General features: G+C 39.8%; 1 long non-coding RNA gene across 6 annotated transcripts; it reads right to left on the bottom strand.

The window, feature by feature from the left end:
• Positions 1-62,374: 62,374 nt before the first annotated feature.
• On the bottom strand, positions 62,375-139,099 carry LOC116446737. Of its 6 annotated transcripts, none has more exons than XR_004241333.1 (8): positions 139,056-139,099; positions 122,103-122,223; positions 111,980-112,046; positions 78,360-78,486; positions 77,143-77,270; positions 75,420-75,520; positions 67,890-70,558; positions 62,375-62,695 (listed from the first exon to the last, which is right to left on the bottom strand). It is a non-coding gene; the product is annotated as an uncharacterized LOC116446737 (long non-coding RNA). The 6 variants fall into 6 exon arrangements; XR_004241336.1 differs by lacking the exon at positions 139,056-139,099 and having other exon boundaries at positions 67,890-67,991; positions 69,226-70,558; positions 122,103-126,108; XR_004241334.1 differs by lacking the exon at positions 139,056-139,099 and having other exon boundaries at positions 67,890-69,342; positions 70,469-70,558; positions 122,103-126,108.
• Positions 139,100-144,179: the final 5,080 nt, after the last annotated feature.

The raw sequence follows: 144,179 nt of genomic DNA, 5'->3' as shown, positions 1-144,179 counted from the left end.
TTGTTTTAAAGCATTTTGGAAAATCAAACAACTAAGATTTTTTTTCCCCCTGCTCTTTAATCTTCTCCATTCTCATCCATTCCTCCTGAGAGGAGGAAATACATGAGGATGTCAGTATCCATATACAAAAACATGTACATTAATTTGCCCTGTGCTCATTGGGGTACAGGGACTTTTATATGCTGTAGGAGGGAATTCCAATGTCCCGGAGAAGGGAATTTCATCTGGTCACCTAAGTTTTGGTCTGCATCTCCTTTTGTAAGGAGATAGGGAGCAAAGTAGTGAAAGAGTAGAGGCTGTACCTTCTCAGTCTTGAGGTATCCACATGCTTTTTCTTCACTGCATTCCCACTTCATTATTTGTCACTGCATTTCTATTATTTAAGAAGGCAATGTGTAGAGAATTAAAGCACCAAAAGAGTTGGCAGGAAATAGAATTGTGGAATAAAATGTTGAATACATGAATCTAGTATGTATTTCAGTTTTTCAAGGATCTGGTGTTAAAATCTTCACCTATATAGGCATCATTACATTCTCTTAAACAGCAATAGGTTACTCACAGGTTTAGTAAAATTTAATTCAGTCTTTGTAACAGAATATTATGCTCAGAATGTAGGGGGTTGTGCATGTGATTTTGGACATGAAGGTGGTTTTGGTTATTTGCACTTAGGACAAAATAGAAATTGGAAAATTTCATGCTGATATATATTGCCTCTCTCTATTAAAGAGGCTCAGGCATCATTGAAAAAGGATTGAACAGTCTCTTATTAAGTTGCTGCAAATGGCAAGAGGTCTAAGCAAGTACAAGTATGTTAAATGATGTTAAATTAAAACAAATGGTATGTGCACAAACTACATTGCCTCTACTTTTTAATTAGCTACTTTAAGACTTATGCCAGGATGTTTTGATGTGTGTTGTGTCTGGTCTAGGAGAGGATTAAAATCAGTATTCATTTGACAATAATTTCAACTAATTAACAGGCAATAAATCTCATTTTAAAATGAATGTGAAAGTATATAAATATTTCTAAAAATCTTGTCTCCACAATTGCAAGAAAGTAGAGAGGTACCATATCTCATATAGTGTTGCCTAAATTTGACTTCCTGAAGTGTAACTGTACCAACTGGAATGTTTATGATGCCAGTCTCCACAGGGATATTTTGTTGTGGAACTTAAACCTGTAAAAGATGAATAATTAACCTTGTTATGTAATCACAGCCTCCAGGAAGGTTTATTTTCTCAGATGGTGATACTGTATTTTTTTGGCAGAATGTATTGGAAACATACTTACATCTTTGAGGAACTCCTGATATGCACTTCAAAAATGGTTTGCAGAAACTAGCTGATCTTTCTTCAGAACTTCATCAAAAGAGGTCAAATTTACTACCCCAGGGTACCTGGTAAGAAAATTTTACAAGCTAATTAATAATTAATATTGGTAAAAAATTTTGGAAGGCATATACTGACTGTGAAATTGGGAAGGCACATACTGACTGTGATGAAAATCCCACATGAGACAAATATAGATTTAGTGTTTTATTGCACACTGGTGTCAGTTTTTCGTCCCTTTGCCTGTATCTCACTAGTGGTAGTAAAATGAGAAGTGTGTGTGTAACCATGTGGAATTCTTTCCTTGTGCTCTTCCTGGACACTTGCCTCCCTCCCATGAACACCTCCCAAAAGGCTGGCGAAGGTCTTCAATCCCTCAGTTTGTGTAAATACTTTAATTAGTTATGGACTTTGCAAGAAAGCCTACTGAGGCCAATTGTCTTTTCAGTGAGAGACAGCTCTGCCTGCTCATCTGTTTTATTGGCCTGCGATTCCAGCCTCGTGCCAAAACTGTTATTGCTGGATAAATTAATGAGAACATGTTGTTGCCCCAGCTTCTCAAAACTCCATAATTGCAAATGTTAGGCACTTAATTGAAACAATACTTAAAAAAATTAGCCGCCATCTCTTGGTCTTTGTCATGCCAGTGCCATTCAGAGCAATTTCTGAAAATACCAGGCTTAACTTTAAGCAGCTTTTGCCTTGCTGATAGAATTAACCTAAGGTTTGGGGTTGTTTTAATACAGGGAAAATACCTTTTATTTTTTCCCCAGCTACGCAAGCTAACAAGTTAATAGAGGCATTGCTGAAGTCCTTGGTAAACACTGGCTGTTACCTCTGTTTTGTAGGTTTTTTTTCTTGGTAAATGAATGAAGTTTTGCACTTCATAGCACGCTTACTGCTTTCTCATTAAGTCTTTACAGTTGTGTCCAACCCAGTTGGCTTCTACTTTTGGTGCCACCTTTGTGACACTATCCAGGACAGTTTAAATTTATGCTTATGCTTTGTGGAAAAAAACCTTCAGTCCAAGTTTCTCTTCTCTGCTCTAGCTTTGTGGAGGTTATTCATGTACTTGCAAATAGCAAGTCATAGGTCAAATATTCCCAAATTAAAGTAAGGATTTGAAAGTGTTTTTATAGCACCAGACACTTGATTATCAGTGTTGACGATCAGAATGGAACTGCTTCATGTTTTTCCCTCTGTATCCTTTGGAGAAATCAATACTGGAGTTACTTTGCTCTCAAGGGCAGGTCAGAAAACAAACCGAGGCAAGAGTCTGACCCAATTCAGAGTGAGACCACTGGGTATTTAACTATTGTGCTCAACAGTAGATTAGGAATATGTCAGGAAAGGAAGAGATACAGAAATCACTACTTAGTATGAGTCATATAGGGATTTTTGGTTGCTTTGGTGTCTTATGCTTCAGTACAGAAAGGGCAGTAAGGAATGTACAGCGCTATGTTTGGTTATCTTTAACTGGCATATGATCAACTGTAGTATCCAGCTTATTTGGACTATAATTGCATTGAAATCAGTAGAATTATACCAGTTCATTTATTTTTCAGCTAAGGAATTTTTCCATCGGAAAACCAACTCAGAATCAGCTCCCAATTCAACTGGGGATGCTGCAGCTGTGGTGCCAGAGCCCTGGGAGGTTTGCACTCCCAGATGTGCCAAAGGTTATAAAGCATGGCCTGCACGTCGTACCAACCAGCACTAAAATCAGGAACCAAAGGGAAACTCTGCAGAAAGAGCCAAGCTCAGGAGATTTTTCTCTCTCTGGGGCATAAGGAGAAGGTGTATGTCATTTCTGCCCCAAGCCTGCAAAATATGTTCTCATTTTTCCCACTTGGATATTCTTGGCCATGATGACTCTAACACTCCCCACCAAATACTGTTTGGGGAGTTTTGTACAGGCATCCTGCCTATTTACCCTCTTGCTATTTTTCTGGCCAGCAAACCAATTCAAGAGCAATTTTAATGACTTTAGAACTCCTCAGTTAGAAAATACTGTCATGACCCTTGTCAGACATAACAGGCCCACATCAAACATCCAGCACCCCTTGTGATAGCTGGGAGGGATCTAAATAATAATTGATGGACCTTGCTGAATAGACATACGTTAAAAATGCATTGTGAGTGGCAGAAATAATTATAGACTCACTTTCACATCACTATGGCTTAAGATTTATTAGCATTTTATTTTTTATTTAGCTTCCTTGGGATTTTTGTAACTTGGATTTAAAACTTTGCTGCTTGGCAACTCTTGCAACAGAAGGTTTCTGCACATGTAAGTGATTGTATGAAAGTCGGGGGGGAAATGTTGCTGTTTGGCAACAGTTGTATAATTAATTATTTTTTTCTCCAGCTCTTAAGTGATGCATGACAATTTCAGAAATCTGCTGCCAGGAGCTGTCAAGAGAACTGAGTAGCATTAGGCTGTATAGAACTACATGTACAAATACTCAAATACAGTAGAGAGAAGATCTAACTTTAATGTATGAATTAACAGGTTGAATTTAAGAATACTTTGGGGTTTCTTTTGTATGGTTCTTTTATTGCACACTCTGATTTTTACCTGGAGACTTTTTAAAAAGTGACAGTAAAGTGAAAATTTTAAAAAAATTAAGTGCCTAAAATGGCATTATGAAATATTTAAAGGTATCTCCACCTAGATTCATTACACCTAACACTCCCTTTGTCCAACAATAAAATAATCAAAACTACACTTTCCTTTTGAAACTGTAAAAACGTGGTTTTGTGTATAATGTCAGATGAAATCATTAATGTGACTGATACAGTCTTTTCAATGTCTCAGGTTTTTTTTAAAATGTTGCAGTAACTGATGGGTTATGTGTGTTTGCATACGAATGTCCTTTTAAAATGAAGATGTGAGAACCAAATTCTCAGCCATGATTATGGAATTAATGGTGTGAAACTATGTTAGTCTGAGGAATAGTGAGTTCATATAAAACACTACTTGAAAAATAATAATTCTTGTATAGTTAGATAAGAGGTTTTAATATCATATTCTGCCTGCAATTCTGAAAAAGATCTGAAAGTGTTTATGCAAATACAGGCCTTGAGACACTTTTCTTGTGGAGTTTTCCTGTGCTGGCTGTGGAAGGGTTGATAAACATTGCGTTAGAATTCGGCACATACAGTTGATTTTAGCTGTAATAAATGACAACCTTCTTTAATATTTTATATTCATTTATGAGCTCTTTTAATATACTGAAGAGCTGACTGTTAGAACCAGCTTTATACTGTCAATAAAATTTAGAGGAGCATTTAAGCAAATTCACCAAGGCAGCAAACTAAATATTCTAACTAATTTGATTGAAGGAATTGCATTTACTGCCTATGGTTATTTCCCCCTCCCCAATTAAAGGAAGTCTATATGGATGTATGTACTCAAGTGTCACCATTTTATTATAATTTTTAATAATGTACAATTAATACTGGAGGCAACATCAAATAGCAAATCAGTGAGGACAAACACTGTTGTCAACACGTTCCTACATAATTTAAACAATGGCATAGGAAAAGTAATTAGCTTGACAATAAACCAAGTTAACTCCTTTCAGTATTTACTCTTTGGCTGATAATGAAATAATCAGTAAATGAATGCCTGGGAATCAGTGCTGAACATGTGTGTTGTTTAAATCAGAAGTCCTCAAAATGAGAAGAATGATTTATGACTTGATAAATAAACTGTCTTCCTATGATGAAAATTGGTCAGTGGTGAAAGAATGATAGAGTTGAATCCACCCTTAGTGTTTGGAGAAGCATCTGAAGCTTTATAAACACAAAAGGGCCGCGTTGCCATGAGGGCTTACAGGAGCAACTTCCCCATTAACCTGGAATATATGACAGGGTTAAGTTTAGGAGGAATCCTGAAATACTATGGTAGCAGTCGTGGTGGCTGAATACAATTGAATTATTATAAAAGTATCCACTTCTTGGCCTTTCAACTCCCAGCTTTTCTGTAAGAAAGGACTTTGACCTGTGTCCAGTGAATTCTAAGGGTATGCGAGGTTAAAGAAAATTCTAGCAGGGCCTTCAGAATAAAGGGACTTGTAAGCTGGCAGACACTACATATTTTTTGATCTTATTGAATTGTAAATAATAATTGTGGGCAGTGTAAAATAGGAATGTTGCTATATGTGTTTTAGGAGGATTTTAGGGCTAGACTCCTACTTCTTTCATCTCTCACTATTGGCTTAATCTATATTTTAATAGATTTATTTTTATGCTATTAAGTGTTGCAGTTATTTTATAACTTTCTCACTGTAACATGAGCATGATGGACTTCAAAAGCTGATCATCATTTACTCGGTGCTACATGGCTTTGCACACTGGGTGCAGTTTAGATATTAAGGCATTTGCACAGCAGGTGAAAAAAATGGTTACACACAGACGGCTCTTGCAGGAAGATAGGTTATACAAATTGTTCTTATGCTAAGTCATGATTGTCGCCTCTGACATAAATCAGTGTGGCTTTTTCACTTGCATAAGCACATCTGATACTGCTCACATAGCTTGTAACAACCTACTGAGGAAGCTGAATGATTTTCAATGTGCAATTTGCCTCATTTCTGGTAGACTTCCACCTGACTCGTTACTGAAAAATCTAATCAGAAATCAGACTTGCAATGTTGTTCTGGTTTTGCAAAAAGAGTGCCTCTGAGGTTTATGACTATATTTCCAAAAACTTGTCCTTTTCTATGAATCAGCCTTGATTTCCCATAGCTAACCGTATTTCCTTGAAGCTGCAAATGAACATTTCAGTTGTGGAAAGCAGTTTATTCTGCCTCCCCTTGGAGCACGAAGCAAACCCAGCTCAGGTCCCTCTGGCACCTTTTTACTGGTTTGGCTGAACTCTGGCAAATCATCTGCTCCCCCTGCTCTGAACATCTCAAGTTGTGTAACTCAGACAATTTTCTGGCAGCTGTTTTTGGATGATTTGGACCCATCTCATTCTTTGGAGGAAGCAGCTGTATCTCAGCTGTGTTCCTAACCAGCCTTTCATTAGCAGCATGCAGGCAGCAAACACAATGGCACCACACCTGATGCCGAGTGCTGCACAGTGGCATCTGCACAATTGCTGGCTGGCTGGCCTACTTTTCAATCCACCTAATGAGGAAGATGTACCTTTCCTAATGTACAAATAGTCTAGGAATGTGTCCCAGTATCCCAGAATGCCGTGCTTTTCAGATACTCACATATTTGCCTACCTGATAGAGACATTTTTATCCATTGGGTGCCCTGAGAACTTATCTGCAGCGCACCTGCTATGTTCTTTTAATCATTACTTTAACTGTGTGTAGAAATTAGTGCCTCTCTTTTTCCCATGTCTCCCCACTCTCCCTTCCCCCAGCTTCTGGTTTGGATAGAGTTAGAAGATGGTTTTATAGCAGAGTACAGCCTTGATATGGAAGGGGAAATAATAATCCTGGTAAAAAGAATTTTTAGACTCATATGATGGCATCTGATGGAGAATTTGGGTGATACTAAGTACCAAGGTTTAAAAAAACCCAAAGAATCAGTAATTTTCATGTTTTGGGAGATATTCAAAAATCTGTCTTTTTTTGTTGTTTGTTTTTGGAGAGTGAAAAAAACCAATTGAGCTGTTTTAGTTCTTTTAAAAAGCATTTCTGTCTTGTTAATAATGTCTCTTTCTTTAGAGCATTTATTTTAAAATCTTAGTAGAATGTAATGGAATGAGAAAAATAATTTCATCTGACAATCAATTGCTTTCATGGTTCTGCTATTCAAAGTAGTTAGTTTTATATGGTACTTCTGTGGATAATTCTTCTTTTTATAAGCTTCACAAAACCCAGAAATAAATAATAAATGGGGAGGGAGGTTTAGTGGCTGAAAAAGAAGATATAAAGATATATTCCTGCAATGAAAAAAACAATCTACTGATTTTTTTTGCAATTTAGTAACTTGACATCCTCTGTATTAGTGTAGCACCTATACTGCAGAGGAGCCACATCCGTCTTTTCACTGATATTTGTATGGCTTTTGAAAGTTTGAAAAATAAGCCCTTATAGCCCACATGTTTGGGGACTCCTGAAATTGGAACTGATTTATTGCATGTTTATTGTACACTCAGAAGTAAAGAAGAGATACCTGGTGAGCTGTTTTCTTTGGTGTTCTGAGCAGCTGGGTGCTGGCCCCAGGGTGCTGGGGAGTGAGAGGAAGTGCAGTGTGCGCAGGAGCCACCTGAGTCTCCTGTCTGGAGAGCCCAAAGAAGAAGGCACACTATGAAGCACAGCTGCCCTGTTCTGTGGTTGTAATCATTGCTTCAAAGTTTGGGGCAGATATTTGCTTTCTGAAGCCAGGTAGCTTTCCTTTGGAATCTCTACAGTCATCCCTAAATTACTTGTGTCCGCTTTGATTGGAATCATTCAGACTTGCTGATTCATTTGGTGTGGATAAGCAAAAGGGATTTGCAGTTCAAAACCATGGTTTAAGATAGATTTTTCTGATCTCAAAGCTCAGTGAAGTTGCTTGCTGAAGTCTTTTAAAAAACCCCTGAGACTGATATATTAATCATGAATCATTTAGGGAGAAAGGAGACTTTTTTGATAGTTACATTTGTTTTCTGAATTATGATTAGCTTTTTGTTCCCCTTCATTTTTAATACAAGGGCTGGTTGCAAGGTCCGATCCTACAAACTCTTTCAGGCACCTTCCACTATCGTCTCAGATTGTCACAAAATTCTTTGGATATTCTAGGGCCTTCCCTGACATGTTCTCAGAATTTGAGGCATTCAGAATCAGCTTTTGGATGTGTTAGGAAGTGTGCATGTAACTTGCAGTAAGCTTGTAGAGGAGCTTAGTCTTAATTAGAAACACTGTGGATGTTACAGCTCTCCTTTGTTACAGCTCTTTCCTTGTTTTATTCATCAAGTTTACTTTCAGAACGGTGCTCATTTAACATGAAGCTTTGTGTCCCTGTACTGTCACCGAGGCTGTGAGACAGTCTGTTTAATAATGTTATTTAATGAAATTCAGACATTTCACGTCTTGCTGCATTATCACAGCACATGAAAGCTTATCTTCACCCAGCAACAAGGGAAAACCCACTTCCCAGCCCTGCTTCAGCAGCAGTTCATCAGTCTGTGTAGTATCAACACCTGTCTGAGCATTACCTGCAGCCACTGTGAAGAGTGACACGAGCTCTGCAGAGCTTTCTGCAGGTCTCAAGGAATCCTCTCCAGGATCATGTACCTTGGCAGCGTCAGCAGATGTTGGAGCCCCTGTACCAGCTGCCCCTCCCCATCACCCTGGCCCAGATGCTCTGGCACATCCTTCAGGATGCCTCGAGGTACAAGGCTTTTCTCTTTTTAATCTCTTGGCTAACAGCCCTAAATAGGATAATTTTTTATTTTGACCTGTTTGCTCTTTGAATTAAAAAGGGCAAATGCTTTTCTTAGGAACCAGTGGAGAAGAAATGAGTGAGAAGTTTAAAGGCTCTAAACACCTAGCTGTGATAATGACTGGCTTAATTAGTGCTGAGCCATCCTGGTGTTACTCAGTAGAAAAACAGACTACTAATGTTGAATTGAAGGAGGATAAATGTGCCTGTCTAATACTGTGTTTCTTTTTTCATTAATTTTGTCTAATTTAGCCAACTGCTCCCTTTTCAGTAGAGTTCAGAGTAAAAAATCTTTAACTGTGTAATTAGTGTACTTTTGTACTGGCAGCTCTCATCTCAGGATTAGTTCAGTGCTCTGCCCACTGATACCCAGTTATCTGCCAGCACCTTAAATGGAGCTGGTGAGTTTAAAATTAAAAGCTTGGTCATGTTGGATATGCCAGCATCATTTTCATTTTAGCAACTTGCAGCAGTATCTGAAAATAAAAACCTTGGTGGACAGTTTTCCTGGGGGAGCAGTAACCCAGATACCCAAACTGAAGGGTGGTATTGCAAACATGCTGAAAAAAGTAGAGACAAAGTTGAGAAAGTGGGGATGGTTGGCAGGAGTCTCTGTTCTGGTTCTGTACCTCTTCCTGAAAAACCCTTTTACTGGTGCTTTGTTATTTGCTGCTGGTGAGGAATGCGGATATAATAATTCACATTTTAAATAGATTTCTATAAAAAGTAATATTTATAGCACAACAAAGTGTCATATATTGGGAAATAAGTAGATGTCTTATGTTTGCATAAGTGATTATATTTCAAAGGTTTAAAAAAGCTAGATTTCTTTAAGAGTTTAGATATGTTTCATAAGCACATTGAGTGGCTGATTTAAGGCACTTTTGAAAGTAAATTATATTGTTCTGTGAGCCTTATAACATCAACTAACAACAAAAGACAAATCTTACGGGAATTTCCTAATCTTAGTTAATATTGTGACTAGCTGTATAGCTATAAAATACACAGAAACCATTTCTCCAGTTCCCTCTTGCTCAGTTTTGCAGATGTTAAATAAGCTGACTGCACAAAATACTGTTCTTCTCTATTTAGAGATAAACTGTAGCTCTCTTTGTTCTATCAGTCTTATTTTTTTTGTAATTTCACAAACTGTTTTCTGTAGGCACTATGAAAATTTGGCAGTGGCCAGTCTGCGACCGTGAGACTTTTCCATGGTGTATGAACTGTTCCATTCCAAGTTTCTTTGGGCTACAGACAGTGGCATTTGCTGATGGAGTGCACAACTGGGGCAGAGCAGAGGTCCACTTCCTGTGTTTTGAGCTGCCTTTTAAAGGTGTTGGTCTCTTGGTTTCAGCCTGCAGTTCCCATTTGAAAAGTGCTGGGGGATTGCAGGTGGAAAGGCTTGTGATTTGTATCAATGAGTATTCCCTGAAGGCAGGGCTTGAATTTTACTTGGCTGAGAAAATGCCAGAATGTACCACAAAATCAAGGCGAAAACCTGGGATGGGAGGGTATAGCATGGCTGGAGATGTGAAAACAAGGAAGGTGGAAGAAATGGGAGGAGTGATGAGGAAAACAAGACAAGCTGCTATCAGCTTTCAACTCAGCAAATTTTTTTTAATGTGTTTTTTACTGTCTTGAGCAGCAGCGAACACGAGTTCCCAGAGCTACTGTGCCTCCCTTCAGCATTCTGAGGTGTCACTTGTGCACATACAGACAGATGCACAAGTGTTTTGCTTCCCCTGGAGGGTTTTGAGTCCCAGTAGTGCCCCGCAGGCCAGCGATGTCACTGCTCTCTGGAATGAACCAATGTGACGTAACACACTGTGGATTGTGGGGCTGAAGGTTTGGGTGAGCAGCACTGGGCAACCTGTGGGTTCACAATATTTTTCAGTAGTCTTGTGTAGCACAGATCACATACAATGCTCTGACATAAACTTCAAAGCCAGCTGTCTTTCCAGAACCTTCATCAAGACACACAGCTGCTTTCCTGAAATTCCAAAATGAGGGGGAAAACTGCAGCTTCAATCATTATTTTTCCTTTCACAGTGCACCAAATATTTTATTCAAAATTTCACTTGGTAGCACACAAGAAATGTGCAAAACTAATTCTCTGGCATTTTTGTTACTTTATATAGTTAATTTACATGACAGGAAACTGATTTGAATAAACAGGAGTTTGTAATTCAAGTAATTCTTGGCTAAAAACCTTGGCATCAAGTAAGATATAAATTTAAATGAACAAGTCTGTTAGCCTCCTCAAATGGGCCTGTAACAGAAATCTGCAGGCAGATCTGTAAATAGAGAAGCAACATTAGTCACCCCTGTAATGGAAAATGTCTAATATTGTGCATGCATTTATCAGGATAATTAGATTGCAAAAAGTTACCAGATGGCATAGAGGTTTATATGGGTTTCAAATGAATTAAGGTTGTGGGAGCCCACAGAGAGGCTGTTAAAAGGCAATTCTGTACATAAACTCTGAAATCTGAAGAAGTAAGCAAAAATACTCTTTGTTGAGGGAATAGTTAAAATAATTACAAAATAAGTAATGAAACTCTGAGGATCTGATTTTTTCCAAACAGGAACATTAGCATGGCCTTGTTAACATGCTGTTTTCAGGTTTATAGTAAAATATCAGTTGGAAAAATACTGTCCCCCGGGCTGCTCAGGTACAGAATATAAATACTCTGTCTAATGGTCAACTGTGTCTGTTAAAACAGCTTTGTTCTATTGATGTCTGAAATTCTCTGAAATTTTTGGGGGTAGTGAACAAATGCTGGTATTGTTAAACCTGTTTTACTGGCTGCTGTGAGTCCTGTGCTTCATCTTTTTAATGTTAAGTAAATCTTGCAGCAGTGAAATAGCAGAGACAGTGATAAGTTTTGACAACTGCTTAAGCAGTAAGGGAACATCACAGTTTTGGTAACAGATGTGTGTCTTGTGTACATTGTGCTGCCAACACGGGAGGTTATTTCATTTAGCTTGTTTAAGAGTTAGTTTGAACCTGAAGGCAGAGGCAATGGAGATGGCACACAAGGATGAGTCTTTGAGGAAGGCTGAAATTAAAGAGTTGTCAGTCCTGGCCTTTTTTCAGGACCTGCTGATGATACTTCCGTGTTGTATGACAAGTACTGGGCACCATTGCTTTTTCTGGCAGTCTCTCATTCATGCATCTATAATAAGCCAAATAAGTCTGCATGGGATTTTTTGAAGTTGGGCAAGAAGTCAGTGAGAACAGAGGAAACTCTTGGAAATGCATTTTGTCAAAAATGTCTTGCAAATGTCTGGTTTAACATCTCTGGGGAAACTGTGTCAGGTTAGAAAAATAGATATGTAAGTTATTCAGAAACTGTTCCAAAATCGTGGGTGTAATGAAGGTAGACATCTCAAGTCAATATGGGCTACCAACTTTCTGACAGGTTCAGGTTCTATTTCTCTAGAAAAAGTAATCAATGGTTGCACCTGTTTGCCGTGTTAGGGTAGATTTACTGCAGATTTGTGTTACAGCATATGTGAAGGTCTCATAGCCATTTCCCTCTGATGGTTTGCAGTGTCTGTATTGACATAGTGCTGTTATTTTTTCTGTTAAATATAGCCATTGAGAGAGTTGTATTATATATTAGTCTGAACTGAGAATCAGGTAATATAGGATTTTTCCCTAGATTCTTTTTTTATTGGCCTTTTGTATGTCTGGAGACAAATCACTCATTTCTATGTCGCAGCTCGTTCATCTGTTAAAATGAAGCTAATGGTAGTGATTTCCTACATTAAACACTTTCATATTACTAATCCAAGCTGCTACTTAAGAGTTAAGTATTACTTATTACTAAATTCCCCACTTCTACAGTGATCCCTGTGCACAATATAAGCCTTGAGCTCATGTTTCACTGACATCCTAAATTGAAATAGACTGAAGCATATGTTTAACATCTGTCTTTAACTGAGGACCTATAGATGGAGAAGAAGCCATGAAGCATTTCGAGGTCTCTGAATTCTAAATTTGCTTCTTTCCAATGCACACCGAAACTCTTAGTATCCCATCCTCATGGGACTATTACAAAACCCAACTTTCTAAGCAGTCTTTTCCAAGACGAGCCATGTACACTTTCTGAAAATTTTATTAGCAAAACCAGTTTGTGAATGTATTTAAATGTGTTCAGTTACCTTGCTAGTTTCCTTACTGTGAGCTAGAAAAATAGTCTTAGGCTGTTTATTTAATACATGTTTTTTTGGTATTTTTTTTCCAGATTGAATCCGTATTCTTCCCCTCTGCAATTCTATTTGTTAATTATTTGTCAGTTTTCAACTACTGGTTGAGTTGGTACTGGTTCGGCATGGACGTCTTATATACATGGTTGTGACAACAACTGGGTCTGGTCAGTCTCGTCTTATATTGTAACATTTCATACCAGATAATCCCCTCCAGCATTAAATAAAATGCAGTTTATAAAGTCCTGGATTACTCTGTTTGTTACTGCAGTCTCAGACTCCATACAAGATTGTTTTGGCCTTGCTTAATCGACAACAGACAATTTTAGCAGCAGACATGACCAAAAAGCAGAAATAGCAGAAAAACCTGTGTAACTTTATACTCTACACAAAGCAGGAGAAAATATCCTTTATTCTCATGGTAGCTGCCTTTGTGCTTCTGATACAGAAAGCATTCTGTAACATGTACTCAGTGTTGCATAGGCTGTTGTGGTCTGTGAATTAAATATTTGTTAGAATTGTGCACTTTTGGAAAGGACAAAAGAAGTAATATTAAATAAAATGACAGAGCACTGATATTCCCTAGGCTCTAATGTATATTGAGGGATCATTTTTTTGATGGTTTAAAGAGCATTCTGCACTTTTAGCAAGGAAACTTTTAATGATCCATATCTGTATGGTTCTGCCAGATAGATAGAGGCCAAATCCTTCCAGAGGCTGTGTGGGATTGGCACTTTGATCCTGGGACAGTGGAGTGTGCTGGGAAGACACTTTGCTATTCACTATTAGTGTGCAGTAAATGGAGTTTGCAGGAGCTGCTTTAGCATGAGAGAGTAAAGAGTTGTTTTCTTGATTCTCATGTTACAGCCAGATTTATACATGTAATTAGTTTCTTTGCTCCAGGTGCGTTTTTCAAAGAATTTTTTGAAAATTGGAGCGCATTTTAGTCATGGTCAGTGTTTTTAATGATTTTGTGTTGGTGCTAGGATATGTTCCGCTATAGGCATCAAAATAAATTAAGATGAAATACCTGTATAATAGGTCTTGAGTAGAGCAAGATTTACAATAGAAGGCTAAAAATCATATGTAATTTGCATCCAAATTTACCTAAATCAGTGGAGATTAGAAAGTAACTGGCATCTTTGCTTTGAGGAATGACTGACATGCTTCCTTTGTTGCCAGCTTTTTTGAAAAGAATTTACTGCTGCTTTTGAGTATTCTGAAAGCACTAATCTAATTGTTAAGTGGGTAGAAATGTACAGATCATCATACTGCTTACTTAATAAATGAATTTTTTGCAGGGTTGCTATAAAGAAACACAGTACAATAAAGCTTACTGAAGTTGCTGCAATGTAACAAAGAGATTAAATGCATTATCTTCAATGTGACAGCTACATTTTGTTCTCTGGGGAGTGTTTTGAAGCATTTATTCCCTGCCAGAAAAAAAACAAACCACCAGCCCTTTTGGTTTGACACACTGAAGTTTCACATAAGAAATAATAGTGTAAAATTAGTAGACCTCACCATGAATAATTCAGGATTTCTAATTTTATCTGAAGCCTGTCTTTACAAATTAAGTTAATGGTAAACTTAATGGTAAATACTGATTTGAATGGAATAATAGAATTTTTTTCTTCATGAAAAATTTAAATAATGAGACCAACCAACCAGTAATTGGCCCATATGGCTAATAAAAAGACCAGAGCCTAGTCTGAAAGCAGGGAAGAGTATCTGGTGACATTAAGTAGTCCCTGTGCCATGTGATTATTGAAACCACTCAGTGGCCTCATCTGGACTAAAGCCAGTGTTTGTGCACTTAAACATGAATTACATTTCAGGGGAAACTGAACTCTTTAAGTACTTCTGCCACAGGAAATCTGATGAACTGTTAAGAAAGGCAGATACTGAGGGTTCTCCAAAACAGACTGGCAACTCCTTTAAAATTCCTAAAGGCTTGTTTCTGGGCCCCTGTTAGGAAGAAATAAGTGCCTTTAAACATTCCAAGAAACTCCAGCTACTTGTAGCTCCAGAGCAAAGTAAATCCAAGTGGGAATAAGCATGGACTTCTTGGAGGGTGTTTATTTTGCTTAATCAATTGTCACTTTATAGTGTGTAACATACCACTGTTTTATATGCAAAAAATAAAAAAGTAATCTACAAGTCCATAAATGTCTTTTTTACAAGAAAAGTGGCTGCCTTCTCTTATATGGTGCAGCTCTTTTAGGAACTTTTCCAGGACATACCCCTGTTGGCAACCAGGAGCCTGCTGAGTAAAAGCTTATCTTGCAGAAGGAATGCCACAGGCAGTGAGCCCGGAGTCTCAGATGTGAGAAATTGAAGTTTTATGCCTGCTAATATAGTTGATACCTCACTGGAAGACATGAAAAATTCTTTTCAGAATACTAAAATAACCTCAATAGAGCTCTTTGCACCATTTCAGAAGCATGTGAGGCTGTGGAGGCTTCTGTTTCATGTGAGATCTTTATGAGCTTTATTTTTATTCCATGTTTGCCCCTTTTTTTTTCTTTTCTGTCAGGAATATGTCATCTGCCTGGTTCTCTGATCTGAGTTAATTTAGTTGACAGAGTTAGGCACAGAGCTAGACTCTCAGGGAGGTGAAAGACATACCATTTGACTGTATCTGTCCCAAGCCAAGACTAGTATTTACTATGCTAATAAACACAAGGTGCATGTAGAATATTTCCATGCCCTTTCCTGCTGATATCCCTCTCTCTAGGAAGGTCATCTGCAAAGCCCAAATGTCTGCTTGTACAGGATAAGGTTTATGTCACATTTTAATCAAAAATAGATGATTTTAAAAGGGGGAGTAGACCAGTTGATAGATCAGAAGATCATGTCTGCCTTTAGGCCTGTTTGTAAATGTGTAGAAGAAAAGCCTGAATTATTGGTTAGGTGTGTTCATAAAAAACATATACATTCATGGCAATGCACATACACATATATGCAGATCTAACTGCAATTAATTAAAACTTAATACTAAAAGGAGAGACAAAGAGCAGTGAATATACTGTCTCTAAGTATTGCATAGCAAATGTGCAAATAATTGAGGCTTGAGAAACCTGCTGGCAAGTAGTCGAATTATCTTTGGGATCCTCTGTATTCTGAGCATGTATCTGTAGCTTTGTTTTTTATGTTCTCTGAGCCCTGTGCATTTTAGTGCCCAGAACAGCAGTAAATTGAGTGTCTGACAGCTCTTGAAATGCATGTTCTGCTGCTTTCGGTTGAATACATTCTGAAATCAATGAAAGAAAATGTACAATTTTTATACATGTTTAATATCTTTCTACAAGAGAAGGTCAAATGAAGTGGAACATTTCATTTTCAGTGATCTCGTGTTTGTGGTGGCAGATGAGAGCTGCATGGATCAGATGAGGCTGGAAGGCTGAGATGCTCTGGCAGTGAGTTGGCAGGTTTGTGCCCCGGCAAGGGGGAGTGGTACAGAGCTGCCATATAAATAACATGAATAAATTAACCTGTGCACTTAACCTGCTGCTTGTAGATTCAATATGCTCCACTTAATTGCTTTATGTTGAATTAGAAGTTTTATTTTGAAATAGCCTAAGTGTTACAGCCCTGTTTTCTGTTACATGGGAAGTACATCAATACACACACAACGTGTTCTTAAGGCATCTTCCTCTGGATGGCAATAACATCTAAAACATCTGCTTCTTAATATAATGTTGGTAAAAAATGTATCACATAGTCTGATAGATAGAGTATGCATAGAATTTAATTGACTTCAGAAGTATAAAAAAAGGTGAAGCTAACTAAAAGCTACTCTGCAATATTACACACAGGTTTTAGAGAGGAATGGAGCTTGTGCAACGTATTTAATATTTTTTAAAAATTTTATTTAATAACTTTGTTTTTACCCTTCCTGCAAGAAGAAAAGAAACTTCCACTAGCTTCACTTAGCAGCAAGCTCCCTGGATACAGTGGTGATACAAAGGAAAAAGACAAGAATGTGTTTCACTTTATTGTATTAGGACAAGCAGGTTTCATTAAAAAAATTAACAGTTATTGGCACAACATAGTGGGTGTTAAAAACTCTCTTGTCTTTTTCAGATACTGAGTATCTCGGGGAGAGAACTGAATCAAAACTTTCAGATCCAGAGCATCAGAGCTTCTGAAAGGAAACTATTTTCATGGTGGGGACTACCACTTCTTTGGGTCTTAATCTGGTTTTCAAGCAGCTTGAATACCCTGAAGTGTGGTTTCAGGGATTGGATTCAAAGTCTACCTGGAAAAGCTTAAGATTACTGCTAAGAAAACTCTGCTAAGCTGCAGTTTTGTTCTGCTTGCTGTAGAGATCAGACCTCTTCTTAGATCTAACAAACCCTGCAGTTTAACAGATCAGGGGGTGGAAAGATAGAAATTTTACCAACCTATTAAATTTTGCATATTGGAAGTTACAGTGTATTCCCTGGAGAAGCCAAGAGAACTAGTCACATTGTTTGCCCTATTTCTACAGGGAACACATCCTCTTAGGAGGGGAAAGCAGTTTCTCTGACAGACCCACTCAGTCAAAGCACTTGTATAACCTCTTTTTATCTTCAGTGACTCTTGTAGAGACCTGTGGCCCCTTTTCTCCCCGCACCAACAAACCACTTTATGGTGCTGAATAGATGTCACATATGATCTTGGAAGAAATAGCCAAAAATCTGTAAGTCTGAGATGGAATCTTACAATTTGTAGCAAACATAATCTGAGTTGAGTATATTGCGAAGGGAATTATTTTGCTTCCTTTGATACTTCTGCAAAGTCTCAGCAGGTGCAATTTTTTTGGTGTGAGAGGTGAATTATCGGATCCACTTTGTTCTGCTGATACAAGGCCAGAACCTGTCTGTTACCTGAATGGTGCTGAGTGCTGCAGAGAGTGGAAAAGCTGCCAAGTTTAGCTAATAGATTCTTATTTTTATCTTAACTGCCATCTTCTGCCAGACAAGTTCAATAAATACCAGCAGAAAGCTTTGCCTACTTCTTCACCACAGTGTTCATGGTGGCTGCTTTGAGCCCTGATTTAAGAAAGTGTTTGATCATAAGAGAGAGCTCTATTTGAACCAGTAGTGACCAACTTCTGCATGTTTTTCGTCCTCTTTTTTCCCCTCTTAGACATCAGGTACATATGTGTTGCCACGTAGGTCCCAAACTTTACACCCAAATCCTTATTTTCCAGACTTGGTTTAGATATCACAGAAAAAGTTCCAGGTGTAGGACACAGTGGGAAGCCTGCCATGGAGGTATTATTCTGCAGTTCAAATATCAGTCTGATTTCATTATGGGGAAGAAGAGCGCTTTAAAATAAATAAGTAAATGTGCTCTGTGGAAATTCATGTCTGAGCTGAATTCTACTTGTAACAGACTGCTCAGCACAGAATATGGACTGCAGTCCAGCAGATGCAAAGCTCTTAAAACTTCCGCTCTTTCACATGACCATATTGCAAGCTCTTGAACAACCTACAGAAGGTCCTCTGTATTTCTATACATAATGTATGGGGTTTATGTGGGTGGACTAAGCCCTCTTCCTTCAATATTGGTCCTCTGGCTTTGCTGCACAGGATGGTCCCTGCTTGTGGTTATGAGTGGGAGTACCAGGACTTTCCACAGACCTTGAAAATACTGATGGCTTTTGAACAAATCCAAGCCAAGCAACAGAAAGTCTTATTACTGGAAGTGAAAGCTTTTGGTCATCCAAATCATTTGGGATATTGAGCTCACCATCTCTTTGGGGTTTGATTGGTACTTTAATTGCAGCTTAACCTGAAAGCTTTTGCACTAAAGCCAATCAAAAATTCAATGTATATATTTTTCTGTGCTTCCTTTGCCTGTCTTAATACCCTTTAAAAATTCTGAAAGGAGTGGCTGGATACTGGCAACCTGCATGACCAAAAGGTGCAGCCCCAGTGTCTCCTCAGTAGATGCAGCTGTGTTGTGCCAGACTATCTTGTGGGATTCTTACAGTATTATGGTTTGTTATCATGATTTAGATTTAACTGTAAAGGGTCTGGGCTTGATCTATACACTGAAGTAGTTGAAACAAGTTGTGCTGATGGCAGCAAAGTGAGGCCTCTGCCTAGAAGGGTAGCTCAGGTGAAGGAAAAATCCTCAGCATCATTCAGCTTAGCTCGGCTTCCAGGATGAGGCTAAACTGCTGCTGCAATACTTATGGAAAAAATTGAGTATTGTGGCTCAATTTTTTTCATACTTTGTGTCTGACTTTAAGGTTGCTGAAGATTGGAAACTATTAACTTTTTTTTTCCTAGTATTATACATTTTGTTAAAAGGAATATTCTAAACCACTCAGTTTTGTAGCAGTAGGTATTCATAGGTGGTTATAACTGGTAGGTGATTTTCAGAAGATACAAATTTGAGTTATTATTCTGTCAGACCTAAAACAGCTTAGAATTTAGGATCTTCCGAGTAAGATCCTGGAAATTTTTTTCCTTTTCCCCCCCCCCGAGCCCCTGACCCTCACATTAGGATGGATAAGGCCTCATTTGAAACAAATTACTTTTAAGACCAAAGCTATTTTCAGCCCCAGGAGATGCACACGATTAGAGAGTTACTAAGCACTTTAACACAATCACTCAGGCTGTAAGAAAGAAATATATTAATGGAAGATCAGCAACAATCAATAATTTTCTGGAAGACCTCAGAGAGAGGGAAAAGAAGCCCCTCTGGCTTTTAATTTTGGAATCAGCATTAAGATGTGCTGAGTACTCATGATCCTCAGGAGATTTGCCTTTCACTATTAACAGAAAATAGGATGATGTTGTTTGTAGAAAGGTACATATGTCAAGGATCGAAGGGAAAAGGCAGGGATTTAATTCTTGAAATTATTTGAAAAAGCCTCTGAATTGATGTTCTAAGTTCAGTTTCATAAATGAGACCGGTTAAGGTAAGCAGAACATGAGACACATAGCTGTTTATTTTGTGGCCATGAACTTTGAGTGACAAAAAAAAAAAAAAAAAAAAAAAAAGCCATGTCCCCTCCTCCCAACACAATTATCCGTGTGATGTAATAATTACATGTATCACAGAGTGTAATTTCAAGTTCTCTGAGAATGCTTTTCAATACTTTCAAACTAGTAGATATGATCTGGTAACAGAGAATTTGACCTGAATTTTCCCATCTGGGCCCCAGTGCAACACTGAGGTCTGTCCCATTTGTGCTGTTGTGCAGGGGATCTATTCATGCACATACACCAAATATAAGTGTGTACACCTACATAAGAGATCACAAACAAACATATTTAACGTGTCAATCAACTCTGTTTGGCTCCAGAAGACCATTCTGGCACAAAGAGCTTACAGAACCACTGCACTATGTTCCTTCTTCCTAGTTTTAATATTTTATGTTTATACCTGCATAGTGGCTGCACATGCGATAGGCAATAATTTAAGGTATCACCGTGCTGTGGTTGAAAAAATCCTCAAGTTTTACAGGTAAAGAAGTGAGAAACAGAAACATTAAGGATTATTGAAACAGTTTGAAGTCTAAAATGTTAGAATTACTGAGTGTCATTTCAATAGTTTGACTATATAATCCTTTCTATATGTGAGAAGTTCTATATTCCCTTTGCCTGGAAATCCTCTACTAACACATTAAAAAGATGTCACAAACTCTTCATGCTGCCAGAAGGAGTAACAGTAAAAGTTGGGGAGTTTGGTGTAATCTCCCTTTATTAATTTGTTTAAATATACAGTCTGACCAAGTTTTATCTTGTTTGTAATCCTTATTTTGGATATGACTGCCTATTGCTTATTCCACTGGAGAGCATTCCTTAATGGTAGGTCTGTACAGGAGCAAGGGCTTCCATGAATATACAGTGATCTTTATTTTAATTTTTTGTTATCTCTGACCTGTTCCTTAGGTTTTACCTCGCTTGGCAGGATCTCACTGTTCCTCTAGTAGGCGAATGATTGCCAGCAAAGTAGTAGTCAGTGTAACTGATGTATGCAGAACTCATCTAAAGGTATTAAAATGTACAGGAGATTGTGCAAAATGACTGCAAAGCGTGTGTTCAGGATGATTTGGCTCTATGAGACAAAGCAGTCAGTTGTGACATGGAAAAAGGCTTCCTCCAGCCTGGTGGAGTAGTATGTCTGTTTTCTAAAAGTCCAAGAAGGATTTAGGTAAAAAGAGCAGGTAGCTGGGCTTTGGTTAGGAAAACGGTATAAAACTCACAACTTTTTGAAATTCGCTGCACAACCTATGCCTAAATTAATAGACTAGACTAATCTGTTAAAAAATTCCAAGTCTAAGCAGACATTGTTTTGGCAATGCTCAAACCCTTCAAGGCAGTAACAGACTAGACTGGAACTGCAGGATTGCAGAGATCCAGGTCCCTATGAGTATGCTTGTTTAACACTGTAGCAAACACGGGTCCATAGTTAGTATAAACAGAAATCCCATTGATGAATGTCTTCAGTATCCCCTTTAGGCTAAGCCTTCTTCCTCTCAGTCTTGATTAACAGACTTGCCGTGCATTCAACCTGTATTCTCAGCTATGGCCTCTAATTTATTTATTTATTGCCATATTTAGGGTTATTTTTAGAAAGCAGAACAGAACTAGTGTTACATTCTTTGAGTCCTGCTGTTATTTTCTCTTTTAGAAGAATATTCAGTTCTATTTTTGATTTTGTCTACAGCCCCCTGTGCTCCAGCTGTGGTTTTTTTTAACACCTAATATCACTTTGCATTACATTCTCATACAAATCTGTGTGAGTCCTGATGCCCTGCGTTAAGCCTAATGATCCTCCTTGTAGCCAGAGAAAATCAAATCACTATGAGGACACGAAGGAAGTATAAATTCCATAGGCTTGAATATAATAAATTGAAACAGATGTGTCACAGAGGTTACCGAGTCGAGGTTAAACCTACTGAGCAAAAACCTGTGAGCTCCAAACTGAGTCTTGCAGCAATTTGATTCCTTAGGAAGTAGAAGGAAATCAATAGAAATTTAGTCATCCATTTTCACAAAGGCCGTACTTCATTTTGGTTTCTATCTTCCCAGCCAAGTTCCTGTCACTATTAGGTGGATCAGAGTGGCATTTGTCTCTAAAAATAAATAAGAGTTGTTCTTGCCCTTGCATCTACAAAAGCTTTGTCTTGTGCTAGATGTAATTTTGATTCTGGTGTTCAGACAAACAGTCCACTTTCTAATTTAACAGATGTTTTAGCAGAAATGTTTTTGATATAACAGTTAGGAGGCATTTCTTTTCCTTTTTCTCATTGTGTGTGTACGTGTTCCCTCTCTTCCTCTAGTTTCTACAACATACACACATAAAACCCTTTGTGCATTGCAATAAGCGACAAGACATCGCGGTGTCAGGATCTTACAAGTTCTATCACTGCATTTGTTTTGGCTGGCAAACATATGCCATAGTGCTCTTTGTATGTTAACAAGGCAGAGAAGTGCTAATTAGAAAAAATCCCCTCTGCAAGTGTGAGGGCCCTTTTGGCAGCAGAAGGAGTGGAGCTATGTGGAGATCAGCCGAGCTGTGGCAGTGAGGACATTAGTGGATCATGCTGTAGTGCAAAATCAAGCTCTTACACAGCCTTTCATGTGCTGGGGTGTTGGACCGGGAGAAGGGTGAGGAGCAGTGGTTGTGCTGTTCCACTCTGATTTCCAACCCAGCTCTCCCAGCTCCAAACCCAGGGCTGGTTTCCATTGCATTAGAATAGGAAGTTCTTTATACAAAAAGATGTGTAATGGAGAGGTTACAGAATTTGTAACCAGCTATATACAGGCTCTTTTTACATGTATTTTTCTGGAGGTAATGAGGCCACCTTGAAAGCTGCTGGATCTCCTTTCCTCTCTGGGGCTGGGAACCCCTGGAACCCTCGTGAGTTGGCAGCCTGGTGCAGCCTCAGCAGCTCAGCACACAACAGTTGAACTTTCCTGAGTTAATACTCTCTTCTCCTAGTTTTATCATTTACCACATCAGGTTTGGAATAATTTCTAGAAAATCCTCAAGAATTCAGCAACTAAGAATGTGCTTTTCAGCTTCCCTACTCTTCTTAGCCTGAGATTTACTTGCTACGATGTTTTCAATGTAAACGTTGAAGCCTTTTTGTGTGCAAAGAACGAGCTTTGAGCACAAACACTATAAACCAGCAAGGCAAATAGCACTTCAAGCCAGAGTAAAGGATGAATTTCATGCTGCTGTTGCAATTATGTGCTTTCCAGCCTTCAGTACCTGAGGTAAATTTTCCATTCCAAATCCCGTTTTCAACCTCTCTGAAGAATAACATAGCCCGGTCCAGGAGAAGGAAAGTACTGATGGCAGATTTAGGGATCAAGTAGAGTTTTTTGCCCCTTTGTTGATTTGGTTTTGTTTTGACTTGTTTTTCTTCCTCATTTAATGAAAAGGTGGGGAGGAATAGTTAATAATGTCTTACTGGCTTTTTTTTGATGAAACTTGTACATTTTGAGATTAAGCTCTGACACTCTGAACTTAATGTCAAAATCTGGTATTTAAAAGTCATACTTGTTATTTCCTTTTGAAAAAAACCTCAGTTTTAATCTAAAATAGCTCAGGCTGGTGATTCTGCAATTACTTTATGTGCTGAGAATATGGTCTTGTTGTTGTTCACTACTTGGAGTGTTTGGTTAAAACCTTGTTTTTCTGAAATAAGAGAGCCTGATTCTGAGCTTTAATGAAGTGAGAATTTTAGATTAAGCTGTGAATATTTAATATGTGAAAAGTGAAATGGTGGCAAGAACAGAAAAATATAGATGTGGGACTTTGCTGTGCAGTATAGCTGCATGGATCTGGAACTGTTGCTTTATGTTGTACTCTGGCGATGTTCTGCACCATTCTTGCCAGTGTTTTGCTTTGTACGTTGGCAAATCTTAATTAATACTGAGATAGATAATTCCCAGAGCTCTTCTGAAATCTTTGATTTAACAGAGGATGATGCTCATTCAGGCCTTTTGATGGTCTGTCTTTTGTGCTTCTCCGCAGCAGTGGCACATCAGTTTCTGGTGAAAAGTAACTGTCAGCAATAAACTAATTATCTTATCTATTTATTTATTTATTTATTAGGACAAAACAAACTAAACTGTGAGGTTGGAGGAGGCATTTTCTCTGTTTTGCAGAGGGGCACATGAATTGTGTAGTACCTCTTAAATATTACTTTTTGCATAATTTTCATGGGCTTGTCTTTAAGCTGTCGTGGTGATGCATCAAAGTGTCCTGACACTGGGGAGGTTACTGAACAATGATGGATTTTTTCCATTGCCTTTCTTTCAAGAAGCATTAAAAATCTGCTGCTCCATTTAAATATCGGGCAAAGTGACCTCGACCTAAGCAGAGCTTTTAGAAAATGTGAAAATGTGGCTTCTGAAGATCTTCCACATGCAAAATAAAATTGTTGATCAGTTGTGGTGTTTGAAATATGTTTGCATTTTATACAAGATAAAACTAGGTATCCATGGTAAATTTTATAGAAAATAGATATTTTTGACAGAGAAATGTAAAAACTATGCTGATAGAATTTTAGCCTCTGAATTTTAAGCTGCTATTTATGCTCATTATGTCATTCTGAGGTAATTTCACTTGAAAAAGCACTGATTTTTGTGCTGCAGACAAGTAACAAAACCTTTGAACTGCAGAAAGGAATATGAAGGGCTTGATATAGGCACAGTGTGATATCTTATAATAACTTACTCAGACTAGCAAATCCCAGTACCAGAGATCTGCAAACATTGGGTTATTTCAGTTAGACTTTTTGTTTTTCAAATCAAAGTGACACTTTTAGAATTTCATAAACAATGTGGGTTTGAGAGTGTTTCTTTTGAAATTACATAATGGAAAATAGCTTTGGAGGAAAAAATAATTTTTAAAAGAAAAAGAAAGAAACTCTACCCTTTGCTTTGGTTTCTTACTGCTTTGCAAATCTTAACAAAGTTAACCAGAAATAAAATTTTTGACATGAAAGTGAAAATTTTTCTTTTTGTCCTACAAACAGGTTGGAATGGATGTATTTTTTCCTCAAAGCTTTTCTAATGCATTTTTGAGAAAAGCATCTTATACTGACATAATCAGAGAGAAGTTGCTAAATTTAATGTCTGTAACTCAGCATCCAGAGGTGGCATTTTTTACAAACTGAAATACCTCGGGGAAGTTCTGGAAAGCTTGGCAGCTGGAAGGGAAGGGAGAACTGGCAGAGGAGCTTTGCAGTGAAAGTCATGGCTTGGAGTTTTGGTGTGAGTGGATGGGGAGAGCCTGGCCTGAACGGCTCAGGCTGTGCTGCTGGACAAAGAGCTGGGGTCCTGCTTGGGGTGGGAATGTTCACAGGATGTCTGTCTTTGCAATTCATTTGGCTAAAAACGCCGTCTTCAAACGGATGTGATTATTAGGTGATTTCATTGTACCCTGCTGAAATATGTGAGTGAGCCTGAAGAGTCCATGCAAACAGATTTGAGCGGATGATGGGACCTACAAAAATACACTAATTTAATTTGAAATGGGAAAAGAGGAGAAACCTACGGGTGAACAGAGGTTTGATAAAATAGCATTTTTATTAACAACATGAATGTTTTTTCCCTTTGCCAACATACCTCAAAACTGCTTAGCATAGGTTCAAAACTTCTTTAGACCCAGAAACTTCTGTACAGATTCTGATTTGAAAAAACACTCAATGGATAAAATCCTTCTTCACCTAATACTTGACAGCATTTTTTCCCATTGACTGCAATGGAGCAGCTTTTTTTCCCCCGGCTGTATTTGTTATCATGTACCAATGTAGGAGTAAGTAGTATTCCCAAGTCATAGAATTTTGTCCTCAAACTTTGACAGATACTAAAGTGTGACCCATCATTTCTAGTTAATAATTTCCAACTGCTTCTCTCTGATTATATATATATATGTATATATGTATATATGTATATATGTATATATGTATATATGTATATATATATATTTTTTTTTTTTTTAATTCCAAACTTGCAGATGCATGGTTTGAGTTACTTATGGGACAGAAAGTTGTATCCTCAAAAGTCTGTTACTCAACAAAAGCATCTCTTTGAGATGAAATTAAGCAGGGCAGTTATGATAGTCTTTCAGATGTGGATTTTAGATTTTCAAACTGAAGATTCTCTAGCTTTTCCTCCCCTTTTAATAACAGTAGTTAATCAGTGTTTTCAAACTCACTAACCTTTTACCTGGTATTAGATGCTGATGAGGTCTGCTGTGATCATCATCATCTGTGCCATTTAAAAAGGGCTGAAAAGTTGTGTGGTTTTCGTATCCTTGTCATACAGAACCAGCTAGAAATGAAGTTGAAAATCAATATAGTTAAACAAGACTGGGTGTATTCAGATGTCTGGGTAACTTCTCTATCTCTGTGGATCTGAATGCACAATTGGCATTAATATTGATAGAAGTTATGGGCTTTAGCTCAAGGACATAAGACCCAACAAAAAATTAAATATTCATGAAAGGAGTGTCATAATTAGCATTCCAGGCAGCATGTTATTGAAAATTTGCTGTAGTTTAATCCCTCCTTTGGATGTAATGGCAATCTTTTCACTACGTTGTGGGCTGGATTACCTAGAAGAAATGGGTACATAGCGGGAACTCCTAAAAAGTTATATCTGTCTTCAGTCTGTAGCTGTCATAATAATTAACTGTTTCCTTTATCAATCCAGCAGGTTCCCAGGACATGTATGAAGTGGGATTGATGTAAAGGTTGCTTTGGCCTTAATCCGTTTACTTGGTTTTTACTAGGTTCAGTTGGCTGCAATTTAAAAACATCTTTTGTGTTTTTTGAGGGTGACAGTGTGTACTAGAGATTTGAGTGTTTTTAAGGCAAGAAGGGGGTACTAGATTGTCCACGATTGATGTATAGAATAGATCAAATCCATGGACTTCACACATTTTAGACCAAGTGGTATTTTAGTGGGATTTATCATAGCTAAAGCATATCTTGTACTTTTTTGTAAGTTTTATTTTTTTAAGGACAGTTTGTAATAGCTGAAACTTGTACAAATTATTTTCAGTCAACTCATCTTTGTGAACAAGATCATCTCATACTTGATCTTATCCATTTTGATAAGTATCAACACGTCAGCTTTGATCTGCTTCTTCCATGCTCGCTGGGAAGGTACTGCACAGGGCATTGTATGTGGTATCCACGGAGTTTTCTAGTTTGTGTTTTTAAAATCAGTCTGCCTGATTTGTATGAGATCAGCTATTTGGAAAATGTAGGCGAGTGCATTGAGAGGCCCTGCTAATCTTGCCTGCATGAGACGATGAAACAGCAGCATGGCACCTCCTTGGGATCCTACTTGTTCTCCTTTGTCTATCTGACATTAATGGTAAGTGTGCCATTTATATGTATTTAAACTTTGCCAACCTGTAAATTATTCACCAGATAAAATGCCAGTTTTGCATGAAAATCCCTAAAGGTAATTATACCATCACAGAACAAGAGAATAATGGCAAAGTTCATTATAGCACAAATCACCCAAGTGCTGGAACAAATTGAGTTCTCTTTTGTGTAGGAGTGACCTTGGTTACATCTGTGGGTTTTCTTTCACTGTTGTTCTGTTTTGTGAACTTTTAAGAAAAACCCAACAAATCACTCTGTAACTTGTGTAATTAAAAGCATGCAGATGATTTTGGAGTCTCAAGTCCTGTGGATGGATAGAGTTCAGTCTTTCTTTGATCTAGTTCTGCAGATAGGAACTACCTAATCTGGAGGGGAGCAGTGTTTTCCAGAGTTTGAGTTTTGGACTCCTATGAAGACGCATTGTAGCAGAAATTTGTAATACAGATTGTGAGATTTGTATGAGTAAAATATGAAGAGGAAGAAAAGGCTGTGGAAGCACCAGAAAGGGAACATGGTAAATGAGGCAATGTTCAATGGCACATAGAGCAGCAAAATCCCAGCACAGTGGCATAAAGGTTTTCAAGATGCTGAGATGGACAGAGCAAAATAATGTACAGATAGAAGCTGTTAGGAATGGATGAAGTGAAGATAAAGAACAGGACTGCAACCATGAGACATCCAAATAAAGGGACAGAAGACATAAATATATGAAAATGTGGAACCATAGCCTCTCCTTTGTAAGGACAGCCCTGGAGACAGGAAACACTGTGAGCTGGTGTCTCCTCTGCTTCATGCCAGGACAGCTATAATCGGCAGACCAGTTCAGTGCAGGTGTTTCTGTGCTTGCAAATGTGTGGGTGTGAAAAAATAAGTGCAAATGATTTTATTCAATCTTTTAATGTAATTTATTATTAAGTATTATGTTTTTCCTCTCTTACAGAGGCTTTTCTTTATTAGTCTTTGTTGTCAAAATATGGCTGTGATATTCCAAGCAAATATTACTATAGCCTCAACAGTTGGCTTGATTGATTTATAAATAATAACAAATTCCACTTTACTGCTGGGGAGTCAGTGCAGTTCAGGCAGCCAAATGCATATGGGTTTAAGAATGATGGCTCTGTAATGTCTGTAATGCATTTTATGTAGTTATATCACAATTATAGTTAAAAGGTGTGGAAATGTCAAAAGCTTGATATTTCCCTGAAGGCCAGCAAAACAATTTTTTTTCCTCTCCTTTCTGTTTTTGTTCAGTTGTGTTTTGTTGAGCATCTCTAATTATAATGACTTTTAAAAGTGCACTTTTACAGCTAATCTTTTTGTAGCTTTTTCTCCTATTTAGATGAGTAACCACAGAGCTCTTCCTGTGAAATGTATCAAATGTGGAATTAGGCTTTGCTCCTTGATTATAGTTCTCCAGTTACATGATAATTACAGGTTATGATTACAGGTATCAAAATTAATTACAACATTTCAGCTGCACTGTTTTATACAACGATGCGGTTATTTACATGACATTGTACAAATGCTTGGAAATAGATTGGCAGAAAATACAAGAAAATTTCCTTTCTCATGGCGTCTTTGCTTGGGATTCAGTCAACATTTGAAGGGTAAAGGATGATTGAGGAAACAATATGAGTGCGGAACACAAAATATGATTCATTGCAGCTCCTGACCAGAGCAGTGACATACTGAGTTTTGTTGTATGTACAGAGCAGTGGTTTTGATAATAGAATTGCTAAAGGAGGAATTGGGAAAGATGAAAAAGTTATTCCAGAACCTCCAGATTTTTAGGTGACGCTGCTTGAGCAAAAGTCGCAGAGAGGCAGGGCTGGCTTTGGTTACCTGGAAGTTTGTCACTTTCCCTTCTTCAGCAGCTTTTTGCTGAGACTACAAGCACACTCTGTAAATACAACAGATGTGTGTGTACGTTGTCTCTGTTTCTTTGCTGACTATGTTTATTCACTATCAGTTCTTTAATGTTTAAGTGTGGTGAATACTCCCATCCCTGGGAGTGTTTCAGGCCACACTGGACAGGGCTTGGGTCAACCTGGTCTAGTGGACAGTGTCCCTGCCCATGTCAGGGGCATTGGAACAAGATGGCTTTAAGGTCTCTTCCAACCTAAATAGTTTTGTGACTCTGAGACCATATAATCCCTATATTTAGCATTTTATTTATGTTTCATGATTTGATTGACTTTTTTGCCTTTATGTAATATTGTCTTATTTGCATGTGGTTTTTTATGTCAGCTCTCATTAAAATAAATGAGGGTACTTTTGCTCATTTGAATGGCAGTTAGTGTCAAAACAAAATTTGTTAGAATCTATTCTGCCTTGTAATGAAACTTGCAATGCTATATTAGCTGCATAACCAAGAACATTATGAAAATGAACTACTGCACCTGCTCAGTACTTAATATTCATTCTTGCAGAAAAATACTTGGCTCATTTCAAATATATTCCCCACAATACTCAAAGACCTATTCTGAGGATGGTTGGTAGAACAAAATCCAGTCATTCTAATTTAGTGTCTCCGTTTTATTTTAGGGAGAAGACACAACCTCAAATTAGGCTACAGTCATATTTTGTGGGGTTCCAGTATGCAAAGCCATTTAATGAATTTCTGTGTTTTTCTGATACCTTGATGTACTAAATTTTAGGCTGCTGAGATCTGAATCCATTCAGCCAGTGATTCTGAAAATCTGTTTATTAAGCAAGCACCAGCTCAGCCTTGCATATCATACTGCTGCTATGAAAAAAACCAATAGCATTTTGAGGTTAATGAATCTTTTATCTAAATGAGATGTCACTAAGCAGATATTAAATATATCAGAGTCTTGACAAGTTTTTATATATTTTAATGCCAAGCCATGGTTACTTGCAGAACATTGAAGATTACATAGCATTTCTTAGTACATCTTATCCCCAGAGTCACTGAAGCTCATGACACACTCTCAGCAATCTTATTAAATCTGCAGAACTTCTGTCTGACTTTGCTTTTCCAGACTGTGCAAGCAGGTAACAGTCTAGAAGGGCAGTGATACGTCTATAATAGAGTCCATAAAGAATAATGGAGAAATGAAGGCATATGTGGTGAATCAGAGATGTTTTTGAACCATAACTGCCTGTTGTCCTGAGGTCACATTGTGCACACTGGTATGTGTAGTATAAAAACCCTGAATTGTGTCACTGCAGCTGACTGGTGTGTTTGAGATGAACAGAGTGACACAGGTCTGCAGCCCAGCAGCCTCCAGTGCAGTCTGGGGACAGACCAAGACGAACAGTGTCACAAACCTATTCAGCTGCCAGGCACAGGGTCTTGCCTCATGATAGAGGCACATCTCCTCAGGAAGATTTCTACATAGATTCTGGAGCAAACAGAGTTTTCTTTTAAATGATGCCTTGGAAGCTCCATGTGCACGGGCTTTGGGTTTACCATGTAGTTTCCCCTCGGATTTACCATGCAGTTTCCCCTTTTTTTGTGATGACAGCATTACTATTTTATTGCGAAATACGAATCCTTATCTGGCATTGCTGCTACTCTTTTGTCATGGATTTGTGTGTGCTGTGGGGTAGGAAGGATGGTTTTTTTTCATTCTTCCACATGAAAAACAGTTGTTTAACTACCTGTTACCCTTAAGAATGCTACTTCCCCACTTCATTTTTCCAAACTTTCTTCAGTTTCTTCTGGTTGGTGTTCTTTTGTAAACTCACACAAAAAATGTGGAAGCATCTTGCATCTCTGCCACCTCCCTGCAGTTTGGCCAGTGATTAGTCCTCCTTTCTGCTGTCACTCAGGACAGTTTCTGTTTACAATTTTGATCGATGGGTACATGCATTTACTGCTGCAGCTTCTAGCTTTCAGTAAGCTTGTGTAGACAATCAAGGTCCCTTTGCCCCAAGGTTTGGGTATGCAGCTCTGCAGCAGCCTTGGACTCTTCCTGCGTTAGCCAGGCAGCTCTCTGGGTTCATTAATGTTAACTCATGTCTCCCAACACTAAAGCTGAAGCTTGTAGTAGTAGTAGCAGTAATATAAATTAAAATAAAAAATCAATACCAAGGAACCCATCTCTTCACATCATCCTGTAAATTGCACTTAGAAAATCTTCACTGATTCTGCTCAGAATATATTGAGATTTCATTCATTTTGTTCTTTTCATTTAAAAGTTTAAGGTTCTTGGTTTGTTTTTTTTTTTTTTCTAATATTAGACATTAGCCAGTAGTGGGCTTTTTGCAATGCTGTATTATTCTGCTTTTTATGTACCCTGATATCAGTTGAATATGGAACCTGCAGGGGGCTGGTCTAACACCATACACAGCAAAAAATTAATCCCCTTGAAACAGAGCAAAAAGTACGTTTCTTGTGTACTGAGCTTGAGAATGAGGAGCAAGGTTGTGGATTGAGGGGTTGATGTGTGACGGTGCTTGAGACATTTTTGATACAGCTGCTGTAGACTTTTTTCAAGTGTGGCAAAAGGCCTTAATTATACTTATGAGAACATGAAAGGAATATTGGCCTCAGTTATCACCTGTAGCACATTGCATTTTAAGAAGCTGGAGAATGAATATATTCTAGAGAATGTCTCAACTTCCAGCAGTGGCATTCCCTAATTGAATAACTGGAATAAATAACTCAGGGAAAGAAAGGGGGAACCACTTCCTGAGTGTTTTCTCAGTTGTGTGTGAAGGTTTGAATTAGTTTTAGGGGCTGAAAAATGTGATTTTTTCCATAACTGGAAAATACTTTCACTAAATATTGTGTTTTAAAGGAAAATTATTAATGTGGTGAGTAGAATTTCTGTAGAGTTTCCTTTCTTATTTCCCTGTTTTTTCATTTTAAATAGTTGTTCTTCCAGGAAACTTGTAAAGCAAACTGTTAGGATGTTTTAATTTCTTTTTTTCTGCAAGGATTGTCTATTTCTTAAACCCAGGAAAACTTATTTTAAAATATGTGTTGCTTTATATGAGACACACGTGTGCATGCACAAATGCTGTCAGATCAAGTGTTTCATCCTACAGATGTTACTTGATTCAGTAAAAGAGCTTTTTTTTTTTTTTTGATGACACAATAACTACTGAAAAAGAAAATAGTTGAGGAGTACACTAAGGAATCTAGTAAGGCTAATTACAGCAGAGTAATTATCATGATAACTTTTAGATGTCATAAGGTTTTCTGTAAAATTCTCCTCAGTTCCAGTTCACCTGTTCATACCCACCACTTTGGTGGTCCAAAGAAAAGTCGCCCCCTTTTTTGTCAATAAAGCATGGAACAAAGCTAAGCCTGGCTCAGAAGTGGATTCTGTACCATCTGCTGAGCCATAACTAGATTAGGAAAAATAGTCCTCACCATTGGAGGGTTGTTGTAAGACATGTCCTTTGCATAGAATTAGTTTTTGCCCAAATTACATTATGTGCATGAAGAATGATTATAGGCAAGCCCCAAGACGAAAAGAGATTAATTGTGGGCCTATTCTTAGAAGCTTCTTTTGCATAATCCTATTAGTTTGTTCATATGTTCGTTTTTCCCCGTATGTGTGGGAGTGTAGTTACTAAGTTTATGTAATGGAATACACTGCAGTTTATTTGAGGGGTTTTATGTTGGTTTATTTTAGCTTTATTTGCCAACATAATTTCAGTTCTTTTTCCTGCTCCCAGGATGGATTTACTTCAGGTATTGCACAGAACACTCAGTTATGAGGAGCTACACAGAGCATTAGGCCTCTTCCTCTGGTACAGACTCTCTCTGTTGGCACATTGGGGTTATTAAAAATCAAACAAGTGTAAAAGGCTGAGTTTGGTACTGCAAGATTTACTGCACTTAGGATAAATGAACAATTGTCACAATGTCATAAATGTGATGGGCTCCAAGTTCTGCCTTGAAGTGGAAAACTATTTATGTGGCCGACACAGTTCATTTCTTGGAAAGTATGCAGAGAGTTTCCCTTTAAAAAATTAATTGCACTGAACATTGAATTTTAAGCATTTGGCTTTCTTGAGGCAGGGCTATGAATCTGTTGGGCTTTCTCTGTTCCTGCTGTGTTTGGCATCCTCTGGCTGTCAGACTGCAGGTATGTTTTGTGCAAAGCTCTGCTTCAAGATGCCACAGCTCGTGGCACGTTAATGTACCAGAGACAGATCCTTGTTTGCAAGGAATACTAATGGCAGCACTGGGGAAAAAAATAAGAAACTACTTGTTTTATAAATTCAGAGCAGGATGTGGACATAATGATCTGGACTGCTCCTAAGCTTTTCAGTGTATGGAAGTCATCTGTTGTGGGTGCTTAGACCTAAGGTTATGGGGGGTGTAGGGGAATAATCTAATATTCTAGTAGTTGTATTTTCTTAGCTTTTATGGCACTTTGAACCTTAAGCTGGAATTATTTTTTGGAAGTATGTACCAAATTATATACATTGGAAGCAAAGACATGGACTCCTGAGTGGCTGTCACAGGTTGGGAATGCTCCATGTGACAACTGAGGCCACTGAAAAGAAGGGGATGTGCACAGATTGGCCTGGGGCTGGAAGTGACTGAAGAGTTGCTGCCTCTTTTGTGCTTCCCATTAAAAGTAAAACCATGTGTGGAGCATCAGCTCTGAAGACCTATCTGTGCAACACCTGTTCCACACTTGATATCTTGAGCTTTCCAAAACTCAATCTGGAAGTTAGTTCTTTTTACTTGAAAGTGTCATTCCTGCTTTTGATGCAAAATTCTCCCCTTGAGAATAGTCATGGTCCCTGGCTTGTAGAAGAACTATTTTGTTCTAGTGCTTTTTCTTTTCTTGGGGCTGAAGAAGATAATATGAAGCAGAAAAGAGGTCTGTGAAACCCCTTCCCACCCACCACCCCCATCCCTTTTTTCCACACACACGCAGTTGTCTTCCCTGTTTTGACTGAATAGAATGCGCCTACTCACAGAGGGAAATAGAAAAAGATAAAGCAGGATTAATCACAATGTAATGTATCTGTTTCCAAAAGGTTGGGCACCTGTCACATTGTTATGTCAAGGAGAATAAAGCCATAAGTATCTAGCTCTTGAAATGTCAATGTTTTCTTGGTAGTAAAGTAGTAATTGGATGTTGTTTTGGGGCAGTTTGGTTGGCACTTGCACTCAAGTGTTAAAAAAGAACAAACAAAACCCACTTTGCTTAGTATAATCTAGAAAACAGTTACTGAATTCACCTGGCTGTGCATCAAACCAAGATTTTTCTCTTCTCTTGCTGGTGAATAGAGACTGTTGGCTCACATAAACAGGAGAGCAACATCTATTCCTAGTCCTCAGCGGTGAAATAAAGCAATTTCCAGTGTAACCCCTCTCCTGCCATCTTATCAGTCTTAGCACATCTAAGTCACTGCTGAAAGGTTTCACAGTTTTCACCTTTTTCAGGCTAACATCGTGTACTATGTCCTATGTATTATGTACTACTAGTAACCAGTACTATACTGGTTAGCTATATACTGATGGTATAGGTAGGTACAGGTATATGACACTATTCTTAAGGCAGAATGTACATTTGTTAATTACTAATAGAAAGGAGGAGATAGAAAATGAAAAGTAAAAGGAATTGTACTTTTTCTTCCAGAAATCATTTTTCTTTAGAAATGGCTTTGGTGTTTGTGGGGGGTTTTGCAGACGTTTTGCTTCATTTTGGTTTGTTGGTTTTGTGAGTTTGTTTCATTTGGGGTTTTTTTTTTTTGTTTTGTTTTGTTTGTTGGGTTTTTTTGTGGAGGAGGTGTTTGTTTTTATTTTTAGAAAATAAAACAGAGCATTATAGTGATAGAGAAACTGTGCCCTGCCTGGGGAGGAGCCACTGCAGACAACAGCTGTTTGGTAGATACCTGGTTTTCAAATTCTATTTGCAGAACAAATCCTATTTAAGAGGTTAAGTTTCCCCAGGGAGTTGGGTTTGTGGGAAGTAATCTTTTGTCATTTACATCTTGATCTTTGCTGCCTGAAGAAGGAACATTGCATCTGGTTTGAGTGACCGACTGCGGAATGAAAGGATGCTGCGTGAAACTGGCCTGTCAGCTTCTTTATCCTCTGTTTCTGTCTCTCTATAGTCTTTTTTTCTGCTTGGCTCTGGGGCTGATTGTTTATTTTTTATTTCCCACTTCTGTCTTGGAAACAAATACCCAGCTTGGGCTCTGCTTGGGACACTTCAGGAGGACAGAGAGGAATTGTCCCCCAAACTCTGTGTGGACCAGGTGGGGTAGCTCAGTTTTGGCAGTCAGGTGCAAGAGATTTTTCTTGGAGTTCAAACAGAAGGTTCTGCCCATGTGCTGTTTTCCTTAATTTCTATACGCTGGTTGTTTTTTTTGGGTTTGGTTTTTTGCTTGGGATCTGTGTATAAGAAAGCTTTAACTGTTGTTTTGGGCAGTCCTTTACATTGGATTCTCACTCAATGCATAAAACCTGCTCACAAGACTTTGATGAGTGTTGAGCATATCCATAAAAGAAGAGACTGATTCCTTTCTTAATTTCCCTTTTTTTACTGTCCTGAAGGAATCATTACTGCTTATCTTGAAGTGTGTCTGGCTGAAGCTTCTTGAGTTGAGGCTTGACAAGGATTTTTCTCTTTTTCTAGTCTTGCTATAATATCTCATCATAGTGTATGCCTTGATTACTTTCCTGTCTGCCTGGTAAAATCTCTGCATTGAGAATGATCTGTCTTCAGTTTGCTATTCTTTCTCATTAAAGCAAAGAAATTGCTTTTGTCTGCTGGCTTTTAAACATATGCACATACCTGCATGTATTACCTGCTGTATCAGGAAATGTCATTTTAATGCACAGAGCCATACCAAATTAGCATTAATTTCAGGGGAGGGAGGATGTGGAGCAGCAGCATAGACTTTAGAAGCCTGAAGGACACACACTGTAGTTTTGTACCCCATCCCAACAGGAATACCTGTGGTTTCACTGCTGCCCCAGAAAATTGAGTTATAACAGCTCTTGCTGGGTTGTCACTCTAGAGCTTGGTGATTTTATCCATAAGTGATCTAAATGTGGACTTGTAAAATAAGAAAAAACCAAAGGGGAGCAAAAAGCCCAAGACAGAAGCATTAGCTGCTGTCCTTATCAGATGACAGCTTTGGTCTCAGGAGGGAGGTGTGTGCAGAACGGAAATCCTAGATTCCTGCACACCTGTGCCAAATGTTCTGATAAATAACTATGGGATTATTGAACAATATAACGTACTGTTTACCTCTTACTTTCTCAAATAAAAGCATGTCCGCAAAATCAATGTTGCTGGAGGTGCTGTGCTGTACCTTTAATAGTCAGGTTGGAATAGAGATATCTGTAAAACTGTTTTGTGCTTGCCTAATCCTGGTGGGACTGGAGAGCTCCCAGGCATAATTTAGGGATTTCTGGGAATCTGTTTTAGTTTAATTTAATTTAATTGACTGTCTTGTTAACTTCTGCAGCAGGACTAGAATCTTTGCAGTATTGCATGGAGCATGTGCCCATCTAGTGTACCCTTGAAGGCTGGGATTCTGCTTGAAAGTTATTTTTTTACTTTGATGAAAACTCCTAACAATATAAATAATCATTGTTTTTCAAAGTGCACATTTTAAATTTTAAAATTTGGTGAGTTGTACTTTACCTTTCCCTCCTCATTCGTGACTACAGAACACAAGCTGAAATGAGAGGGGCTTTATTTAATGAGTTGGTTGTATTTGTTCAATAACTAAAGCGAAGATAATGTGTTGAGTAATGATAGTTTAGATACCCCAAGATGAGAATTAACTCGGGCAGTCTGAAGGCAAAGCTTCTCACCAAAGAGGAGCTGAATCTTCAAACTGAGGGTGTCAGGAAGCCATCTGTGAGCACGTGGAGCATTTACACTGGGGAAGCCCCACCACAGCTGTAAATAAGACTTTTGGAAGAGTTTTACACGGCCATGTTAAAGATGCATGTCACAGTGACATCTGCATGACATATAAAATAATGGGATATTAGGAGAGGTGCTCTGTTTTTTAGCAAGTGCCATCACTACAAAATTCCTGGGATCCATAGAGATCTAGTGGCGCTGTTTGTTCTGTTTCAAAGAGAAGTAGTGCAAGCCTTAATTAGCTGAATTACCTCGTTGCTATTATTATTGTAATAATTTGAGGTAATTCTAGATATAATATTTTTAAAAATACCAGAGAGAACTTACTTGGTACTTTATTTGTAGCCTTTCTCCTTTCTTCTCTCCCTCCCTCTCTCCTTCAGGGGGTGGTTGGTTTTTTTTTTTTAATTTGGGCAGGAGGGTGGATGGTGGTGTTTGCTGTGTCCTTTGAAATTTCTATAGGTGCTCAACACCATGGGAACACATTTCAGTAAGAGTAGCAATAGGTTGTTAATAGAGCTTCTAAAAATCTCATTTTCTGTTTACCATGAAGGTTTTTGGGTCTTATGCTGCAATCAGTGCTGTACAAGGAGACTCTTTTTCTTATCCATGCCATAGAGATTCCCTTATACACTGCCTTGTTCACTTGGCTCTGCTCTTGTGGGTCCCTTCCACAGCATAGGGAAAGCAATGAGAGGTAGGGGGACTTTTTTTTGGTGAAGATTATTTAATATGGAAGCATAATTGAGGAACCTCGCAATTTAGCAGCATAAATTGTAGATAGTGAAATATTGCTTCTGTCTTATGGAATTAGATTTTAAGCTGATAATATCTAAAGGAAGTAATTTTTTCTTTCTTACTGATGGCACAATTGACATTATGGTAAAGGATGAGTGAGTAGATTCCTGTGTTGGAGGTAGGAAAATTATCTTGATTTTTTTAATGGAAGCCTTCATGCTCAAAAAAATTGGCTTGGCAGTATTTGTGAAGACTCATCTTACTTTGAAAGTCCAACTGTAGAAATGTATCAGCTTGTAGGGCCCTTGGATATCTTCCAACTTATCCATCAAATAAACCTTTTATTCCTCTTAAACCAGCTGTTAGGAAGCAGAGAGAAACACTATGTTTTATGATGCTGATTAAAGCAGTAATCTGGTGACTGCTTTATTCAACATATAAAGATGTGCTGATGAAACAGTGATAAGCAGTGAAATTACTGCCTCAGGTTGACAAACCTGCAATCAGTTCTATTTTTTTCCACCCCTTTAGTGGCTGCTTGTTCTTAATCTCCTTGAACAACTGTATTTTAGTCTAACCAGATGTTCAATCATTTCGGTTTAATCATTGCTAGATATTCAGTGACAAGAGATTTCAGCATTTAAAGGCCTGACCTTGAATTGTAAAATCACTGATTTTGATAAAAACTTGGTGTGTAAGGCATGGTAACTCAGATGTTAATTATGATTGCTTTAGCATCTGCAAACCACTGTGAAGTCTTTAAAAGTAAGTTGATTGCATTTCACACAAGTACAGTAATCTTTCCAAGTGTATGAAATTGCAGGCTCATGGCCACAGATGTTTCAATTTAGTACAGTATGGCAGAACAGTTTTGAGGTCCTCCTTTATGTAGTTTTCACTGTAGCTTTGATTTTTGTAAAAACTCCTCAGTAAAACCTGTCGGTTAATTGATTTCCTGTAACAGTATTTGTGCTTTGATGTAGCTACTATTTTCAATCTACATCAATATAATACAATCTTCTATTGTATTTTCTTTTAAAAGTCACGTAGAAAAAAGCTAATCTCTCTCTTTATTCTAATTAACTTTCATGTGGTTGCTGTTTTGTTTATATATCTGGCTTACATACAAATAGTAGTTTGGAGAATTCCATATATTCAGATCAGCAGAGGTACTTTTTGATACTTTTCAGCTTGCCTTTTGAAAAATAAGTCTGCATGAACAAATGGCAGGATATTGCCAAGAAGTACAGCTAAAATGCATTGTTATTTCCAGCCAGGTGAAGCCTTTTAAGTGACCTAGCTTGTTCAATCAAAGAACTTTCTCCCAACTGAGAAAGTGCATTCCACAAGTTTCCAAAGATTCCCCAGTTTCTTTCCAGAAATGCCATCAATCCAGATGCATAAAAACTGGATTTTCAAAAGAAAAATAGGTACCTCAGCTGCAAACATTCTAATTAAAGCCTGTTTAAAGATCTCTTTTAATGAAATGTAAAGAAGATCATGTTCCCAGGCATCTGGACAGCAGAACGCATACCAGATGTTGAGTCAGGCATCGACTTCCCCTGGTGGATTTGTGTCTGTGATGGGAACTTGTCTGAGACTATGAATTAATCACTTGGAGTTTACCGAATGATCAATTTTGCTAACTTCTAAAGTGACTGTCTGAACATGTGGGAGGTACTTTCAGTCACTGATGAAGCCTTTTTTTGTGGGTAATTGATTATTGCACTCTTCTGTGCACCAGCAACATAACAGTTCGGGTTTAAAGAGGGAATCAGGTTGTTTGGGCCAGTTGTCAGCATTCAGACATGGAGGCAACTTTCTGCATCGCCTCCTATCCTGAGAATTATCTGTATGGTGGCGTGCAATGTGAAGTCACTGCAGCCCACGGATGAGTGTGTATACAGGCAGCTGTGGGACACAGATGCTGCTCCTCTCAGTGGTCACTAAAAGTGATTACCTACACAGATTTAAACAGGACATTTGTGAGGGTAATTGATTTCCAAGAGATAAGATCAATAGAGCTATGCCAGTTCTTTAATAACATCCTGTTGATGCCTTACAGAATGATTTATTTTTTTTAGCAGAAACAAAAGAATACCTGTGGGTTTGGCCCTGAAACAGCTTAGCACAGGCAAACGCCTCTGGTGTTTGGTTCTATTTTTCTTGGAGGTCAAAAGTTTTGAAATATAATAATGAGGTTGTGTAATGTAATAGAATTTAATGTCCAGATATCCTAAGAATTGAAGAATTGTTTGCAGCAGAGCAAGAAGTGCAGCTCTTGTTTTCAAGGATGCTGGCAGCAAAAGCAGGCCAGCGTGAGAAGTCAGGCAAGCACTTGATTATCGCACAATCCAGGCTGTGCTGGATCTTCATATAGAGATGGCACATATTTTCCCTGCAGGGATGTGTTTTCATATGAAATGTTGCTCATATTTCTGGCAAACCATTTAATTTGAAGTCTTTTTTAATGCAGACTATCTGAAAAGTTTTAAAAGGAAAAAAAGTTGACTGAGGCTGATGGACACTGTTTCAGTATATGTATTTGGAAGATTAATTTGCCCAATTACTTTTAGAAATATAACCAGCACTTATTTCATTATCTAATGCTAATCAAGTTTCTGTTGATATCCAGATCTTAAAATCTCGGTAAATAATTTTAGGCTGCAAAGAAACAACCGCATGTAGCCATTGCAAATGAAATAAATGGACAGTAAGGGTTAAAACAATGTCCGTTCTTATTTACTGTTCTGTTTTCATAAAAGGACAAAAAACGTGAGGGCATGAGGGATTAAATACTACCTACCTTAAATCAACAGGATTTTTCTTCCATTACAACATTAAGAAAGATGCTCTTGTACCAAGACGTAAAGGTGCCAGCAGAGTACCTCTCCCGCTCCCCTCCAGTCTTGGCAAAGCCCAGTGGCTGGATGAAAATCTCTGCTGAGTGTGGGTGCAAACACTCCCTGTGGATGGGTTGCCCTCCAGTGCTGAAGGGGTGGGAGTACTACTCCCAGAAGAGGGGGCGGGGTGAGCTCACGCTTTATGTTTGGGGAGGTTGTGTGGGTAGCTCTGCGTGTGATTCTGTGTGTACTTCTTGGGATTAGTTATAGATGAGTACTTAGAAAATTATAGGCTCTAACATTTCACAAATGTGGAATACTCTGGTTTAGCTGTTTTAGTGCAGATACTGATCCTGAAAGTATAGTTCACCGATTCCAGTTAATTAGGTCATTAATGAATCAATAGACTGCTCCAATCCTGATTGGCCTTGAAATCCTGAGAACTGAGCAGTTTTCCCCTGTGGCACCAAGGAATCTTTCATTAAGGTTAGTTAATGTGCACATAATAATGTTTCTGGTTTTTAAAAAGTGAAAAACTACTTAACACAAATGTTTATACTTTAGCTTTTATAGCTTGGCAATCAGTTTGAAAAGAAACCAGCACATTCTAAGTGTTGCCTCCTTTAATGCTGCATCCTGTAAGCTTCAGGAGTCCAAGGACAGCCTTCAGTTAGGCTTTTCACATATGGTACCCTGTGTGACTAAGGAAAAATAGGAAAAGTCAGTCACTTGAACAGACTGTTCAATATGGTCATTTGTTCAGAGGGATCCCAGAGCCTGTTGCTGCAGCTATATTAAAGTGTGCAGTATGTGGTAAATTGCTGTGAGCAGTGATGGTCACACTAGGAATTAATGGTAACAAAAATAAATGAATTTAAATTCCAAATGTTATGGGTCACTAAAATTTTCCTTCGTATCAGGGCAAAGTTACCTAGCAGTCATAAATTTTAGACATTTTAAAAAGAAGTGAGAATAAGCATGCAACAAGACACACATACAAAAAAGGGCAGTTGCTTTCTTTTTCTTGCACTGCTATTAAAGGTGAAAGAACAAAATCCTAAAAGAGCTTGCAGAAAAGCTAAGATGAAGAACTTCTCAATAAGCAAAATGTTGGGGGAAAAAAAAGCATAAAAGATAAATTCTCTGTAGGAGAAATCAGTTCTCGTCTTGTTAAACTGTGCGCAATGAAGGGTGGCCAGAGCATCCACTCATCTGTGCTGCACCTCCCCCTAAGAGAATATTATACAGACTCCTACAAAAACTGACATTCCTGGTGGAAAGCCAGTGATCAAAACAGGTTTTTGTCAAGGATGGAAAATCACAAATCCAGTGGTCTGTCATGGACATTAGTGGCTCTGGGTGGTAAAGGTCCAATCCTGCCTGCATCCTGCACCCATCCAGTGGCAGCCCTCGGTGATGTGAATTAAACTAATATACATATAGTGCAAATATAAAGCAAAACACTTTCTTCTCAAAAGGCTTCGGAGGACCACAGGTCACTGGCAAATTGGTGATTGATTGCACTGTTTATTTTTCTTTGTAGGAATTCAGATACACAGAGTACTTTTTGTAATGTTAAGTTTAACCTGAAAAGCTGTTTCAGTAATTCCTTTGTCATATGCCTGCAAACTTAATTATTACTGAGCAGTTTGTATTGATTTGGCCTTGTGCCAGTGTTTCTAAAAATTCTGATTATTATTGTGGTGCTTAATAGATACCTTTTCACAAATGCAATCTGAAGTGTTCATACAAATTTAGGAATAATCATCACAAACCATTCTATTGCCAATATTTGCTCTGAGAAGATTTCTGCCACAGCAGAACAACATTTAATTTGGCTTAGCAGGTTGATTTGAATAAGAATTAAAGATGCAGGAAATTTTTGGGAAAAAAAAGGGATACTTTTTTCATTAATATAATATGTCTTTTGACTACATCTCAATTAAAATTAGCAGCTGTGTTATCTGTGGCCAGGCCTGGAGCCCCAAGACTGCTCTGGTCTAGAGGCACAATTCCTGCCTGCTCCCACTCAACCCCTTCTAACTTTAAAGACACAAGAAAATAAAAATAAGGTAATAGAGGAATCCACTATAAATGAATTGGTGACTATTTAGCAGGTCATATTTACATGTGATACCTAGAGTGGAATTATTCTTTTGAAAAGAGGTTAATGAATTTTCTCCGGTGGCTGTCTGCTTAGCATTCCTTAAAGAACATTTCCTTAATCTCATCTCATGAAATACCTTGCTTGTTGGTTCCCAAAGCTGACATTTTGGCTTACACCTCAAATTGCTTTAGGCATAAGGGTATCTGAATATGGAAAACAGAATTCAAGCATAGGCAATTTTAATTATCTTTAATCTTTACCATTAGAATCTTACAAATCAATGAGTAAGCAGTGCATTCAGCAGCATATATTGGGGTCATTTTTTCTAAGGCAGAAATGTTATCTTCCATTTAAAACAACAAAACAAAGTAAGTAAAATTTTATTGTATTTTTCACTTAATCTCAGAAAAATCAGATGGGTCTAGAATCCCCACAGTTCTTATGAAATACTGCGTATTACCACTGTTCATATGTATAAAATCTTTCAGAGTCTTTAAATTAAATTTTCTTTAGATTTTGTTGGCTTTACTGTTGCAGTACTTAAAAAAAAAATCTGTCTCTCTAAATGAATTTACTCTTTCCGATAATCCAGTTGATGAGGCAAATGTATAAAAATCCCACTAATGTAGGCTGAGACATGTCCCAAAGTAGCTTGCTTCTCTAGTCAGAAAATCATAGAGCCCTTAATAATCCTTCAGCCTTCTTGAGAAACGTGTAACGATATTATGTTTGCTCAGATAGATTTTATTTAATCCTTTCAGAATACTGCATTAGGCTGGGAGGCTGTATTTACCCTTGTGTGTTTCCAGTTAGAAAAGGATAAAGTTGGAAAAAGGAATTTAGGTTAAATTGACTTCTAATAGGAAACAGTTCTGCTGAAACTCAGAAGCAGATCTGGGTGTGATAAAGGACTACTCACTTTGACTTCCAGTGACTACATTCTGCTTGAAGATGTAATTTGGAATGTGCTACTTTCACACTTGCAGCACAGCAGTTTGTGTTCTCCCCTCCCACGTTAAGTGTCCCCCAGGAAGCAGCATTAGCTCTTCACACTGTGAATGTGCCTTCATTATCTGCCTCTGCAGTACTGAAGGGAACTCGGCCGGTGGCAGACAGAGCCAGAAAACCCTCACGAGGAGCAGGGAAACATGAAGCAGTCTAGAGCAATCTTGTCAGTTCAGTAGCTCTGCAAGATGCTTACCAGAACTGAAATCAAACTTCTGAAGTCTTTTGATGCTGCAAAAGTGAGCTACAGATCCCAAAAAAGCAGCATATGAAGAAGTATCAGAGTGAATTATCATTTCTCGGGTGACGTTAACACCATCTACAAATAGTACTTTTCCAAGGTCAGACTTGGACGGATTCTCTGCTACTCTCACACGGGTAGAAAGCAGGCCTGAACAGGCAGTGGGCACTCTGCATAAGACTTTATTCTGACATACATCAAAAGCCAGTAGTGTGAGGTTGATTCCAGTGTCTTTTACTGTGGAAATCTGAGAACAGTTTGATCCTGAAGAGCTGCAGCTCTTGGGCAGCTCAAACTGGCCTCCCTCTGCCCCAAAGAAGCAAAGTTGGTGTTTTTTAAGTATTTCTAGGAGACACTAAGAGTTTATTCTAATTTTACACACATGCACATCACGTGTTTTCAGTTGTAATGATTTTTTTCTCTTTTTATATGTGGAGGTTTTTTTGTTCAATTATTTTTTTGTTCCCCTGGTGGCTGAGTGAATGATTGGTTTATACAGTTGCTCAGCTGAAAATAACTGGTATTTGGGACTGGATTTGGGGAGGTATCATAAGTACTTGTCATGCATTTATAACTTTTCTAGGCACCATCTTCCTGCTGGCAATAGGAACAGGGCACAGAATTAGATGGTCCCTTGTTCTGGTCCAGGACAGGTTTTTTCTGATTTTGTCAGAAGACTGTCAATGTGCCCCAGGGACAGACTAATCCTATTTAACAGCATTTCTAACAAGTATTTGTCAGAGACGGTTTCTTTTCTTATTACTTTGGTGATGAACTTTGCCAGGATATGCTTGGGGAGAGCAGCTGTGTTGTGTTCTTGACTTTATACTGTTACTTCCTCAAGCAGTGAATCTCAGGCAGTGATATGCCAACAACACACATTTTGCTTGTCTATGTATTAAGGCATTCTGAAATGTTTAAATTCCTTATTCCTTCCTGCTTTGTGACCTGGCGTGAAAAATGCATGAGTAAATTGAGAAATAAATTAATTCTGGACAGAATAAAATTGCAGAAAAATCTGCTAGGTGAAATTCAGCACCAGAATTGAGACACGGGAAAATAATAAACATCTCTTGTTTACATATTGTTAACATGAAATCTTGTCTTGAATAGTAATTAGTACGTATGGGGGGGAAAAAAATAGGAGAAATAATGAAGAGCTCTTTTTGAATGGACTTTTTAAAGTAGCATAGTCTGTTAACCTTTGTGGGTTAAATATCTGTTGGAGGTGCTGGCAGGAAAATGATTGCTTTGCAGAGAGCCCTCAGTTCATGCTGCTTATTGACTGCACTTAGATCAGGGCACTGCTTGGAGGATTCATTTCCTTTCTGGAGCTTCTGCTCCTCCTGTCTCATCCCACCAGCTTTTACATGAACGAAGAGCAATACACACAGGGATAGTCACTTTGTGGTTCTTCCATGGGTTTCTTGGAAAAATGACTTGTCCGTTAATTAGCAACGGTTCTTATTTGTATATTTTTCCAGTACTGCACTTCCTTTTTATAACAGAACACTGAATATAAATGAAAGCCAAACAAACATTCTTTGCTACTGATGTTGGTAAATGAGTAGTGGCGAGGAAAGACCAGATGAGATTGGATACATCCTCCTGGTTTTAGGTTTCCTAATAAAAAGGAAAGTTCTTGAGAAAATTAAATTTACTGTAAAGATTTGAGAGTTAGTAGTAATATTTTGCTTGCAATTTTTGAGGAAAGAATATGTATTCTAATGAAAATATGAAACAAGGATCTTTGAATGCGATAGTTACTACTCAATGTTAACTGTCTTTCAGAATGTATTGGATCAGTAGGCTTTTGTTTGCTTTTCTTTTGTAATCAGAGCACTATATCTACTTAAAATCTGTTTGGGAAACCTCCCGGGACAGGATTTCTCCGAGTCAAACTGATAATGGAAATTGATTAAGGAAGAACAGTACTGTGTTGATCTGAGCTATAGCCTTTAAAACAATCAAAGGAAATTTCAAGCACAAATGGGTTTTTTAATCATGTTTTCTTTAGGATTGCATCATATACGGGGGGAAATAGCACATTATTGAAGTGTATTGCATGTCTAACTCAAACCAACAGCACCATTTACCTTGTGTCATTAAGTCTTACACAAATAGACTCTAGTCTCCCACAAGGGGAATATTTACTTCTACTAGAAATATGAAGTAATAAGTCTAATAGAAGTAGGAAGGTGTAATGTATTGTAAAGCTATTTTGTGTACCAACAGAATTTCCAACAAGCCTAGTTTTTGTTCAGCAGCTCTGCAGTAAATAATTTACAATGATAATGGATATTGCAAAGTTTATGTTGGACAGAGGGGAAAAAAGTTATGCTATGGGTCATGATTAGCAGTAGACTTGATTCATTATAGTTTTTTCTTCAAGGTATGTGAATTTAAAATAGATGGTAGGAACTCTTAAAGATTAATTGGAGTCTTAGCAGCATACTTTTGATGTAGGAATGAATAAAGGAGAGTTTGGGAGATTTTGCCCCTTGGAGACTAAAAGTCAGGGGTTTGTTTACACTTTTCAACAGAAGGTCTGACTTTGAAATTAAGAAAATAGCTGTAGCAGATTTTTTGCTGTGAGCAATGTGAATTGGTGGTGTGCGGTGCCTCCTTGGAAGGAATCACGTTTCACCTGAGTATTTTGTACCCTAAAAAAAAAATAAGGATTTTACTGTTTAAAGGATTATTTAATTTTATATCCATTAAAACATTTTTAAGAATGGAAAAACTGTTGATTAATTTAATCACAAATTAATTGATTTATCCACAATCAAATTGTTTATTATTGTAGTAAATCTCCCTGGAACAAAATTTTATTTATTTCAAATTCCTTTTTTTCCCTTGAAGTTAAATGTTGAGAATTGCATAAAGAATTAAGTTAAGGTTTTAACAATAAATGAAAATATTAAAATAGCTGAAAAGATCTGCTGCTTCATATTGTTTACTGGAAATGTGTCAGTTAAGGAATCCTATGGCAGCATCTATAAATATTAAATATGACACCACTGAGTCATATTTTATGACACCTCTGGGTCATGGTTTTTCAGTGATTAGTGTGCATAGCTGAGACCTTGTTCTCCGCAAGAGCATCCAGCTGACTGCCAAAAAGACAAAAAGTGGTGGTATCAAGCCACAGGTAATAGCTGTCTTCTAGGCTTTAACTGGTGAAGTCTTTCTACTGCTTTGTTAGTCCAAACTGGTGTATATTTCATTACCTAGCATTACATTTTATAAAAAATTACTTTCATATCTATATCTTTTATTACTTTATAATAAAAAATTTCCATTTCCATACATCTGAGCTGAGAATTATTACCCAAACCCTTTCCAGAACTTTTTAAAGTGGTACTTAGATTTTAAGAAATATTAAAAAAGCTACTTTCAAAAATATTTCTTACAGTACTTATTACTGGATGTTCAAAAGCATGTATTAGTTCTACCAGGTTCAGTGACTCAGATTATTTTACCTTCAAGAGTTGTGTAGTAGCTCTTTGCAGATCTTCCTTCTCTGGTCTCCCTCTCTTGTCTACCTTTGCATTTGTATTCCATTTTATCATTATTTTTAACATGTGACATTTTAATTTAATTTGAGCTCTGTTTACATTATTTTTCACCTCCATTTCTAGTTGTATATGTTCTTCTTCTTTTACTACTTATAGCATTCAAGCATCTTCCTAGTTTCATTAATTATCATGGCAATTTTGATTTCTCTTTCCATTGTTATGGCAGTAGTAGTACATTGTACTAGTTTGAAAACAAACCAGTGGGAGGCACCAAGTCAGAATAACAATTTAATGGGGAAATTAAGAAAAAAAAATAAAGGCAGAAAACACTGGGTTAAACTGACAGAGTCAGGATACAACCTGACACCCTGTTAGTCAGGGTGGTGGTAGCAGTCCCATAAAATGGTGGCTGCAGTCCTCCTGAAGTGGTGGATGTGGTTCTGTTGAAGCTGTGGTCCTGTAGAAGGGTCTGTTCTTCCTCAGAAAGTCCAGTGGTGGCTACGTAGCTTTTGTCCTCTGGGAATCCAGTAGAAGAGTTGTCTGTGGCGTTTGGAATCTCGGATAATATCCAGGATGGAATGCTTGGTTCCTCCCTGTGAGTGGAGCATCTTACAATGGGATGATGAGTCATGAGGCAAGGTATTGATGGGCTCATTAACAGAAGATAGTCCGGAGGGAGTTATCTCTGAGTCATGCGTCAGGACAATGATGGGCTCATTAACAGAAGATAGTCCGGAGGGAGGAGGCAAGGAAACACTGCCCCACCTGGTTTCAACAGCTCATGAGGATGGTAATAGAGTACACTGCAACGTGGGACATACATCAATCCTGTCCTACTAGTAAGAACAATAATCACATCTCTGGTTATGTCAGTTCTATTTTTTTACAATGCTGTGATAGCATTATCATCTTAAAATTGACTTTGATGCAGAATAGATACTTATTTCTCCCTCCCTGTTGTCAGAACATGTGTCCAAAAGCAGTTAGGATTTTTTGTAGGCAGAGAGAGTCCAGCACTATTTCACCTCTTTAGGCAATAACCTAAGTTTACTGATCACTGTAGCAAATAATGGTTCACCTGACTAGATGTCATGAAGGAATGAATGAAAATAGATTCAGGAAAGTTCTGGCCTTCCACATCTGTTATTATTTACATAAGCAAAATTTCTAGCAGTAAAAGACATTTCTCCTTTGCCCGAGTTCCTAAATTTAATGCTTAATGGCTTAAAGCATTTCATAGTGTCTCAGCAATTTGTGGTATTGTTGTGGTGGTGGTTCTTTTGTTGTTTGCCTTGTTTGTTTGTTTAACAAGATTATTTTGCTGAGTTCTAAGCTCAGGAGAGACATCTTGGGGAAAATTGTGTTCTTCATACTTGGGAAGGAACCACCAGTATTCCAAACTCAAAGCTAGTAAACCAGTTTTTCAGCTCTTCAGAGGAACCAAAAATCAAGCCATATGTAAACATTCTTTCAGTCCTTGTTTCACTGTGTAGACTGGCCACTCCCACCTGAAACTTGTTGGAAAAGTGTACATTTTATGTGCCCATAGAGAATTTTAACCCAGCTGGAGTTTGTGAAACTTTGAAGAGAGACATGTACCTTCATAAGAGAAGAGGGGCTTAACTGTGAATTTATTTATAAACTAAAATTCTATGTGTTGATTGCCATGTAGATGCCTCTCTGTTTATGGCTGGAGTTAGGGAAAAGGTGATTTGCTGCTTCTTGTCCCTGTGGACCTCTCTTTTTCTTGTGAATGAGCTGGGGAAGTGAAGAGAGGGAGTGTTCTGGCACAGGGTGTTCTGCATCTCCCAGTCCCTGTGCTACTGCTGCTATAGGGACCTTGGTTCTGGACAGATGCATGGATCATCATGAAAATAGGCTAAAAATAGGGACTTTGTTGCTGTTTGTTGTTGGTGAACCTGCCAAAATTAGAAATGGCTGTGTTGAAAGATGATGTGCATCCTTCCATGAGGAACTAACACAAAGGAACACTGTAGGGGCTTCCAGAAGTGTCACTTGCTGGAGACTTTGAAGATCTCACTATAAAAGCAGCATATTTCTTTATCAAAAATAGCCTCTTTCATGGATATTTGTAGACATTTGTTTGAGGGAAAGATTAGAGTGAGGGTTTTAAGTGTGTTATTTCTCTAAAACTTCGGTGTCATTCATTTAAAGTGAAATCTCAAAAAGGAGACAGTGAATTTTTCAGAAACTGAGGAATAACAATGACTGAGAAGTTTCACTTTTAATTTACTCTGGCTTCACTGACAATCTCTCCTTCTTTAACCTTATTAGCTGGAAGAGAGGAAACAGCTATCCAAGAAATAGCAGAGAGAAACTGATGGCACTTTAACTCCCTGCTAATACCTTTGTGAATGAAGAGCTCTTTTGAAGACAGTGCAGTAATCGGATGGCAGATCCTGTGATAGTCAGGCTCTTTTAATGACTTGGATCCTGAGGGGTCATGGCTTCACAGCTGGAGAAAAGGTATAGTTTCTGGAGGGACATGAGTTCTCCTGCCTCAGAAGTCATCTTCAATTCCTGGATGACTGCTCTGTAATTGAGCTATAAGAGCAGCCGTGTTGGTTCAATAGAGACATTTTTATAGAGAGTAGTGCCATTAATCCCTTAGAGGTACAAATATTCTGCTGGCAGAGTGTTGTTACATGGCACCGTCTCCCCAAGTCAAGGGCGGGGAACCAATTACAGAAGAAGAAGATGAGAAGTGTAAGGAGGTGGCAAACAGCTCCGTGAGCTGCAGTCTCAGTGTAGCAGAGTTATGCAAATACTGACTTTGCCAAGTCTAGGTAAGAATAGAACTTAGCAGCCTGTGGCTACTGTAGCAGTGTCTCTCTCCGTCTTTCAGAGGTGTTCATGATGCACTTGTTTAAAGTCAAATTGTCTTTTCTTCTTCAATTATGCTTTAGCAGGCTGTTGCTTCATGCCAAACACTTCGGTGGATGTTTGAGCTTTATCTTTTAATCACACTTTTTTTCTTTGCTGTTCTCTGTCTCACAAGCTTTGCTATTAATAATACTGCCAACTGTAACAGGAGAGACTTCACTGCAGATAAGCTCACCAGAAAGTTCTCCTGGATAACTGAGGAACAACTGCAGTGAGGTCTTCTCAGGTTTTCTCAGTCATAACTGAATTAGAGAAGGTAATGATATATTAAGGCTCTTAAGAATAGCTGCCAGAAAGTTGCCTAAAACTGTATTTCTAATGTTCCTTCCAGTATTTCCTACTTTCTTCCCTCTTCTGGGTGTGTGTTCAGTATTTGTGTACTAGACTCCTTTACAGACAGTAGAAAAAGGTACTTTCAAAGGTCATGTTCAAACTCTGCTGACAATATGAGAAGCTGCCTGCTGAAGGGTGCAGATGCTGGGTGAACTCTGAGGAACCCAGCAAGGAAAGACTTCCACTGCAGTGTGCAGTCACTGTAATCTGGTGACACTACCGTGTTCTGGCTTTTGGAGAGTATTCAGTCATTTGGATATCTCAGCAGAATATAAAGCACATGTGGCTACAGCTGTTCTTTGCAGCCCCTGCAAAGAAGGGTTGCATAAGCCACAGGGAAACTGAGCCAACCTGTTCATAAAAGATTTACCCCTGTCTATATGACTTTAAAAGAATTTTTTTTTTTTTAATAGATTGCAATCTCTCTCTTGTACCTCAATAAAACTCCGATTCAAATCAATGAGAGGTACCACTGCAGAAAGTTAAAGTAATAGTAGGAAGAACTGGTCTTAAATGATGTTGAAAACACTGTGAGTCTTTTCAGAGCTGGATGTAATATACTCCAGTGTACAGTTTCCCTTTATGAAACATGCATGACTCGTATTAGCTGCTGTTTATTGTGCCTATGGTTAGTGCTCAAGTGGTAACTGAATAATTTAAAATCGCAGATGTGAGTCATTAACTCTCCTGTCTTCCACGGTTTTATCAGAAACTGACCTCTCCAAGGCTGTCTGCAAAACAGGCACGGGAAAACAATAGTGAAGCTTTCACTGGGGCTTCTGGCTATTCTGTAACCAATTTCACTTCAAAATACAATTCTTACAGGACTTCTAGAACCTTTTATCAGCGTCTTAGTCTCAGTATACCATGCATGAGAGATTAATCAGTCTTATGTTATTATCAGTCTTAATGCTATCCCTGGTTTTGGGGAAATAAGGCATGTCTTCTCTTGCCCCTCTGGGTAGGCACTGGTATTCACCATAGTAACAGCACCAGAAATTTGGGACAGAAGCTCTTTTCCACTTACTAAATAATTTTGGTTCCTATACGTATCGTTTTGCTGGTGGAACATGCTTTAGTGGCTTGAAATAAGGCATTTGACTGTCAGCTGCAAAGTGATTGTTGGCCTTAGGGCTATTGTGTGCTTGGTGGCTTGTTTGCCTCTTCAGACATGCAGCATTTGTCTCAGAGGGAGGCAGGAACCGGGGAAAGTCCTGGGACATGCAGCATGTCTCAAATCTTTAGGAGTGTTCACCTGTTGTGAGCTACAAGTGATGACACTGAGGATGATGATGACACAGAGAATGATGATGACACTGAAGACCACTCTGGATTTTGTGCTAATTCATGGTCACATTCCTTCCTGTAAAAGTCTTACAGGAAGGATGTGGAAGTTAAATGCAACTGTAACATTCAAACTTCCTAAGATCATTTTTCCATGATCTTACGGGGAGTACTTTGTTATTCAGTGTTATGACAGTGATTTTACAAAACCAGGAGGAAAAGGACAGATTACATTTTTTCTGTATGACTTTTTAAAAATAGTATTTCTGAGTAGGTTTAAGCTCAACAGCTCAGTGCTTTGTTCCTGCCCACAATTAGAGCAGTGACTGGGTGTGAAATAACAAAACAGGCTGTTAAAAATATTGATTGGTGGTTTATCTTCCGAGGAGGGATTAATGGGCAAAAAGACTTGCCATCCTCTTGTTTTTCTTTTGAAAACCGGGTCTAAAGTGGGAAATTGTTTTAAGATTATGTGAACTGTAAAATGATGGCTTTGATAATTCATATTCCTGTAGTTAGTTTACTTTATAAATATGTACACATGAAATCTAATATAAACATAGTGCTACGTATGTATAATATACATACCTATCTATAAATAATCTGCATTTAACCAGCAGATTTTTTTGGATGTTGTTTTATGATTCTTTTATGATTTCTTTGTTTTGTTTTATGATTTCTTTCCTTTGTGATCTGTTAACCTTTACAGGATTTGTTCCTAAAGCTGTTCAGTTGCAGAACAGAAATAAGATCTTATTAGCATCTGTGTTGCTCATTTTCTTGATGTTACAACTCATTGCCCTGGCTGTCAGTGTCTCCTGGCCTGGCCACAGAGCCCAGCCTCATCAGCAAGACACTTCGAATGTGAGACTAACCTTGAAATGTGACTTTCTATATCATGTTCTTAGTTAATAAGTTGTGAAGAACTTGTGTGAGTGCCGGAGGACAAGTCCTACTTTGTTGGCTGTGTATTCATGATTCTTGGAATATGGGTAATTATGTAGTGAACCCTGCACTGAGGAAAAGTGAGTGTACTATTTTCAGAGCCGAGGCTCCCATGGGATGTGCAAAGTGTGCAAACTCATCTTGATGTGCGTGGCCCAGACATGCAGGTAGGTCTGAAAGGCCCTGAGGCAAGAGCAGCTGTAGTGTACCGCAACATCTGCAGCTTTTAGTAGCTGCAGTTCCAGACTGAAATTGATTGCTTATTTTCAGTTCATACCTTCCCTTCCTGAAAGCAAATACTTGCCACACTCACTGTATGTGCAGCTCCCCTCGTGACACCCTCAGGCAGTGGTTTTATACCGTGCTTTATAGATTTGGAAAACTGGGAAGTGGAAGGTTACAGCAAATTATTTGTTTCAACTTCCACAAGCTATTAGAGAGTACTTGAATTGCTGCCTGTTTGGATAGATATTTAGATCGATATAAGCTCTATAAGAACCCAAAACTAGGAAGCAGAAAAATAGTAAATAGGCCTGCATGTTACCGCTTTTCAAACCCGAATTGCAGAAGTACAAATCTGCATTTTGAAGTCAAGTCCCAAGAAGTTTGGCCATGTTATCAAGTGCGGTATAGTCCCTAAAGTTTGGCAACTCAAATCTGTTCTCACCAGTTTTTCTTAAGAATATAAAATATATATTTAGAGAATCATTTTTCTCTGCCTCTTTCCTTTCCTTTGAGAATATTAGGGGATCTTGTGATGGGGTAAGAGAAATTTGATCTATTAGCATCCAAAAAATTCAGGGAGCAATACCCTGAAAGAACTGTAAAAGTGGAGAAACAGCATGGGCTCAGAGGTGTTACAGCTCCTTCCCATAAAGGAACACTGAAGAAATGGGTGGATTTCGGCGTGGGGGAGGGAGTCCAGATGATTTGGAATAAGTAGCAGAGTGTATCTCTCTGACACAAAGGATGATTGCAGCAGTAAGTTGAGGGGGTTTGACCATGATCAGAAGCTGCTGGGTATGATTCCATCTTACTGAGTGTACGTGGCATAAGAAAACTGAACTGAGAGATGCAAAAGTGAAAATAGCTATTGATGAGAAAGATAAGAAAATAGAGCTGCAAATGATCACAGAATGGAAGGCTTTTGGAGCCTTCTGCTAGTTGTGACCTTCCCCACATAAAATATACTTTTACTGGGTAGCTGAGGTAATTTCCTGGTGCTTTTGAATTGACAAATGTACCAGTAATGGAAGATTATTTAATGATTTTTGGGTTTGGGGTTTTTTTGTGATGAAATCCATACTACTGTAAATGCAGATTCCTGAATCCTGCAGAACTTTTTATCTGTACAGGCAGATATCCCCAAAAAAACAATCAAAAAACCAAACCCCAGGTGTTTTCTCCCCTGCTTCTAAGCAGTTTAAATGATCCAAAGATAGCAAGTGATACTTAAACATAGCAAATGATGCTTTTTCAGCTGAAGCCCATGAACAGAGGAAGAAAATCACCCCAGTAATCTATCTAAAATTGATGTGAATCAAAAATGTGTTCTTGCTAGGATGGGTGTCACAATGCTCGGTGAAAAGATAGCTGTACATTCCCAGAACTGGAAAACATTCAAATTAGGTGAAATATTCATAGTATTTTCTAGGGAAATTTTTATTTTACATACTAGGTAAAGAGCTTATCTTGAAGTAAGATTTTGTACATGAGTGGACAGAAAATACCTCTAAATACTAAAAAGAAAATGTGGTCTCCACACTCAGGCATTTCACAGAGAGTGTGTGTGATGGTAACTTAATGGTGATGGCACTTGGTATATTGTAGTGTTCCATTTTATTTCCTCTCCATTGATTTTGAATGGACCAGTATGCTTTTATCATCACACAGAATGCAGGGCTTCATTGCACCTCGCTGCCGTTCCCAGCAGTTTGCTATTAGCTGCAACAATAGCTTAAAAACCAGCTGATTCTTTCAAGCGTCTAGTGATAAACATCAACAATGAGGTAAAATTAACTTCTAGGAGAAGGAGGTTTCTAAACAGAGCAGTCCATCCCTTACCCCTTTAATATATAAAAATAGGAATAGGAAAACAGAATAAATGAAATAATCAACTTAGAGAAATTAGCACTTTCCTTTGAATGGAGCTTCAGACAGTGACATTGAGTACTTCTGTCTTTTAATTCCCTTTGCTTAAAGACATTTATTTTCTGAAAAATGTCTCCTGAGCAAACCCATGGTAGCAATATGAAAGATGCTTCAGAAAATTCCTTCCAATACAGGAACTGTAGCTTTCAAATGACCTAAAAATTCTCATTGAAAAAGCTCAATGTAATCTAAATTTCTAAACAAAATGTTGCAGAGAGGCTTGAGCAACCTTTGTTGCCTCACTGCCGCCCTCTGGGTCTAAGAAGTCCAAGCAATTTTCTAGTTAAGGAAGGGTCTGGATCATGTGTCTTTGTTTCTTTGCCACAAGTACTGTAACTCAATGGAAATACTAAAAATATTTAGCATTTTCCAGAGATGAAGACCAACAATTCAACAGACAGATAGTTTTACACAATGTACCATCCTGGTTTTAGAAAGTGCAAAGGAGAATTGTTTTCCTTATTCTATGAGAAATTCCAACAGAGAACATTTTACTGAGAGGTTTGTGGGTTATACGTTATGATGTAGAATGGGCAGTGAACTTGCCAAAAGTGTGCAGCTGTCTCATCTTCAGAACAGCAACAGTTTGTTCTGTGATATGGTGGATGCCAGCAAGGTCACACCACAGCTTTCCTTGAGACATTCAGAAGCCCAGACTCTGGCTCTCCAGTCAGTGGAATCTGGGAAGGATTTGGTTTACTCCTCTGATATTAGAAACAAGACTGGCTTCCCGTACTGCATAGTGCATAGAAGATTTTGATTCTTGTTTTCAGGACAACAGTGTTTTGGTACAACGTGACATTGCTCTGAGCTGCTGGATTTTACAGAAGCAGATTGTAACTCTTTTTAAAGAGAAAGCACACACTTACTAACCATAAAGTGTGTGTTAAAACCACAATAAAAATAATATTTATCATTTTCTTGGAGGTGCTTAGGTGCATGTAGTTCCAGGAAGATTGCAACAGTTGACTGCCCAGAAAGGATCAAATTGATTTTACTGGTTTAAAAAAGAACTAGGTGTGAATTATCTGGTTTTGAGATTAGCTGTAGTTTTCCAAAAGAGTTAATCTTAATCCACCAGGTACCCTGTAAGAGAAGAACCATACTATTTATTTTTAATGTAAAAGTGTCAAAGAGTGAGAATAAATATATCAGGAAAAAATTCCCTTCCATTTTGATTTTCAGCTAATATCTTTAAAGGCTTCCAGTCTGACTTGTCCAATCCATTTCATAAAGATAGGAGATGGAGGTTTATCAGCACTTCTCCATAGGAGATGGAGGTTTATCAGCACTTCAAGTGTCAGTAAAACTTTAAATGGATTGTTGTTATTTTGGCTGATGGCACACAGATAAAACAGACAGGAAGTTCTTTGGTTTTTAGTGCTTTTAGGTGAGAAGAGGAATTGAAGAATGTGATTTCCTTGTCTTTTCTTTCTGTATGACTTCCTTCTGTCTTTTTGGGTCAATAATAATGAACTTCCTTTGAACATCATTGCATGCTTGATAGGTTTGTCATCATCTTGAGTAGATCCAGGATTTTCTGTTCTAAATGTATAACCTGCCCTGCCCCCTAAAGTCTGGGATATAAGCCACTTCTATGAAACCCTTAAAAATGTGGGTTTGGAACTTCATTTATGGCTGAAATTCCATACATTGCTTTGAATGCCATAAATAGTTACCCTTTTTATTTTATTGGTCCATGTCAAATGGGAAGTGTTCTGGTACACTGAGATGGTGTTCATGAAGAGAAATGTGGCTGCTTTTTTATGGCTTTGAAAACATACATAATATAAACCCTGTAACTTCTCACTCCATTACTCAGCTGAGAAAACCTAATGTTTTGCAGAGACTGAAAATATATTAGCTTTCTTGCAGCTGTCATCATGTATACTTCTGGGCTTTGTCTTTAATCTGTGGAATAATCTGTTCTTCCTTGCAGTCTTTGTGGACTGTCTTTCCCTGAAATGAGTGGAATTGTCTTTCCCTGAAATGAGACTGAAATCTTAATGATCCTTGGTTGTAAAATTCACCTCAAAGCATAAGCTCAAAAAATTCTTCTGTGATTTTTGAAATTTAAAAATTAACTTCTGAGACAAGCCAGAAGTAACCAGTGCTAATAAACATACTGAAGGGGAGGGGAGGAATCAGTGAGGGAAGGTGGAAAATTTAAATACTGCAGTAATTGCTCATACTTTAATTTAGATTCACTTAATCCAGAAAGGTCAAATAACTATTTTAACTTCTTCTGTCAGTAAATTACTTAGAAAATCATAACCTGGGAAATTTATCAGATAAGGCCGTGCCCAGAGTAGAGAGAACCATTTTACTTGAAATGTTTTCTAGTTTAGCTGGCTCCCTGTGCTAGAATTCTTGTTTGTTATTACAATAAAGTAAATACAGATTTTTGAAGTAGAGTTGACATGTTCCACATAATGAGGACATGAGATGAAAATACTATGATTTTATGAGAACAATGAAATTATTTTAAATAGTTGCAAGTTTTCTAAAGTTATACAAAACTGTAAATTCTCTTTGATATTTTAGTATGTTTTAAAGTATACTTACACAAAACAAAGAAAACAAACCAGACTGTTCTGAGAAGGAATCTAATAACTTTTAGAAGTAACAAGATAACACATAAACCACATAGAACTGCAGTTGTTACTACCTAAGGAAAGAACTTCAAGATTAAAAGTAGCGATTAAGATCCTAGTATCTATTTTTAATTATATGCATGCAATAACCATTTTGTGATTTAGCAGATCAATTAATATGAAGTCAAGCTCTCTCCAGGATTATTCAGAGCTAATAGTCTATTCTCTAGAGATTTTAGACTATATTTTTAAAAGGTAAACTGTACAAAGTATGCATTACTCAAGTTATTAAAATAACAACCCAAACACTATTTTTTCCTCTTAATTACCTCACCCAGACCTCCATAATTAACAGAGACAAGAACTCATGTCAGTAAAATACAAATGTTCTGAAAGACTGAAGTGATGCTTCTTACTCCTAGAGTATACTTTTAACATCTCTAAGAATCCCATGAGACAATTACTGGAGAAATAGATATTTTTCACTTGTGCTTAATATTTCTTTCATTTTTTTTAGCCCTTTCCTATTGTTTCAAACTTATTTTCATCCAGAAGTGGAAAATTGAGAAGTAATTAGATTAGTTTGAAAGTAATACTGGGGGAAGTAGTTAGATGCTACAGAGGTTGTTCACTTGCTCTGTCATGTTGCCTGGTGATCCTTTGTTCCCCATTAAGGAAAGAGGGGAAAAAGCTCACCACAAAAGCAGGGCAAAGCTTATAGAAAGACTAGAATAATGGTGCCTAACCCATCTTTGTGATGATGGTTTATTCAGTATGAGAGCAATACTTCTTCCCCACTCCTAGATTGTTAAAATCAGGAGGCAGACAGGAATCTATGCCAACATTTTTGTTTTCCGAGGTAAGGGGAGGCTACCTTACATAATCCTTTCCCATGTGTACATATGGATGTGTATATATAAATGGAGATATATGTTTGTCTACAGGCAGCAACAGGACTGTAAAGCAGTTATTTTAACATGGAGAACAGAGACAGAGACACAAATCGTGTCCCATACTGCTCGGTTGAAAATAGTAATATAGACCAGCTAAGATCATTCACCTAACCAGTATTTTACATTTTTGAGATTATAAACATAGACTTAGTGATGGAACAGGTATAAATAAAGACGTGCAAACTTTTTTTGGTTGCCTCATTGTACTGGTACACCTTTTCTCTGTGTTAGGCTTTTTCTTTGCTTGTTTTTATTTATTCCTACTTATACTTCAGTGGCCTAATAAATGTGTTCTTTTCAAGAATATTTATCTTTCCTTGCTGCTTAATTCATCTAAATATTTAGACACTGCTATATTCCCAGTCACTAGGCACTTGGCTAATCTATAAAAATTAATCTCATTTATAAATGATTCCTTCTAGCCCATTGCCAGCTTACATGCAACAGAACGCAAAGTAAATGGGCTTCAAACCTTATCAATCAGCAAACCAAGAACAACAACTCATCTTATTAAAGTGTGGCAGCTTAAGCCAAAGGAATAGAACCTTTAATTTTTCATGAGGAATCCTGAGAGAATTTGGCAAAGCAAAACAAGAGACTATTCCTACGCTGATCAGCCCTTTCAAGTGCTGGAGGTCACTGCTGCTTGTTTACTGCTTCTCATTGTTTGAGACCTGGCCAGTAACTTGGACCTGGTGCACACAGATGGGGGCTGCCCTGTGGTGACTGGGAGAATTTGAAGCAGAAGATGCTCCTGTGCCCACAGAACAGCAGATGAAGGGCCCAAACCCCTGGGCAGTAGCAAATGTATGGTACGGAGATGCACCAAATGTCCCTTGGTTCTTTGCACAATATTGGAGAGTTGGTGGTACTTTTCTGCCTGAGGGCAACCTGGTAGCTTTCCAATTATTGAGAGCCTTCCAATTTAAACAAAAAACCCCCATTGCAACATGAACACAATTACAGAATTCAAAAGCTTTTCAGAATATTTTATTTTTACACTTAGTTATTTTCATCCCTTAGCAGCAACAGCAAAATATAACTGTGAGACGTTTGAGCTTTATGAAGAGTTTTCTTTACTGAAAAGCTTTAACATATACACATGGATTTTAAGAGCTTGGAGGTTTTTCCTCATTAAACAGACTTCCTGGAGGGGAAAATAGGTAAATAAATAGAAGAAATCCCTGATTTTTGCTTGCAAATATCCACTGCAGGAGAAGATAAATAGCAGTATGATTCATACTTTATTATTTAGTGACTATCAAGCTTACTTCTTGAGATTATCCCTTCTTAGAGTATTTGGGCTTGGTTTGACTCAATATCAGTTTAACTGTGCTGTAAGTAAAAGAAAACGTAAGGCTCTTCTTGATATTTAAGAGCAGTGGAGTAAAGTCAGTAGTGTAGAAATAACATCTGTGGGCAAAATCCCTGAAATCAATAGGAATATTCCAAAAAGCATTTGTGGCTTTGGCTCAAAACCGTCTCTGTGAATTTTGGAGGAAATTTGCATGCACATTGATTTGCTCATGCAGATGTCTGTTCTGTATTCAGAATAAACAATTGCACACATCAGCCACTGTTTTCACTTGCAAATGGTTACTGTGCATATGGATTTTATATGAGCTTTATGAAAACAGGCCCTGTAATAACAGCCAACATCATCTCCTGTTTCAGTGGTGTTGTTCTAGAATGATCATTGCTGCCACAGTTGCCTGAGAGTTGTCACATTTTATTTCTGAAATTGCAGGTTTGTGTATTACTTAACAGTAATACACATCACAAACAGTGGTTCAGTGATGAACATGGTGTTTCAGCTTAAAAGCCTAATGTTTTGCTGGGTTTAATAATGCTTAAGTTTAGCCATCTGAAAAGCAGAAGAAGGAACCTCAGACCTAACCCAGCCTCCCAAGTCAGCCAAACACATCAGGTATCACCAGCAAGACTTCGCAGCCACTGCTGTGAGACAGGTCTGCAGGACATCTAGTGGGTCATAATTCCCTTTAGGAGCAGCGTATCTTCATCATTTAGAGGAGTCAAGGGACATCAGCTCCACCTTTTGTCTGGGGATGAGCCTAATTATATTAATTTCCTCTGATTTGCTTCTTTGTATAAAATGTTATACTAAGATTACCAATATATGGCTATAGGAGCCTGGACCTTTCCTCTGCTAGAATGTGGGAAGTAGAAGGGAATAGACCAAGTAAGGATGAGCAAAAGGGAGACCTTACATTGGTGTGACCTTTTGTTTTCCTTCACTGCAATTTAGGAAGCTGAGCCTTGCAAAAATGATAATCAGTTTCTTTGGCATTACCACTTGGAAGAAAAATTTTGACATAGTGGAAGTCCTTACCCCACTGGCAGGACATTACAAAGATAGAGGAATCCTCCTGAACCAGCCTCCTCTCAGGTCCCCCTAGTCACTCTGGGAATTTGCAGTTTGCTGCTGGCTTGTGGCAGCGAACAACTGGGATGCCCTTGCTCCCGGTGAGCAGGTGACTCAGCTGCGGTGACAAGTGGAGGAGCTGCTTCCGTGCGGACTGGGAGCGGGTCGGCATCTCGTGGCACTGCCGTGCCCAGAGCGAGCGGGCCTGGCTTGCAGCACGGCATGGGAGCCAAGCCACAATGGCACCCTAGTCATTTACAAACACATTCAGCTTGGGTTCAAACCCATAAACATAAAATAAAGCTGTGTTTTTTCTGAATCAGCTCACAGCTGCAGTGGCTGACTCTCCCCGACCAGCAGGCAGCCATCACATTTGTCTTTGTCTGTGCCATGCCTTCCATCCACGGATCGGAACAAAGGGGGGCTTTATATATCATTTACTCCCTCTGTTAGCTGGGAGCACAGAGACTCTGCTGCATTTGTCACACAGGTTGACAGGAAGCATATGGATGTAGGTATTCCTTGTTGCAGGCAGACATGTGCTGCTGACAGAACTTGAGAAAAATCTACAGGCTGCACTGATTCTTCATCCTCTCTGTGTGTGGCATTTACTGACACAATTGTAGCAATTTGGTTTTATTATGCAGAATAGAGGAGGTTATTTAATTTCATAATATTTGGAATGGCTGCCTGTGTGTCTCGGGATGACTTGATGTTGTATTTCCTATCACTGCACTATGCCCAGAAATTAGTATATGTGCCTTTCTATGCCTTTAACCTGAGCCTGAGAGGGGAGAGAGAAAAGCGTACTTTTTCAAAGCAGTTTGTTTTCATGTTCCAAGGACACAGAGATAAAACCAGTCTGCTTCTGCAGCAGCGGGAGGAAGCAGCCTGCTTGCTTTCCAGCCAGTTTTCGGCTTTCTTTTTCTCCGGAGAGAGACGGAGAGTTGAACTTTTGTTTTCCTGGGACTTTGGGTTTTTTTCCCCTTTTTTCTGTGCTGGATGGTTTCAACATCAGAATACATTGGGAGGAATTTCCACCGAGGCCTTGGCCCTGGAGGTGGGCCCACCACCCCATCCCAGCTCCAAGGAGGGGGGGAGAGAGAGACTATGGAAGGACTCTGAAATTTTCCCAGGTTTTCTCTCTACAGCGAGAGGTTTCATTATTTAGCATTAGTATCTTTTTCCTGTGTATTTGTTAAATAAATAGTTTTTATCTCTTTCACTTTCCTTCGAGGAAAAAGGTTTTTTTCCCCGAACCTGGGGGGGGAGGGGTGGTTTGTAACCTGCCTGGTCTCAGAGGATATATTTTTAAATTTGGCCAAACCGACACACTGTGTGTATTTAACATCCTGGGGACAGACTGGAAATCCTTTTGTTCATCAGGTCTAGCTTTAAATTTGCAGAAAGGTAGTAGTTGCTCTCTAGTGCAGAAGGCAGCTGGAGGAACTGCTTGGTTCCTTTTCCACACAGGGCTCTGGAATGACGTGGCCTGTCCCAAAAAGGCCTTGAGGTTTCCTGCTGTGAGTTCACTCAGGGTATGCAGTCTTTGGCCCCACACAGAAAGCAGCTCAATTCTCCTGTGAAAAGGAAGCAGATAGGACAGATAAGAGATAACTTCAAATAATATTATAACTGCCACAAGATAGGTGCCTGTGCAGCAGAGGAGAGCTGCAGATGCTCCTGAGGGAAAGAAAAGGTCTTGCTTGTCTTGCAGATTCTGCCTCCAGTCCATAAAGGCTATACAGGCAGGGCACAGCAGCAATGCCCTGATCCGCTGTTTCCCTGCAGTTTGTGCGGGGAACACGGGAAGCACAGGGCTACTGGCCCGCTGTGGCTCAAAGGCAGACTGGCCTGTGCTGTTAACAGGGCATGTGGTGGGCAAGTGAGGGAATCTCTGCTGCACTCCATTGTTAGTTTTACTGGAATGGGTCTCACCCTTACTTTCAGTTTTGAAAACATCTGGCAGCAGTTGGTAGGAAGGTGTTGGGTTTTTCCATTCTATTACCTACATGTAATTTCACGTAAAATTGTAAGATGATTAAAAAAACACCAAGGAAACTGGATGCAAAAATTGCTGCAAGCAGCAGCGGTGCTGTGCTGGCTGAGTGAACACGCATCACTAGGCTGGTGTGGTTACTGAGTTTAGTTAAGTGCTGTGTTAATCTTTGGTCTTTTTTTGGTGAGTTTTTATATTTAAGCTTTTTTTTTTTTTTTTTTTGCTTACAATAGCAATTATAAGAAAACTTGGTAAGCACCAAGGTCAGATAACAGCCTTTAATTCCAAAGACACTTAGATGAAATTTCCAGTCAGATTGCACACTCAGTTCATATAGAGTGTCCCCTTACTGGTGCCTTCTGCCTCTCATATTTTTCATTCCCTAACGCATCAATAACTGAGTGTGAAATACATGTCACAATAGTCTTAGTCTGAAAATACTTTACAGGATCACCTATACTCTGATCTCTTTGAAGTACATGTTGCTAATGGAAGCACTAAGGAGTAAAATGTTTAAGAATGGGAAAACCCCTCAGCAATTCCACTTTGCCATTAATTCAAAATTGCCAGTAGCTTGATGGATACAGGGATAAGATTAACCTAGATCTCCAGGATACAGTCCTCTCTAAAACTAAGAATGGCACTGAACTATTCTAGACTGATCTTAATTACATTCTGAACCCTTCCTAATGGAAGTTTGACCAAACTCATTTTCCCATAGAAAATACTGTGATTGTATCAGCAAACACCATGTAGTGGATGAGAAGCCAACAACATCAGGCAAAGAGCACTTTTCCTCCATACCCTGTACATTATCTGTCCCTTTAGTAGAGCTGAACAGAACATTTCTAGCAATGAAAACTGCAAAACAAAGTCTGGAAATACTTATTTGTGTCAGTGGCTCCTCTTGATGTAGGAAATCACATTAAGGACTGTCAGAAACATAATTACCAAGAAAAAGAACGTCTGCTGCCCTTCTACATCTGTGTTTCATTCAGCAGTGTTTGAGGTTTTTTTCCCTCCAGTTGCCTGTACTTTTCCATTGTGGAAACTATCTGTGGTCTGAATAAAGGAAGAAATTAAATTGTAGGAAGGTGTTGGGGTTATGTTGAAAGGCTTGTAATGTGACAATTTCTATCACAAAGTTAAAGTCTCCAGTATGCTATAAAAGCCCCAAACATCTTATGCCACTTGCATCTGCATTGTACTTGCGGACATGTACCTTACTTGTCCTTCAAAAGCATCCAAGAATTAAACTCAAATCCTTCTTTGTCTCTCTCCGTCTTTTTTTTCCCCATTGAACAGTGATATATTGCAGTGTTTCTTATATTCTGAATAGATTTCATTCAAGTTCTGAAAATGTAGAGGTAAGGATCTTCCCTTTATTCCTTCCATGCCATATCTTGAATGGTTACTCTTCTCTAGATAATGAAGTAATTGTTTCATTTGGGATTTAAGGTACAATGGCAGTAAGAGTTGTGACAGTATCAACAACTTGACACTGGAAAGCCCATGTGAGTGAAGTTCTTTGGCCTGTGCTCTTTAAAAGACAAATCTGCAACAGAATCCTTCAGACATGTTAAACCATAACAGGAGAAAGAAAAAACCCGCACATTTTACACTCAGCATGTTATTAATTGCAGTGCCATGTATAGTGGGATTATTAAAGAGTTTTTTCTCTTAAGTTTGAGAATATCAATGATTTTTCATTTAAATATTAATTGAATGGATTCATTTGAATAGTGCATAGGGTTGCCATATGTATTCAGTTTGTTTCCAGTGTAAAATTCTTCTTATCTTAAGGTAAAGCTTTTGGATTGGTTTCATTGTCTCAAGTAGTAGATGATTACAATATTATAGGAGTGTGTCTATATAATGACATTAAATTACGAGTCTTTACCTTTTTCTGACTTCATGAAATAGTGCAGTATCTGTTTCTAATGCTTTTACTTGATACTTGGCAAAAGAAACAATCTTAAACCATTGTTTTTCTCATATATGTGCTATTTTTCTAAAATGATAAGCTTTTAGAAAGCCTTTTTTACCACAAATGTAGTAGAAAAATGTTTGAAGTGTCTGTGCTTTTGACAGTGATGTTTTCATATAACTGCAGTGTGAGCTGTCAGCCAGTTTTGTGTCCAAAATTCAGAGAGAGACAGGAATTAGATTCTGCTACATGAACAATAATTTTACCTACATCTGTAGTGATTTTTGACAGCTCAAGTTGGTGTTTAAATCTTAGATACTTTGGTTCAGTTTTTAAAAACCTTAAAAACACAGAGGCAGCCAACATGTAAAATTGTATTTCTTAAGCTTTTAGGGATTATTTTCCTTTGTCTTCCAGTCTGTTTTCAGCTTAGTAAAACTTGAGAATGCGATGGTGTCTAACATCATATAATAAGGTAGGAATATAAAGTCACCAATTTTTTTTGAGCCTTTGCCTTAGAGTCTACATATTGTCAGGTGGCCACTCAGGACAGGATTCTTCAGCTTTTGAAGTTACTGATTTGTCCTTAAAAATGGTAAGAAACAGAAAGTGTAGTAGACACAGAGCAGGTTAGAGGCAGAAATACTCATAAATAAGGCAGAGTATTATGCAAGAAGTTCAGACAATTTGCCTTGAGCAGGAGACATATTCAGTGTGGGTGAATGAATCTGTGTGATGCCAAAGACTCTCAAAATACTTAATGGATAATTTGTATAAGGTGTGTTTTTTGTGTCCAGTCAAGGTCATTGGCTTCCTGGGACTAAAATCTGTGAAAGCACCAAGCAACAAGGTAACAACCCATGGCCCAAGGAGCTCACAATTTAAACCTCCCAACAGGAATGGACTGCATTGGCTGTTGTCTAACAGGAGGGGAAGGTGAAGCAGTGAAGCAAAGCAGTGCCTTAGAGAACCATGTATTTTAATAGCTCTTCTCGACATGCGCATACTGAAATTGCAAAGGTTTCCTCTCAAGGTATGGCTTAAAATGTTCACGTGAAGTCTGTTTCTCAGACTTTGTCCCCCTTATGGGTTTTGTATAGCACTCAGAGGCAGAAAGAAATTAGGGTAGGGGATATAAAAAGGAAACCTGGAGTTCAATACTGATAAAAATATTCATTAATGTGTGGGAAAATCCTCTCTCTTTTAAATTTTCAACTGATGCTAAAACAGAAGTCAGGGCTGTCTCTGTATAAACAGGAAACTAAATGCCTTTCAACAGGTACAACGACAAAAATAAGATTAACTATGCAAGGAAATGTACTTTGGATCCTACTATCACAAAATACACTGCATAAATTCATGTCCCAGAGGACAAGACCTTCTGCAGTTCATCATCTGGAAGTTACAGAAGAGGGGAAAAAAAATAAAGAACAAAGGCCTGGGAGTATTTTTGGTTTACTGTGGCTGTGACCCGCATATTTGCCACTGCCAAGAGAAAACCAGTGCACTTTTCATGTAGCAGGCATGGTGTTTCCTGGCATAATCCAAAAAAATCCTGTTAAAGCCACTGATGTGCTTTCATTTAGAGCAATGTTAACAGTCCCCTTGAAACTGTATGTATCACTTTATTGGACTGGATAACAAAAGAACTGCTGGCTTGATTATAGGAAGGACAGTGTCTCTGTTAAAGACACATTCAAATAGCTTTGCTAGGCTTGTTTAGATTAACAAAATTAAAGTGGAGGAACTACAGGAATATCTTTCAATTACATCAGTGAAGAAAATAGCAAGATAAGGCAATAAGTATTTGGATTGAAATACTGACACAGAAATAAATGGATATATGAGTAAATAAAAGGGTAGTAACCATGAGTCCTACACAGACCCATGACTTTAGATCTGTACTGCAGGGGGTGTTTGTGTTACATGCTGTGGTTTCATTTGCTGGTGCGTCTCACACCTGGCCTCGATCATGCTGTGGAGAGCAGAGTGTTTTACCATGGCTCCTGGGAACACCCCACATTGCTGTGAGTGTGTGGTGTTGCTTTGTAGCATCTTTGCACACAAAGCAGGACCTGTACATGTGTATGTGGTGCATAACCCGCCCTGGCAGCAGGCTGAGGTGGACATGGGATGGAACAGGCACAGGTGACACATCAAATCTTTCTGCTGGCCTGAACTCACATTTTTCTCCCACCCATTCATTTGCCTTTAGCAGAGCCAGTAGCCTGGGGCAGTGCAGTTTCACAGCAGACTGTAGTTGCATCTGGAAATTGTGTGCCAAGCCCCATTTGGGTGAAGTGAAAGAATTAAAGATTACCTGAAGCTGCCCATAATGACTTGTGTTTTACTAGTCTCTGGAGATTCTACATGAAGAAGCAAAGCACAAAGAGCATGTTCATACAAATCCAGCTCTTTCTCCCAAATCTACTGCTGTATTTAATTGGTAACACCTAGCTGTTCTTTCCTTAGCATCCTTGGTGTTACCCCTATCGTTGATAGGCATTTATACCAATTTGACTCAAATTACATGTATTTAGCAAGTGGCTTGTGTTTTAGTGAAATGGGAAGACATAAAAAGAACACTGAGACTTGCTTGCTTTGGGTATATTTCTTTTCAGTTGAGTCCAACAACACTATGTATAATGGATTGACCTTCCTTTGACAGCAACAGTGCAGCTTCCCAGCTGACACACTCTTCAAGGGAGCTGCTACAAGGAGAAATCAGAAGCAGCTGACTGGCCTGTGGAACCACATCGGGGATGTCATGAGTAATATCCTTCTTGGAATGAGAAGTGAACCGGCCCCAGTAGGTGTAGGTGTATTTGCCAGGTGAAACGTCATTTACCTGCTCCAGGGCCCAGCTCCAAGCCCCACAGTGACATCACGGAACAAAGCTGGGTCTGCTTTCAGGCAATTTTATTTTCACAGAACCATTAGACAGGAGACCCTGATTCATCACCGGGAACAGAAATACCACAATTACACAATTATCTGGTGATTTTAAAATTAAGCTGTTTAAATGGGAAGGCATTATACCAATGAGATGCATTTAATCACACACGGAAACAGGCCCCCTCCCCCCAAGCCTTTAGCCCATATTAGCACCGCTCACTGTAGCATGGGCTTTGTTTTATAACAGGGTCACATTTCTCTTGGCCTTCCATTCAGAAAATGACTGTGGTTGCCCATGAATTTTTGTAATCAGTACCATTAGAAATGAGATGATATGCTTAAATGGTGCAGAAAGAGTGATCATCCACCAAAGCTGAACTTTAGACTTATTTTCCACAAACACCCTCAAATAATCAAGCAGTGACCATGCAGAGCACAGTGTGCTAATGAACTCTGCACAGGCTTGGCTCTTCCCTGTCATACAGGGATAACTTGTATTATTCACACCCAGAGAGGGGATGAATTTAAATGCTGAACCTGGAACAAAAATGCACTAGCTCAAAATTGGAACTGGGGTTTGTGTTCTACTCGGTATAAACAACACAGGTCTGGGTACCTGCACTAGACTAACATCTTATTAGCATTGTTCTTAGTAGTATTATATTTTATAGAAATTTAATTATTATTATGATCTCCAAATTATATTTATAGAAATGTAATGATTGTTACTATTCATTACTGCCAGATTATATAGAAATGTAATGGTTTCTGTTTGTTACTATTAATTAGTATTAATTACTGTTACATTTTATAGAAATGTTATGGAGTTTGTTACTATTAATTACTGTTACATTTTATGGAATTGCAATGGTTTTTGTTTGTTACTATTAATTAGTATTAATTACTAGTGTAAGATCATAGTTGTTAACTTCTTTAGAAATTTAATAGTTTTTGTTTGTTACTATTAATTACTTATATATTTCTTAGAAATGTAGTGGGGTTTTTACTGTTAATTAGTAGCAATTACTATTGTAATATCAGTTATGTTTTACAGAAATTTAATGATTGTTATTACTATTAATTACTATTGTAATATCATAGTTGTTTTATTTTATAGAAATGTAATGAATGTTGTTTGTTATTATTAATCATTATTAATTATTAGTGTTATCATGATCTTATTGGTAATAATCTCCTATGATTTTGACGTGTGTTCATAGTCAAGGCCTTAGGCAGTACCCTCCCATCAGTTTCCTCTGACAAAGCCAGGAATCCCTTCTCAAGGTCACCTCAGTCTTTTCCAGCAGTGAAAGCTGCGAGTTTGGTGTTGGTCTCCCCTTACAGAGGGGATGTTCCATGAGTCAGGCTGAAGGAATGGAGTTGGTACTGAGCTGCTGTAGCACCTGCTGGAATCAAAAAGGGCATCGTCCAGATTGTCAGGAAGGAAGAATTCTTTTCCTGATGTATTAACCATGGCCTTGAAAGATTTCTTCTTCTATTGTGCTCAATTTTACTAAGAAAACAAAAACCACTTTCAGAATGGCCAGAAAACTGAAGCTTTTATAGCTTGCTACTCATCAGAATTTTCTGGTAGCTGCCTTATGTCTTCTCTCACACTGATTTGTTTTAATCATTAAATAGAAATGATATTTTCTTTGGAGATGGGGATATTTTTCTTCTCTCTGTGAGACAGGTTTGTGAAGAGAGTTAATATCTTTTATTAAAGAAACTGATAAAGTTAGAACAAAGAAAAAGAATTGACCTTTCAGGCATACAAGCTGGTGGCAGCAACATTTTTATTGCATGTGCTTTTGTGAAGAAGGTCTAAAAGTGAGAGAAAGCCTCTGGAAGGTACTATAAGCATAGTATATGCCTTTTTATTAGGCACATAAACTGTGCCTAATTCAAATAGCATTTCTCATATCTAGGCTGCCACTCAAGAGTCTCCTTAGACTATGGATCTTTTCACAGGAAAGAAAACTGATTATCACTTCAGAATAGTTAGAAATATACTGCAAGACATAATATTACAGTGGTATTTAGTACAAAATTAACTTTATCTACTACTATTTAATCTAAAAATGCCATTGTTACTTCTCCGTAATGCTTTTGTGCTCACAAATGTCAACTACAAAACCAGACCAATCCAGCTCCAGACAAATGCATGTCTGTTCTATCTGACCAATCTCCTTCTTCCAGTGCTCCTCCTTTTTAAAAGCCCTGTCGATTTTGAGCTGTTTGATTCATTCACGGAGTGAGAAAAGGGAATCATCAAAGATCTTTGCTCATCTGAGAAGGCAACAGGAAGAAAAAGAGGAATGGCTGAGCAATAACAGCCACTGAAAAAGTGCGATAAAGCTGTAAATGATTTGAAGATTTTAAGGCTGTCTTAGTGTAATAAAACCTAGAGATCACCACTTGCTGTGGGTAACACCATCATCTTAATAATGCATTTCTAGGAGCTGTCTCATTATCATCATTATTGGTCAATAATGTTAGCAGTCCTAACAACAGGTGGGGATTTGTACCTACCTTAGCATGGAGAGGGTCTCATGGGAAGGACTGTATTGCTTTTGCAAAGGAGCCCTGGCTCTTTGTTGCCATGGAAGGAAAGACAAAAAGCTGTTGAAAAGAAATGGTTTGAATAAAGTACACAAATGGCAAAAGAAAAATGGAAAAAAAATATCCACACTGTTTATTTATTTACTTTAAGGACCGACTATTATGAATAAACTGACAGAGCAGGAGAAATACACAGTTTATAAGACAGCACTTTACATTTCTCTTGTGCTGTGTTTGCTTTCAGTCTCAGCCACCTTCTCTTCCAAGCCAGTTCCTTTCCTTATTTGGAATAATATTGTGCACTATATTCAGCTTTCTTTTCATCTGAAAATCATTTAAAACCGAACACTAGAGCAGAAGGGTTTTTTCCTGCCCCCTACATCCATTACATTTGTCCCAGCCCACTTTAGCACAAACCATTAAAACCAAAAGTTGCTAAAGAGGCACAGAGCAGACCCACCAGGGTATAAGGTTGTGTCTTAGATTCTGTTCAGGGGAGAAGACCTGTGCTAGCCCTCCACTATTTTCTTATTAATACCCTTTTTGTGTTCACCAGTTAATCCCAGGTAATCCGAGGCAGAGCTTTCATCCTGGGGCTTTGCTTTCTTTCTGTGTGCAGAGGACGTTGGCTCAGTTACATGAAATCACGTGGCTAGAGGACAAATTACTGATTGTTTCTATGCACCTCTGCTTGGAGATACAAGTAATAAAAGCAATTAAAAAATATGAACCCAGAGAATTCCTAGAATAAATCTGACACTTTTACAACTACCACACCCAGCTACCCAAGACACAAGCGTTTTATGATATGGCACTATCAAATATGCGTAGCTTTATGAAACAGTCAAATGCTCTTATTTTTTACTTACATAGAATTTGCAGTACAAGGAGATCTAATATGGGAGCAACCCTCAGGACTTAAACATCCTCTTCCTTTCTATTTTAAAGTCTTCATGGAGCTGATATTATTTGTATATTACAAGTTACCCAATGTAAAGTACTGGCATTAAAACTTTCAGAATGAGGTCCATGTGCTAACATTTATAAGGACATACCTGAAGAGTGATCCAGCTTTCCACTGAGCTGCAAGAAGGAGCTTCAGTCCCTCCCTCTGTAAGCACTGAGGGATTTACTGCTTTTTCCAGTGTCCCTACTGGTTTTCAGACACAAACCTCCTTCCAGAACACAAGTCCCATTACCACACCATACCCAAGGCTGCTTCGAGGAAATCAGCTCCATGGGGAATTTCAGTAAGAGATATTCTAATGCATTTTTGTGTGGTGATTTATTCTCCAAAACGGATCAGATTTCAGATCAGTTCCCAGGGCATGACAAATGCTTTCTGGAATTTGGATGTGTGGTTACTTGACCTTCTAAAGGTTTCTCTTCCTGCATTGGTAGCATTACTTGTATGCTGCCAGAGCCATGTGTATTATTTTTTCTGGATGCTAAATGTACGTTGCACATTGCCTCTTTCTTAGACAGACAAAGAAGAGAAACAAGAAAGCAATGGCCCCACTTAGTGGATGAGGATGCTAAAGTTCAATAAAGTCAAAAGAAACACCTTTATCAACACTGTCAGGTTGCAGATCATACCCAGACTGATTAATGGATCATATAAGGTCCCACTAGAAATATTTGCTAGAGATAATAACTGAAATCAGATTTCTCAAGTCCTAATCTGTTAGTACAAGCCCTCTTCCAGAACTCACTTGAACTCTGACCACCCAGTATGGCTTCCCAATTTTATGACTCAGGAAATGACTGGCTCAACAAGAGAGGCACCTGCCCAGGGCCATTCAGAGTTAAAAGAAAATAGTAAAGGGGCATGAAAAGAAGGCAGTGTAACAAGATCTGAATAACTTGTAGAATTCAGATGCACAGTTATAAAATAGTTTGGATTTTTTTTTTGATTGTCAGACTAAAAGATTTTGTTATTCCAGTCATGGTAATCAGAAATTTTTAAGCTTATCTAGATCCTGCTCCCTTCTGCTAAATAGCATGAGAGTGATAACAATGCACAACTTCTGCTGGGATATGGCCACGGATCAGCAGGGAAAGAAAAGAAGAAAAAAAAAAGTAAATCATTCTATACTGAAATGATTCAATAACACTGAAAAGGTAAGTGGCACATGCTTATTTTTGTCTTAGCAAGACACTATAGATGAAAATGATAACCATTTTAACTGCAATAATGCTGAGAACAGAAGTAACACCCACAGAGATAAGTGGCTGCAGCAATCTCCCCCAATTACAGGCCAGCTGTTCTGCTCAGCACAGCTCCACAGAAGATTAAAACCATAGGCTGGAAGGTAGAAGCAAGAAACCAGATTTTAAATCTAAAAAGTGCATCACTGACCAGTCACACCAGCCTGAGCTTTGAAACAGTACTTGGAAAATCCGAGTCTCCTACAGCACAGATGGTTTGGTGTTGGGGTCCCTCCCCTGCCATGGAGCCCTGGGAGAGGGGCCCTGAGGGCACAGGCACGGGGATTCCCTGCCCCTGCTCAGCCTCGTTCCCATTGGTTGGTTTGTGTTCCCTGCGCGGGCAGAAGGACCCTTGGTCCCGTGACTGGAACAGTTCCTGGGCAGAGCTCCGGCCATGCGGCTGGAGAAATAAACATCTCTGAAACATCTAGCAAGAATCTGTCTGTCCGTATATATTTCCTTTCCACGGGACTCCTGGTTTGATATATGCGTGTTGCAGGATCCCCACTGCAACAAATGGTGGAGAATTGAGAGCAGAACGATCCCCGATCCCTAAGCGACTGATTTGTGTGAGTAAACCCTGGAAACTTTGGATTCCTCTTCTTGGTTTTGCTTTGCTATTCCGTATCTAAACTATGGAGGAACCGTGGGAAGACTCTTGGCTCTCAGAGCCGCATATGGACATTTATCTTAAACTTAAAACGATTCTTGAACAACGATTTGTAAATTTTAGCTTGATTCAAGCTCAGAAAGAACTGAAACACTTCCTGGCATGGTTGTTTAAGAACTTTTTCTATGTTTCTTGGGATTTAATTCTTACCAAGGGCTTTTGGAAAACCGTTTGGACACAGTTAATATTTGAGTCAAAATATATGCCGATGGAAGAATATTTTCGTGAATATTATTTAGTTACCGAGACTGCTGAGCAATGTCAGCTGTGTCCTGGCGAAGGGAAGCCTGGCTCAGGGACCGTGCGGCCCAGGCCATGTGCACCGAGCGCTCTGCGAGCAGCAGCGAGGCAGTTCCCGCGTGCGGGCGGAGCCACGCGAGCCGCAGTGTCGGTGGCGGAGCGAGGCGCGGCGGGACCCGGCGGTGCCCGCCCGGCCCCGCGCAGCGCGTGGTGGAGCGAGCCCCGGGAACGCCCGACTGAGAGGGGAGGCGCGCGGGCGGCGGCGGGCGGCGGTGGCGGTGGAACGGAGCCGCGCCCAGCCGAGATGCGCGCTGGAGCGGAGCGCGGGGGGTCATCGCTCGGGGGCCCGGCCGAGACGTGGGTGCAGCGCCCGGCATCGGCAGCGAAGCTGCGACCAGAGGAGGCGACGCGCGGAGAACTGAGCGGCGCGGCCCGGCCCGGCCCGCGCAGCCCCGAACGCGACCCCGGGAAGAGCGCGCAGGCACCAGCAGCCCCGACAATTCCAACACGGGAGCGACCGAAGGAGAGAGCAAAGACGCAGCGAGACAGAAAACAGCAGCCACTCGGAAAAAGATCATAGTAACTAAGACCTTAGGGATAGTAAAATGGTATAATGTTAAGCAAAATTATGGTTTTATAACAAGGTGTGACAACCAGCAAGACATATTCGTGCATAGAACTGCTATTAAAAAGAATAACCCTGAAAAATGCATCCCAAGCTTGGGAGATGGAGAGGTGGTGGAATTTAATATTATACTAGGGAGAAAAGGGTTACAAGCATCGCAGGTCACTGGGCCTGATGGTGTTTCTGTGAAAGGCAGTATATATGCAAAAAATCGTAGTCATGTTAGACAATATCTCCATTGTAAGCCCCCCCTACAGTTTCCCTTTCCTAATCCCACCTTTCCCTTTTACCCTATGTCCTATTACCCCCAGTGTATTCCCAATCCGTTTTTTCATCCATGGTTTCCCTCACAAAACCATGCTTTTGCCAGTTGTTTCCCCAAAAATCCCTTTCCAATGCCGAGTGGGGGATGAAAAGGGGGAGGGAAGAAGTTAAACCCTCTCCTGCCTCAGTTTCCCCACAAAGCATGCTCAGAGAATTCTGTCTCCCTTCTGTCAGCCCTAAGATGTTCCAGAGAATCTGTTTGGACATTTAAAGACTCAGGAGGGTGGCTTGTTTTGTTTTGAAACTGTTCTTGTTATGTTTATCCAGTTGTTTTCATTCTCCTTTTATAAAAATAAAACGGGTGAGGTGTTGGGGTCCCTCCCCTGCCATGGAGCCCTGGGAGAGGGGCCCTGAGGGCACAGACACGGGGCTTCCCTGCCCCTGCTCAGCCTCGTTCCCATTGGTTGGTTTGTGTTCCCTGCGCGGGCAGAAGGACCCTTGGTCCCGTGACTGGAACAGTTCCTGGGCAGAGCTCCGGCCATGCGGCTGGAGAAATAAACATCTCTGAAACATCTAGCAAGAATCTGTCTGTCCGTATATATTTCCTTTCCACGGGACTCCTGGTTTGATATATGCGTGTTGCAGGATCCCCACTGCAACAGTTTGGGGATTTAAGGCTTTGTTTAAAAGGGATATGTATGAGCCCCTTGTGGGGGGCTGACGGTTTACCTTTGTTTAGAAATATAAGTAAATCGCAAAAAACATGAGAGGAGTTCAAACTGAACACAGCCATAGAACAATTCCTGGGCAGAAAAGCTTTTTCCTTAACACCATGTAATTTGCCAACCAAGATCCCACCATCCACAGAAGCTGGCACTGCTTTTTAGAATTCCCATCAGGACAGTGGTACTTACAGAGCCAGTTGTTAATCTGAAGGACACTGGGTAGCTCCAGTCATGCTATTGTTCCATTTATGGCATTTTGCAGTTGGTTATGGCCACTGAAGAGTTCAGACCTGAAACCACAAGCACAGACCATCTGGTCAGTCGGAGAATTCGCGTCTCCTAAATGACTGGAGGAAGGGACGTCGTCGTGGACCTGAGTATCAGTGATTTAAATACTAACAGGGGCAGCACGTAAATAATTCCCTTGGCTGAGTTAAAACTGGGGGGTTTGTTTGAACACCTTTCTCCAGCTCCCCATGTGGCATCCCCTGCAACCCAGCAGGGACATGGGGTGGGAAGGAGGGCAGGAATACCTTTCAAAGGAAAGCTACTGGCAAGATGAGGAACTAGATAATCACAGGTCTCATTCTCACTGTAAATCAATCCCATATTCTCAGCCTCTCCTGGGAACAGCAGTGAAAATGACTTAAGAAAAATCAAGTGGCACAGGATGCCTTTCTATTAATTTCAGTTTAAACAGCTGTTACATTTTAGCAATAACTCCAGTTTCTAAGATAGTAATATCACTCACTAGCACTTGTCTGGTATGTGTTTGTACACTTCAAGAATCTCATTTAACTTCAGTCCTTGCTGAAAGTGTTTCAGTTAGATGGAATTTTATCTAGACTTCGTCTAATCACCGCATTTATAACATACACTATTTTTCTACAAAAAATAATTTTATGTATTTTGTGACCACAAAATCTATCTTCGTTCCCATCCTTCTAATACCCATGCAAGTCCCTGAGGAAAAAAAATTGTGTAGGATTATGAATCGCTGAAGGCAGCAGTAAATTCCCAGCCATAGGACACTTTCCTACCATCAGCTATTGATGCTGACCAGCTCACAGTGTTTGTCACAAAGCAACTACTTGTGCCCTTCCAGGAATTTCTCAGGCTTGGGAACTTCAGCAGAATATGTATCTCCAAAATGCAAAATTCTCTATTTGAGAATCTCTAAAGCAACTGTGACAATGCAAACCAGTCAAGAGAGTTTTAACCATGAATTTTTTCCTTACTATGTGGATGGCCGTAAGTATTCCAGCCACAGCGAAAGCACCAGGTTTGATTTCAGCGGTTTCCACAGGGATGAACAACGTTGTATAAACAAATCCTCAAAATTTTGGAGGAGAGAGTGCCACAGACACAATACCCCACAAACTGGAGATATTCACATCAAGGTTCACACCTCCTGGTTCCCTGCTAGTGAATCAACAAAGGCAAAGCCCAGGAAATAAATAAAATGAAAGCAAAGTGCTCTTCCAACTCCCTTTCCAGACAATTTTGCTTGGCTGCAGCTCTCTCTCCATGCTAGACTTCCACCACAGATCAGTGCTTTGTCATTTTGTCACCATTTGAAGCACTGTCATTTTAAATTATATGATAGTCACAACAAGAGTACCTGATGTGTTCAAATGATGAACCACCACCTCCTGCCGAAAACAATAAAGTGGCAACACTTATTTTCTTCTGGGTAAACCTCTTCATTTCTGTATTACTGAAGACTTTCATAGCTGAAAAATGGCACATTAGCAGCCCAAGAACATTTGCAATCTTGAAATCCTCCCCTTTCTGTGCTCTGCTGTGCCCAGCCAGGTCTAAAAACCTGACAGGAGTGGAACTGCTGAAAGTTTTAATGTCTATATTTTTTCCAGCATTGCTTCCAAGTCATTCATGGCTGTTTAGCACATACCTCACAGAACTGTGCAGGGCACCATCTGCAAGCATGGTGCAGATTATACAGACTGCAAACCAACAGGTGTTTGTCTCATCATCCCATTGACCATTTGAAAGATGTCTGGAACAACAGCAGCCCATCATCTGTGGGAAAAAGTAACACCATGCTGCAAGCAGGCTTGGTCCCAGGCACTCTTTAAAGTGAGGAATAAGGAACATGTGCTCCAAGTGTAGGCAAAAGGTATGATTTTATTCCAGAGCATAAGATCTTAAAAGCAAACTATTGGGTCAGGCTGAAGTAAACACAAAAAACCACTGAAATATTCAAGTGCTCATTAGCATAAATGCAAACTGGAGTGAAACACTTCAAAAGCTGCTAGTGCCGGGGGATTTTACAGGCATTACTGCAAGATTTTGTTTCACCCAAGCTTTTCTTTTATCATTATTATTCGAGCATGCAATATGTCCTTGAATTATTTCTCTTTTTTTTAAAAAAATGGTGGTGAAATGCTTTTGCTTAACAAGCACTTATAAGTCCCTCTACACCAGACAACCAGAGCTTTGTTACATGTGTTGCAGGCAGTTATTTATGCCAAATTCCTCTGCAGCCTGTGTAGCTGCAAGTGAATGTCGTGGAGCCAGTCACTGAGAAGGCAGGATGCCCTGATCCTGGGCCAGGGTACATACTGAACGCAGGATGCCTGGAAAATACAAACTGCCTCTGTGACTAGTTACTCTTAGGCCACATTGGCTCCCAGCCCCTCGTTGCAGGTCAGAGATGTGTCTTCCTTGGGGACCAAGACCACGAGCTTCCTTCTGTCCTAGAAGATGTAAGTTCAGATTTTTGGGTGGGTAATTTTGTGAATGGCCCTTCCAGCTAGAACTGTTGAACACAAGGAATTGTTATCTTTCCTTTCTCTGTTCAATTAAGTGTATGTGAATTAGTTCAGCTACAAGAAGATCACTTCAGACAAAATCCAGAATTTTTAAATTAGAAAAAAACAAAAAAGCAAACCACTTTGCAAATTTGTGGGCATTTGTCTATCATAGCATACAGTTTTGTTCCAAGAGAAAGATCCAAGGAGATCTACTCTGAAAGGATTTGCACAATTTATAATCCTTCAAGGGGTCACTTCAAAAAAATACCTTTTTTTCTTTTTTCCCCTCTTCTCCTTTGCAAAGGGGCACATCCTGCTAGTTTTGGAGAGGTGAATGTAGCATTTCACCTCTTACCTGATGAACAAGGTGACAGACAACATTTGCAGTCCCAGACTTCCCCACAGAGCTTCCCCTGGAGATGGTGTTCTGCCACTTCACCGACTTGGGGGCTTTCCTCTTTCAAAGGCCTTCAGCATCTAAGCTGCAGAAATAGATGAAAGCAGTTTAAAAGTTAAGGCAGCATAAAGAAGCTGGATAAAATGGGGTGTGCCAAGTTCTATTGCCGCAGGCCTGGGCCCTAGGGTATATCACCGTGTCCTGCAGCCATAGGGAGGAGGAGGAGAGAAGATCCAGCAGGCAGGAATTGTGCAGCAAGATTGATTTATTTAATTATTTTACAAACCTTTTATAGACTTTTTTCTTCATAGTCTAATTGGACAAAGGATCAGCCACCCCTTGGGGGTGATTGGCTAAAATCCTAAAACATCCATTGTCAAAATATTTTTCTACTATACCATAAACAAGACTTATCAAGGTTGCAGGTGGCTTGGTTGTTTATATTCCCTGCTACCTCTTCTGTGAGAGAGAAAAGTCTCTCACAGACTTAGAAAATAACAAGAAAATCTTGCTAGCAGCATTTTTGTACCTACAAAGTTCTGTGCCATCATGCTATAAACTGCTGGTTACAAACAATGATGGTCTTACCTGCCAGGTCACAGTGAGTCCTTAAAGAAAATAAAACTGAGGCAGGTTCCTGACTGAATTCAAGTTTCCAGACATCATTTATTATAATTTCTAATTTCCCACACTGCAAAGCAGAGAGGTTTGGGGGTTTTTTGACATCTGGTATTTCTTTAACTCAACTTCCTAAAGTAATTCCTTTAAGAGATAGAAAGTCAGGACACTTAGTTTTTACCCAACCTTACTGTCATCATGGCTTTCACTAGAGTAAACAGGAAGCCTTCTGCAGTTTCGTGGAGTCTTTCAGCATTAGCAGTTAAGTGACACATTAAAAAAATACGGTTTATGGTGTACAGCAGTGGTGAAACAGGCAATATTTTTCTTGTTTCGGTTCATTCAGCTGAAGAATAAAAAAAAACCTAAAAAGCTCCAAATAAAATAACTTACTGGACTTCAGTCCAGAAACAGAAAATCATTTCTTCCTCCAATCCCAGCACAGAAGCAGTTTAACTATTTTCTACATTAATTGGAAATTTAAAGATGCTTTAGGAACAACAACAACAAAAAATAAAAACAAACAAACAAAAAAATTGAGTAACAAGTTTTGAACAAGTTTTGACTTGCATTCCCTTTAAAGTGTGAGGGATTTTTATGCCTAGTCAGGAAAGCAGAAAGTAATGACTGTTTCATGACTTCACTAGAGCATCTTCGAACAGTAATTTTTCCAACTGACAATTATTTTTTGTATTATTTATTAAATCTTAATCCAACTAAAAACATGTTTCCTTGATATGCATACTGCTCCTTTACTAAGGAAACATGTAATAAGGTAATCCAAATAAAGCCTGCCAAAACACCACATGAAACAGTAAAACCTCCAAAGCAATAATCCTCAACCCCCCCTCCCCCCCCCACACCCTTTAAAACCTTACCCTGCACTGTATCAGTCACTGGACATCTCTGAATGAGGTCACAAATCCCCAAATCTTTATGGAACCAACCACCCTCGGCACAGCCTCCAGAACACTTCTGCAGCTCATAAACAACCCAAAAGAATAATTTGGGCATCTTTGAGGCTTATCCTTGGACAACAGATAGTGCTATCATGTGGGGAAGCCTGCACACGGCAAGCATCCTCAGAACAGCTGGGGGAAGGGTTATTGATACAGAGCCACAAGTTTTGTTTGTGAACTCAGGGGATAAGAGAGGCGAAAAGAAGTGGCTGCACAAGTGCTTGGATGGAGTGTTCTAGTGAAACCTCAGCTTTTCCATAGGAAAAATTGTTGACATTAATACCTTTATTCATTGGACCATAGTCCAAGCAGAATCTAAGCGCACACACACAAAACTGAAGTTGCAAATACAATTCTGAATTATCTTTTTTGCAATGCCTTACTGATCAGAGAACTAAGAAAGCTGCTTCTAGAGGGGGAGCCAGGAAAGCCATAGTATGAACTGGTGTGAGGGTTTTTTTAAATGAAACTTTAACAGTTATCAGCAATTTACTTTTCTAACAGAGTGTATAAATAAGGTTTTCCCTCAAAAAGGTTTTCATATATGTAAATATATACATATATATATGTAAATAGTGACTTAAATGTCAGCATATTCATGACTTTCTAAAGTTTGAATGAATTATCAAGCTTTATCTTTACATTTTTCATTTTGAAGCTATAAAAAGATATTTTGTAGTTTTTCACACTATCTCTATGCTTCTGAAGATGTCTGCACAGAAGTTCTCTCTGCAGAGAAGTCAAATTTGAGAGATCTGGGATGAATTTTAGACAGTTCTCCAATACTGAGACTCTTTTGCCTTTACACACAAATAGCGTGACACTTCAAATGCCACCAGAACTGACTGGAACTGAGCAGGAAGAGAAAAAAAAATTCAGATGCAATAACTTTGGGGTTTTTTTTCCTTAGACATCATACCAAGCTCATACCATTTCAGATAATAAAAAACTACTAGCCCAGAACCCCAAGCTTATGTGTTCATTTTCACTTTTTAAAAGGTGAAGAATCCCCAGTCAAATATATCAAAGAGCAATACAAATAAAGAATTTAACCCTCTATTGCACGTAGTTTCACTTTCAATATCCTCATGTACAGTTGCCAGAAGTTAGGTATGATAAGATAAAGAAACATTAAACTTCTGCATCCTTGGGCTGCTCTGCTCATTTCATCACATTTGAAAGATTAAACATTTGGGCATGGTATGTCATTAGAATTTGTCCATAAATCAGAATATGTCATGCTCTTCACTGAAAAATTAGAGGCCCTTTCACCATCCCTCCTTTTAGCCAACAATAAACTGTTCACATAACAGCAATCAAATCCCATCTCAGTTATCATCTTGATAAATTAAATGACTTACTTCAGCTTATCAGTAAAAAGAGCCTTCTGTAGCTTTGAAAATGTCCATGTGGCTTTTTCCTCTTCTTGGGTTTTTTATTTCCAAAATGGGGATGTCAAAGCAAGTCTGAGCATTTCAGTAGCAGAGTTATTGAGACATGCATTGATTTTAGATTTTGCCATCCCTGTTAGATAGCAGAGAGGATGAATACTGCCACAGGTCTGGAAGGAAAATGCTCAGGCTAATAAATATTGAGCAGCACAAAAGCTTGTACAGTATTACAAATTCAAGGTCCACTTGAATTTACTGTACTTTTAGTGTCCTTTACCTACCTTCCTCACTTATCACCCTTGCCTTAGTTTATGTATCCTTGTATGAAACACTTGGACTGGTTTACCAGTGAATTTATGTGAGTTACTGCTGAGAGGAAATAAAAACCAAAAATGATGAGTACAGTGAAATATAAGTTTGAAATTGTAATTCTAGTCATGCTTGCCAGATAGTCCATTAACATTTTCTAAGCTGACAAGATACTGCTGCTTTTACAGAGCACTAGGATTGATTTAAAACTCTGCTGACTGAGCAGGTATTCACTACTCCCTCAAACCCACTCTAGAGATATAACTGGCATGTTAGATTTAGTATCCTTAGATAAAAACAGAGAGCAAATTATTTTATTGTTGGTATAACCATCACACCACTGACATTTTTCATTACAACATTACAAACTTGGTTGAGGAGAAGAAGAATTGACGGAGGAGAAGAATAATTGAATTCTTTCTTACACTTGCCTTTAAAGTGTTAATATATCTCTGTTTAAAAAAAAATAAAATTAATGGGGAAAGGTCCCCAGGTTTTGTATTTAGAATGTCTTTGGAACCAGAATGCCATGGAAATTAAAAGGCTTGGGTTGGACAGTCACTGCTGGAGGGTCAGCACAGCAGCGGAAAATGTCCTTCCACCCCCTTCTTAAGCTCTAGGGCAAGTCCTCTCTTGCTGCAAGTTAGCTCTAGGTGTTTACCAGCCATTAACCTAAAAGTGGCTATAATTTCTCAGCCTGTAATTAGCAATGGTGACTAAACCTGATCAGGCATCATCCTGTCAGCTGTCTCGGATTACAGATGGAAGGCACCTCTCCCTCTCTCCAGTCATGACAATTCATTAGTTCTGCTGTTTGAGAGCAGCTGTACTATTTGCGAGGTAATTTATTCAGATTCCCTCAAAATTATTGCTGAAACGTGGGAAGATAAGTGATTTGATGAGGCTGTGTATTTACTGTCAGATAACACAGGTTGGCTCTGTGGTCAGAAGTGATGGGAGATTATGTTTCGTGAGAAATATCACCCCTTTTAAGGCAAAAGTCTAATAAATTCTATGAGGCAAAGGACAAAACGCTTTAACATGTCAGTCATGTCTCACAGTGTTATCCACAAAACACGCCTAAAATTGTACATGTGAAGTTCATTAAAATTTTACCTTTCTGTCACAGCTTATTGAAGCATTTTTCTAAAAAGCCTCTGATTTAGTCAAAGCTGATCAAAGCATGAGAACATATAAAATGCTCTGCTTGATCAGCGAGTAGGGCAGGACAAGTAAAATTCAACAGACTTAATTGCCAAGCTAAAACTGATGAATTTAGAATTTAGGGATTAAACTTGTGCTCTGAGAAATAACATCAATGTGTGTCTTCTGAACAGACCTGGAACAAACCCACAAAATTCAGTGTAACTTGTGTCTCTTCTCTAGCCCCAGTGATAACACTCACCCCTGCATATGGCAAAGCTTGGGGAGAATGACTCGGCAGCGGGGTTCAAACCACATCACTCCCTGGAGCTTTAATCTTATTTCCTATTAATACTACACCAGCAGACCAGTCACACCAAGCTGGACCCAAAGTCAGTTTGTAACTTCAATAAAACATCTCCCCTTTGTTTCATTGGAATAATGTTTGCCATATTTCTTTCATACATACATTGATAGAGCCACGGCCCCCACGACTGACTGGGACTGAGGATGCTCAGCTGCTTATTGTTGGGGTGGGTCAGCCTGCTCTCGGGCTGAAACCATCAAATGTCAGTCACCAGAAGAGATCACTGAGGTCTAGGTTACCTCCCCCTGGGTGGCTCCCAATCCTAAATTACCTCCCCCTGTGCCAGAAAGTTCTCCCTTTTGTAGTTATTAATTGGTTCCCTGTTATGACTCCTGCCCCCCTGTTTTCCCCATTTGTTCTGAAAAATTGTATCCTCCCCTCTGCTTGTACCCCATTGGTTGTTTTCCCTTTCCCTGCCTTACTCCACCCCCCATAAAGGGGGCTAGCCCGCGTCTCCTCGAGGCTTCACTGGTCCCTGGTCCTTCCTGCAAATAAATCTGTTGGAACTCACACCAGAAGCCCCTCCTGCCTTCTTTGCTTCCGGGCTAGCGCCAGCCTGATCATCGGCTGCCCGACGTGCTTCCTCTGAGGAGGAGCCAGCGCATGCACCCATCTCACGCTGATTCCACTGAGCCGTCCAGCGAGGATGCTGTGGAGGCCAACGCTGCGTCCCCTCTGCCCGAGGGCACGCCGGGGCTTGTGCTGACAAGCCCCCGGTTGCGTTAGGTTGGCGCCCTGAACAGGGACGACACACACGTGCGTTCCTGCATCGTCCTCGCTGCCAGGAGGCTGCGAGTGTCAGCGATTCGGAGCCACCGACACCTCTCGCGGCAGCATGCTCTGTTTTAAAAGCCGCGCTCCGAGAGGAGGTTGCCAACTCCTGCCAGGAGAGCAGCCTGATCCAGAGGACCCCACCGTGCCTTTTTGTTTCCAGGACCGGAAGCCTGTGTCTTCTTGTGAGTATTCTTGTGATTCCCGGCCCCTGGGAAATTATTTTTAATTTCTCCTTTTTGCTGGTGGTGGGTGAAGTTTGAGGCTGAGGTTTAAGATGGGAGCTAAGCTTTCTCAGCCTCAGCAGGAGGTTTATCTCCAAGTTGGGGAGTCCCTGAAGAATTGTGGGTTAAAGTTATCAAAGGGGTTTTTGAAAAGGTTTGTTAAGTGGCTGTTCTTTTATTTTCCCCAGATGTCCCCTGCTAATTTGAAGTCAGCCACGTTTTGGCAATTTGTGGGGGACAAAATATTAGAATTAAACCAAAGGGGAGATTCCTCCGGAGAGAGGTTTCTCTACATGGTCTGGGCTTTGAGAGATATACACAAAGCTAATCGGAAAATTAAAGAAAAGCCCCGAGTTCTCCCCAGTTCTTCCCAAGTCCCTCTTTCCCCCCTTCGCATTCCTCATCCCACTACCCCATCGCTGAAAAGACCGGGAGTTGTAAAATGCCCAGAGGCACAGGGCTGCCACCGTCTCCCTGACTCTCCTTGATCCTCTCAGCTGCCCTGATGAAGTAGTTCTGGCCAAGCTGTTTCGGCTTCTACCCAAACCCTCTCTCCTATGCCCTCTTCCCCGGTTGTTCTCCCAAAAAGCAGTTCCCAGTTTTATTGCCCTGAAAATGACGGTGAAGGCTTTTCTCCGTCCACCGGTTTGTCCCCTTTCCCTGCTGTTCCTGCACTCCCCCAAAATAGAGGGGACCGCATGGCACAGCCCGCCTTTTTTCCTTCTTCTTCCCAAAATCCTCTTGCCCCCCTCCTCCTCACCCTGTCCTGGCCCTGCCCCCTCCTAATGTGAGGTCTGTGAGCTCCTCCTTTGCGCCGGGTCCCGCCCCCTGCGTCGGGAGTCCCCACCCTTCCCATGGCCACTCCTCTTTGTCCTCAGCCCCCGCCTACCGGGAGGAGCCTTCTGGTTCCCACGCCTCGTCTGCCGGTTCCCACGCTGTGGAAACCGGAACCGACACCATCTTGAACCTGGAACCGGGAGCCTCCTCTGGTCCCTTCACCGCTCCGGTTACTTATAATCGAGCTGGTGGCAACCCTTTGACCCTGCTGGGCTCAACGAACTTTGTAAAGCCCAGAAGGAGTTTGAGAGGGAGAGTCCGTATTTCTGGAGTCTCCTGCGGGCCACCCTCACTAATACAGTGTTGGTCCCAGCAGACCTCCAAAGCATTTTTTCCTGCTTGCTTTCTCCGGCCACATTCAAGTTGTGGGATGACGGGTGGAGAAAGCAACTAAGAGAGGTCCTCCCAATCCTGTTGCAAGACCCTAATAACGCAGGGGTTTCCATGGACCCCCTTACCGGTGAGGGGTTGCTTGCCAAGCCACAAGACCAGGCCCGAAACACCCCAGAGCCGGTCTTAAATGCTGTTAAACATGCGGTGGAGCAAGCATTTTTTAATGATGCCCCCTAAATCGGCGCCTCTACTAAATTTTACTGAAATTCGGCAACTCCCAAATGAACCATTTATTGACTTTATTGACAAATTAAAATTAGTGGTGGAGAAGCAAGTGGAAGATACAAGAATTAGAGAAAGCATAATCAGTCAAATAGCTAAAGCTAATGCAAATGAACCTTGTAAGAGAGTGATTATGACCCTTCCACTTGATCCTCCACCAATGTTAAAGCAGATGATTTGGCACTGCACAACCTTAGTTCCAACTGGCCAACCAAATTTAAAAACGAGGGGGAATGTGGTGGGAGCTGCGGGTGCCGCTGAGGCAACGGCACCTCAGGACGAGAGGATGACAAACAGAACCTGGACCTGTCACAGATGTGGCAAGCCAGGACATGTGGCCCGGAACTGCAGAGCTCCAGCCCCAATTAATCAAAGTTCCCGAGCTGTTTCCCCAGGGCAAGTACCATCGCCCACTCCCATGGAGGTATAGCCGGGAAACTGAGGACCCAGCGCAGATCTGCGGCCCTGCGTGATGACATAAATAAAGAAGCTGCAACCAGAAAAACTGTGACTGCAGCCACTGCAACCACGATGGACTCCATCACACCTCAACGGGTCCTCGTGAGCTGCAAAGGACTGAAAGACTGCTGCTTGTTTATAATAGGAGACACCACGCGTACACCACCAGAGATCTCAATAACACCAGAGATTGTCCAAGTAGGATCACGAGGACTCTTTACAGTTAACATCCAATGTATTCATCCACCTTTCTTTCTTGCAGCTGGCCAGGTTCTCGCCCAGGCCATCCTCATGCCCAGAAGTTCACCAGATAACTACAACCCATGTGTCTTCTGGGCTGAGGTGGTAGGGGAGGACAAGCCGATGCTAAGCTGCAAGATTTCATGCCAGGGCTCGGACATCAGCCTAGCAGGGATGATGGACACGGGGGCAGACGTGACGGTCATCGCCTCCAACAACTGGCCGTCACATTGGGGGTTGCAACCAGCGGAAGGTATTGTTACGGGTGTGGGAGGATCTGTGGCTGCCCAGAGAAGCAGGACTCTTGTCCAGATTGAGGGTCCAGAGGGGTGGATTGCAACAGTCCGTCCATTTGTTATTGACTCTGGGTTTACATTGTGTGGCAAGGATCTCATGTCTCAGTGGGGAGCCCAGGTTGAGATCCCATCTCAACCCCGGGATTTTCAGTAGGGGCCACTGCGGAGTGTCCCACCCAGAAATTGAATTGGCTCACCAATAAAAGGGTCTGGGTGGATCAGTGGCCTTTAAAAACACACCAATTGAGAGCGCTCACTCACTTGTGGAGGAGCAGCTGGGGAAGGGGAGCATTGAGCCTTCCAACAGCGCTTGGAACTCCCCGGTCTTTGTGATCCGGAAGCCAGGGACAGACAAGTGGAGACTCCTTCATGACCTGCGGAAAATTAACGAGGTCATTGAGGACATGGGACCCCTGCAGCCTGGAATGCCATCACCCTCTATGCTCCCTAGGCAGTGGAAGCTAGCAGTCATAGACATCAAGGACTGCTTCTTCCATATCCCCCTGCATCCGGACGATGCACCCCGGTTTGCCTTCTCGGTGCCTTCCCTCAACCGAGAGGCTCCCATGCAGCGCTACCAGTGGCGAGTTCTGCCGCAAAGCATGAAAAACTCGCCCACCATCTGCCAGTAGTATGTCGCTCACATTCTGTCCCCTGTCCAGAAAAAGGCAGCTAGAGCTGTGATCCTACACTACATGGATGATGTTTTGGTGTGTGCGCCCACACAGCAGTACCTGGACTGGACTCTGGGGGAGGTAATCAGAGCTTTAGAGGCTGATGGATTCGAAATCCATCCCGAAAAGGTCCAGAAGACCTCACCTTTTAAATATCTAGGACTCAAAATTGAGGAGCAGACAGTGGTGCCCCAACCGTTAAAGATCAATGATAACCCCAAGACTCTGCAGGAACTCCATCAACTCTGCGGATCCATCAACTGGGTGAGGCAGCTCCTGGGACTGACGACTGAGGACCTTGCCCCTCTGTTCAACCTGCTTCATGGAAACGAGGATCTCAAATCCCCGAGGCAGTTGACAGAAGAGGCAAGAAACTCCCTCATCAAAGTCCAGGAGGCGCTGTCATCTCGCCAAGCCCATCGTTTTGCCCCAAGTCTGCCCTTTCAGTTCATAGTGTTGGGGAAAATGCCGTACCTCCATGGGCTGGTTTTCCAGTGGGACAAGGTGCAGAGGGATCCCCTTCTGATTATTGAGTGGGTTTTCCTCTCGCACCAGCTGTCCAAAAGTATTACCACGCCACAGGAGCTCATGGCTCAGTTGGTGATAAAGGCTAGGTCTCGCCTCTGTACCCTTGCAGGGTGTGATTTCACAAGTGTTTACCTGCCACTAACAACCAATGCACTGGACCATCTCCTTCAAAACAACAATCATCTCCAATTTGCCTTTGATAGTTATTCAGGACAAATATCGGCTCACAACCCGAAACACAAATTGTTCAATTCAGCCTTTAAATTAATTCCAAAAGAAATTCAGAGTCGTGAACCCCTCAATGCCCTGACGATCTTTACGGATGGTTCTGGGGCATCTCACAAGTCTGTCAGCGCTTGGAGGAATCCTTGCACTCAAAAGTGGGAGCCTGATGTGCAGGTGGTCGAAGGATCACCGCAGGTTGCAGAGCTTGCCGCAGTGGTCAGAGCATTTGAGCGGTTCAACGAACCTTTTAATTTGGTAACAGATTCAGCATATGTAGCAGGAGTGGTGTCCAGAGCAGAAAGAGCATCGCTCAGAGAGGTGGCAAATCCAAAAATCTATAACTTGCTTTCGAAGCTAATCCAAATTGTCTTCCACCGAAAGCAACCCTTTTATGTAATGCATGTGAGGTCACACACTGACCTGCCAGGATTTATTGCCGAAGGGAACAGGAGAGCAGATGCCCTAGCTATGCCCATCGAGCTAGCGAATCTGCCTAACAGATTCCAGCAAGCCCAGCTGAGCCATGCAATGTTCCATCAAAATGCTCCAGCTGTCACCTCACTAGAGACCAGGCGAAAGCCATTGTGGCGACGTGCCCCAACTGCCAAAAACATCAGCTTCCATCACTAGGTCAGGGGGTTAACCCCCGAGGCCTAGGCAGTTGTTAGGTATGGCAAACAGATGTCACCCACTTCCCCCAGTTTGGCCACCAGAAATATATTCACGTTTCTGTGGATACTTTTTCTGGTGCAACCTTTGCCTCAGCTTACCGTGGGGAGAGGGCCAAAGATGTCATCAACCACCTAGTCCAGGCCTTTGCTGTGTTGGGGACACCAAATAAATTAAAAACTGACAATGGCCCTGCGTACACCTCTGCAGAGTTGAACAGATTCATGAGTGAGTGGGGTGTGGATCACATCACTGGCATCCCTCACTCACCCACAGGCCAAGCCATCATGGAAAGGAAACAGACACTAAAAAGACTGCTTGAACAACAAAAGGGTGGCAATGAGATCGCTGTCCCCACCATAAGACTGTCCAAAGCGTTGTTCACTTTGAACTTTTTAAACTGTTCCTATGAGGAACCTTATCCTCCCATCCTGAGACACTTCACAAACTCTACCAAACATAAACTGACTGAGAGACCTGATGTCCTAATAAAGGACCCTGACACTTTACAGATATGTGGCCTGTACCCCCTAGTCACCCAGGGTAGAGGCTACGGGTGTGTTTCAACCCCCTTAGAAGGACCTAAATGGATCCCTGGAAAGTGGATCAAACCTTTCTTAACAAAGACGTCAAAACCAAAGCAGCCTGAAAACGCAGTAGCAACAGCCTGGAAAAGGAGGAGAAACAAGACCTCCTGAATAAACAAGAAATTCTCCTCCCAGGCTGCAAAGACAAACATTCCCTTTCCCACCGTCTCTATTGTGTTTCCCTCCCCTAAGTGGCCCTTTGTTTTGAAAGAGGGGGAGTCCAAGGGAGCCATTGTTATTTAAGTTAATTGTATTTGTATTAATTTTATTTGTTACAATGTTCCTAAAGTTATCTCCCATAACTGCATGATGACATCCTACATGCTGCTGTCCCACCTGCCACTGCAGCTCCTCCTGTACACTGGGAGCTCCAGTAGCCGGATTCCTTCAATTATCAAGGACATTGTATGGGGTTTCTTTATGGAGTTGTTAATTTTATTAGCCCTTCCCATTTTTAAGTATTTGGTTTTGAAATCTCTTAAGCCTTTCCCCTCATTTCAATGTAATAAAGAAGGGGGAGATGTTGGGGTGGCTCAGCCTGCTCTCGGGCTGAAACCATCAAATGTCAGTCACCAGAAGAGATCACTGAGGTCTAGGTTACCTCCCCCGGGTGGCTCCCAATCCTAAATTACCTCCCCCTTTTCCAGAAAGTTCTCCCTTTTGTAGTTATTAATTGGTTCCCTGTTATGACTCCTGCCCCCCTGTTTTCCCCATTTGTTCTGAAAAATTGTATCCTCCCCTCTGCTTGTACCCCATTGGTTGTTTTCCCTTTCCCTGCCTTACTGCACCCCCCCATAAAGGGGGCTAGCCCGTGTCTCTTCGGGGCTTTTGCTGGTCCCTGGTCCTTCCTGCAAATAAACCTGTTGGAACTCACACCAGAAGCCCCTCCCACCTTCTTTGCCTCCGGGCAAACACCAGCCTGATCATCGGCTGCCTGACGTGCTTCCTCTGAGGAGGAGCCAGCGCACGCACCCATCTCACGCTGATTCCACTGAGCCGTCCAGCGAGGACGCTGTGGAGGCCAACGCTGCATCCCCTCTGCCCGAGAGCACGCCGGGGCTTGTGGTGACAAGCCCCCGGTTGCGTTAGCTTATGATGCCAAATTTTCCTATGGATTTGATTTAGCCTTTCACCCAGCTTTAGCATTCAAATATATCCATGCACTGAGTACACTGATATGTTTCCAGCAATAAAATGTCATAAACACTGACAACCTCTTCATGGTCTTAAATCCAATATCCTGTGGCCTCACTGACTTCTGGATTTTAATTTGCTATCCCAGTGCACAGTAATTTCTGCTTATCTCTGTCACAGTCTTAAGCACATCTCAAAATGAAATTCTGGCAGGTTGTCATGTTTGTTAAGAACAGGTGCTCTGACTTTTTGCAGCTGGTTTTTCTTTTCTATCTGTTCTTTGAAACTGGGCTCTGTGTGTATGTGAATGTATCATCTCTGACCATCTGAATATGTAGATCTTTTAATCCCCATTTTTATACATACATGCATAGACATTAATTTCAATCAGGGAAAGCTAAGATGAAATACCAATAAAAGAGGAGTTGTTAGGCATGACATTTCATTTATGGATATAGCTGACAAGATTAATGTCTGAGCCAGCAGCCTGTCCATTACTACCTTCCGCTACTAGGGAACGACACCATGTGTAACAACTCACTCCTCACTGCTCATGAGAAATTCTCACTGCCAGATTATTCTCTTGCCCTCAATTTGTCTATGCAATGCTATTAATTAAACCATGAAACCCTGATAATTTTCAATGAGGAATTCTGCATGATCCCTTTTCAGGGCACATGAGTACGTGTACATTTGTGTATTTTCTCTTGATTAATATTTTAAATTTCTTTAATGCGTGACTTACCTGAAGGAAGGTCAGCTCCCCAGGACTCTGCTCATTGAAAGAAAACTTCAAAGCAAAGGAATGCACTTGTAACCTGGATTCAACTAAAAGACTGAACTAATTCCCTTTGAGCACTTTATGCAGCAAGGGGTGGTTTTAAAGTCTGGTCCCATTTTATAATGGAGTTTTCCCCTTCATAATACAGTAAGCTACTTTTGGCTGGATACACTGAGAAAAATGATAAACTGGTACTTACCACTAGTTCACCTGGCCCAGTAACAAGAACAGAACTGAGAAGCAAATGCTAAGAGTGAAAACAAAGTGAATTTTATAGAAAGTACTGCATGGATAGCTTCGATAATATATGCTTTTACAAATAATTATCCATCATCTAGAAAGAGTATGGAATAACATAGCAAAGGCTTTGACTGGAACCAGTTTTGGCTGACACACCTTCCTTCAGAGAAGCTCTCCTCTTTTGAAGCCATTCTGTAAATTGCATAAGGATGGCTGTAGCCAGAGAGCCCAGCAGTTCTGATTGAAAACCAGCACAGTAATGAGGAAATGTGTTAGCAGGAGCTTCATTTGTTCTGATCACCAGGAGATTAGCCTTATGCAGGCATTAACATGTATATAGGCAGGAAAAAGCAAACCAAACCAGTAGACTGGGTAGAGAACACCTCTATTGCTCCCCACTCCCACCTTCAGGCACCTAAAAATAAATATATTTAGGTAGTGGGAGAAGAGAAAGAGAAGAATTAGAGGAATCATACAGAACCACAGAATGCTTTGGACTGGAAGGGACTTTAAAGCTTATCCAATTCCAATCCGCTGCCATGGGCAGGGACACCTTCCACTAGACCAGGTTACTCAAATTTCTATTCAATGTGGCCTTGAACACTTGCAAGAATCCACAGTTTCTCTGGGCAACCAGTGCCAGTGCTTCACCACCCTCTGAATAAAGAATTTCTTCCTAATATTTAGTCTGAACCTGCCTTCTCTCATTTTAAAGCCATTATTCCTTGTAGGAGAAGAGAGAATATTGGTGAAAGTATAAGCAGATTTGTTTCCAGACATAATTTCCAGAATGATTATTCTACAAGTGAGTGAGGAACTGATCCTTAGTGTCTTGGGTCCCTTTTATTCTCAAACCTCTCTATTCACACTGTTAAATTAATTTCTTGCTTCCAATATGAAATGAGAAAATACAATTTTAAGGGGAAAAAATAATTATATATCAAGTAGAACACCAAGAAATGAAGAAAAATCCATTTTATTTTAATGCCTGTTTAAACAGGATGATAGCTTTGAATTTTACCTCAGGGGAGAATTTTAACTGATTTACACAAAAAAAAAAAAAAAAAAGCATTGTCTAAGTTACCTAGCACATAGGGATATCCCTAAGAAAATTATTTATTTGCACAACTGATTAGAGGGAAAACAAAGGCTAAGAAGATTAGGACACGACACCTGTGTGTGTGAAAAGGGAAATATTAAAAGAAGATTGCATTTTTCCCCATGAATGCAAATAGATTCATACCAATAGATTTGATGCTTTGTATTTAAAAAAATAAATAAATAAATAAATAAATCTTTCTGTAAGTGCAGAGATCAAGGGTATTTTTTTAACACATGTCAGAGAAGGAATACCTTCCATGTCCTAGATGATCCCCAGGAATAGTAGCTGTGTACCAGCACACAAAGTGTTATCCCAGTAGTCTGAGCTTCTCCACAACTTCACATGTGCATCATGTATACAATACAATTGGCAGGAAAAACCCAACCCTTATTAATTCAAATCCATAATTTGCATCATTTATGAAACCTCTGAAATTCAGAGGTGTTAGGCATTTTCAGTCACTGTCCAGGACAGTGGATCCCTTATCTGTGGATACTGTTCAAAAGACAGCGAGAAAATCCACCGTGTTCAAAATACAACAGACTTGTTCACACCACTCAGCAAGAGTAAAAACGCCATCCCTGCCTTTATCAAATGCTGGCTTTATTTCCAGCAATGTTTTGTACATTTTAAGCACCTAAGTACTTCACTAAACACTTTTCTACCACCTATCACACATCAGTATCACAAAACTTCTTGACAGCCTTTACATTTTTCAGAAGGGGGAGCTTCACACAGGACTAACTTGACCTGGGAAAGTGTTACTATAGAAAATCACTGGAGAATGATTTTATTGACAGTGAAAAATGAGTGTTCTGAGCTTTTCTCTTTGAGGAAATGCACTGGCTGCCACCAGCAGGTATTTCAGCACACAGCTGTCCCCCCCTCAGCCCCAGTCACATCCTTTTTGCAGCACCAAAATGTCACACACGTGGCAGCCACATTAACATCTGCCTCATTTCTTGTTACTGGAATTGTCTCTGGTAACAAAAGAGAAACTCAAAGCCAATTTTTCCACCAGGAGTATCTGTCATCACCTTGGACTTCACGTTCAATGCATTTGGAAAACTCAGGGTAAGGTGTCTGACATGTGGGCTGCTTCACCATAAAAATCTAATTTCTTTGCCATGCCTATTGTGCTGAACAGAAAATGAGGTGTTTGTGCTGAAAGAGAATGTGCTTGTTTGTGTATAGGAGTCAACATGTTAAACAGCTCCCTGGAGCATTAAAGAGAGAAGAAAAATGGTAATTCCAGGTAAGAAGCAATATCACAGGGAAAACCTAAAGCAACACCTGAAGAACCTTACCTTTTAATATTTTTTATAAATTGATGCTCTACTGGAATTTAGGAGATCAAGGAAGTCTCTGCTCCCCACCTCACGCCTGCACATAAGGATGAGCAGTTCAGATGTGGGGTGACCATGCTGGCAGCCTTCTGATCCCAAACAAAAACCATATCCACCATTAAGTTTTCTACCATTCAACGAATGTGGCAGAAGCAAAGACTCAGTGGCTCTCTTTATCACCCAGTTTTCATATACAGGGAACATTAATTACTTTTAACAGAACACGGTATAGACAGATCAGCACCATTACAGAAGTAAGTCAGACTACCAACAACACCTGGTACTAGCTATCAGAATTGTCCTTTAAAAGATATACCTGGAGATTAAATGCAAAAATCCAGCCCAATACAGTTTATGAAGTATAGTCAAAACTCAGAGTGTGTGTCACTGATACCCCTGCAATATCCCTTTTAACCACACCCATCCATTGGACAAGTTAACTTGGTGTCTTTAGGGGACTCATTCTCTTAACAATTTTTAAAAAATCTGGAAGTTATAAAACTGGAAATTTATTCTTGTTTGAAAACATTGCATCAAGAGCCCTCATCAAAACCAAACCCCCAACTTTTTACAATTTACTTCTGTACCTGCTGCCCCATTGCAGAGGACATTTGCAGCTCTGAGACACTGCAGAGGATATTTGCAGCTCTGAGACACTGTTTGTATTTCCCTGCAGTCACCACTGACTCCTAATATTCCTTTGGGGGAAAGCTCACCTTAAAGTGTTAATATCCCTGAGCCAAACTAAGATGCTTTTAAAGTTACCTAATTATGACCATTATTATTTCTACAGCTTCTTTCATGTAAGAATTACAAAGTACTACATTAAACAATTCCAGTTAATAAAAAAGAAAGGGGAAATTTAATTTTTTTTTTTGCTAATCAAGCCATCAGGTCTCTTAAGATGCAGGTGCCATTCTCATTCCTGCTGTAGGCTTCCTGAGTGATTGTAAGGAAATTATTTGTGTTCTTTGTGCTTTAGCTCTCTATTCATTAAACTGAGATAACAGCACTTCCTTTCTCTGACCTTTTGTACATTTTCTCTGAAGTCTATTGTAAATTATACTGGGCATGTACTGTGTCTTATTACATGTAAAATCAGTATCTATTAAAACCTTCATTTCAGTTGGGACCTCGAACAACAGCTAGAGAAGAAATAAAAACATACAGACATTTCAGGCGAAATAAATGTGTAACTTAATTTTTTTTTAAATACAACATGCTTCTGCTGGGAAGTTTTAAGATTAAGGACAGTATAAAATAGATATTTTAATTCTATGCTTTGTAATGACACATCCTCTTACAGGCATCCAATATTAATGTGGAAATCTCTCTCAGAATATAAGATACTACTTCTAGCAACCAAAGTAGCATTGATTACCCCATGTATCTTTTTTAAGCCCTTCATTTTATAGACTGAAAGTTATTTTTAAGACACAATCTTGAAGAAAGGGATCTTTGGTATAGCAGAAATCATCTAAAACAAAGGCAGTAGACAATGAATATTTAATGGATGATCTACTATTATCTCAGGATTGATCTGCTAAATAAAAACCCAAACAAAACAAAAAAACCCCAAAACATCTCCTAGACCACCCCTATTAATCAAAGGGAATATGAGAAACAAAAGCAAAGAGTCCCAACTGTGGTTAGAGATGCACAGCACCAGTTCTGAGACATCATTTTCTCAAGGATGGGCCAGTAGAGGTGGTTTCCTGACACTTTCCCTTCTCAAGTGTCTGAATCCTAATGACAAGTACTAGCATTCCTAGAATCAGATGGAGTATTCCTTTCACTGACAGATTTTGACCACAGAAAAATATTTAATACACACCAAGAAATGAACAAGAGTGATGGCAAACCCCAGGAAGACCCCTGTCTTTAAGTACTTCATTTTGCTGCATTTCAGACCTAGTGATACACAGAAGGCCACTGGAAAGCTATGCCTTCAGGATCATGAACCTGATGGATTAAATATTCTTTGACTTGTACTACTGAAGAAATAAAAATACTGAGTAAAAGTAAGTCGGGAGGATAAAAAGTCACTTTCTCTGAAAATAGTCCTTTCCTGCCCTACCCTGCTAAGCTTTATAAGGAAAATCTTTTTTCCCCCACCTCTCCTCTGAGAAAATAGACTCATAATTTCCTTTTGCTTTGTTTCGCTTGTTTTCACCTTTGCCTGGAGTCCATCTTTAGATATGAAAGGCTTTTCAGATGCATCCACAGCAGTCAGCAGTGTTCCACTACATAGTACAAAAACAGCCACAGTAAATTGACTTCAGTATTATCCCTTATTTCTATTGTTTAATAAAAAGAAATATTTTCTCTGACCAGTTTTCTTAAGGATAAAACACAGGAATAAAGGGCAAGGGGATGGACAGGCTGAAGTGCCTGCTATGGCAATGCTGGATTGTACCACACAATCTTCAAGTGCTGGGCTTCAGATTCGTGGTTATTTAAAACTGAACTTTAAAGTTATTTTTTCTAAAAGGTGAAGTCTCACTGAAAAAAGTCACAATTTCTGTTCCCAGCAGGCACAATTTTCAGAAGAAATAAAAGGGATTCAAATTTCAGAATAATTTCTACTTCTTCGTGAGGTAATACGTTTTCCTCTCTATTATTTTGTCTGGAAAATTACCTAATTTTTTTTTTAGAGGTCTGTTTCACATTACAAGTTGTCTACAATCACCTTCTAGTTTAGAAGTACATTATAAAGACTTGCTAAAAAGTATTTTTAATATTTAGCATAATAAATCCTAGAACCATAGAATTATTTGGGTTGGAAGTAACCAAAGACCTTGTAGTTCCAACCCCTCTGCTGTGGGCAGGGATGCCAATAACATTCATTAATGCCAGTAAAGTTCATTAATGTAACAGCAGCAGGTCTAATGTAGCTTTATACAACTGGCTGGTGCCTTCAGTGTGGATCTCTTGGAGCCTGCAAACTGCACACTACTGAAATTCATAAATTGGAAAGACCTGCAAATATTTAAATAGAAAAATAATCAATAAAGATTCTATGGACGTGAAAATAGAGGAATAATATCAGGGTTTCCGGGGGAAAAAAGTGCCAATGATATGCAGATGGCAAAGCATTTTTCAAAGACAAGATGTTGGGACATGGTTAGAGGATCAGGGGCATGGATCATTGATAGAATTATGGGATCAATAAAAGAACTGTACAAGAAAGAGCCTGCAAGCAAAAGGCCTGTGTGAGAAAAACTCTCCATGAGAAAATCCCTGTGTGAAAAACAGGCCTGGGAACAAGAAGGGAGTTTGAGAAGGTACAGCTGTGCAGATAGGACCCGGAGAAGGGGAGATGAACTCTGAATTCTTTTAACCATAACATAACTGTAGAAGCTTGCCAATCTAAGTCCAATTATGTAGAAGTAGAAATGCGCTCTGGTAAGTTTTAAGCCACTTAAGAGTTAACAAGCTGGTATACTATATAAGTGCCTCTGGATTGCTAATAGAGGGAGCTTGCTTTTATCAACCACATTGGCTTGGACTGCAATTCCTCCCTCCGCCGGAGTCCACGGACCTTTTTTTCCGACAGCAAGACACTTGGGAAATAAATCTGTTTACATCTCTGCACGCCTCTTATTCTGTTACAAAAATAATTGCAATCTATATAGTCTTCAAGTACCTCATACAGTCAGGAAAATATAAAGATCATACTAAAATTAGAAACTACTACTAGTAATAAACCCATTGTCTTTGTCACCAAAGATGAAGTCACAAAACCACCTCCAGCTCCATATATCCCACTCTGCCTGGCCCTCCTCTCCCCTACCTGAGAAAACACTTCATGTCTAACCAGCTTCTAGGAGGTTGTCCTGGGTTGCAGTGTATTCTATTACCATCCCCATCAGCTGTTGAAATCAGGTGGGGCAGTGTTTCCTTGCCTCCTCCCCCCAGACTATCTTTCTGTTAATTGCCCATCATTGTCCTGCCGCCTGACTCAGAGATAACTCCCTCCGGACTATCTTCTGTTAATAAGCCTAATCAACACTTTGCCTCATGACTCATTACCCCATTGTGAGATGCTCCACCCAGAGGGAGGAACCAAGCATCCCATCGTGGATATAATCTGAGGCTGAACACCAGAGACACCGGCTTCCCACTGGATTTCCAGAGGACAGGAGCTACACAGCCACCACTGGACTTCCTGAGGAAGAGCAGACTGTTTTACTACAGGATCACTGCTTCAGAGGACTGCAGCCACCATTCTACCAGACTGCTACCACCACCCTGCCTAACAGGGTGTCAGGTTGTACCTTGACTCTGTCAGTTTGACAGTGTTTTCTTTTACCTTTTTTTCCCCTTTTCTTTAATTTCCATTAAATTGTTATTCTGACTTGGTGCCTCCCACTGGTTTGTTTTCAAACTAGCACAGAGGTAAAACCAAAAAACACCAGGTACATAGCTCATTGCCCATCACTCATTTATATTTTAACAATGGGAAATTTCCTTCTACCCAAAACCAATAAGGACACAGCAAATATCTGGGGTAAACAGCTCTTTTTTTTTTTATGTGGCAGCTATTCTAAATAAAAGATCAGAGCTGCACATCAACAGGTAGAGAAGGTCTCGCTCAAAAAATGTGGAAGAACTTTAGCTTTTAGGTACAAAACCCTTGAAGTATTAGAAAAAGTGGAAGAAAAAAACCCCTCAAACAAACAACTGAACAGGTAAATTAGTTAATTACTAACCAAATTAGGGGTACACCCCCAGTTAGCACATTGAGAATGCCTGAGAGAGGAAGTCTACTGGAAACAATATATTTTGGTAAAAGGAAGATGTTCTGGAAGTGTGCAAGAGAGGACCCAAGGCTGAGAACTGACAGCTAATTAGCTATAAACTTGTAAACGGATATGACAGCAAAGAATGTTATTGTGATTTTACACCCTATTAATAAAGACTTTATTCTGTGCACAACACAGCTAATTAAATGTCTTCCATTGACAACTTCCATCAAGCCCAAATTTACCATATTGCACCTGATGCAACCCATACAGATACAAACTGAAGGGAGTTCTGGGCCTAGAAAAAAAAAAGCATTGCCAGCTCTGCGTGAAGAAAAGCTTTAAAAACTTTAATTAGGGAGTTGGACAAGATGTGCCTTCAGCCTCAACCATTCTGTTATTCTGCAATTCTCAATTGTTCAGACAGTTCAAGAGACACCAATAACAGACGGAAAACACACAGCAAAGACAGAAGGTACATTTCACACTCTAAAACTATACTTTGGGATAGTGAAACAGCCTGAAAAGATAGACACAGCATTTGTGAGAGTGAATGCAACACTGAGACTGACTCAGCACCCTGTCAGGATAGTCCTGCATCAGACTGAGACTTAAGTGAGGTTTGTTTGACTGAAAAGTGTCAAAATTCATCTTAAAGATCTGTTCTTCCTGTTGGAACATCTCGGGGAAAATTCAGAAATATTTCTATGACTCACTCTCAATTAGGAGAGGGTCAATACTGTTTTGCCATGACTCAGGGGCAGGAAATACACATTTTTTTCATGTCTAAGCTCAATTCATAACCAACTCCTGTAACCACAGTTGTCTGATCCCCATGCAAACCACTTTAAATCAGAAACATCTATTTCAAGAATTGACACAAGCACATAGTTGAGAATTGCACAGAATTTTCATGGCAAGCTTAATAATTACTTTGCCTTCTTCCCATATCCTGCCCTTGTTTCTCTACATCAGGCGGGGAAAGAAAATAATCTGATCGGGCACCATTGCATGCACTAAAGGAAATAAAAATCATTCCTGAACTGAATCCCAGTTTGTTGCTAATCCACCTAGGGAGAGAATATCCCCATTTTTTTGCATTATGAGGAAGAGACAGATAAAGCAGAAAATAACTTACTAGCTCTTTAGGTATCTGTCATAGTTGTAAAATATTGTCCTTCAGGGCATATTCCTGAATGGCTTGTCTTGGCAATAGTCTGGAACATGAGGGAACTTAGCTGCTCTGCAGTTTTCACACATTTCTTTCCCAATTTTGCATTTAAGCCCTAATTTCTTCCCTGTAAAATCACAAAACTGAATTATGTGTTTAAAAAATATATAATTGATGTAATAATATGCTATGTATACTTATTTAGGTATGAGCATATATGTATATGTGCATATACATACAAAATAATTCACTTAGCAGTCAAACAAGTCCTCACATCTTCACATTGGCTTAAGGAAAGAAATGCTAAAAGCCAATGACAATTCGAACTTCAATGTAGCATTTGTTGTTGGAACTTTTTGGGAAAGTATAGGAAGTTTTCATGAATCACCTTGGAGGACACACAGCCAATTTAGCTCATTAACAACAGAGTCATCTGTAGAAAGGTTTTTGGGCATCACAGGTAGCAGTAGTGCAAACATCTGCATTCCTTCAAGAAGCCCTTGTTTAATGAATATTAACCCATTTCAAAGAGATCTGTTTAGATTTCCGTGGAGTGTGAGGAAATTTTCATGGTCCATTCAGACATAAGAAATCCATATGTATAACTGAAGTGATATCAGCTGACAATCTTATTTATAATGAAGGTTGCAGTATCATGTCAATATTAAGAAACTAATTTCTCACTCTATTTCCCCCCTGCAATTTTTTGAGATTTAGCTGATCATTCCTGAGCTTTAATTTTGAGCTCTGCTGAACTGTTGTTGATGCTCCATTTCAAAAAGGCAAAAAAAGAAAGAAGAACATGTGTGAACTGGAGTCTTTCTCCTGCAGCCAAATGGTGCAACTGATTCAGCCTTCCAACCTTCCAAGCAGCCCTCAAATGGTGACTTACAGTCTTTGTTGGATAAGGCAAAGAGATCAACACTAACCCTGATTTTTTCTTGACTAAAAAGCCACCATAGTGAATGGAAAGACCAAATCTGTGTCTATGTATATAAGTATTTTTTTGCACTTATATTTTACATATATTTTGTGTATATGCAATATATGTATTTTGGCTGTTTATCCTTCAAATCACATTCAATTACATTAAGAAGTTAGAATTTGGAGGAGAAATAACATTAGCTTTATCTGCTATATCTGCTTTGCAGTCTTATAATGATGCTTACTTTTCTGTCTACTTTTCTTAAAAGGTGGGCTAAGGCACTCTCAAGGTTTTTAATAGAATCTTCAAAGTAGGTAGCTACAAAAATCCCAGCCACATCACAAATCACTGTGGCTTACTGATTATCATATCTTAGTAAAACTGAGTTTAAATATAAACTGCAAAATGAGTTATTCGTGGGCAGGATAACATTAGAATCAACTCATACCAAATTACTAATTTAAAAAATACCATTGGAAAGGGATAAGGTTATGGTTAGAAGAAATAAAATCGTTCTGCAATGGCAATCAACCTGGTTTTGTCCTAGACTGCAAATTTTGATATACCTATATTGATGCTCTTTGGCTTTATTGTAAGACTGTTTGAATCTTGCCTTACAAAGATACTTATGAAGCATTTCTGTGATTACCAGAATAATTTTAAAGCTGTATTTTTATGTACTTGTAGCAGAGCCTTACTAATTCCATTAACTGTATCCTGTTCCTGCAGTGCCAGCGATTTGAGCTCTGCGTTAATGAAATGAGCCAGCTATTCAGCTCTGAGGCCCTTTCATTACACAAGATCAAGAGAAGTTTTCTACAAGAATTAAACAGCTGAAGAAGAAAGGGAATTCTACATTTCCCTGCTTTACAATGTAGAGGCTTGGATACCATGAAGCCTTTCTAAAGCCCCAGAGAATGTTTGTTCCTAAGCAGGAAGACCCCGAGTACTAATACATGGAATCCATCAAGCACTGTTTAAAACAATGTGGATTTTTAGCCCAACATCACAGAATTAAACAAAGGCAGTGTGACAGTATAAGGTGCATTAGAATAATAGAACTAGAATGACAGGCTTGCAGAAGTGTGGGGAATATTTAACTAAGACATAGAAAAGATTATTTCAGCAGTACATACCTTAGTTCCCTTCTGGAGCTGTAATAATTTCCAATATATAGCTTTGTTTCTTTCCCCACAAAGTTACATGTTTTTTTTCAAGGTCGGGTAGTTTTACTCCTTAGAATGCAATCAAAATGCCTACATTGTTTATACTTAATGGGTTCTGGAAGACTAGCAATGTTTTAAGCTTACATGACATGTTCCCCTTGCTCTCAGCCAAAGGCCTATCACCTTTTCCATTCCTTCAAAATTACAATTTAATTACTGTGGAAACTACATATGCAAGCTGCACTTATTAATAAATACAAATCAAAATGTCTAACATAAATTATTGATATGCTACATTATCTCAGCTTTTCTGTGGAATTCCTCATAAAAATAACTTTAGTTTTGACAGTCTGACTTCCAGAATTTTATATTATAGTTCTCAGTAGGACACAATTGTTCGTAGATATATTAACCTTTAAATAAATTCTCTTTAAGCAAATGTAATGTCTCTGACATCAATCCATGCATGTTCATCTTTTGAAGGTTATATTTTTAATTGCAATGCTTTTGTCCATTTACTTGCATTGAAAAGGTTCAGAGATTTAGAGATATTCTGGAAGGAAATTATAGATAGATAGACATAGAGACAATTTTAAATTATATCCATTATATATAATTTATACATATAAATTATATATAAAATTATAATTTATATATAATGTTAATTATATTTTATATATGATCCCAGCACTGCCAGTGCATCACTGAATTTAGGCAATATCCCTAAATTCATATACACCCCACAACAATGCTGCGTGCATGTGAGATTCCAGATCCTATTCACATTCCTGCCACTTCCCTATACAGTTTCATACCCCTAAAGACACCAGATCTATCATCCTGAAAATAAAGTATTAGATGCCCAACGCAAACATGCCAGTGATTTTTTACCTTTTGAAACAACCTTTTCAAGTAATTATAGCATCTCCCTGAACAGTCCCCAAGCAGGATTAAGCCAGCTAACCATATCTGTCAAAGGTATTTATGTGTCACCAGCAGTGCCCTGTCACTACAGAGAAACGATTACTGGAAAGAATCTAAATCACTGTTAGAGAAATGGCTAAGTACAATGTTGTGATTACAATTTGAATTTCAAATAGAGAATACAGGGAGCGATACATCCTCTTTGGGACAACTTCTGCTACCCTTACTGCCTTCAATTTTTGTGAGTTTTTTTATTAGAAAATAGTATTTTCCATTATTTTTATAACACATTGACACACTGCAAATGCATTTCTACAGGCAGAATGCACAATGTTATGAATACATTTACTCTGAATATTTAAAGAGGAGAGGCCTGGATATAATCACATAAGAGTAATTTCTAAGCCGTTATATTTTTGAATTTTTTCTGTGCATTCCACTGGAGCTGAAAATCAGTGGGGAAATAAATCACCAGCACTTTCTGACTATACCTTCAGGCTCTGTCAATTTGCTTGAAATATATCAGATGATCCTGACTGGTAAGAAATAATACACCTGCTCTAACAAAAGATCTAATCCTCCTATCAGAGGCTAAAGCACCTCGGTGGTGCCAGGAACTCCATGGGGAAGGACAGGGAGCAGAGCTGCTCCCTGCTCCCACTCCCCTGACATCACTGGGAGCAGGGAGCCTGGGGCTCCGTCCTTCCCCACGTGTCCCCTCCCTCCATTTGAGCCAAGCTTAGTTTTGTCTGCACTTTTCCCAGAAGCCAAACATATAAATATCGTTCTTCACACCCTGAAGGCTACTCAGAACCGTGGATCTTTACCTTGATACATCAGAACAAATATTAAGGACATTGGTTGTTGCCATCTTCTGAAAATATCTGAACTTCTGTGTTGCCCAACTGCAGTGCCATTGACTCAAATAAGAGATTAACAGCTGCCATTGATTAAAGCACAAATAACATGGGTTTGATGAAGTGCAGAGAAATACCTTCCTTGTGCTGTGCCCTACCCTCCAGACTGCAGTGTTTAATATGCTGAATATTCTCTACCTGGATATGTAAGAAGTCCTGTGGAATTGTTTTTTACACTGGTGCAGGCTGATGGTGGACAGGCTATTTATCCTCCAGCAACCTAAAAACTAGGGCACATATTTCTAGTTTCTAAAGAACAAAACAAAGGGTTTTGGGGCTTCCTTGTTCTACCATCAACCCTCAATTTTTGTGGGTTAGTTAAATTAAAGTTTCTTATCTAGGATCTTTGCCAAGATCATTTTTAACCCTAGCTCTTAAGACTTAAACCTTAGGCAAGAGGATTTTTAGCCCTCAAAAGACTGGTGGTGTTTCCTCTCAAACTGGAATTTGTTTGAAGCAAAAAGTATTTATGGCCAGGAATAGTTAATGCCCAGCTATAACAAAGAATGCTTCTGTAAAGATTCAAAGTGTTATTCCAAGACACTTAATAATCTGCTATTTCCCAACTGTTGCACAGAAGTACCAAATGGAGTGGTTACTGTGATGACCAAAACATTCCTTTGGAATCTCACTTTTGAGCAGGAATATTTATCTAGGAAAAGGGAATGGTAATCCTCATGACAGGTTTATTATTCACATTTCAAATTTCTCATAGTAACATACCAGCCTTCCTAATTAACAAACAAGTAATTCAGTTTCTCCAGTTAAAAACACAGATGTTACCAAGATCTGTTGGGAGATCTCCAGGCATGCTTTGTTCTGCCCGTTCTGCCAAGTCCTTTCCTTAACTTTAAAGGTTTTCAGTTCTTATTGTTTGGTGTTGGTTTTGCTGCTGCTTTTGTTTATTCATTTGGGGGTTTTGTGATTTTTGTTTGTTCCTACACACTATCAGTTGCCTGTGCACTGACTGCCTATAACTACATTTCTTTCCCTCACCTGAGAAATTCAAGAAAATCTGTATTTTTTTTCTCCCTGTGAATAAACGGATATTCTCTATTTCTCATATGTCTGATTTCTCATTAATCAAACCCAGGGGATGCTCCATGATGCTATCCTCCCATCCCTTTTCCTTACCACACCCGTGCAGTTAATGCTGAAGGACGTGCTAGCAATCTCCAGAATTCATCAACCAGCATTAACACCTTTTAATTATAATTACAGAGTAACTAACAATACTGCTAATGCTTTTTATTATTCCAACTATCTCCTTCAAATCAAGTTCCACATGCAAATGCAGTGAAGAAAACACAATAGCTCCACTGTCATTAACACCCAGTGCAGCACACACGTTCCTGCACACTGTTAGTAACCCAGCCAGGGCTTCGACAGGGAGACAGTAATTGTGTGATGTATAGACATTAAATCCTGTGCTTGTTTGACCTTTTACAACTGTTCTGTAGTCAAACCACACCTGCAGCAGCTCTGAAGCATTTGATACAGGCTGTTCATACTTTGCATAGACAAAATCTGTGTGTGTGTGTGCAAGGTCTGGAACATGCAACACACAGAGCAGCATGTGTGTGCTTGACTTCAGAGCTGTCTGACACTCACTACACATCTGGTTTCCTTCTGGCATGTCCCTGTTACACCTGCAATTCACACTATTCCACATATACACAGTATCAGATTATAGCTTATTTCAATGGAGTTTGGACCAGAAAACATGGATACAACAGGCAAGAGTGGCCTGTGTTAGAGACTTTGCAGTTTTATGATAAGGAGGCAAATGCTGCTTAGCTGAGATGCTAGTGGGGTAACCACTCAAGGCTCACACACTCTTAAATCCACACTTGTGGTAGATAATGAATTAGCAATACAACCCAGAACTTCAATCACAAATTACTTTTGATCATTAAATAGTCAATACTTGCAGCACTTATACTCAGCATCCTCCAGAACTGGAATATCTCTGTTAGAAAGCACTAATGGAAAAACAGTGGAAAACACTACACCATCAAGTATTTAGGGCTGATCTCCAAAAGTCTAGCTACAACATGATCTCTTTTAGAACACCCCTGCTACTGGAGATAGATTTTTAGCCTTTCTTATGAGGAAGTTGCACATTCCTGAACATCTTGCCCTAACCCTTCAATTGTTAAAGATGCAAGTAGGGAAGTCAAAAGAGGAATTTTGCAACAAAAGCTCAGCATGTGAGTAATGAACATTTTGACAGCTAAAGAACATGAAAGAAAGGAAAAAAGCCCACACAACTTGTGAGGTTGGCTTTTCCCCTTCCTTTAATTAATGAGGGTGAAAGATGTGCCACTCAATTGGGAAACTTGTGACACATGACATCCTCCCTGCACACACTGGCACGAATGGGAGCAAGATAGTCTGGGCTCACTGGATGGAGAATTGACAAGGCAGAACACGTAACCCACTAATACACACTGACCACGAGCAAAGCATGGTATAAGAACTGCATTATTTTCATTTTAGCTGCACTGACAACGGTCCCTTCATGTGGATTTGGAATGACAACAGGGAAGCACTTACCAGGTAGAAATAACTCTTTTGAAATTAAAGCAGCAATAAACTTTGATATTTGTCACAAATAAGACTGCAACCACAAAAGATGGATCAATGCTCTAAGTGTGCCAAGATACCAGCTGGGCACAATTTCTGCTTTTATTATAAACCTATTTAATATGCAACACACCCTATTACCACCATACAATTCAAGAGCAACCTGGCCCAGAGAAACTTAGTACATTAAACCACAAGAGGCTCTAAAGTATGTTTTCTCACATGGAGTAGTATTTCTCAATCCCAAATTTGATTCTATTCTAAATGATTCAATAGCACATTACTTCATCTAAGGCACCAAAGTGTCAATCCCATTCTTACACAGAAACTCTTTAAACACCAAACTTCTTAGCAACATATTGAATACATATTATATGCAAAGTTTTGTAAGAACTTAAAGTAGCTTAAACTATATTAAGGAAAAAAACACATCCAAGAAAAATCTGCTTTTACATTTGCTTATAAAGATCCCTTAACAGTTATTTTGTACATCTATTACATTTATGGCACTTGAAGTTAATGTTCCAAAAAATAAATTTGTACTTTTCCCTGAAAGTGATTACTTTTGCTCCTGACATTTGCTGTGAGAAGAATTAGTTTAAAAACATCAGAAAGATACTAAATTTCTCATTTAAATATCCATTATAAGATAATAAACCATATGGATCTCCCACTAGATCCCAGAATTTGTACAAGGAGTGCTACAGGAAAGTTTAAGTCACTTAAATACACACTCATGAAATCGCTCAAGGAAGTTTTTCTTAAACCTCCAGAAGATACAAGACTGTCCAGATGGGCGCAATTGATGCTGAGATCTGGCCATTGTGAGCTTCACTCACTCATTTCTGAACAGCCCCCATCATTCTCACATTTCCTGTTATTTGCTCATTCCACCAATACCCTATTAAAGTGGAATAATTTTCTGTAACTATCATTTTAGATGAAAAAATTGTTTTCTTCACTTGAAAGATAATGTTTGTATTATTTAGCAGGCATTTCCCTTCAAGCACTTTTTCCTGATATTCCAATTTAATTACTTACAACCTTCAATGTACTTACATGCATTTACCACATAATGTGCATCATTTCCATAGTACTACAACCATATGGGGGGAGGGTGAGGTGGAAACCAAAACCACCATCACCAACACCCAAACTAAATTTAACCAAAGCCCTAAAAAAAGCCCTCTTGAAGCCCTTTTGCAGTAGTTGGAATTTTTCTATCGCACACAGTAAAATTAAGAAATGTCAACAAAGCAGGACAAACTAAGAATAAAAGGGGAAACAGTCCCTCAAAACTTAAAAGCATTAAATTTTAATGCTTCAGGATTCAAATAAGTTGTTTGTGCTTCCTAACCTCTACAACCCTTGGTCTTCCACATCCTAAAATGCTTTATTTATGCTGTTTGGTTTATCTTTCCTGCATCAAAATCTCTGATTTCATTCCCAGCAGTCAGACACAACACTGCAGTGCCCCCATCCCGCCCCACAAATTGTCACAGGTTTGACTGAGTTTAATTATTGCCTAAATAGTTTATCAAGCACTGTTTTTCAAGTGACTTTGCTGCTGCTGGGGAGTACAAGCCTTGAGCAGACACTGAGCAAGACATCACATTACCAAACCCAGACCCCCGACCACTTGAGCAACATGCACTGACAACTTCAGTGCAATATTAAGTCTACCTTGCTTGGTTCTAAACCTCCCTCACAGCCAAGCCCTTCCCTGACTGACACCTTTCCAAGAGTAGCAGCATGACAGCAAGGATCCTGGCTGTGCTGGAGGGCTCAGAAACCAGGGCTGTTTGTGCTTGATTCCACTATCACGAATTTGGGAGGTGTATATGGAATACACTTTACCACTAAGAAGGTAACAATTTCCAGAAACCAGTACGTCAGTCCTTTCCACGCCCTGCCAGAAGTTTGGTTTAGCATGTCTAGCTCTATCCTACACCATTTTTAAAAGGAATGGTTCTGTGCCAGTCCATTACTCTTCATAGCTGAAGGGCCTTGAGCTGAATCAGTACCATTTATTCAGATCAGTATAATTTATTCATTACTCAGGAATATGTGATTTTATGAGCTGGCAATCAAAAGGAACCTAGGGATGCAATGCATATTCAAGAGCTGGCCTCCTTGTCTCTGTCACATGCGAGAAATCCCACCCAGCCTACTCGAGGTCGTGTCTCAGTGTTTGTGAGCAGGTGGATAGAAAAGTGTGAGTGTGTAGCCTCAACTTGCTTAGAAAGTTAAATGGAAAACATCTTCCAGCCAGTCTCTAGGAGGATTTTGTTGTATTAGTCACAGCCTATGGAACAAGACACTAGAGAATAAACGTGCCACTCTCACCTCTCCCAAATCCTACTGTTTTACAACTTTTCCCTTAGTTTTCTCCCTCTTCAGTGACAGGGATTATTCTGGTGAGAATGCATCTATCTATACACATATTGCAACAGCAAAAAATGAGGAGACCTGGTGTAATGTACATTGCGTCCCCTAAGTTTACAAGCCAAGGTTCTTAAACACCCCTGCAGATTTAACCAGTTTCATTGCATTTCTGGACAGAACTGTGTTGTCACAGTAGTGACAGTTTGGGAATATGCCTGTGTCCAAGTTTAAGTTTCATATGGTGTTTACAGAATCAGATTTACAGCTAGTGTAAATATAGCTGTCACTGTGCTTTACATCATGGCATAACAGGCAGCTAAAATGTCAAAAAAAGCTACATCTCCAAAACACAATAGACAAATCAAAGGTCCATCAATATAGCTCCTTGCAAGTGGATCTTTTCCACATGAGATCTTTGTATGAGCTTTGTTTTTATGGTAAACCACTTAAGTACACCATTGCAAGTCCAATGGCTGTGTAGGACAGAGGGGTTTCTTTCCTGAGGGAAAGCCAGCCTGGTTAGAAAGGAACTTTGTTTGAATCACAAGAAACTCATGCTCTGTGAAGAGTAAACTGATTTCAGCAGAAAGAAGTAGGCATTTACAGGCTCTTCTCTCAGTATCAGCTAGTGTCAAATCTCGGGCCTGAGAAAGTAGCTAGAAAATGATGTGCAAGGATTGTCCCTAGAAACTTGCTTTCTAAATCAGTATTTTAAAGTGGTTTTTTTGTATGTGTGCATCTTCCCAGAATCTTACTGTCAGCCGTGAGTGCCCCTTTGCTCACAAACAGTAGCTGAGGAAAGTGCACCTGTGAGGGCTGCATCTTTTGTACAGATGGCTGTAAGGCAAAACTTCACATTGCTGTTGTCCTGACACCTCCCAGAGAACCCAGAGATAACAACAAGCATTGAACACCATCCCAACACTCAGAGTTTCACAGCAGATGCAGGTTATGATCTGGAAATATGAACAGCAATTGCATTTCTAAGCAAAAAGCCAGGCAGGGTGTGATAGCACAGCCTGGGCATTTAAAGTGTCTTTCTGAAGGCTCTACCCCTCCCTAGGAAAAGTAGCGTGTGCGTCACTCATTCAGAAATAAGGGAATTGCAGCCTCCTGACATTTTACACTCACACAACTCTCAGAAGAGCAAGCTCAGTGACTTTCCTACGAAATCTGATTCATTTAAGTAGGTGGTGAATTGAATCTGTACATACTAGGCTTAAAACTGTTTCAGAAGAAAAAACACTGTGTAAGGTACTAGGTCTTTTGACTTTCCCATACACACAAAAATTATGTTGAAATACTAAGCCATTAAGCCTTCCATAGTAACGCATTACTTAGCCACACTTCATTTGAATCCCCTACAAAACTTCAGATAATTTGTATTTCACTCAAGACAGACAGGTGTGTTATAGCACTTGCTGAAGTGCCACCAACTAACTGCTAGCAAGTAAGCCTGCGAAATTCCAAGCAGAGATACAAAATCTAAGCACTCTGGAAGAGGCAATACACATTTGTCTTACTTAGTGCTTCAGAAAATCACAGTTTACATTAAGTCACTCCACTGCTCTATTCTTGAAACTAGAGGCACTAACCTCACAGGTGGGGCTCCCAATCCAGGCAAACGGAGCTGAGATGATGACAGCAACAAAACCCATCCAGTGATCCTTAACCAAGTCAGTCCAGGAAATCTAAACAATAAGTCAGCAAAGGACAGGGAACAAATATACTTAAACATTTTTCCACCTGAGCCTTCAGGCTGGATCTTAACCTCCTGGGACTGATGTGCTGCAGCTCTAGGTGGAAGGCCAAATGAAGCTGGTGAGGGTAATTCCAGCCTGAGGTCCCACCCTGAGGGCTGGCAACCAATCACCCGGATCTGTCTGAAAAAAACCCAACAGCCTTCTGACCTTGATGATCCTTTCCCTATTAAGCATCTGTTTTCGGCCAGCAACAGAGGCTTTTACAAGGCAGGACAGGCTATTAGTCACTGGTGGTGTGTGGCTCTTCTCAAGGAAAGCAATTTTCTTTTTGTAGCCCTGGGCATTGTTTGCATTCTCCCTGTTTCCACTCAGGCAGAGAAAGAAAGACACACCTGCAGAGGTAGGATTGCTGCCCCACACTTATGACTTCAGCTTTCCTGGTAGTGCCCTTGAAAGCACAACTTGACCAAAAGTATTGGAGTCATTGTCTTTCAACTCAGAATCCAGAGTGAGAGCCAAACTTCACAATCACTCTCTAGAAAGCCATTGGCATATCGGGCAAAGTGATGTTCCACAACAGCTTCAGAGTTTACTTACTGAAGCTCAATTACATCTCTTCTGCAGTGTCTAGTAAAAAGTGCAGTACGAGATTCAGCTCTTGAAACCAGAAGGATAAAATGCAATTATATTGCATGTAATGAAACAAATAACTTGGATATTTTAACTGACACAGATCGTTTTTCTGCCACACAGCTGGGAATTATTAATAAAGATTTTCATATACACATGTTCACTCTCCTGCAGAGAAGCAAAAATTACCAAGCAAATAATTAAGTCATTATATTCCTTCTACTCCACCTCAAATTAGTCTAAACAGGAAAAAAAGAATTTGTTCCTTTCTCATAAAAAAAAAGAAAGCAACTTTATACCTTGTCAAAAGAAAATAAGATTTTTACAAGCGTTTCTTTCCAGTGTTCATTTTTAAAGTCTCATTTTAAGCAGACAGTATTTCAGAAGAGAGAAGATGTACCATCATTTCCTTTTGTTGTTATACATGAATATATTCTTCAGCCTGTCAAACATCTAAAGGGTATGCTGAGATTCCCAAAACCCTACAAGGCTTACTTATTCGAAAAATTCTTACAGATGTTTTCTTTTTCTGAAGATATGGAGATGGTGAAAACAGACATCAGAGAAAAGGGATCAGCCAGTTTTCCAAATTAAATAGTCACAAACCATGTGAGCAAAGGGAAAATAGTATCAAATTTCACTATGGCAATGTTGAGATTCCCACGTCCTTTGAACTTGGCAAAATTGGAGACATCTTCCAGGCCTCACACTCTAGCTTGCCACATTTGAAGAACAGAAAATAATTCTAGGAAGAACAGCCAAATAACAGTAGTGTTGTTATTGGCATTTTAAATTTGTGATGTGTGGTTTTCAGCATGTATTTAGTTCCAGAATTGCTTAATTCAAATATTCACCTTTAATAACACGTCTGCACTTGCTCCAGTGAACTGCAGATCATGTTCTCTACTTACCAGGGAAGTCAAACAAAAATGGAATGGGGGTGTTCTGCTCATCTAAGGAAGGGTTTCCCTTGGGTACCTGCGTGACAGTGTGAAAAAACCATTAAAATAAACCATCATTTAAAACAGATACAATCCTTGCCAAGCACGTTAACTAGAAAACTGACTTCAAATCCCTTAAAATGATATAGAGGATGCAATCCCATTATTTTATTGAGTTATTTCATCTCCCATGAAGAAAATACCACGTGTTTTTCAGAAAAGACCCTTTACACCAGCAACCTACACCTTCCAAGGGGTTCTAGATGCTGCTGCATATACTGTAAGCACGGCAAACATTTCTAAAAGCTTCATGTGTTGTAGATCAAGCTACAGCCATGACTACTTGGACACTGCTTTATTAAGCACCCCACATACATGAATTAATTTTTTTTTTTTTAATTGAAATAAGAGCTGCCTGATATAGCCAGGGGCTTGTCTGTCCATCCTTTGCACCCATGTATATAGGAAACATGTCTGGAAATACGGTCTGTGTTGTTTTTGTCCATAGCACAGCACACTGGGAACCACGCTGGGGACTTCAAAAGCAACATTTATGTCAAAAAACCATAGAACCACAGATTTGGGTTGGAAGGGACCTTAAAGCTCATCTCATTCCACCACCCTGCCATGGGCAGGGACATCTTTCACTATCCCAGGTTGCTCCAAGCCCCATCCAACCCGGCCTTGAATGCTTCCAGGGATGGGGCAGCCACAGCTTCTCAGGGCAACCTGTGCCAGGGCCTCACCACCCTCACAGGGAAGAATATATGATGCCTTTGCATTTTCCGAAGAAATATCTCATTGAAATATTCATATAACTAATGTCTTGGTGTTACCAAGACAGCCCCAGAGGCAGTAACACAGCCCTCAAATCCTGCCTTGTTGTGCAATGTCCTTAAAACATTGGACTTGGATTAAAGTTCTGAACAAGCTCTGTGTGGGTTCTGAACCAGCTCTAAAGTTTGGGATGATATTTCCCTCATCTGTTCAAACAGAGAGCTGAGACAAACTAGATGATTCCATGAGTGCTCCTGCTCAATTTCCATAGAAACAGAAACAATGAGTTTGATTCATTGCTGAAATTTTCGAGGGAGTACAAGGGTAAATCGTGACTTCGGAAGTCTGATAAGTTTAAGGAAGCCATTCCAACAGTGTTTTGGGTTATGCTTGGAGTGATATGTTATCACTAAACTGTGTAAGGAAGGCTTTTTGTTTGCTTCAACTATTGAATTAAAAACGGAACTGCTCGAGAGGAGAGAGAGTTGAACTGCTTGTGCTTTCTTTTCTCTGATGAAATAATAAAAATTTTGTTTACTTCATTCAGTGGGATCAATAGCAAAGCTCTTGGCTCTCAGGCTTATGGAAGAAAATCAGCCAAGGGCAGCAAGTGGATTTTAACCTCACCTTGAGCTCTTCTTGCCTGCTACATTAAACTGGATATCCCTGTGAATGGATTTCCCGCTTTGTACACATTGCATAAAATGTCATGGAGGACAAGGACTGAGACCACCAGTGCAATACAGAATCTAGCACAAGGCAAATGGCTTCTTGGATGAGTCACTCCAGAACTTCCACAGGGACTGAGGTGAGGCTGACTGGCTGGGAGTTTTCCATATCCTCCCTCCTTCCCCTTTTGAATGTTTGAGTGCTTTAGTCACTGGGGAACACCTGCAATTGCTGAGACCTTTCCAATGGTGGGGAGCAGCTTTGATGTCTCTATCCAGTGTTAAGTTACAGAGGGCAACATTAGGCAATAGGAATGCTTTCTCAGAGCCTCATGTAATGTGTTGGGCATTATAGATTCCAAGCTTTACCATTTCCCACACAGATATCAACACCCACTGTGGTAGTTTCTGAGTATGGAATCTCACGTCTGAGGTTCTGAATCATCAGGTAAATATGAGTCAGAGAAATATTGCTGCTTTAATAGACACAATCAACAAGAGGGTGAGGGGCTGAAGAGGAAACCTCTTATTGTTACAAGTAACAACATCTTTTATTACTGCAACCCTACGGTATATTACTGTGTCCCGCAGCCATAGGGAGGAGGAGAGAAGATCCAGCAGGCAGGAATTGTGCAGCAAGATTGATTTATTTAATTATTTTACAGACTCTTTTACAGACTTTTTTCTTCATAGTCTAATTGGACAAAGGATCAGCCACCCCTTGGGGTGATTGGCTAAAATCCTAAAACATCCATTGTCAAAATATTTTTCTACTGTGCCATAAACAAGACTTTCCAAGGTTGCAGGTGGCTTGGTTGCTTACATAACTCTGCTACCTCTTCTGTGAGAGAGAAAAGTCTCTCACAGACTTAGAAAATAGCAAGAAAATCCTTGCTAGCAGCATTTTTGTATCCACAATCTTTCTTCATAACTACTGAGATTTAATTGGGGAAAAAATTCAGCAATTTACGGGTAGCTATGGCAACTTTCACTAGTATGAAAATGAAAAATGGATTGAACAGAAAAATAGATTTGCAGGGAGATTTGGAATAAATAAAATTGAAATTTTCCAAAATCAAGTGCACTTCCATTTAAAAAAATGATCCTTTCAAGAGGAAATTAAAGCTCTCCCAAGAACCTGGTTTTTTAAACATACAATCAATTTTTATAACTAAAACCTGTCAAGGAAAAATGAGTCCCTTTTCTACAGCAAGTGAGAGAAAGAAGAGCTTCAAGAAGAGATTTTTAACTGCTTACAAAACCAGGCTTTTGCTTCAGATTTAATCCTATAATCACACACAGTATTTACCTGTAGTTTAATTGACTGAGGAAAGTGTTACTGTTAGACACTGGCCTTATCTAAAGAAGCATGCTGGGTGTGATGAAATCTGTTCCAAAGTGTTTATCAAACACTGTGAAAATCGGCAAGATTAGTGACACAGTAATGTCATCATTTGTCTAGTCAAGGGTAAAAGGTCCTTGGAAATGGGAGACGAGAGAGTATTTACTTCAACAAGTAACCTCAGAAAACTTTGACATGTAATGCTGGAAAAGGCTGAAATAATAGATCCAGTAATTCTTTGGAATACAGTATCAAACCTTTTGCAGGGTTTCCAGGGCACTCTGGCCCCTGTCCCAGATGGAGCAGCCATTCCCAGGGCTTGGGCACTGCTGCCCTGGACATGGGCTCTGTCTCTCACCATGGCGAATGCCAGCTAAGGGAAGGGAGAGCATCTGCTCACCCGACACCCTGCTGACAGGGAGAGCAGAGATGGAGCACGCTCCTCCAGCCCAGGGTGCAAGGGGTGCAGGAGGAGGTGAAAGCCACCTTGTCACCGCCAGCAGACACAGGCAAATGGCACTTTGTCACTGTGGAAGAGCTGGACAGGTTCTTCACATGCATCCTTGTATGTCACAGCTGAGCCAGAGATACCTGAAGGCCCAACCTCCCCATTACCACCACTTAGGCAAACCCTGTTGCTTCCCAGCATTGCTGGGTTTCCTGCAAAGAGCCTGCTCTGCTCTGCAGCTCAGTGTCTCCATTTCCATGCTGCAGCAGCATGTCACGTCTAGGTAGAGGCAGATCACTTGGGAGTTTTTGCTAGAAACTATTTTTGCTATTTTGTGTTTTATAACTCCAAAGAAATTTTATCAAATCATACATCAGCTTTATTCCTACTTGTTTGGGAGTTCATTGTGGCACTATTCAGTCATCAACATGTTCACGTTAAAAATCAGAGACATAGGAAATGAAATAATTATGAAAACATAATGGAAAGGTAGACATGTTTAAAAAAAAGGAGTAAAGATAGTTACATGCCAGGAGCAACTGGGCTTCTTAGGGAAAGAAAATAACAGATCTTTGACAGAAAGATTGAATGCAATACTTTAAAACAAGGAACGATGGAGCAGTGTGTAAAATTTTCTCTAGTCAAAGGAAAAAAAGACACTTTATAACATTGCCTTTTGGCAAAGGGAAGATCCATGTCCAACATCACCTACAATGCCTCCTCCTGGGGGCCCTGTAAAAGCATGTTGCATCTGCCTCACAGAGGCAGTAAGGTGGGTGCCCAGAAATCTGTAGGGTTAGACATTGACCTTAAAAGCCTCTAATGCTATAGACAATCATTCCCCCACAACACAAATGGGAACAGCAGTGATGCACTGACTACGCTTCTGGCTAAAGGTGGTATCTGCACTGTTGCTTCATTTAGGTATAAAATGACTGCATTTCCTTTTTTTCTGAAAAACTTTTTATGAAAAAAAGTTACGATAAGAATCAGAATTAGTATATTGAAGACATAGTGAAATAATCATCACTGGCTGTTTTTTTCCAAAACTGTAAGTGAAACACACAGCATATGAATAAAATTCCTTAAGGCTGCTCTGCCTCCCAGCTATGCAGATCTCTCCACTTTTGTGGCACAGTTACATTTTATTTTATTTTTTTAAAAGATTGCTCTGTCCATATTCAATAACCATGTAATTAGGTATTCTGACTGACTTCTCCCATCCTGGAATTGAATGAGGAATTTAATGTCATAAATTCCAGCTGATTCAGTGGGTGGTGAAAAGGCAGTGATTTTTCCTATTCATCTAGAAATCTCAGGAGATGGCTCTCCTAAGGATATTTGGATTATCCCACATTATTCTGAGGTGCCCATTGCACTGCATTTTGGCAGGTACAAAGTCCCTCGAAATCTGTTTTATTTGTCTCTGCTCCGTTACTTTGACATGTGAGTATCAACACATGTCAGCAAAGCAAGGATGTCTGTGATGCTCCTGCAGTCATGCAGAATGAGGGCTCCTAATAAAAGCTGCAGTGTGTGTTGAGACACACAGTCTGCTCTTTTCAAGCTATGCTGCTTGGCACCCATGAAGTCCTAGTGAACTACTCCAACCAACCCCAGAGCAGGAATTCGCCATCCAAACAGATGGCTGCGACTGCAGGCAGCCAAGAGACCACGTTTCTTTTTTTCATGACGTGTGGGTGTTGACAGCATTTCCAGACATAATTCCAAATGGCTGTCAGTTCCCAGCTTCTTGTCTAAAGGGGATATGTCAGCACTAGTCTACCTCTGAGACAGATTACCCTTCACAATGGAAAATCTTCCCCTTATTATAAAATGGTTTACTCTTAACACTTGCAGATCTTGCCTTTCCCAAGCTGTTGGATGCTTTAGCTACAGTTCTCCTCTCAAGGTAGACAGATCTCAAGAATCAAAGACCAATTTGCACACAGTTTGGGGGTTTGATGTTTGGTCCAATATGTAGGGCTAATTACAAGCTACCAGAGGCAGGGGTATTAAAATTTTTTGGTTTTATACATGTTTACACACCAAATAAAATACAGACACGTGCTTGTTCTCTGTTTACAGATGGATGATTTCACCTTTGGTGCACCACTGTCACATACTGTCAAAGCTGTGTGAGGTGCTTGTGGCCAGGAAGATCCCTCACTCCCAACCATGTCACAGTTGAATTGCTACACTGGCTTTTCAAGTATGATGCTGATGTAAGTTATATGAGCACATGACCTGCCATGACTTAGTGACAATCTATTAAAATCAGCTACATAAGGCTTAAGGCATAGCTAGTCTAAACAGAACAGGTAGAAGCTTTCCAACAACCCTTAATTAAATAGAGTGGTGAACCAAGTTTAAAAAAAGCTGATTCGAGCTAAATCCACATACTGATATCTGCCCTGGCACCGCTCAATGCAAATAAAAGCATTAAGAAAATTAAAGAACGGTTGCAGGGAACAGTAGAGAACTATCCCTAGTCTGCCTCAAGACACAAATACTTGCAATAAATAGATGGTGTTTGCAATAAATCAGGGACAGAATGTTTCTATAAGGTTTAGTTTGTACTTACTCCTCTATTAGCTCCCATCAGCCTTAAAATAGTCATTGTTTATGCATTTCATCCTGCAGCACAGTAAATTGTCACAGCCTGCTGTATCCCAGACCTCAGATGAACCCCCGACAAGGCACGGTCATGCCAGAGAAACAGTATCAGTTCAGTATTAATTAGAGAAATGTGCATGAAAACCCTCAGCACAGTTAGTTCCATCAGGTGAAATGAGCTTTCTTTGACTCACAAGCCAACAGCACCCACAACAATGTTATATAAGGCTCTACTAAGATCGATTAGAGGTGAAGATAAAAATCTATACATTGCATTCTAATTTTATTCTCAACAAAGGCCATTTATTTGAGAAGGCCTAAAGTGCTTTCATCCCTTTTTGTCAATGTGCCTTTTTAGATCCACATGCCACTGTAATATCTGATGTTCCAAGGAGACAGGCAGATAAAGAGCCTTCTAAAAATCCGCATTGTTTTTCTTCCTTGGCTCCATGCCCTATTACTGAAGCCTTTTGTACCTCTTGGGGATGAAAAAGACTGAGATACTTTAGCTTGAGGCACCAGTGAAGCATGGGGATGGTGCTTCGGTACCTTCATTCCCAGGTGAGCTCATGGACACACAAGTAATTCCCATATCTTCTTCTGGGGTTATCATTCTGTTTATTTGCCATGTTATCACAGTACTTAAAAAGCTTTATGAGTGTATTTACAGAGAAGACAATCATTAATAAGGGGGCTCCAGGGCTTTCCCTTGGAAAACAAGTCACTGAAGAACTCAGCAAATGTTTCTTGCCTGTCAGAGGGACAAGGATTTTATGGACTCAGTTTATCATCTCCAGGAGCCCACCCAAGAGCCAGGTTTGTGGCAAATGAAGCACTAACCTGCCCAGAGGCACCACAGCTTGAAGTTCCATATTGTTCTCATAAACTTGCCATGGACAACTTTTGCCTCCAGACCCTGGAAGCGATGTCTACGGGCTGAGAATTCAAGGTGGAAAAAGGAGTGTCTTACATAGATCATCAGCAGCTGCACACAAGGCCCTCACTTGAAATTCCCCCATAATTGTAAAGGGCCCCATGAGAAGAACAAATAAGCCCTGCCATGTTTCTTAATCTTGCTACACTAGTTATACAGAGAAATGTTCGCTCCTAATGATGACACACAAGCCGCCGTAAGCTTTTCTGCAGCAACGCTGCTGCTTATATCAGCTATTATTCAGTTATTCCACCCTAACAGCGAAGAATCATTTTTGAGCTTTTCATTCTTCCTCCCAGAGGGCAACAGATGTAATAACTTATTCCCTGTCTGGCACATTAGGGCTTGAAAAATTAATGCAGCACTGCTGAGATTTCCACTTTCTGCTTTACTTAGAGAGCCAAAGCTTTGAATTTTGGTGAAAAAATATTAAGTAATAAAAAGCTTATTTTAAGTTTGTTAATGTACTTGTCTGTTTTAATGCCTTTCCAAAGTTTCCACAAAATAAGCATTCCACTGACTAATCTTCCCAAATTTCTTTTTGCCTCTAAGCTATTATCACAAAGAAACAAAGAATCATTTAGGTTGGAAATGACCTCCAACATCATCAAGTCCAACCCCTGACTGATCACCACCTTGTCAACCAGATCATGGCACTAAGTGGATGTCCAGACATTTCTTGAACACATAATTATGCTACCCTATAATTGAGACCTCTACTGTTTCACTGTTATGACATAGCAACTAAAATTTAAACACCATTATCAACTGTACTGTGTTAAAGCCCAATCCATTAAGAACACCAGTCACGTGTTGCTCTGTACATGTAGTGCATGTTTTATGCCTAGGCCTATACATTCCTTCAAAATATTCTCCTATTGCATGAATTCTGCAAAAGAGAGTAGTGGTTCAAAGCAAATTCCACTTGTGTGTTATTGCTTTTGCTCAAGCTATCCCTTTGGAAGCAGCATGAGAAGTGAACATTGCAGTTACTATGTGAAGCTTGCCTGGGGTTTGGAGAACTGTATCACAAGCTTGCAGCATTAAACCAGAGCCCATCCAGCTGAAGATTTCCTCACAGAAGATCACAGAGGAACACATGCTCCTTTGGAAAAGGACAGAGGATGGGTTCATGCATGTAAATGTGTTTCCCTGCAAATTAGCAGTATCTGATAATTTAGGTCATACACCTTCAGCAGGCACACCTACAAACTGGCTACCTTTGCAAATAATAATCAGACCTGTATCAGGTCATTACGGTGAAAGAAAAAGGGCAAAGAGAAGCAGGATGTGAGCTGAAGAACAAAATCAGAGCTGGGAACTACTTCTCCAAAAATAATGCAGTGGTTTTTTCTGCCGTCTCCCAGATCTTTGCAGTAAGAGATTTAAGAGATGAAAGAAACCTTTGACTTAGACTTCATCTGTACAGAAGACAGCTCTTAGTGTCAGAATTCTTATCCAAAAGGACAGGTGGAAAGTCTCAAACTAAACATACAGGTTCACTATGTATTAGGAGTTAGAGGACAGGAAAGTCCCAAGCAATTTTCCCTGTCACTGTAGAACATTTGCTAATGCTGCTGCTTTGTGTATTCCAAGCCTGCAAGCATGGGAACTGGCAGTAACCACCTATCATGTCAGACTGTCCTTGCACTCCTACATGCAGCCACTTAGGGCTCTTTTCCTCCTTGCATGGAAATCCTCAAGTAATTTCTCCTCTGTCCTCCAGGCTTCTGGCTGGGCCCCAGAGAGTGCTGAGCTTTAAAGAGCACAGACTTCATATTTCCAATCTCTGGCAGCACTTGTTTTTCTATTCCACAGAGGGATCTCCATTTCCTTAAAAGCTGGCTTTGCTGATTCAGGCTTCCTCATCTCAGCAGATTTCAGTGCAGAGTTTGATCTATCAGCATCGAAGACATCCCTCTGTTCAGAGCATGCTTCAGCGCTCAGACAATAAGCAGCGGAAGAGTTTCAAACGAGGCTAGTGGTTCCCCTGGAGACCAAAGGCAATTAATAACATGTTTTTCTGCAAGGAGCAGAGCTAATGAAGCCTGATTTCCTGCACATCTGAGACATCCATCTTCCACCCTGTCTGTAAACTGTTAACCCAGTTACTACTGCAAATGGACTACTCCTGTGCCTCCTATCTCACCTGCTGATGCCCCCTTTCCCAGCTCCTCCTGTATCGTAACAAACATCCACTTCCCTCTTGTTCCTAGCAGGACTTCCAAATGGTCCTCAGCTTCTCCTGTGCACCTTTACTTGTTTCCTCACTTGCCAGACACGCACACTGTGCCCAGAGCCCTGTGGGTACTCAGACTGCTGGCAAGCAGAACAAAGAATATTTCCACCTTCAGCAAAAGGCACACTACAGCACGTGCCAAAACAGTGATTTTAATGAAAACGATCGTCACTTCACAGCTGTGAGACCCCAGCTCAAGCAGAGCTGCCAAGTTTGCCTGAAACAGGCCAATAAACACAGAAGTTATCAAGAAGTGTTGGGTGAGTGGGGCAAGAGAAAGAAGAAAAAGTGTGAGTGCAAAAATTTTTCTCTGAAAATCAGGCAACCAAAAGAACAAAGAGGTCTTTCAACAACTCAGCTGTGACCCTGACTCAGGATCTGATGTGAACTACTGCAGATGTGCCACTGACCATCTCTATTTTTTCAGAGAAAGAAGTGGACACTGATTTTATTAATACGTGGATCACAATGGCTGAGTCCCACTTAAATAAATGATGTTCAGCTACACAATGAACATAAGTTGATCACACTAATAATGAAGAAACTCTAATTGAAGTAATTTCCTCCCCCTCAAGCATATGATTAAACTGGATTATTCCGTACCAAACAATCTAGAAGTGCACTTAGTCTGAGGAAACCTCTGGGCATAGCTCTGCAGCTGCTCAAGGGACTCGTCCTCTGGGCTCTTTGGATGTTACTTCTGAACATACCATTCAGCCCTATGGGAAGGAATATAAATAGCTAATTATTTTCATTTAGAGGTATTCAGCAAAATTTTTAAGCCAAATTCTGACCCAAACTACAAACCAACACATGCACTGTTAGTGGGATTTAGAATGAGCCGTACAGATTGAAGAGTCCAGTGCCTATGGAAGTGCTTAATGACACTGCTATCCTATACCTCCATCCACAAGATTAACAGGACTGCAGCTTGCCTGCAGTTGTGTGCTACTGCGAACAGTTTCGAGTGGGAACTGAGCAGACCTTGCAAAATACTCTTTCAAGAAAATTTTCATTTAGCAAGCGGCAACTCAGCCAAACAGAATAGTCTTTATGAGATGCTGCCTACCTTCCAGTCAACAGCCTCCCTACAGGTCAGGCCACACTGGGATTGCTGCTGCTTGCAGTTGTGACTCCATGAACTCCTTGCAGTTTTCACTTTCTTCTTATTATGAAATCCAACTCCATAGCTAAAAAATATCAAAGGAGCACAATGTCACTAAGAGCATGATGGCAGTAACCGAGACTCAAGATTCAGAGCAGTTCAACACTGGTTCTTCTCCCTGCCCCCAGTAGACACAAACTGTCATAAGGAGGCAAATCAGCTGTACTAATTCTATTCTGGAAATGAACAGAATAAATGTCCTTATTTTCCACAATTCTTTCAGACATACAGCACTTATCAAACAGGACAGAGACTACCTCGCTGATTGCTGCTTTATATGATCAATTGAATTAGTGTAAATAGATGTTGCCATCCTGACCAGGACATTTACACCTTTGTATTTCACACTCAAAGTACAAGGGAATACTGAACTTCCTGAGGCGGGGAAACTTCTGGATTTTTAGTTTACCTTGGTCATCTTCTAGGTTGACCTCTATCTAGTGCAAAACTGTGCTACATCATAGCCATTGACTAGCAGCTCTTGTATTTGTATAAAATAAATATTTACAAGAAGAAAGAGATTATTTCATTTTCAAAACAGAGAGTTCCTGCAAAGGAATTCATTAAAACATCTGCAAAGCCAAGGAGAAATATTTCACAGCAGCACTGATGGAAAAGCTCTAACTGAGGATTTACAAAGCGTGTGTGAAACTATTTCAGACAGTTCTTAATCACTGGCTTAAAAATCAGCAGGCTCTCTGAATGTCACTGGTATCAAGGTGAATGTCACATACTGCAAAGGATTTTTTTTTAAATTGGCAATGCTTGAAAAACGTAGGAGAGATTTTTTGGTTATCAGAAAGGTGCAGAAAATACAGAAGTGATAGAGTGTCATGCTGCACTCACTGCAGAGGTACCCTGTCACAAAACATTAATTGAAACCCTAGAAAATTTGCAGAAAGTTTTGCTTTTACTGGGAGAAGGGGGGATATAAAAATTCTCTTTGGATCAGCCTTGGACTATGTGTCATGCCTTCATTGCCATCCACACAGAAGAGCAGTAATTGCTGATAGGGGAGGGGAAAACTGCTGTTGCCTTACCCTTTCTTTTTCTTCTTCCTCCTTACAAAAAATAACTAAATACAGAAACCACATCATCTTCAATTATGTCCCTGTTACTACAATGCAAGATGTGAAAATGTTACCCCAGACACCAAAATGGGCAAAATTCTTACTTAATGTGTTTCAGAGGAAACCAGAACAGTCCTTGGAAAGAGTAACTAGTTGTACACACAATCATCTGCAACACACAGACCATTAGGCTATAATTTATGTTTATTAGACTTTGTGGGGTGCAATAAATCATTGTTTTCATTTGTAGAGCATTATTACAGCAGTGATTTAACTGAGGAAATTCTTGCTCCTGGCCTACAGGAGTGAAAGGTTAATGGCATAATGAATTCCTATAAAACAAATAGTAGACTTTGGCCATCCTTCAGCCAGTGGGAGGTAAATTAGCAGGTAATAAAGTGTGTTTGCAATCTGCATTCTCAGGCCAATAAATAATATGCAGGGGCTGGTTTTACCTGCTTTAGTTGACAGTGCATTACTGGGACTATATAGCTCTAGACCATCTAGGAAAGGTACAGAGAGCAAGAGGGAGCTGATTTTGCAGTATCCTGACTTTTAGCACTGATATATGTCAGATATTACCAGAGAGGCATATCTAGAATATTATAGCAATGCTCATAAATTCCACATTGCACTGCAGTAAAGTACGGCTTCTACATGTGGCAAATACACATTCCTGTGGTCCCTTCAGCTTGTGACATTTACTCTGCCATCCTATTAACTGGTGGCATTTCATTCTGGTAATGGAATAGCTGAAGGAAATAAAACCTCAATATGCAGCACCACTCCGAAGGCCAAAAAAACCCCCATCCTAAAATAATACGCTAGCTCTCACTATGAAAGCTAAACATGTTATAAATATATTTCTATGAATGGGCATTAATTACCATTCAGTCAAGGCTTGTGCAACGTGTTGGTGCTCTCCTGCTACAAGAAATACTGCTACATTGCAATGCATTTAAATCAAAGTATTATTAAAATGGGAGAGGTTTTTTTTAGCTGGGGTTGTATTCTTTGCCCTAACTGGTCTCAGCTTTCCCCTTTCTTTCCAGTATTAGAGGAGAACAGATCCCCAGTTAATGCCTTGCTGTTGTTACCAATGGTTCTGTACTACACGAGATGCAAGACCTGTGTAAGGAGTATTGTAGTGAATCCCACAGCTGAAAGTAAATTCAGCAGCTTTGTTAAAGTTTGGTTTTGTTCTGTATTTCCCAAGGAAAGTATTTTCTGACAGGTAGCCAGAGGTTTGGGATATTTGAAATCCTTTTGCCCTGAAGAGAAAAAAAATAAGCCAAGTGTCTGAGGGCATTAAGATGTTGATCTCTGCTGCCTGAACAGATCATATGGCGATTTTTGAAAACCTCATTCCAGGCCCTATGTACCTGCAATGCAATCAGCCCCAGAGACTTGCCTACACTGCAAAATGAAACTGCTGATTTGAGCCAAGTGACACCAACCAAACAAGAGCCAAGATCTCCTCAGGGCCCCACTGGTCCCAAAATATAATTACTATTTGATACTTTGATACATTTGATACATTTGATATTTTTTCCTGAAAACTACCTGTACTGTGAGACCTGCACAGCTGTGCTTTTCTAGCACATGGAAGTGGCAGAGGCTGCAGGGCCAGTGCTGGGGACACACACAGGAAGAGCCCACACCACTGCCAGCAATGGGACACCCTAAATTGCTCCCCGGAGTTATCGGCAAAGACTGATAACAGGCACAAGTCAACAGTATGTTACAGTAATTACAAAGCCTCCTCCTAAGCCTATATATTTATACTTAATTTTAGTAAGTAATTTTATTATTTTCAGGGCACTTATTTCTGTCTTATGTAACTTTATGGATATCAAGTCTCCTCTCCTGCTGAGAGAGGAAAAATTCTTATTTAAGCTCTTTGCGTCATCCCAAATGACATTCTCATTTGGGAGCCAATTAAAAGAAACAAAACGCCAAACAAAACAGATCAAAAAAACCGTATCAGTCAGGCCCCAAGTACTCCTATCTTTCAAGAAAACTTTGTAGAATAAAACTTGAAAAAAAAAAAAAAGTTATCCTACTTACTACGGTACTTGAGTGAGGGTATGAAAGATGACCTTTCTTGAAGTGACAAAACATCACGAAAACAAATGATGCCACCACAGTGATATTAATGTCATTAAACTGCTGTTTTGATGAGAATAACAACTGTCATGTGTCACAACTATAGACATATCAAGGAATATCTAGAGTCACTCTATACCTTGTTTGTTTTCTTTTGATTTTAGTTTGATGTTTCTGTCACTCCAGCCTAAGTTTTAACACTAAGCTTACTCTTACAGCAGTTCAAGAAGCCAAAATGGCTGTACCCAAAATATGCAATACCTCTAGGATGATCACGTTTTTTGTAAAGCAGTATTTACCCAACGAAGTTTGGAGGAATTTTTGTCTTTCACTCACAGGTCTTATTGTTGAATGGTTGCCTCATTGCTTACATACCCACATCTGTGCAGACCCTGGAATCAATAGTGGTTTTTTATTTCACAAGTATTTATCACTTTTAAATAGACAACATATGACTCAGAATGGGAGTTCAGGGCTTTTATCAGGTGATAAATGGGGGCATTCAGGAGCCCTGCTGGGTCACAGGCATGGCAACCTGCTCCACAAAATCCTTTACTTCTGTTCTGCCTGAAAATCATACCATTGCTGTGACTGGTGTAAGAAACAAACAGATAATTATGGATTGCAATATTGTTTTAACTTTGAATATTGCCTTTTCTACCAGTGCCACAAAAAAACTTGGGTGCATATATCTGCACCTATTTTGAAATGGTTATAACTGATGCCATGATGATTCTTTGCCTTTTCTTTTATACCCTTTTACAACTTCTGTATTCTTAGTGCTTTTTGTCTACATTCTTGGACTTGTTTGTTAAGCTGAGAGACTAAACATTTTAGAAGCTTAGTAGCTAGGGATCAGTGTGCCCCAGACCCCAAGGTCCCCTCCAGAACACATTCTGTAAACTAAGATAGAACCATCCAGGGGAAGGCTCCTTGGGGAGGGGGGCTCACTTGAGCCTCTCATTGGGGAATCTTTGATAGATATGCTAATTAGTAAAACCTATAATGTTATACCAGATCTTTTGTGGGGTGCGCATTGTGGTGTGCATTGCGGGGTGCATTTCGGTGCATTCCACCTGGACATGTGCACCTAAAGATCCTTAAAATAAATACAAAGGTAAAACCCCTTTTTCCCTTCTAACCGTGTTTGATTCTTGATTTTAAGACCAGCAAAAGGCATCATAACAACTCTTGCATTTAGCTTGCGATTTTTTACCACCTATGTGAGACAGTTTCTAACTTTTTTTAGGTAACTTACTGTGGAGAATATGCTACAAAATTTTAAACAGAGCACATTGGTTATGGCATCACACAAATACTAAGATCATAATTCTGTGAGTCTACAGGTTACAATTTTCAAGCCCTCCTGCATAACTGCACCATCCAGGCTGAAATAATTTTGTCAAGTGCAATGTAACTACAGCACATTTTGAAACTAGGACTGACATCTTAAAATCTATCACCAAGCCGTTCAAACTGGAGCTGGGAGCTGAGGACAGGGAGCCATTCCGAGACTGCTGGCTGGAAACTCTGCCCTCAGACACGTGCACTCCATGGTTGGACAAGGCTTCCCAAGTGCTCCCTTCCCTCAGCCCCATCTGCTGTGATGGCACAGCGCCTGCTTGCCCGTGATAGAGCCAGTTTGCTCAGTGCCAAGCAAAATGAGTTTAGATGGGCAGTTTGCGAGCTGTGGCTCTTCTACAGAAAGTCCCTCCTCTTAAGGACACTGGCACACAGGTGCCAAATGCCACTTTAGACTTGATGGCATCTGCTGGTGCTCACATGCCAAGAGCACAGCACCTAAATGGAAATGGTAACAAAGATGGGAATCTGCGTTTATGGTTGCCAGAAGGCTGTCTGTGCTCAAACACAAAGCTATCAGGACAACACAGGGTATCAAACTCGATGTTAAACTCAATCACTGCCTCAGAATTACCTGTTAAAGGATAAATCACAACTGAGGATGACATCAGGAAACAAGAAACCCATGACAGCGAAAAGGTCCAAAACTCTCTTTTGCACCTACCAACAGGACTATAAAGCACCCAAAACTTCATCACCCTTGTGTGATCTCCAGTACATTTACAGTGGAAGAATTAAAGGTGTTCTGTTAAAACCAATTCAAATGCAAAGGTACAAAGAAAAACAAACACCAACCAACCAAAATCTCACTAGAAATTCCTTAGCCTGTCTTCCATTTGCCTGCATAGACGTTTATGCTCTACTTATCCTCTTAATGGCCCAACATGTTAAATAGATGTCTATTCCAGACCTCATAAGCAGAAACAGATCACTTTGCTTTCCTGCTAAGGCAGAAGGTTACAAATACTTAGTGACTCTCCTAAAAAGACAATAAGGGATAACAGATATCTTTTTCCTGCAGCTTCCTCCTTATCTGACCTTCCTTACCAATATGCTTCTGCATTCATTTTTTCCCCCTCAGAGGCTATAAATCATAATGGGTTATAATAAAATGTTCTTTCTTTGTATTGCTTCTACATCAAAAAGAAATTTCTGTTGCATTAGGAACTGTACACACACAGACCCTGAAAAACAGGTTCTCCCATAAAAACAAACAGTCCTGTCTAGACAAAGGTACCACAGCTGCTGCTCATCAGCTCCTTATTCCTCTCTCCTAAGATGGGAAAGAAGACTAAATGAGAAAAAGGTGTTGCCTGTAGCTTGCCACTTACTAAAGAGGTTGTGAATCCAGGGAATTCTCGTGTTTGTGTAAAGAGCAAAACACAAAACTTTAATTATTACCCTCTAGACCAGCTAATCTCTTTCTAATACTTTGACTGGAATAAACAACAAACTCTCCCCATTTCTTTCTCCCTCTCTTTCCCCTTTTTGTCAATCTGTCCATATTCTATGACCCAGACAATAAGGATGACCATGCTGAGCCATGGCAAAGGCTCACCCTGTCCCTGTCTGTCCGCTCTGGCAATGGCCCACAGGGTCTGGTTGAGTAAACACAGACCAAGGATTATAAATCTAAGACTTTGTAAAGGAAGCCTCCCAGTCTGACCACTCAGGAGGCACTCTGGCAGTCACGCTCCCAGCACCAGAGACCTTCACTGTTGACACCAGAGCCCCTTCACAGTGTGACCCCAGTGACCCAATGGAGGCCCTGCTCAACTCCCTGCACACCCCACTCACAGCCAGACCAGGCTTCCTTTAGCAGAGTCCCAGACATCCCAATCTTTAAAATAATTAAATCTTGGTGCAATAACTAAATAAAAAAATAACAGCCCAAGCTAAGGCCTCTGAGGAGGGACCCAAAACAAAGGGCTCACTGGGCTTTTATCCTCTCACAGTCCAGGCAAGCGCGAGTCTTACTTTTCCCTGCAAGCCCTTGGCTCCTGCTGTGTCCTTGGGTGTCCCTCACTTGGCTGGACCACACCAGCCTGTGCCTTTTCTTGAGCACAGGGTGAGAAGTTCTCAGCCTCTTGCCTTGGGGTCCCACACAGAGCTCAACCTGCAGCTCCTCTGCAGCTGCACCCCAAGTACTCCCAACAACATTCAGAGCTTCAGCTCTTATGCTTCTTTCTGTTGTTGCTGTTGTTAGGCTTTCTACTCTAATTTGTCTTTAGCTAAGGTTTTCACAAGTGATTTTTCTCAGCAACATTTTTAATAGAACAAGTGCATTATTTTGTTAACACCTTGTATTTCAAAAAGAAATCTTAATGAAATCTCTTCTTCTACTCTAGCTGTCTGTAATATATTATATTTAAAGTGTTTGCACCTTGTCTGAATGAAGTGTTATCCCATTCATAGATCAGGCAGCGAGAACACACAGAGCCAGCCAAAGCACATTACTCACCACTTTCTCACCTAAGCTGTCTATGAAACCAGCACCTCAAGAAAGAGGAATCTGTCTCATGATATTACTGCCAGGATGCAGCAGGAGCATCCTGGGCTGAACTCACACAGCCTCCCTGGCAGGGATGGATGGGGGTCCCAGGTGAGGTTTGTCAGGGCCATTTGGGTGTATTAGTGCCTCTCCTGCCCTGCTGCTACTGACCTGCATTAGTCATACATTCAGCTGAAATTTTGTATCCCTCACCCAGACTTCTGTATCTTCACTGGCCTTGGCAAGAATTGTCCCAGCTGCTCTTCTTGTGCTGCAAATTATTCAATATATAAGCAACTTTTGCATATCCAAGTGATTCCTCTGGCTCCCCGTTCAGCTCTCTTTTTTCTTCACTCTGTAATTAGGTGATTTTTACCCTCCCAATCTCAGATATCCCATCCTATCTCCAAAACAGCTCTGATCAAGACAGTTTTAGACCTTGCTTCCACAACCACATCTCATCTTGGTCAACTGCTATTCAATTTAATGGGAATATTAAACAAGGTCTGAGTGGTTTTACCAGGAACTGGATCAAACGTATCATCTTGTAACTGCTGAAACTCCTATTGCAACTAGCAAACATGTAAGTTCCTGGCAGCCCAGCCATATTTAAGAAACACTTAAATATCAATACTATTTACTTTTAAGCAAGGTGTAGCATTCCTATTGCTTTCAGAATGACTTCAGCACATACTGAAATTTAAGGACAAGATGAAATATTTTCCTGAGGCAGTAATTTATATTTGAACTGCCTTTAATTGCAAAAATTGGCAAGAATGTCTTTCACACTCTACTATCTGTCACGTATGTTGGATTGCCAATAGCTACTAGCATTTTTCCACTTTCAGTATGCTGCCATTTCAGTAGCACAGACCGTGCTGTTGTTTTTATTCTCCGAAACAGCCTGACTTTATGATTCTGTTCATTTCACACCTGGCAACACAGAAAATGCAGAGGTAATAGAGGGGAAATCCTTTAGCAATCAGGAAAATGACTAGAACTGCAGTGGAAATGTGTGTTATTTTCTCAAGCAGCAATAAAACGCGTGTGAATTTTCAAGGGAGCTACAAGTCATTGTTTGCCACAGTGACATGCCAGCAAATGCTGATGTTATCCTTCAATAATATGGAAGATAGCACTCATCATAGCCCTCCCAGAGCAAAATACCGGGGAGGCAGGTGTTGCAATACAAAGCAGCTCAATGTGAAATATGTGTAACACACTGTTGATGCTAGAAACAGATTTTCTGTAGCTGAATATAAACACAAAACTCACAAACAGGCACACAAATGCATGTTCCTCTATTGCTTAGAACAGTGAAAAAGCATGGAATGTTCTTTTACCAGAAACATGATGGAAAACTTAGGTTCTGAAAAATAAATCCAATTTCCTGTTTGTGGTTTCATGATGTTTCCTTGGTCACAGCATCTTCTAGCTTAGCTTTCTCTAGTGATGTCAGGTTTCTTGCTGAGACTGGAAAGATAACCTGCATGCTTTCCAATAGGCATTGATAGGAAAGTGCCTACTAAAAATTCTACATCTGGACTAGCAAAACGTTTTCATTGTCCTATTCTAACAGTGGCTTATGTAGTCATTTTTAATCAGCAACAGTAAAACAATCTACAGAGGGAATCACTTGTTATCGTGAATCCAGACAACCCATCATCCCCACGTGTGGATGGCAGAGATGAGGAATGAGAGCTTGGGTCACATTCGAGTTCTCTGGGCTGAATTTCTGCAAGATATCCAGAAAACATATCTGAAAAATGCAGTGGGAGAGAGGCTAGGTCTAGATAAATTCAGGAGACCTTGTCTTAATCAGCTAGGTGAAGGAAAGAAGGAAGAAATTCCCCAAGACAGAAGATACGGAATAAAAGAACATAACATCAACAGAGATTAGATCCAAGTCCCATGAAGGACAAAACAAAGGAAAACTCTTCTTCGCAACTATTTCATATACTCCTGACTTACCTCAAATTCATTTTCTGAACTCTTTCCAAATAAATTCCTCTGCATGTTTCACCACAAAAATATATTTTTAAAAATCCCTAGTAATTTTATATAATTTGTAGATGTTGTCATTTTAGTTATGCAAGCTAACTTTCTCTCCCAATGTTTCATTTAATGCTTCAATAAATATTGAGACCACAATGAACTAGTTCTTCCATCCAAGTATATGCTGAGAAACTGTTTCACAGTACAGAAAGTGTCCCTGTAAAATATATAAAAGGATTCAAATGCAGATTAATTGCTTAGTAAAGCATAAAATAATGAGCAAAAATTTTAATAAAATTAAGCAGTAAACTGATTATATCTACATGAATATTTAATATATTGTATTATATTTTAATATACATTTATTATATAAATTTGGTAACATTAAGTAAATGCATTCCTAAAAGCTCCAAAATGGTCACACAATGAACACATGAAAGAATGGAAAACTTCTGGGAGAAAAACTTATTATCAGTGGTATTTTGTAAAGAATCATTATCCCATTTTTTCTAGGCTTTTGCTTTAATAACATACCCTTCCAAAAATATAATGTGGAAAAAAAAAAAGCATGCACTCTAATGACTTTATGCCTTATTTTTTCAGTGAAGGGCAGAGCCTGTAGGGGCCTTAGGGAAGGCAGGCAACAAATGTCATCTTTCTTTTCATATAATTGTATACCCATGTGCTTTATGTAATCAAAATGAATACTTCAATTTGTTACATATTTCGCTGGAGGAACAGAAGGCATATGGAAAAAAAACCCCAAGGGCAAATGATCTCACTCACCTGGAAAACAACGTGTGTGTTAATAGAGTAATTTGTTAATTAAAGATTCTAAGATGTCCACCAAAGCCATTTACTTCTGAATTACCACTTCCTAGAGTTAAACAAGATCCCTGGTAAAACGTAATTAGAAACTCTATTTTTCCTGTGTCTCTGCCGTTGCTGAGTGCAATCAATTTGACAAGTATCCCGAGAGTTACCTCAGCAGCAGATGGTCTGCGCGCCAGCCCAGCGAGCGCCGCGCACCGCCAACAAAAAAGATAAAACAATTTCACGCCTGTCGCTGGAGCTCTAAGACACAGTGCTGTATTGAATTATCTTCAAGTTAAGCTTCTTACTGGCAGTGGAACACAAAACAGGGATGACTGCAGAAGACAAATAAATACTCATTTATAGGACTCCAAGTGCAGTCAAAATTTTTTTCAGGGTTGCTTAAAACATAAGTAGTGGTGCTTCAGCTCACTGTAGCAAATGTGAGAACTTGGCCATAAAGATACCTGGGAATACTTTCCATTTCAACTATGTGACACCACCTTACAAAACTTTTAACTAGGTTTTTTTTTCTTTAAAGAAAATAAAAAATAATTACTGTGTTCCATGTTGAGAACCCAAAGAACTCCAGTTTTGTTTTAAAAAGGAACAAACACAAGTGACTACCTTGTACTTATTGCAGCAATATGAAACACGAGGTAAATAACCCACAGGTGTGTGTTATTCAGGAAAGCCCTAATTCCAAGGCTCTCCAGGGGGCTTTTTAGGTTCCTATGGCAGGAAGAAGGAAGAACTGTTCTGGTTGGAATCGCAGTGTTTAGCTCTCATTCTTGCTGCTGCTGTTGGCTGCACTCCCAGATTTTTCCCTATGCGTGGTACTGGGTTGTCCATCCTTCCTGAGGCAGGAACCCAAAAGGATGAAAGAAACTTTTATTGAGGAATGGCATTGGAACTAGGGGTTATTTTTAAAAGTGCACTTCCAGGCATGAAATGTAGTAGGAAGATAGAGCTAATAGCTCAATGAGACAGTGGGGAACTGCAAGGTACAGTTGCTTCTGTACTTAATGGAGGAATTTGGCCAAAGCCATGGGCAGATCATATTTGAATTATAAGTAATCACAGCAGAGCTTCCTCTTGGCAAGTTGTTAAAAAACACTTAAGATTCCAGAAGCTCTATTGTGTGGTTCCCCAGCAAAACTAGGAAATTCTGTACCAAAGACAACTTACAGTTTATATTGTATGAGTCTTGGGGACTGCTCAAACAAAAGCAGCAATCCAGAGCTATTCTTATTTATGGCTCACCTTAAGTAAGAGCATGGCTTATCATGTGCACCCTCTTGCAGCAGGGGCAGGTATGTGGTTCTTCACCAAACTCATTATAAGGGATTGTCCCTTTAAGTAAGCTTATAAATTTACTGTTATGAAATTTAACAGTTGATATTAAGAACAAAATGTTGTCTTTGCATTAATATGAGCCTTCCCACATATAAAGTTCTATTTATAAAAGCATAGCTGTCTTTAGTGATTAAATCATAAAAATACTCATTTCTAGACATAAATACCCTAAATCTGACATTTTAAATTTTTGAATCAAAGGCATGTTATGCACCAATCAGAGAATGTACTACAAATGTGGATACTCCTAAACACTAATCCACTGCAAATTCATTTTGCTGCAGTAAGCATTTAAAAGCAGAGTAATTAAAGTTGATATGACAATAACACAGCAGGAAGGTTGGTACACTAAACACAGCATGGAAGACATGATAGCCCAAGAACATGTATGGTGAATAATGGTATTCTATATGCCAGATAATCAGGGCTTCTGGAAAAAGTGAGAAAAGGCTCATCATTGCAGTAGCAAAATGCTTAATATAGGGAATTGATAGTTTATATCCTGGCTATTACCAGTAGAAAGGTTTTATCCTTCTGTGTTGGCCTCGTGTCTTGAGAGCTCAGTGATTCTGATATTTCCCTCTCTTTCTGTACTTACATTTACTTTTGGCACTTGGCTTGATTTCAGCCATTGGGAACTTTCAATATTGGCTCACTTTGCAGCTCTGAGAAGTGTGTTTCTTTAGAGGAGAGGTTTCTTTTCCCTAAGCTTCCTGGGTGCTTTGTCATACCTTTCTTGATGTTAAAGAAAAAAGCCAATACTCTGTGAACACAACCAAGCCTCATTTTTCTACTCCAACAGTCAGATGTGGAAGTGAGACAAGAGATCCCCAAATCCACCACCTTCTCTATATCAAAACTGACAGATATATTTTTCGTCTTTCCCTGCCTCAGCAGCCTCTCTAACGTCCATTTTGCTTCAGGCTGTGGCTGAACACAAACCCTTCACCTGTCCATCTCACAATCTCCTTCAACTTGGATAATTTTTCTTAAATCTGCTATGGCCAGAGAGAATATATTTAGTGCATAATGGACACATCAAAATAACATGCTGAAGGTTTCCAAGTTTCTTTCTGTAAGGCAGATCAACATGCAAGGAGGAAATACTTCTTTTAATACCTTTCCCTGAATCATAAAATCACTGAGGCTGGAAAAGACCTCTAGGATGATCAAGTCCAACCATCATTCCAGCACTGCCATGCTCACCATGAAACCGTGTCCCCAAGCGCCACATCCACACCCTGGTTTTGGACACTTTCCAGTGAAGGGTCACTGGGGAGAGTGGAGGCCTGGAGAGGCTGTCCCATGTCCACAGATATTCTGTCACTTTTCTAGGAGAGGAACCAAGGGAAAACGGCTCTAGGAAACAGAGGGGAGACAGAGTTAATGGATTTTCCAGTATCATTTCCCTGATAAAGAACTGTGGGGCCCATTGCTGCAGGGGTCTGCAGAGAATCCACTGCAAACTGCCCGCTCAGCAATCCCTGTCTTAGACATTTGTGCTGCACAGTAATATTTGCAAGTTCAGGCAAAAGCCTAAGCCTGTTAGTTTTGCACTAAAATGAAAAGCCTGAATACAATTACCTGTTCTAGAAAACTGATGCATGTGCAAACTAAAATTTAAAAAAAAGAAGAATTCATTACTGGGCTAGGATGGCTAAGACGAATCTGTTAATTCCAATTTCTTTGCCTAAACTGTTCATCAGTGAAATGCAACTAACATTAAATACATTTTATTTTATTTCTACATAGAAATATTTCTAAAGAGAAATCTGACTGAAAGCCATGGAGCTTACTCCTCAAATTTAATATGTGAGCAGTACTTTGGAGTATATTTTAAGGCTACAAACAAACTGTGTTCTTATGGCAGAGCAGCCAGTAAATCAATGCCTGGCAAATCAATAGGATGATCTAACAGGACCATGAGAACAACCTGAAACTTGGGATGTTGAACCAAAGTGAGAACAGTTCTGCCACTGTAACTGAACTGCATCTTAAATTACTCGGATGAACAAAAGAGTTTTGAAAACCTTTGACCCATTCTATTTGATAGAATACAATTTAACTGTAAAATAATCAATAAAACTAATAATTCCCAAAGCATCTACGAGTGAAAAGGTTTCACTTGATGTAGTGAATAAATATATAGCATAATTCTGGTGTTTTTTTAAAAAATCAACCTTGATGAAATGAGATTAGAAAATGTCATTTGTCAAAAATGAATTTAAACTATTATAAGCAAAGCATAAACAAAAATGAGGTCTACCCCAAGGATGCTCCCAGGGAAAACAGGATTAAGTTACTGGTAACTACACAAAGAATGAAAATTCTCACATTTTAAGCCTTGTCATGTGTCTTTAGGTACAGCCACCTGTCATTCCCCTGCTTCAGAATTTCACAAATTATTTTTGTACCAGCGATAAAAAGTGAAGGAAAATACAGAGTTGGATAAAACCTTTCTTAATTTAGAAAACAATCTGAGATTTGAATGCCATTCATCAAACCTGGATTTTAATTTTTCATTTTTTGTGAGTTGGCAGTGGCAGGGAGATGCTGATTTATCCCTGCTCCACACACGAGATTCAGCTGTCCCTTGTAATCCCACTTCTGTTTGGGCTGATTTTTAGCCGTGTGCCTTTAATGAAATCACCAGGATTTAATGGTCTTCCATGCAACCTGGCAGGTCAGCCATGGCTCTGTCCACCTGAATCCTGAAAACCTCTAAGGATGGATGTTCTACCACCACTCTGACTAGCTTTTCTTTTAACACATGAATGAAAAAAACACCCCCCACACCCCTTACCAAAAAAACCCCAAGGCAAACCAAAACCAAACACCCCCAAAAAAACCCTCTTACTTCTACATAGAGCTTTAAGCTTCAACAGAAATTTTCATTTAAATTCTATCAATATATTTTTATCGCTAAGATTAAAATTAATAGCAACTGTACTAAATAAAATATATATTTAAAATGACATAACATTTCAAAAATGGATTTAATCTTCCCTCATGCATGTTTAATTAAGGCTTTAAATTATACCTCCCTGCACTGTTGAGCAATGTTTCTTTACGTTATTGAGAAATGGTTTCACATCATACCAAAGGTAAAAGCAATATCAGGGCAGTGTGGCTTTTCTCACAGGTTTTGGAATGTTTGAGTTAATTAATTGATATCCATATTATTCTTAAGTATTATGTATATATATTAAAAATATAGATATAAATATATAATGTGTGAAATATTTACCACTGTTTCTAAGACATTCCCAAATCCACCAGAACTATTTTATCAATGACAAACTTAAACAGTTTATACTGAACCAGTATTAGCTACAGTGCATTACAATTCACATCACCACATATTTTATGGTCTGTCTTTTCAACCAACAAAAGGGTTTTCTGTAAAAAGTTAATGGCAATACTCTCCAGTCAAATAATGTAGAATAAGGTGGGACATAAGCATAAGTGCCTGATATCAGTCATCCTGGTTAGTTCTGTTATTCTTCATAACTGGAAATGCAACATTATACTACTCTGTTGCATTAGGAAACAAGTCAGGCATGGGTGTGCAATTTGCTTTATAGTATTTAATTTTTTTTTTTTTTTGAGGCTGTTGTGCTGATTTTAGCTGTAAGTTTTTGTAATTTGTGGGGGTTTTTTAAATGGTGATTCACTGACTGAAAATGATGTGAAAATGTGTATCTAAATACAAACCCACACACATATTTTATCTTCTTTAACATTCCATTATCACCAAAAAATTCAAAGAGTAGATAAAGCCCTGTCATATAGGTGACCAGATATCTAGATGGAAGTATCAGTAATTTGACATACAGACTATAAGGCATTTACTACAGACACCCATCCCGGGCTGTATTGACAGTGTACAGCACCAAAATTCAAAACCAGCTTCATTAAATTCATGAGACAATTTAAAGTAAACAGCTACTTAGACAAGACAGAATATTTACACTGTAACTCCAAATATCTAGGAGGAAACATAAGAAAAATTACACGAAACATTCTTTACTCATAGGTAAAATGTACTTACCTAAACTGGCTCAGTGAAGAGCTTTGTTAGACTTCAGCCATGCACAGGTCTTTGGCACTGAGTGAATGCAATTTCTGGGCATTATTTCAGCTGGGATTTTTCACCTTTATTCTACTGCTGGTATTGTCTCTGTACTCTGAATTTCACAATGAGAAGCTGAACTTAAGTGAAGTTCTTTAAACGAAGTTATGCTCCTGGCTACGTGTTCTTTAAAGGGATGGGATTTCTCCTCATACACTGGCATGATCAGGAGCTGCTTCCCTGGAGGCTCCCTCATGGCACTGCCAGGATGTAGGCACAAAAGAATTGCACACTGTTGTAAGTTGAGGGTGAAAGAACAGAAATAAACCTCAACAGTTCAAATGACAAAGGCTTTAGCAGCACATTACTGTAGAAATAAACCCCTTAGTACAAAAATCTTGAACAGAGGGGAAGAAGAAAGGAGGACAGAAATGAGACTATCCACTCCCATCCATAGACCTAATGCTATTTTATGGCAAGGCACTCAAGAGAAAGTGGCCACCTAACCTGCTTTTTTTTATCAGTACTCATCGATTAGTTGGAGATCATCCACACTTGGAATGGGCTTTTTTTGTAGATACCACATCCTTTATTTCCAGAGCTCAAAATTTCAACTGTGAATGTATGAAAAATAGGCAGTGTGAGTGACTAATAGGGGTAGGATCTACCCTCCGTGAGGAACATTTCCAGCTACTGGGTTCTCTATTTGTAATTGAAAATGCATATAGCACAGTCTCTTTGCAGATCAGAATGAAGTTCACAACAGCTGCGATTACGATTACTCTTCTAACCCTCAAAAAACAATTAAGGTTGCTGCAAGGGAACACATTCATCACAACAGAGCAGAACTGATGAAGAGTAGAAGGCAATGGGCATGAAAAGCGTGTTCAGATCTCATCTGATGTAGCATGCACACGCTGACAAAAAGTTGTATCTATCTTGTAAGAGCAGGTTGTAGCAAAGAGATAAAAACACTTATCCCCTCTGAGCTGCACATTTACACACGTCTGGAAATACACAGCCTTTCCTCCAGGTGTTTTCTCAGGGTTTTGTATCTTTTCTGGGTAAAGCTTATTTTCAAATATCTGCCTTTTAAATGTTGTACATGAAAGTAATTAGGCTGTGACATCAAAAGATGTTTAGTTAAATTAACTGCTTTCTATTTAGAAGCTTCCTTGCATGTTGCATTCCTATGGTGACCAGGCATACTCCATCCCGTCACACAACACCCAGCTGGGACAGAAGGATAAAGGGAAATCATATATTGCATAATTGAACATACTTTCACATTTTTTCAATGTGACCTGCTACAAATGCATTTACACTTTTGGTTGTCATTTTTCAGTCTGGAAGAAATCTGTACACAGAAATGACCTACTGTACACACACTGGTCATCATGCTCACTGTAACAAGAAATATTTCTTCAAAAGTCTGCAATTAAGTCAATTACTATCTTATTCTGCACTAGATGAAACAACAACTTGAAAAAGTTGTGTGACATACCAAAATTGAGAAAATGATTCTTTATAAGATCCAAATGTTCATAAGATCCAAAATATTGCCTGTTTAGTAGCAAAATCCAACACAGTACGTCTGAAAATCTGTTGTCAGCCTGTCCTTTCCAACACAGCACCTACAAAAGCACACCGTGAAAATGAGCTGTGGGTTACTGACTTCAAGCAGCCAAAACTTTATACAAAAAGGCAGCGTTTTTCATTATATCCCTGTTCTGGTTTGGCCAAATTTAGAAATATATCCTCTGAGAGAAGGCACAACCACCCCTCCCCCACCAGGTTCAGGAAAAAATAAATTTTCCTCGAAGGAAAGTGAAGAAGATAAAACTATTTATTTAACAAACACATGGGAAGAAAAATAATGTTAGATGGTAAAATCTTTCGCTGTAGAGGAAAAAACCTGGGAAAGTGTTCAAGTCCTCCCTTTGGTCTCCTTGGAGCTGGGGCTTGGGCCGGGGCCAGGCCCTCTGTGCCCAGTGGAAAGTCCTCCCGATGTGCTCTGATGTTACAGCAATCAAGCAGTCCAGTAGAAAAGGGAGAGAATCCGGAATTTCAGAGAAGGAAATGCAAAGTCCAACTCTCAGTCTCTCTCCGGAGAACAAGAAACTGAAAACAACTGGCCAAAAACTGACTGGAAAGCAGCAAGCCCGGTGCTTCCTCGCTCCCCTGCGCCAGCTGGGGGAAAAAAAAAACCTGCTATCTTTTTGTAACCTTGAACAAGCTGCAAACTGCTTTGAGAAAGTTTTGCTCAGTTTTTTTTCCTTCCCCCTCTCAGGCTCAGTTTAGAGGCATAGAAAGGCACAAAAATTAACTTCTGGGCATAGGCAGCGATATGGGATACACATCATAAGGTCACCCCAAGACAATCCCAATGAAAGAAACCACTCTGCTTATGAATTCCACCAGTAACTTTAAGGGTTTCTCTTGTTTTGTTTTTTTTTTTAATTGTCATGCTAATTAGTATTTGGTGTAAATGGGAAATCTGCCATATTTTGTAACTTCAACGAAACAAGCACAGAGGCAAATTAAGACCTGGATTTTACGTTTGATTTTTCATTAAAATATACGTACCTATCATATGTGCATGGGGATCTGCTGTTGTTTGATTTCACTGTTTTTTCCAGGTTGTTTTCCCACATCAGGTTTTTTTGCTCCATGTAGAAAAAAGTGACCTGTCTGCAAGATATGGTGATATATCCATATTCAGAAAAGAGAGTTATTTATGGTTACTGAGAGTGGAACAGGCTCTTACTTTAAGAAACTGTAAAAAATGGTCTTAAAAGTCTTCAGAACACAGCACTGTCTATAATAAGTGCGTAGCCAAAATGACGGCTGAATCATTTAAACACTAACTGAAACACTAGAGAAATATATAGTCCTGGATTATCCCTCAAGTCCTGTGAAATGAGGAGCACTTTCTCATGTGCATCATCTTCCTTGAATTCACTTTATTACTCAGACTGAGAGGAGAATAGGACCCAGGTTCTGAAAAATTGATTTAAAGCTGGATTAGTGGCACTGGTGAACACCATCACTCCAAACCTCTGTGGTGTTAATGGGCCTTGGTCAGTGTTTATGGTCTCATTAGAACCTGGGACCAAAGGGAGCTGCTGCAGAACGCCTCCCTGTTGCTTGAACTCAAGGGTTGTTCTCTGTATTTTGTCGGGGTCCCTTCCCTCCTGCCATGTAGCCCTGGGAGAGGGGCCCTGGTGGGGAGGCATGGGGTTTCCCTGCCCCTGGTCAGCCTTGTTCCCCATTGGTTGGTTTGTGTTCCCCGGCGCGGGCAAGGACCCTCGGGTCCCGTGATTGAGCAGTTCCTCAGCAGAGCTCTGGCCATGAGGCTGGAGAAATAAACATCTCTGAAACATCTATCAAGAATCGGTCCATATATATTTCTTTTCCACAGGCCTCCTTGTTTGATATGCGTGTTACAGTATCTGCACTGTAACAAATGGTGGTGAATCGCTGGCAAGACACCGATCCCTAAGGACAGAAAATTCATGAGTTAAAAACCACTCCAGATCTCTCTCTTCTCACCTTGGTTTGGATATTCTCTCTGGACTATGGAAGAATCATGGAAAATGTGGCTCTCTGAACCACAGAAAGAAATGTATCTAGAAGTTAAAGGAATCCTTGAACAACAAAACAAGAAAGTATTTGTTCCGGGAGATCTAGAACATTTTTTTAACTGGCTTTTCAAAAATTTCTTTTATATTTCTCGAGACTTACTTTTTGATATTAATCCTCCTGGAATTACTGGAATTATTCACAGGTGGTTTTGGCATGAGATCTGGGATGAAATAAGGGATCAAACAAAACATGCATTAGTGATAGAACCTCTCCGTGGATCCACTGTAATCAGTGAAGCTCTTCAGGAGCTTAAATGTATGGTCCCATTACCCCTAAAGCAGAGGATGACTGTAATCCTGTGGCCGAGACTGCGCAGAGGCCATCTCAGGAGCGCGTGACTGCAGCCGTGCAGGTGGAGGTGCCTGCGCTGGATGCGACCGGCCCCCTTGGGAGTGCGCGCCTTATCACAGACCCCATCCCTGTCTCGGGGTCGGCATGGAAGCCCGCTCTGAGCACACGGTTTGGAGAGCCCCGTAGAGCGAGAAGCGGCGGTTTCCACAGCGACACGAGAAGCCGCGCAGCGCCGAGCCGAAACGAGACCACTCTCAAAGCAGCGTGGAGTTGGCGGAGCAGAACCGCTCGCAGGGCACGGGGCTGGTGGTGATGGCAATGCGGGGCCACGCAGAGCCCAGACACGCGCCGGAGCAGCGCCGCTCGGAGGGCGCGGAGCAGCTGCGACGCGGGGGCCCAGACGAGACATTGGAGTCGGTGAGGCAGCAGCCACATGGGACAAGCAGCCACGACAAACACGCAAGCATGTGATAGGAGAAGTTGTAGCAACAAAAATCACAGGAACTGTGAAATGGTACAATGTAAAAAACAACTATGGATTTATAACATGAGATGATACAGGGGAAGATCTATTCATCCATAGAACTGCCATTAAAAGTAATAACCCAAAAATTACCTGCAAAGTGTAGGAGATGGGGAAGTTGTACAATTTGATACAGTACAAGGAAAGAAGGGTTTACAAGCAGCAAATGTTACTGGGCCTGGAGGTATTCCAGTCAAAGGCAGCCGTTATGCACAAAATTATAAACAATATCCATCCCAGCAGCTTCCCTACCCACAACCTACTTTCCCCTTTTACTCGATAACCAATATGAGCCCTTTCCTAAGTTTACCCCATCCCCAGTTTATTCCCAATCCGTTTTTCACCCCATGGCTTCCCTATACAATTCCCTTTCCCTACAACTCCTCTCCGATGCCGAGGGGGGGATGAAAACGGGGAGGGAAGAAATTAAACCCTCTCCTGCCTCAGTTTCCCCACAAAGCGTGCCCAGAGAGTCCTGTCTCCCTTCTGTCAGCCTTAAGATGTTCCAGAGAATCTGTTTGGACATTTAAAAACTCAGGAGTGTGGCTTGTTTTGTTTTGAAACTGTTCTTGTTACGTTTATCCAGTTGTTTTCAATGTTAAGTTTTAAATCTCTTTTTGTTAAAAATGAATGGGTGAAATGTCGGGGTCCCTTCCCCCCTGCCATGTAGCCCTGGGAGAGGGGCCCTAGTGGGGAGACATGGGGTTTCCCTGCCCCTGGTCAGCCTCATCCCCATTGGTTGGTTTGTGTTCCCCTGCGCGGGCAAGGACCCTCGGGCCCCGTGATTGAGCAGTTCCTCAGCAGAGCTCTGGCCATGAGGCTGGAGAAATAAACATCTCTGAAACATCTATCAAGAATCGGTCCATATATATTTCTTTTCCATGGGCCTCCTTGTTTGATACATCGTGTTACAGTATCTGCACTGTAACAGTATTTCTTTCAGAAATTATTTCAATTTGTGTAAAAAATACATTGCGGATTTGCACAGTAATTTTTTCTGAAACGATAAATGCAGAGTGACTTTGCTAGTATTAAAAACATTGTATCTTTCTCTTTTCCTAGCTTAAAACTTCATGAAACTTAATAAAACATATTTCATCTACTGATTGACTGTATAAGAAAATAAGTGTGTCTACTACATTAGAAGGTAAATGCAACTGTTCCAGTCTCCTGAAGGAAGCAGAGAGAAATTATTTCTGTCCTGAATCACATGTCCTGTTTGGGCCTGAGATAAAAATCAAACCCATGACCCTTCATTTGTGTACATTCTGCTCCTCACAAAATAATAACCATTTCAGGATCTTGAATCTGTTCTAGCGTGAATATCCAGGGCTGACAGTAACAAAAATTCCTTCCTAACCCCAAAACATGGCACACACAGCAAGCCTCAGATGTACGCCAGCAGTAAGCAGGAAAGGTTTTCTTTCTCTTCCTCTGCATTTTGCAATGCAAAACAAATCCCCCAGAAGAAAGGTGTGGTTTTAATCTTCCTTTTTGACAGCTCAGGTACCAACTGACAGCTTTAAAACACATTAATCTGACAAGGAGCATCACAAGATGCAGAGTTGAGAGGAAACTAGAATTCATGTCTAAACCCTCAAAGAAGCAAAGGGGTTGGTTTTTTTTTCCTGAAAAAATATCCACTGGGATAAATAGTCATTTTCTTATTGTATGACAGAGCAAGTATATTAAAATTTCTGGATGGCTTGAAAGAAAAAAATGTATCATTGAATATAAAATTAGTTACCTTTGACAAACATAAAGAAAAAGCCAGTTCTCAAATTCTCTTCTGCTTGTGAAAGGAGAATGAATGTAGAAATTATTGCACAGACTTTAAAAGAAAAATAATACAGCTTACATTTTTAAAATTACCAAATTCAGTTACTCCAGGGTGGTATGGTGAGTACACTCATTAGGTATGGTGAGATCTTCTAAGAAAATAATTGGATGAAATCCCATTTACGGTTATTAGTACACAGATATGGTATGCTTGGGAGATTAAACCTCCAAGGAAGTGGATGAGTCTGTGAGGCTGATGATCAGTGTAGGTTTGTGGAAAGAGAACATTCCAAATTGTTCTTAGCAGTCTCAGAAAGAGCATCCAGAACCACTTAAATGCTCCAGAAGTTCCAATCAGACCCCAAAACCTGTCAAATCTAAGCCTAGTTGAATATCCTGAACTCAAAATCCAGACTTTGGCTTGAGATTTCTGAGCTAAACCTTCATAAAATCAAAAACTTACTGAGAGAGACGAGTT

Source organism: Corvus moneduloides, chromosome 7 (genome assembly GCF_009650955.1).
Source record: "Corvus moneduloides isolate bCorMon1 chromosome 7, bCorMon1.pri, whole genome shotgun sequence".
Lineage (NCBI taxonomy): Eukaryota > Metazoa > Chordata > Aves > Passeriformes > Corvidae > Corvus > Corvus moneduloides.
Note: the sequence above shows the minus strand (reverse complement) of the source record. Positions and strands in the feature narration are given on the sequence as shown.